Source organism: Ursus maritimus, unplaced genomic scaffold, assembly GCF_017311325.1.
Source record: "Ursus maritimus isolate PB19 unplaced genomic scaffold, ASM1731132v1 scaffold_6, whole genome shotgun sequence".
Classification (NCBI taxonomy): Eukaryota; Metazoa; Chordata; class Mammalia; order Carnivora; family Ursidae; genus Ursus; species Ursus maritimus.
Window position 1 is genome coordinate 75437066 of NW_024426774.1, and position 144179 is coordinate 75581244.

Below are 144179 nucleotides of genomic sequence, written 5' to 3' on the forward strand. Positions count from 1 at the left end.
TCACTAGGAAAATACAAAGTAAAACTGTAAGTGATACCCCTGTATACCTATTGTATAATGCTGTACAATGGCTCAAATGAAGAAGACTGGCCATACCAAGTGTGGTTGAAAATACGGAGTAACCGGAAATCTTCCATACTGCTGATGGGAGGGTAATTAATACCACTACTTAGGGAAACTGTTTAGAAGAATCTATAAAGTCTTTTGAAGGGAGAAATGTAGAATTTTTTGGACTTCTTTTATAACCACCAAAAATCCCAGCCCAACCCCAAACTCTGAATACTTTTAACAAAGAAAGAGAAAAACAACCCAGCAAACTTTGACACAAATCAAAGCTGGAGGACCGAGTGAATTGCGTGTTGTTTATAGTAATGATACATGGCAGGGCCATCTTGGCTGGAGAACAGAAATACCATCCAGTATAAAGTGTACAAGGTCTTTAGGAGCATAACCCTGAGGTAATGCAATGGCTGTGTGCTCGTCTGTATTGATGGCACATGGCCGACATCACTCTAATGATTAGGATCCCTCTGGTTGTGAGTGCTACCACCCGGTTAGAACAAAAAGTAACAAAGAAGGGGGATTTCTACAGACGAATGCTAGGTTAAAAGCTGTAGGAGAGTAGGGATGCAGACAGCCTCAGGAAGAGCTGGACCCAAACACCCCCGGAATGCCCTTGTCCCCTCAGCTCTGCAATCTCCCCAATGTGCGGCTTCCTTCTTCTTGCTGACTGCATGCCTGCCTCTGTCTACATCGTCCTATGTACAATTTCATCCACTGGGAAGACACGCATTTTTTCTCATTTCCAGTCTTAGAATTCCAGAGAAGGAGGGTGATTATCTCACATGGGTGGAGACCCCACCCCTGGACCATCCAGCTCTGTCTTGGGGTTGGGACTGACAAAGGCACTGTGAATGTCCAGCCCCAGCCAGGCGCCCAGTCTGAACTGTGGCCAGGAGGCATATTTTCAAAATACCTATTCCTGAGTTATCATGAAGATAAGGTGAACGCGACAGGAAGCAATACCAAGAACCGTGGGACACCAGATGACTGGGGGACAGCACCTTCAGTTTAGGGAAACTTAGGTTTTCCTATTGAACCCCAAGTTATGTGATTGTGTTTTCCCGTATGACCATTTCTCTAACGCAGCCTCTATGGGGACCGGAATTAGAAGAAAGTCAGCCACAGCCTCTAGTCACTATTCACTTGGACATACACCCACAGAGAGTCTGGGATGCCGAAAACAACAGACTGCCATGCTCCAGAAGCCGTAAACTCTACCTCGAACTGCGGTATTGGGAAGCAACGTGCACCCAGAACACAAAATGTCAAGCATTGAGACGTCCGGCGTCAGAACACGTAGACCGTGTAGGATGCCCGAAAATATTACTCCAGGGTTGGTAGCCGAGCCCAGTTACAAAGTGTGGGGCAACAAACATGTACCCCAAGCTGCTAGAGCATGGGGAGGGCACACTCAAAGCATGCAGTTCTCGTGTCTAAAGAGAGTCTGCTTGGGAGAGCCCAAGCCCCAAGGGAAGTCAGGGCGTGTTGCTCAAAACGAAACATGGAGGCAAAGTGTGCGTCCTCATGTACAGTCTCAGAGTACCCCACATCCTCAAAAGTGGGGGTCAGGCTGTTCCCCTGTTCCCTACAGAGAATTTTAGAAGATCTGTGTTGCTGTCATTAGCTGCAGAAATCTAAGAAAGTCCCATAAACTCCAAGACTGGGTAGACCAGGGTCTTCCAGGGCAGATTCTGCGTGTCTGCTGCATTTCCCTGAACAGTAGTAAAACCTGGTACTTTGTAGCCCATGTTTCATCTACCAACGTAGAGTATTTCACAGGAAGTCGTCCTTCCTGTATTGTTACCAGTAAAGTAAACGTACTGTAGCAGGACTCAGTCTGGTCCCTGCCACCAACGGCATTCTGTCTGTCTGCTCGTGGTGTGGCCCATGAGTGCATGAACACGGCGGACTTCCAGCCACACGTCTGTCTGGGCTTCTGCATAGGTGGAAGCAAATATTGCTTCACTGAGTGTTTCTCAATTCATTTCCTGAAAATACAGCTGTCTTCTTTCAATTCCCTAAAACGTGCTTTAATATCTTTTTTTTTTTTAAGATTGTATTTTTAAGTCACCTCTACACCAAGTGCAGGGCTTGAACCCACAGCCCCGAGATCAAGAGTCGCACACTCCACCAACAGATCCAGCCAGGTGCCCTGTGCCTTAGTATCTTTTGTAGCTGCAGTGTGGTTCTCAAAATTTTGACTTCACAGCGTCATTAAGAAAGTGGTCTGGATCTGCTTCCTATGGCAGAACTCAATTCGTGACTCTCTTGATATTACAAAAACAAACACAAAACCAAAACTGCCTGTTAGGCTGGAAAGAGCCAGTTCCCTAACTGAATTTTACTTAAGGTTTGGGCGACTTACACAGACACAGCCTAGGTTTCTCGAGGACCCCAGGACATGTCATCAAGGACAAAGTATCCCGTTGAATGGGGGAGAGCATTAGGAGGCAGGAGGCCTTCATCACCAAATAAACCACAGAAAAGGGAGCAAGTTCCCAAAGATGGGGAACACGTGGGGAGCTGGGAGCCGGGAGGGGTGAATGGAGACGGGTCAGGCATGCCTTTCATTGCTCTAGCACTGCCTTAAATCAAAGGAGAGGCCTTCTGAATCCTGACCTGGAATTCCTCCCTTCTCTCCTGAGCCCCTGCCCCCTTAGTCACGCCTTGGCAACGTGATACGTGGACCATGGAAAGGGACCTTTGCCCACACCGTCTTACAGATGACGGCATGCGGCCAGGAAAGAGCCGTTAGTAACTCCTGTTCGTGCTTCCTCTTCTCTCTCGGTGCCTGGAGAACCTCGAGTAACAAAAAAGAAGAAGACTCTAAAACAATGATTAAGGTGGCAAATATGTGTCTAGTTCTGGAAATCATAATTATTATAAATGCTATGTAATGTGCCTGGTGGGGGGAGGGGGAGAGAGAGCAAAAAAAAAGAACATGGGAGAATAAGAGGTAGAGTCCCTTGGGGCTACAAAGGCCCCCATTTATACAGACAAACAAACAAGATCACAAATTAAAAACAGCCTGGTTGACTTGGACCAATAGAAGGGTTCACGCAGTCCCCAAATTTTTTTAAAAAAACAGGAGATTTCCACAATAAAATCTGGGAATTTGACTTCTTGTGAAAAATCGGAGTATGTCACAGACCCAGATGTGTATCCTCACAAGGCAACAAGCTGCTGGGGTCTGCAGGGCCAGGCATTTTCCACTTGGGAACAGTCCGCACCACTCCCTATTGCCTCACTCCTGAGCACTGTAACTGCATGAGCACCATAGCATATCACAGATGAATGTGTCATTCCTGGCTGGGACACCAGAAACATGAAATTAGAGGATGATTGTGTAAATTCAACAAAAGGCCACTTCTAGAGCTGCCACGAATTCTTGTGGAAAGAGGAACAGCATAAATCAATTCCATAAATTATCTCAAGCTCTAAACTCAGGAGTATGGGGCTGGTGCTGGAGGAATTCATCCATCTTCTGGCAGTTAGACAAGGAAGCCTAATTGTCATGGCCAACCTCCCAGTTTCTGGGCCCGCTTGGAGGAAAACCAATTGTAGGATGGGGCATTCTGTACACAGCTGCTCAGCACAGGGGCCAGAGAGGGGAGGGCAGGTCCTGCCCTGACGTCAACCTTCAACAGAAGGGTGCCAAGGGGGAGTCCATGAATAATTCAGATCGCCACCAGATAGCTGCTCAGTGAGCATCAATGGCCATGAATTACCTTGTGTGCATTTCCTGTCTACATGTCAGTCCATCTTTTCACCAGCGTCCGTGGCCAGTTTATGAATGGGCGCATTCTCTAACGCCTCTGCTTCAGGCGGGACGGGTTCAGGATCTTGGCCCGAGTTTCCAAATTTCTGACTTGCTATTTACCAACCGTACACCGTTAAGATTTTGAATAACTCTTGACTAAAAACATGCCCTTGCTAAAGAGGAATCTGGATGGAAATAGAAGAACAATGTTTCTTTTAAAGCCTCTGGAAATTCATGTATGTCCAAGTCATGAGACCTGGGTGTTCTGGAGAGAAACTGTGGTGGGGGAGGAACAACACCATTTATGGAACACTCACTCCTTGGGCACTTGGCACATGGTCTGACTGTTAACTTCCTTTTCCAGGTGGAGAGATGGAGGTTCCGTGACACCACTGTCCAACTGAAATATAATGTGAATCACGTTCGTAATGTAAGATCGTCTAATAAGCACATTTTAAAAAGGTAAAAGTAAAAGGATGAAATGAGTTTGAATAATATATTTTACTTAACTCGATGTGTCCCAAATAAGCATTGAAACATGTCATCAATATGAAAAATTACAAATGAGATGTTTTCCCTTCTTTGTTCAGACCAAGTCTTTGAAGCCCAAGACAGAGTTGACACTTAGAACACATCTCCATTTGTACCAGCCCCATACCATGTGCTCCTATCAACCGCGGCACGCGACAGTCGCACAATGTGTCCTAGTGAACAGTACGGCTCTGGGAGACGGATGTACTTGAAGTTGCATGACCTTGGGCAAACTGCTGAATTTTCTGGTCCCCCATTTCCTTATCATGAAATGTGAAGAGTGATAGTTGGACAGAGCGTGAATGCCCAGTTCCTCTGAGGTCTTAAGGAGAACAGATTAGCAGGACACAGAGGCCATTGTTACATGAAGGCAGGATAACCACAGGTGCAGACAAACAGCAAAATGGACCTATGTGACGTAATTACAAGTTGTATCTCAAATCTAGGTAACAGAGCTCGTTAAAGGCAGTTTTCACAACCATATGGACTTCGGGGTGACACATGGGACTATGTGAGACCTGGGCAGCTCTCACCTTGGGCTTCCTCCAACCTTCAGGCCTTTGCCTGGACAGGCAAAAATTTGAATGCCAACAGCCACAAGTATCTTCTATGAGGAACTGGGGAGATGACAACCTTCCTCAACCTTCTCACAATGAACTGTAACTTGTCTGAGATTTGCATGCGGATATTTGTTTATAATTATTACTGTACCAAAATAACAAAACACATGCAAAAATGCTGTATCCAGTTTATCTGAACATTCATTTGTTCAATTTTATTCAGACCAATCAGGTTGTTTTCTTTTTTCTTTTTTTAAAATATTTTTTGAAGTTTTTATTTAAATTCCAGTAGGTAGTTGACATACAGCATAATATTAGTTTCAGGTGTACAATTTAGTGATTCAACACTTCATACACCACCCGGTGCTCATCACAACAAATGCCCTCCTTCATCCCCATCACCTGTTTAACCCATCCCCCCCACCACTTCCCCTCTGGTGCCCATCATTTCTCTATAGTTAGGAGTCTGTTTCTTGGTTTGTCTCTCTTTTTTTTCCCCTATGTTTATTTGTTTTGCTTCTTAAATTCCACATACGAGTGAAATTGTATGGTTTCTGTCTTTCTCTGACTTATTTCGCTTAGTGTAATTCTCTAGTTCTACCCATATCATTGCAAATGGCAAGATTTCATTATTTTCTACGGCTGAGTAATATTCCATTGATGTGTGTGTGTGTGTGTGTGTGTGTGTGTGTGTACATCTATTTCTATCTGTGTAGATAGATAGATGAACCACATCTTCTTTAAGCACTCATCTGTTGATGGACACGTGGGCTGTTTCCACAGTTGGGCTATTGTTGATAACGCTGCTGTAAACATCGGGGTGCATGTCTCTCTCTGCATTAGTGTTTTTGTATTATTTGGGTAAATACCTAGTAGTGCAGTTGCTGGATAATAGGGTAGCTCTATTTTTAACTTTCTGAGGAACCTCCGTACTGTTTTCCACAGTGGCTACACCAGTTTGTATTCCCACTAACGATGCACAAAGGTTCCTTTTTCTCCACATCCTTGCCAACACCTGTTGTTTCTTGTGTTGTTGACTTTAGCCATTCTGACAGGTGTGAGGTGATACCTCATTGTTTTGACTTGCGGTCCCTGATGATGAGCGATGTTGAGCATCTTTTCATGTGTCTGTTGGCCATCTGGATGTTCTCTTTGGAAAAATGCTTGTTCACATCTTTGGCCCATTTTTAATTGGATTATTGGTTTTTTGGGTGTTGAGTTCTATGAATTCTTTATATATTTTGGATACTAATCCTTTATCGGATAGGTCATTTACAAATATCTCCCATTCAGTAGGCTGCCTTTTAGTTTTGTTGATTGTTTCCTTCATTATGCAGAAGCTTCTTATTTTGATGTAGTCCCAATAGCTTATTTTTGTTTTTGTTTCCCTCAACTCAGGAGACATAACTACAGAAATGCTGCTATGGCCAATGTCAGAGAGATTACTGCCTGTCTGTCTGTATGTGGCTGTCTAATTTTCCCAACACCATTTGTTGAAGAGACTGTCTTTTTCCCATTGGATATTCTTTCCTGCTTTGTTGAGAATTAATTGGCCATATAGTTGTGGGTTCATTTCTGGGTTTTCTTTTCTATTCTATTCTATTCTATTCTATTCTATTCTATTGATCCATGTGTCTATTTTTGTACCAGTACCATCCTGTTTTGATCACCACAGCTTTGGAATATAACTTGAAATCTGGAACTGAAATACCTCCAGCGTTGCCTTTCTTTTTCAAGATTTCTTTGGCTATTCAAAGTCTTTTGTGGTTCCATGCAAATTTTAGGATTGTTTAGGATTGTTTGTTTTGGCTCTGTGGTGGTATTTTGATAGGGACTGCATTAAATGTGTAGATTGCTTTGGGTAATGTAGACACTTTAACAATATTTGTTCTTCCAATCCATGAGCATAGAATGTCTTTCCATTTCTTTGTGTCATCTTCAATTTCTTTCATCAGTGTTGTATAGTTTTCAGAGTACAGGCTTCACCTCTTTGGGTAGGTCTATTCCTAGATATCTTATGGTTTTTGGTATAATTGTAAATAGGATTGATTCCTTCATTTCTCTTTCTGATACTTCATTGTTGGTATATAGAAATGCAACAGATTTCTGTACATTGATTTTGTATCCTGTGACTTTACTGAATTTGTGTTATCAGTTCTCACAGTTTTTTGGTGGAGTCTTCCAGGCTTTCTATACAGAGTATCATGTCATCTGCAAATAGTGAAAGTTTGACTTCTTCCTTGCTGATTTGGATGTCTTTTATTTCTTTTTGTTGTCCGATTGCTGAGGCTAAGACTTCCAGTACTATGTGCAGTAACAGTGGTAGGAATGGACATCCCTGTCTTCTTCCTGAGCACAGAGGAAAAGCTTGCAGTTTTTCCCCATTGAGGATGATACCAGCTGTGGGTTTTTCATATCTGGGTTTTATTATGTTGAGGTATATTTCTGCTAAACATACTTTGTTGAGGGTTTTTATCATGAAAGGATGATGTACTTTGTCAAATGCTTTTTCTGCATCTATTCAAATGACCGTGTGGTTCTTAACCATTTACTAATGTGGTCAATCACGTTGATTGATTTGCAAGTATTGAACCACCCTTGCAACCCAGGAATAAATCCCACTTGATTGTGGAGAATGATTTTTTTAAATGTATTGTTGGATATGGTTTGCTAGTATTTTATTGAGAATTTTTGCATCCACGTTCATCAAGGATATTGGCCTGTTTTCTTCTTTAGTGAAGTCTTTATCTGGTTTTGGCATCACAGTAATGCTGGCCTCATAGAATGAATTTGGAAGTTTTCCATCCTTTTCTATTTTTTGGAATAGTTTGAGAAGAATAGGTAATAACTCTAAATGTTTGGTTAATTCCCCTGTGAAGCCATCTGGCCCTGGACTTTTGTTTGTTGAGAGATTTTTAATTACTGACTCAGTTTCTTTGCTGATTATCAGCTCTGTTCAAGTTTTCTATTTCTTCCTGTTTTGGTTTTGGTAGTTTATATGTTTCTAGGAATCAGGTTGCCTTTTTAGTATAGTTATTCAAAGAATTGACACTCAAGGTAAAATCTTAGCTAAAGAAAGTCAGCTAGAAGGAGAATTTTATATAAAGGAGAATATCTTTGTTATCAAAGGGGAAGTTTATTCTGATAAAATAGAAAGCTCCAGTATAGAATAAGATGCAACTTAAAAATATCAGAAATAGGGATGGGACAGAGCAGGGACTGATCCCCTCATCCTCGAAGGCAAAGTCCAGCATTCCTTGGCTGCCTCCGTAAGGAAAAAAAAGAAAAGTTCAAACTCTTGCAGGAATGCAGAGAGAGGATGCTTACTGAAAGGAGGATGCGTACTACAAACACTGGTGAGGACAAGACCAAACCAGTCTGCACCAAGGTGGACCCCAGGGCTGACCTTTCACTGACTTTCCTCCTCATTATACTACTAAAGACACGCCCAGGGGTGGAGATTTAACATGCTAATTAGACATGGGACACAGGAAGAAGCATGACCTTCAACTGCACAGGTGCTAATAAATCCCTGCCTCTACATGCTTAGATGTCACCTTTCCCCCACCTAAGTGTCTTTAAAAACTCTCCCTGACCTCTCCTCGGGGGGTCGGCCTGAGGACACTGTCCTCTGCTCTGTCTCCCCTGTGCAGAGCAGAAGCCTGGATAAAGCCTTGCCTGAAACTCATATTTGGCGTTTTGTCAATTTCTATTGTTTAGGGAGCCTAAGGGCCTGGTTTGGTATCATATTTGGGGGGACACTGCTAGGACCCCAGAGGTTCTTTCTCTCCCATCCAGGAGGGAGTGTGGGACCCACGGGGGCAGCCAGAGGCAACCTCTCGGCAGCTGACTGGCCATCTCGGAACATTTCTTTCTGTCACTGCAGGAGGTAAGGCTGCCTCCCACGTCACGGGGTTCCCACTGCTCTCATTCAGGCAATACTTTTCCCTTTTCCCTTCCCTCCCAATGCCTTCCTTCCTAAACTCCTAACCTCCCTCTTCTTTTCCATGCTCATTCCCCTCCTTCTCATACTGCGGGCTGGCTGTGAGACAGCCGCGGCTTTACTCCCACCAGTCTGAGCAGACGTGCTCCCAGCGCAGTAACCGACCAGGAGAGGTGGGACCGCTGCCGCGAACCCACGGACTGGGTCGCCACAAGCTTTCCCCAAGGCCAGACTCGAGAGACCAGGGGATGTAGTGGCTGGAAATCTGATAGTCACAGGAAACACTTTTTCTCTACTCTCTGAGTTGCCTGGATAGACACGTGCAGGAAGGCGGGTCGAGGCTCACTCCCTAGGCCTGATCACCTGGACTGTGGACAGCGTACTTCCCTCCACTGGCCACGGCTTGGTTCCTTTGCCTGAACAGACATCTGTGTGGGATGGGTTAAAACACATTTCTTTCTTTCTCCTTCTCCCTTTCCCTCTCCCAGCTCCCTCTGCTTTGTCCCCTGCCCACTTCCAACCTGGAGATTCCCCGTTTTGTTACCCTCTTTGAAATGCCTGGGTACTTCTCCAGCCTCTGTTCCCATCTATGGGGAGAGGAGCTGTGGGTTTCCCTGTCTCCCCTCTGGTCAGATTTATCATGGGTTAGATCTCGTTGTTGTCTCTGTGAAGACCACCTAAATAATACGTGGGCTCCCAGGGAAGCCATGTTTTTAACATTCACCAAGGTCAAAATTACTGGACAAATCCTTAGAGCATGGGCTCTACTTCTGCCCCCAGCACACACTGTACATCTGCTTCATTTAAAAAATAGCCAAAATGGAACATTAACATACAAAGTAAAACCTCCTCAAGTTCCCATGAGACTGAAGCCATGCAGCCGTGCACAGACTAGAATGTTAAGATAAGGTCTGCAACTTTCTGAAATGTCCTTTGTCCAATGATTTGTAACTTTTTATGTTAACCCTGCACCAAATGTTCCTTCCCTGGAATACTTTCTTTGTGAAGATTGTGTACCCCAAGCAGCTGTCCTAACTTGGGCTCAAATGGAACTCTTTTCCTTTTCCTTTAAAATTAAAAAAAAAAAAAAAAAAAAAGGAAAGAAAAAGAAAAAAGTTTGTTCATTTTGTATTGACATTTCTTGGCATAGTCAGCAGGATAACAGAACAAATGGCCTTAGAACCCCTGGGGGGTCCTCTGGGACTTGGCATTTGGTGCCAGCACAAGCCCTTTGTGCCCCTCTGGCTTCTCAGCACCCCACCGATGTATGGATGAGTTTTCTGATACCCAGACCCCCTCAATTTGAGGTGATGGTCCTGACTTTCTATTCAAGCTGTTGTGGGTTACTGGTAATGTTCTGTAGGTGGGAAGCACCTAGAGGGGCTAAACCTGACGGGTTGATTGTTTTCATTTGGCATCATACTCATCGATGTTATTGATGTAAGGCTTGAGTCAATTTTCTGGCTAGAAATATGAGTGACTACGTCGTTCAGCTCTGAAGAGATATTACTCAGAAGTGACTCTGTACCAGTCTCTCCTTGAAGGAGGGGAATCTGTCTGGCTGAGAGGTACCTCATCTGTCTGTCTGTTTCTGGAATCTATATAAGGATAGGAGAACTTAATTCCATCCCATCTCAGAGTCCGCTGCGGTGAATTCTGTGTGACAGGCATAGTTACAGTTAGGAACTGTATCTAAAAGGAAATGATGGTTTCATTGTAACACTGCCTGGCCTATATTGAGCTAAGAGAAAAGATGGCTACCAACTGGCTCTCTTGGAGTCCTTGCTCCCATTCAGTTGCCTTCAAATAGGGGGTTTGATTCTCTTAGCTTCTCAAGAAAACCATTTGATTTAGTAGGTGAAGCTTCAACTTTTGGGGAGGAACACATTATAACAGGGATACTCTGGGCTTTATTTATAGTTCTTTCTGAACGTTTGCCAGGATGATGGGGGATACTCCTGTTTCCCCCTCAAAAAAAGTCCATTAGGTCACATTTTAAATAAATGGTGCAGAGGAAAAGCCTGTCTTGCAGGTGGGAGAGACAAGAGGCAGAGAATAAGGAACAGTAGTCTAGACTTTAAATCTGCCTCTGGCCTTGCCCGCGGCGCCCCTGTCATCTCTGCACCAGCATGAGTTGAGTAGCCAGCTCCTAGACCAACCCTGATGCGCCCAGCACCGTGGCTCTTGTTCTTCCTACCCTCACTCCCAAGGAGCAAAGAACACCCCAAGCTATTGGGCTATCTCCTCATGAGGTTCAAACGAAAGCACTTCCCAGATCGACATGAATGGGTCCAGGGGAGACTTATGCCTCCCACTTCAGATCCCCCCCGCCAAGGACCCCTCCCAGTAGCTCCCAGCAGGGAACAACTTGATGACTTTTTAGTGCACACAGACACAACACATTTGGTATTAAAACAAATTTAAGTTTGTTGCCTTAATTGAAAGAGGCAGGTGTTTAGAGTTACCAGTATGAAACATAACACTTGTAATCTACCAAGGTTGATAAAAGGTCAAATAAACTCCTGTTACCTCTGATGCAATTTGTCAACGAAAAGATGACTTTACATGATGGTTCATTTTTGTCTGTCTCTCCAAGTTTTCATAGGTAATTATTAAGAACAAGTAGGTTGAAGAAGCAAAAAGGTGTATAGCTTTCACAATCTTTTGTAACCAAAAACTCCAAGGTTTTACCAAGTTAAGTGACAAACTGGGTTAAGTTCGTTAGATATCTAAGCCTTTTCCAAGTAAGATAGACTACTAGAGCATTGGTTATTGAACATAGGTTTCTCTACTTAGGCTTTTTTTGGCTTTGGCTTATTATAGAGAAACTAAAGATAAATTTAGGTATACTAGTAAGCATGTCTTATGCTTTATTGAAAGCTGTACAAAAAAAAAACCACCCCACATTTCTAAAAATTATGAACAGTATGCATAAATTTCCAGTCTAAAAAATTCTGATGTAACAATAGCTGACTGCTTAGTTTTTACTAGAAACTGAGGTTTCTAAGGATTAGAATTCTGATAAATGGAGTTGATACCACTAGAAATGATAAGGAAAGCAACTCTGTAGGCAAGGAAATAAGATGTGTTTTTGATAAGAAATGTATGAGAAATGAAAATATATTTCTGTTGAGGGAAGAGAAAATAATTTTGTCCTAAAATGAGACTGGTTATTTAGAGAGAGAAAGCTTAGGACAAAATCTAAATTAAAAAAAAAAATTAGAAAACTCGTGAAAAGAGAATCTTTAGAAAAGAATTTTATGCATTGTAAGGACTAAGACTAAGATAAATGAGTTTTAAAAGCACCCTAGTGGGATGCCTGGGTGGCTCAGTCGGTTAAGCATCTGACCCTTGATTTCAGTTCAGGTCATGATCTCAGGGTCCTGGGATCCAGCCCCGGGTTGGGCTTCCCGCTCAGTGAGGACTCTGCTTCTCCCTCTGCCCCTCCCCCTCCCCGTGTGCGCACGCGCGCACGCTCTCTCTCTCAAGTAAATAAATAAAATCTTTTTAAAAATAAAAATAAATTTAAAAAGTACCCTGGTATAAGATTAAAAATTGGCTTTTCTCTGTTAAAAAAAAAAAAAACCCACAAAAACCAAAGTTTTCTTAGTTTGTTGTTCTGCACTTTGTAAGAAATCGTAAACAAGATTTTCTTTATCTGTCTGGAAAAACAGAGTTTCTCCTTTATCAGGTCTTTGATTACTTAATAAGGTTAAATCTCCTCAATTTCAAGAGCTAAGTTTTGCTAACAGCTATGTAACATCTAGCAATTGCACTACGAGGTATTTACCCAGAGAATAAAAAAGTACTAACTCAAAGAGCTACATGCACCCCAATGTTTATAGCAGCATTATACAGCACTATCTACAATAGCCAAACCGTGGAAACAGCCCAAGCGTCCATTGGCTGATGGATGGATAAAGAAGATGTGGTGTGTATACAACGAAATATTACTCAGTCATATAAAGGTAATGCATTTGTCTTTAGAATCTTTTATTGCCACCTTGGTTAAATAGATAAGAAAGTTTTGAGTTTTATAATGATCTGTGATCCTATTTAGGCATGTGCCTTAACACCTTCTGGGTTTTTTTTCTTTTAAACAAACTTCCTGAGACTGAAATTCTAAATAAAGTCCTTTTTGACTAATTAGGCTTGCTAACTGTTCCAGAAAGTATGTGAAATTCTTAAAGTTTTAATATGTTCTGTTATAATGTCATCAAGTATAATTCTAATTATTAAAATGTTGTATGTCCCAGAAATAACCAGATTTCCTTGTCAACTGCATTATAATAAGCTCTCCTCAGATTTTTAACCTTGTCTATGTTTGAGCCTTTTGTCATTTGTAGTTATTGCTCTGATGCTCTTGAAAATGTGTTTCATCTTCAAGGAGATACAGATTTATCTTTAAGATCGCAAAACTAAACGGGGTAAGAATTTCCAGAACTAATGGGAAAACTATATTCACAGAGAATAAGAATTAATAATGTGGGGCTAAATAAATGAAGAAAGAGGACTATAGTTTTTATGACTCTTGTGTAAAACATGGTTGGTTCTCTAATGTTCGCTCTTCCAGATTTAAGGAAACCTTTTCTCTTCAGATATCTATGACTTACTGAAATATGTTAAAATATTCCTTTGTGAACAAACGGGAGCATTTCTCTTTTCTCCCTACCTGAACCCTCCAGAATTCAGAGACGTCCAGGGAGTATTCTTTCTTCCACGACAATTGTAATGGCTTGCATAAGTTCAAGAAGAATCTGTTCTCTTTGTAACAGGACACCACTGGAAACATGGGTTATTTTACCAAGGCTTTGACTGGAATGTCATATTTGAGAGACACATACATAACATAGATACGACCAGACAGCTTAAAGGAACTAAGGCTGACTTTATGGAGTCAATAGAGACCCCTGGAAATGTTGGCCTGATACCTTGCTTACAGAGTTCCCAGCAGTAAAGGATGTCACTTCCTGGCAGGTGCAGGAAATCTCAGGATACATTGGGGATCTTGAGAAATCTATGGGTATTTACAGGCAAATCTGACAGCAATTTTTTGCCTTGGCCTCTAGCCTTCAGAAGCTGTTAAAAGTTCAATCTAAAATTCCTTATAAAAAGTTCCAGCAAATCAGATTTAAAAACAAACAAATAAGGGGCCCCTGGGTGGCTCAGTCGGTGAAGCGTCTGACTCTTGATTTCAGCTCAGGTCACGATCTCAGGGTCGTGAAATTGAGCCCCGTGTTGGCTCCATGCTGGGTGTGGAGCTTACTTAAGTTTCTCTCTCTCCCCCTCCCTCTGCCCACACCCCCCCTTAAAAAAATAACCAAACATACAAACAAACCTATATGGTCAGTCACTATTCCTGCTGTGTTTATGTAACTAAGCAGGCCAAGTCTGTTAAAACTGTACTTTTACAACCAAATGAGTCTGAATTTGACTACCTTTGACAAAAGTGAGGGTATCTTTAGAGAGAAAGATTGCATTTCAATATCACAGCTTTATGAAAGTTAGATTCTGGTTCCGATAGTCTTTAAATGTTTGTTGTTTGCCTATAAAACTGGGCTTGGATCCTAAATTGTTCTGGTCTCCTCGAACATCCGGCTAGGAGTCTCCAAACTGAGGCCTCCCGTTTTCTTTCATTTTCTTGACTTGGAATATTCAGAACTGGAACCACAACTGTCCTTTTTCCTCAAGGCCTGCAAACGGATGCTGGACACCTTGAGGTAAACTGCAGGGAAATGGCCACAATGGCCCGTGTGTACACAATCTTCGTGTCTGTGACTCGGTATGGGTAATAAAACTCTTCCATGGACAGATGATTATTTAAACAGCTGGACAACGGGACAGACTCCCCGACAATTGTGTAAGTCTGCTATCACCAAGGTCCAGATCAGCGATGGGTCTGCTGATTGCCAAAACAGTCCGCTTGGTTGGTTGCTTCCTTGCGAGGACTAGCCGGGGAAATAATTTACAACAATGCTGTCATGCAAAATGTCACAGCCACTGTGTCCAGGGTGGTGGCTGAAACGGGCAAAGATTTTAAACTCGTAACAAAAATCACTGGATTCCCTGGCTTCAACGGTCTTAGAGCACCAATTTGCCTTGGACTATATACCAGCTAAACAAAGAGGGATATGTGGTGTTACAAATACATCTGGTTGTTTCTTCATTAATGTTTCTGGAGACGCGGAACAAAGGGCTGACATCATTCTCCAGCAGGCTACTTGGCTACATAATTTTAACAATGTCACCACTCAGACCATCTGGGATTCCGTTAATGGTATCTACCAAATGCTACTTGTTTCTTGCCTTTCTTTGGACCCTTAGTGGACATTTTATTGCTGTTATTTTTGGGGCTCTGTCTTTTTAATCTCCTGGTAATCTTGGTGTCTTCCAGACTTCAGCAATTCCAAGTCAAGCTAACGGTGATGCAAAGATTCCAATCTATACCAGTACGGAGGATCCGAGTCCCTATAAATCATTTCTACACCTCTAGGGTAGGACAGGGACGACAGGCCCTGTTCCTCAGGAAGCAGTTTCAGAAGATGAGACCTTTGGCCCCTTCCGCTTAGGAATAAGGAGGGTAAAATCTCTCAGAGAGGAATGAGATAGAGCAGGGACTGGACTCCTCAGCCCTGCCCACAACATCCGGTGTTCCCTGGCTGCTTCTAAAAGGGGGGGGGGGGGGACAAACTCTGTGCCTCTTGGTAGCATAACTTGCCGGAATGCAGAGGGAGGATGCTTACTACAAAGATGGGCGAAGATGACCTGTCTGCCCCAAGGTGGACCCCAGGGCTGACCTTTCACTGACTTTCCTCATTATAATACTAAAAACACCCCAGGGGTGGAGATTTAACATGTTAATTAGACACGGGACACAAGAAGAAGCATGACCTTTAACTGCACACGTGCTAATAAATCCCTGTCTCTACATGCTTAGATGTCACCCTTCCCCCACCTAAGTGTCTTTAGAAAACTCTCCCTGACCTCTCCTCGGGGGGTCGGCCTGAGGACACTCTCCTCTGCTCGGTCTCCCCTGTGCAGAGCAGAAGCCTGGATAAAGCCTTGCCTGAAACTCCCATTTGTCCTGTTGTCAGTTTCTACTGGGCCCCTCTGGTATGAGGGACAGCAGACACGCCTTTGGAGCTGATGGGCCTGTGCTCATCTCTTGGTTTCTCCACACTTTTCTTTGTGACTTTGTTTCCTTACATTTAAAATGGGAAAAATATGTCCCTTCCAGAGCTGCAGGATGAAATTAGTTTCTCAGCAGGAGAAATGTTAGTACCCCTTTTTTTCTACATCAATGAGAAAGGATGGGGTGAAACAGTCAAGAAAAACATCAGGCAAAGGCCTTTTGTGTTTTGTTTTTGCCTTTTTTGTGGCCTAATTTTTTTTAACAAATAACAATAATTTCTCTGATTAGAAAAATAGCACATTCGTTGCAGAAGATTAAGAAAATACAGCAAAATATATTTTTTGAATCACCAGTAATTCTACCACCCAGAGATAAATACTATTAATGTTTTTGTGTTTGTCCTAAGCATGGCTGCATGGAAACATCTTTCTTTCTTTTTATAATTTTTTTGCTCTTATTTTTTAAAGGTTCTTCAGAAGTTTTGAAACTTCTCTTATTTTAAAAATATTGTTCAAAAACATAACTTAATGGTTATATAATATTTCTCTCTATTGATGTACCATATTTTACTTAGTCCTATTTTTGGGCAGTTAGACTGTTTCCAAGTTTTCTCGAAATAGAAATTCTGCATGGTAATCTTGCACACAAATTTTGGTGCACATCTGTTGATGTCTTTAGGATAAATTTCTAGGAGTGGAATGAGTAATTCTGAGGGTTGTTAAGTGGTCCTGACACCTTACTAAATCACCCTTCTGAAAGATTATAACAATTGATGAATGATAAGTTTTGTACCATCTGGTCTCAGAACTGAATGATCAACTACATTTTGAAAGTAATAGGTTGAGAATGGATGGATTGTAGCTGCATATGGGGGTTCTATTTATCTTTCTATGAAGATCCCTATGTGATTTTCCATATTTTGTAATTAGGATTCAGAGCTGCAGAAATTTGGGAGTAAGCCAGATAATTTCCGGAGAAGAGCCTGGCATGGGCCTGGAAGACGGGAAACATTTGTCAGTCCCGGAGATCAAACACAATCAAGTACTAAGACTGAGGAAGGTCCATACAATTGGGAAGATGCTGGGTCAGCCCCAAGTTTTAAAGGGGAACTTGCGCTAGACTCGACTTCCGCACTTGGCGGACGAGGCTTCTGGCTGCCTGCCAATTAGGAGCAGCTAGGAACAGAGCCGCAGGAGAAACAGTAAGCCAAAGTGGGGGCTGGGAGACAGGGGCAAGGAGCTGGAGGAGAGGGGCCAAGGAAGGGGAAAAGCTGCAAGAAGGAGGGGCTGGGTCTGTGATGGGCCAGCCGGACACCCCGCTGCAGCCAGAGCAGCAACCTGCTGGAGACGAATCACAGAACTTTCCAGAAAAGGCAAGTGTTCTCCGGTGCAATCTATGAGGATAGTTCTGCGGGTGCCTAGAACTGTCAGGAGGATGTCACTGACCGATGTGGGGAACACCCGGGAGGCAGTGTTACCTCCTAAGTTTGGCCTGAGCCAGCAGCTGCTACCGCCAACAGCAGGCTGTAGGTTATGTGAAGATTCAACAGCAGAATTAGGAATCTGGAGATGATATGGAAAGAATTAATTTATATTTATTTAAACTGGAGATATGCACAAAACACACGTCCTGGAGATTTAGAGTGCCTAAAAACTGCCATTGATTTTGATAACTTTAGGAGCCTGAGCAAGGTAACTAAATAAGAAACTGGTGAAAATAATTCTCGGGTGGGGGATGGGTGAAACAGGTGAAGGGGATTAAGAGGTACGAACTTCCAATTATAAAATAAGCAAGTCGTGGGGATGAAAAGTACAGCATAGGGAATACAGTCAATAATATTGTAATAACTTGGGGGGTGACGGATGGTAACCACTTAGATTGTGCTGCGCATTTCCTACATAATTGTTGAATCATTATGTTGTACACCTGAAACTAATAAAATGTGGTATGCCAACTATACTTCAATTAAAAAGAAAAAAAGAATTCTCAGAATCGTCACAAAGGAAAGTGTCTAATCCTAATAATTATGGATCCCCGGCCTTGGGCTCAGGAGCTAGGGCCGGCCCACTGGGGGTTCACGCGGAGCTTGGGCAAGAAGGCGGCTGGCTAACTCCCAGCAAGGGTCCTTTGAGGGACCCCGGTGGAGGAGTCTGGGCACTCTGAAATACCCTCCCTCTGGCCTCCAGACCCACAGTCTCAGCAGGCATGTTCTTGCTGGGCACAGGTATGGGCTCCCTCAAATCCCTCTACACTGCTCTTTGGAGACCTGGCCCTAACTGTTTTCCAAATAATTGTGGATCCCTTACTATCTAACCCACCCCAGGAATAAACACAAAATGCTTTTCACTGCCTTTGGGAATAACCAATCCTGCCAGACTGATAAAGCTTTACTGGTTCTAAGTTTGGTGAATCAAAGGCTATCGTTTATATGATATATCTTAACTTCAGCAAAGGGTCTAAACTTATCCCACATAAACCGCTCAACGAGCAGAAAAATATGGCCAAAACACACAGTGTTTTCAAAGGCTGGTCTTGAGCCAGTATATCCTAAAATTTCGTCAGTGATGGTACAAGATGGTGCATATGAGTAAATGAATCAAAGAGATAACCCAGTACGGGGTTAGAACCTTCTAGCACACTAACTCGCCACCTAGGGTGGGAGACAAAGACTTGGAAATCAATAGTCACAGATATATGGAATGGAGTTTGATAGCATCAGGCACAAGAAAGAACTTATGTTGTAAGCAAATAAAAAATTGGGTGAATACATAGTATAGTAAAACTTCCACTTTCTGGAGTCTCCAAGAACAAGTCAGTCCAGAAAGCCAAGTTTCCAGCGATTGAGATATCTTTAAGCATAAATTTTAGTTTTTATCTATTTTTAATGGAAAATTTTCAAAAAGCTATCATTCACTCTGTTTTTAAAGAATGAGCATAATGTAGCCTTTTCTTGATGATGCATTAATTTATGATTGATTTCGATTCAATACGTAGCTCCGGAGCGCCTTTACTTTGTACCAAGTACCGTATATCGAGCTTTAACTGTTTTTTATTGACTTTAAAACCGGATTTTTGAAAACATGCTGCTAAGGGAGAGAAGCCAGCCACAAAGGACCACATAGTGTGTGACTCCATTCAAATGAAATATTCAGGAGAGGCAAATCTGCGAAGACAGAAAGTAGGTGGGTAACTGCCTAAAAGCTAGAGGGGGTGAGTGGGGAGCATCCGGGCATGACGGCTCAGGGGCACAGGCTTCTTTTGGGGACAGCGATGATGTTCTAATGCGTCACAGCTCTGTGGCTATATTAAAAGCCATCGTACTGTAGGTTTTAAACAGGAAAATTCTGTAGTATGTGAAGTAGGCCCTTAAAAACAACAACAGGTTGTGGACATTCAGAGAACAGGAAGAGGCACCTGAGCCAGGATGGGGGGAGGGCGGCCTAGGCCGAGGGCTGGGGAGGAGCCGCAGATGCCAAGCTCCTCCTCAGTGTCTGCCGGGGACTACTGTGCTCTCTCCCCTCCCTCCTGTCCTCCTGTCTGCCATGACACGTTCTGTGGCGGCCGCTGCCTGTGATCCACTGTGGTTCTGGAAACCACAGAGCTTCAAGGCCAGGCTCAGTAGTCAGAAAGACCTGGGTTGAAGGACGGGGTTGTGACACCGTCAGTGTGACTGTGGGCAAGTTCTTTACCTTCCCCAAGCCCCAGTTCCTTTATCTGTAAAACACTGATGATAATATCTACCTCATAGCCTTGTTATAAGGATGAAATGAGATAAAGCTCGGAATGTGGCCGCTTTGTGTCTGACTCATCGTAAGTGTTCAAAAGAACTTCGTGTCTGGGAAGTGAAAGTGTTACTCCCGAGAAGCTGGTCCTCAGAGTGTGACTTTGGTGGCACTCGTTCTGGCTCTTGGGCTGTTTAGACGGTAAGGAGGTCTGTGTCCGTGGATATTCCTGCCCGATGCCAAGTGTTACCGAATTACCAGCTTTCCCGAACATAGTAGAAAAGGAACACGCATTAGTTGAGCGTGACTATGTGCCAGGTGCTTGACCTTCAGGATCTCATTTAGTCCTCGTAATAACGGATCCATGCTGTAGATGGGGAGACTGAGGCTCCCACAGCTCATCCTGACGACGGTGCTACTGAACGCTTTTACAATGTGCTGTGGTCGAGTACTAACTCTTTACTCCTCCCCAACCCTGTGAGGTCGCCTGATATGGTGATTTATATGAAACACAGGTGTGGTCCGTGTCCCCACCTCTGGCAGATTTACCCAAACCCTCAGAACTTCCTGTGTGAAGAGTGAGACGCGTCTTTTGTTATGTTAATGAGCCGTGTTTCTGGGCCACACCCAAGGGCAGGAGAGCCAACCAGATTAGAGGGGTGGAACTTTAAGTCCCACCCCCTGACTTCCCGGCGCAGAAGGGGGCTGCAGGTTGAACCAGTTGGCGGTGGCCAATGACTTAATCAGCTGTGCTTATGGAGTGAAGCCTCTATAAAGCCCCAAAAGGACTGGGTTCAGAGAGCTCGCAGTTCGGTGGACCCTAGAGGCTCCAGGATTATGAAGCACCTTCCCCAACCCTCTCCCTCAGCACCCCTTCCACCTGCCTGTTCCTTTGATAATAAACCAGTGATGAAGTGAGTAAAATGTTTCTGAGTTCTGTGAACCGCTCTAGCAAAATAATCGAACATGAGAAGGAGGTCATGGAACTTTGATTTAGAGCCAGTTGGTCAGAAGCAAAGGTAACAACCTGGGCTTGCCACTGGCATCTCCACTGCAGGGTGGGAAGTCTCAGAGGACTGCACCCTTTACCTGTGGAACCCAAGGCTCTCTCCAGGGACACCGTGTCACGATCGAGTTGAATTGTAGGACACCCAGCTGGTGTCAGAGCATTACTTGTTGTAGGTGTGGGGGAAGGCCCCCCCCCCACATCAAAACTGGTCTCAGAATACCAAAAGAAGGAGTTATCATCATTATCCCATTTTACATATGAGGAAACTGAGGCACAGAAAGAATGAATTTGCCCAGGGTCATGTATATTAAATTGCAGATCTGGGACACAAACAGAAATAAATCAGATTCCAAAGCCTGTGTCTCTTCCATGTCTGTGCTGTCCAGTAAGAGCACAGCAGAAGGTCCTAGTGGTGCCCGTATCTAACAGGAAGACATGCTTCGAAAGGCACAGTGGATGGGATGCTGCACAAATGAAAAGGAGGACAGTCCCTACCTTCAATCCGGGAGTTGGCTCTTAGGTGGGCACTGAGGAGGCTTCACCAGGCTCTTCTAGACCTTTCTACCTGAGAATACATACAGAGAGTACCAATTTTTTAGCTGAAGGCCGCTAATGGTTTTGGGCTTGTCAAAGGGTTCTTAACAGTTGTTAGCCATCGCAAGGCTGCGGGGTGGCTGACTTTGATATTTTTCTAGCATGTTTGTTGTTGCTGTTTCTCACCTGGTTTTGACAGCAGAGAGGAAATTCCTGCGGGCCTTGAGAGGCTAAGTGAACTCTAAGGCCTCACCTACTTCCCCATCCTGTGCTCGACAGCCCAGGTTAGTCTTAAAGGTTTGTATGCAGAGTACGAGGAAAGAGGTCAGGAGTCCCATTAGATCCTTTAATCTCCTATTCTTCAGTCCACTCTAAATGGGGCAAGGAACAGTCCTTCATCTGCTGCCTCTACTCTGTTCGGTTAATCCAATGTGGGTGACCTCTAGCATCTGGACCGGGGCAGTTTTCTTACTTGTAGTCCTCCCACAAGAAGATGGCTAGTGGCCAGCTGTTCCCACTCTCTGCGGAACCAGCAATCCAGGCAATAGGTTTGCACCTTTCACCTGCTCCTTAAACCATCTGGACTAATCCTCCTTGCCAGTTCCTGCTTCTAAGCCAGGCCCATTTGACAAGGCTGTCCATAGCCTAATGATAACTGCACTTAATTGGTTTAACTTTGGGGTGGAGTGGTGGGTTTGGTGGAATATGTTTAAAAATGTTTTTTCCTGGCGATATGGCTAGATGAATACACTTACAATATCGAGATCCCTTCCCAAAATGTGTTTTCTCCAGACTGAGGACTATTTTCCTGGGGTTCAGTGACCCTGGCTAGAGGAAGAAATTCCCATAAAGCAAATCACTATTAGAGCTTCTTTTTCTTGTGCTCTTTCCAGCCACAGATGTGTAATATAAAAAAAAAAAATCACTATACTTAAGAGAAGACAGTGCCCCAGCCGATTCCTGTAGGGGCATAACTCGGGGTGGGGGGGGCTGGTCCTCCTGAGCCTCTCTCCCACCCTCCACCAGAGGCGTCTCCAGGTCTCCCACTGCAAGAAGAGACTCCAATTCCTTTCGTTAGGATGGGGTGGTCCAGGCTGAGGAGGCAACCAGAGGTGGCCCGAGGGAGCACCTGGCAGCAGCTAATATTTGACTCCTGCATCACGGGACTGCACTAAAAAAGGGCTTCCGAGAAGAACAGTGACCACCTGGGACCCGGGATGGCGGTTGCAAACAGGTCCTGGCAACAAGGCAGGTGCAAGGCATGGCCTTGGGTGGGTGGGTGGGGACACGACAGATGGGCCCCTCTGCTCCCCCATATCTCCTCTCTGTTCAAAGGCGGCTGATGAGGTTCAAAGTACCGCTCAACTTGGCTTCTGCTTTCCTGGGCTGGGTCACTGCCATGATCAGGGTAATATATGAAGCTGCTCACAGTTCCTTACACTTCAATAATCCCCAAAGCACAGCTGCCAAGATCAGGTTTTAAGAGAGAGAGATCTCTATGAGGCCAAGCCTGGTTGGGGACCCCTTAGAAGCAGAGGTGAGTGGGGGACACACTATGAGGACATCGAGGACGGTCCAAGGACTGGGGCACAGATGGTGTATTAGTCTGCTCGGGCTGCCCTTACAGTGGCCACAGACAGGGACTTACAGAAATTCATTTTCTCCCAATTCTGGAGGCTAGAAGTCCAAGATCAAGGTGCCAGCAGGTTTGCTCTCTTCTGAGGCCTCTCTCCTTGGCTCGCACATGGTCGTCCCTCTGTCTGGGATGTTTGTTTCCTAATCCCCTCTCCTCATGAAGACGTCATTGGGCTCTTCATGTCGTCTCCGATTCCTTCATCATGGGGCCAAGATTCAAAGGGCTTCCAGGGAAGAACAGTGTCCACCTGGGGCTGGGGGCAGCTGTTGTAAACAGGCCCTGGGAACAGGGCAGGTGCTTAACAATCCCATTTTCACCTAATTGTCTCTCTAAAGGCCTTGCCTCCAAAGTCAGTCAGACTCTGAGGTCCTGAGGGTTTGAACTTCAACATATGAATTTTGAGGGGGACACCATTCGGCCTTTAACAGGTGATGAAGAGGACAAACTCCAGACATAGCCTCCTTCTCCAGCTGGTGGCAAACATCAGGGTCACATGACCCTGCGAAGAATTTCCTGGAAAATGGGTTCATTCTTCCATCCAAGAAGATGTCCTAGGCCCGAGGTGCCCTGGAGAGCACGGGCAGTTGCTGTGGGCTCAGGGGCTGGCCTACCCTGGATGGCCAGGCTGCTGGAAGGGGTTCAGTTTTGTCTGAACAGGAGACCCAGTGAGGAAACAGAGGCCCCTCCCCTGCTCCACAGTTATGAAGCATCCTTACGGGAGAATCAAACTCCATGCTAATTTAATAGTTATTAATAATTGATAACATCCATTCCTCAAGGATTGTTTGCACAGTGCACGGAGGCTTGAGAATTAGTGATAATGAAATTTTAGCATTAAGATAAAACTGGGTTAACAGTTTTCCTGCCTTCTTTTAAAATGTGTGTATATATAAAATATTCATTTTGAGTTATAAACTAATAAACAAAGATGTCCCTCCTAGGCTCCAATGTGTGAAAATCTAATGTGAAAGTGTAAATCAAGAAACAGTAATAAAGAAATTATAAGAAAATGATCATTTGGTACACAATGAATAAATTATTAGAGTAATAGGTCAACATGAAAAATAAGGATAAGACAGGAAGGGAAGGGGCTGGATTCTCTCCTGCTCTGTCGTCTGTGTTCGTAGACAATTGGCAGGTTTCACCCTGACCTCCACAGGCACCCACTGGGCGGCTATGATCTGACAGATGCTGGGCGGGTCTCCCCATAGTCGGGAGATGGGTTCCACACGTGGTCCTCACGCACCTTCCTGCACTCCCCTTTTCTTCTAGAGCAATTCCATGAATGCTGGATGAAAAAAAGGTAAAACGCAAATGTTTTTGGTCCTTAGGCCAATGGTGGTGGATGCACGCAGTCTACCTGTCTCGCCTCTGGTGGCTTTTTCTACCCGGTCTCTCAATGTTGGTGTCCCTCAGGGTTTTTCCTAGAGCTTCTGCCCCTCTCGATCTACAACCCATTCCAAGTTGGTTTCTTCCCTTCTCATGGCCTTACAAAATGTTGACACGGACAACTCCCAATCTATATGTCAAGCCGGGAGCCTCTTCGGAGCCCCAGACTCACAGATGTATCTCCAGGACATTTCCACTTCAATTCCCTCAATTCTCAAGGCTCCTCAAACTCCTCCCCTCTATCCACCGTGCCTCCTTCTGTCTCAGTAAATGGCAATACAGCCACTCACCTAATCAAGACCAAACCCCACGAGGCATCCTTAATTTCTCTCCTTCCCTTGCCCCCTTTTCCCACTCAGTAGCGAGTTCTTTCAGTTCTACCTTCAGAATCCATTTGGAGTATGACTGTGTCTATCCAGCTCCTCGATTACCACACTGGGTCTGGTCAGCATCATCTCTGGATGACATTTGTACAGTTGCCTCCCAGTGGGTCTTCCCACTGTCACTTTGCCTGACCAACCAGCAACTAGAGTGATTTGGAAACAAACATCTGGTCATGTAATGCCACTTCTGCCCCTTAGTCTGCATAAACTCCTTCAGTGGGTTTCTGTTGTGCTTAGATTAATATCCAAGCTTCTTATTGTATCCCCTAGGCCTTGACTGAGCATGCCCCACTCCCCTCTCCAGTCCCATCTTGAACCATTCTCACGTCTCTTTCAACATTCTGGCCAGATTGGCCTCCAGTGGTCCCCTAGGACTTTTCTACTGTAACTGAAATTTCTGCATCGGCAGTCTCAGAATTGTCTGGAACTTGTTAGAACTCTCAAGCTCTACTCCAGACATCCTGAGCCAGAGTCAGGATTTCTATGAGCTATCTGGGTGACTTGTATGCAAATTAAAGTTTGATAATCACTGCTAGAGACTAGAATACAACGAACACTTTCTATCTCAGGGCCTTGCACATACTGGTCTTCAAATGGCTCGTTCTTGGAATATCTCCGGAAATGGATGTAACAAACCATAGCTGCTTCTAGAGAGAGAAACTTGGAGTCCGGCATCAGGAATGGGAGGGGGAGTTACTTTTTATAAGATACTTTTACTCACCTTCTAACTTTAAAAAGACCATTTAAATGGATTTCTCCTTCCCAATCATCAGTTCTGTTTATGGCCATCACTCTATTAAAAGTAAACCTCCAATTACTTGGTGTCACAGCATCCTTCTATTTCCTTCATAGTGCCTGCCACAATTCTGTATTTATGTGTCTTCCCATCGCTTGTCTTCCTCCCCAGAATGCAGGGGAGTCTGTCTGAGTCACCACCATATGTCTACTGTCTTCAGTTCTGTGTCTGCTCATGGCAGCTCTCGGATTCTTTCAAAAGGGGCTGCTCTGAAGTCTTACATTCAGATACTCCCCCTGCCCCTGACACCTCTCCACTGCAGTCGGCCTCATCATTTTCTGTCAGCACTCCGGTGTCATTCCTCCTGACAGCCTTGGGTCCCTTGCCTGCTCTCTGTCTGCCTCCCTTCTCTTGTCTCACAGCCTCTCCGGTTTGGATCTCTGGTTCCATGCTTCTCTCTTCCTCGCCTCCCTCACACCCAGCCCTTGACTTCAGCCCCAGTGACATGCAAGAATGAAGGTCACCAGGAAAAAGTCCTCACTTCTTGGCCCTGAAGCCCACAAACCCGTCTCTGTTTGCTGCCACCAATGCTTGCCAAGATGACAACGCGACTGTCCATTGAGGGCTCTCATGTCAGAGCCCTGTGGTGTCCTGGTGAATGCCTAACACCAGGCTCTCTGGGAATAGAGAAAGCTCTGGTTTGTACAGTCCACTGATTTCTGTGGTGTAAATACTCCCATCAAGGCCAATTAAGAGCTACCAATGCAGTATCGCTAAGCGCAGAGTTCGAAGACAGGCATGGAGGTGTGTCATTGTCGCGAGCATTTTTACCGTATGGACTTCATCGAGATACACAGCCTCAAGAGACCAGCCATTAGTAAAATGTAGTTTAATAGTTAGGAAGAGATGATTTTTGAGTATTTATTACCTTTTCTAAATGTAATTTATTTAACTAAGTTTACATAATTTTTAATACTGACTGTACTTGACACCTGGCTCACAAAGTCCTGAAACTTCAACATTCAGCTCCTGCTGCCCGTCACCCTCACTGCCCACTTTTTCACCTCCCGTTCGGTTCTCCAGCTACCAGTCTGGCTCTGCTACTTATATTTATGGGTTTATTATATAGGATACAACTCAAGAACAGCCAAAAGGGAGAAGTAGGTGGGGCAAAGTGTGGGGAAGGGGGTGCTTTTTCCAGGCACACCACCCTCCAGCACCTTGATGGGTTCGCTCAGAAGCTCTCTAAACCCAGTTGTTTAGGGTTTTTATGGGAGTTCTGTTATGTAGCCATGATTGAATCATTGGCTGTTGGTGACTGAACTCATTCTCCCATCCCTCAGCCCTCCCTGGAGGGCTGCACGGTTCATTCCTCTGGCAACTGGCCCCCACCTTCCAAGAGTCCCTTCATTAGCATGAACTCAAGAACAGTTGAAAGGGACTACGAAGGACAGCAAAAGACTCTCCTCTCACCTGTAGCAGGAAATTATAGGGTTTTAGGAGCTTTTGTGCCAGGAACCAGGACAAAGACCAAATATGTATTTCTTACTATATCACAGCATCACAGGGGCTACTCCAGAAAGACCAGACCTGTGTAGGGAAGGTGTCTCGATCTACTGGAGGTGCCAGGAAGGCAGATGCAGTTTGGAGCTGCAGTCTGGGGTTGGAGACACAGAGCTGGGAGTCATTAGCATATGGATGACAGTGACGTCTTGTAGATTGAAACAAAAACTCTGCAGTGATTTTTCATGGATTTTAGAATAAACTTTAAACTCCTGAACATTCTCTCCCACAGGGACCCTTCGGCCCTCAGCTAATTCCTACTCCTGGTTTGGGTCTTCATGCAATCCCCACAGACATGGCGTCGGCCCTCCGCCCTCCCCTGAGTCAGGGTCAGGGATGCCTCTCCCGCCTGCTCTGTCTCTACACAGGGTCCTCTGTCTCACAGCAGTCGTTACATGGGTCACGGCACAGGAGGGCCGTGCTGTCTCTGCTGTGGGACCTGACTCTTTCCTCCGTGTTTCCACCAGAGCATATCCAGTCCCTGGCTCATGATGGATGGTCAGTACATATTGTCCACAGAAGCCGTTAAGAAATGAGCCTTCTGAGGCCATGAACCAGCCTCAAAGAATGCAAATCCCGATGTTGTTGGTGTTGGAAGCATCTGGTCACTGGAGTCCCGCCAGTCTCTCCTGGGTGCTGGAGACTGTGTGCTCAGGGAGGCCTGAGGACTTTCGGAGGTGCCAGGCTCCCAGAGATGCCAGGAACATGTGATTATTTGTTCCTTCACAGTCAACCTCCCCTTTTCCGGACACATTTCGAACCTGTCTCGAAAGTCTGACCACTCCATGAAACCTTCCCTGCCCACCTTGGGGAAATACACAGCGGCCACCACCTGCCTCTCACTCGCTGCTCTCACGCGTATTTTCTTTAGAGCTCAAGCTCTAATTGCTTTTTTTTTTAAGATTTTATTTATTTGATCTGAAGAGAGAGAGAGAGAGCACACATGAGTGGGGGGAGGGGCAGAGGGAGGAAGAGACTCCCCTCTGAACGGGGAGCACAACATGGGGCTCGATCCCAGGACCCCAGGATCACAACCTGAGCCGAAGGCAGACGCTTAAACAACTGAGCCACCCAGACGCCCCTCAAGCTCTAATTTCTTCCTATTTTTATATGGTGCGTCCATTTCCAGCTTGGTTACACCCAACAAAGGGCTGATCGGCCTCCTCATGGAAGTGTCTTGGCTGGTGGGTTGTAAACTGCTCTGGCAGGAAGGCCAGGCAGTGACTTTGAGATCTGGCTATCAGCATGAGGCCTCCTTGGGTAACTCAAGAGTTCCTCAGGGTAGTTACAACAGTGGTGACGGAATGTCCCTTCATTCCAGATTTCCTATCTGGGGCCGCTCTAGAAGCCAAGCAGAACACAACTTGTCGGGTTCCTGGAACCCGGTACCTGCCATTCAAATCAGGCAGGAAATGTCTGTACCTGCCCTTCATTAAGCTCGATTCCTAGCTCAAGGTCCCGGTGCCTGCACAGTACCCTGGGAGGAGAACAGTCTTCAGAGCCCAGGAAAGGCCCGGGTACCCTGCTGCCCTCCTGCCCGACCTGAGGCCCAGGCTGGGCAGTCACCTGCGGGTGGCTCTCTGGCAACAACCAGAGGAAGCAAGTGTGGACAGTGTCCCCGGGAGGCTGGCTCTCACAGCAAACCTGCTGGGCTGACGTCTCGTTGTAAGGAAGGTATAAGGCTCCAAAAGCCGGTCAGGAGAAGGCCCACGAGCACCTATGTCTTACAGATTGCATCACTTCAGGGACCTTGAGGTACAATCTCAGAGAACAGCAGTCAGCCGTGGGGGAGGAGGGGACAGGGAGGGCAGTCCCGATCCCTCCTCCTCCCAAGCCCTCCTTCAGAGCTGGAGGAAAACTTTGCAGGGACACGGGTGTATGCTCGCCTTTCTCCGAGCTGGCTGCCAACCAGAGGCGATCCCCAGGTCAGATTAAACACAGAGCCTTGTTCCTGCCTCTGGTTTTAAAGTGGAAGTTATCGGAACGTTCTCCCCCAGCCCCTCCTGCCCCAGAGCCCCACCCTCGTGTCTGAATGGGGGGTGACTTCACACACTTTCTTGTCCACTGGGTTTCACCAACCTGTCTCCAAAGTGGAGGGAAATTCCAACAGGTATATTATCGATCTGAACAACCACTTCTCAATTCATTCCAGAACGAAATGTGTGAGGACAGACAAGATAGTTATTGCCCTTGAAATACAATACTTGAAATAAGTGTTGCGTGGTGTATTAGTAGGGGTTTCTCCAGAGAAATGGAACCAATAGTATTTGTTTGTTTGTCTACCTTTTTATTTATTCTAAGGTACTGGCTCACAGGATTCTTGAGGCTGAGAAGTCCCAATCTGCTGTCTGATGTGGGAAACAAAGGCAAAAGAAAAATTAAATTTCCTTACAACTTACAGCCCATTGGGAAGTCCTTGAAACAGGCAGAGTGACCTTCCTCCAGGGACTCAGCTGATGTTAATACTTTGCTAAGGGCAAAAGGCCATTTCAGCCCAAAGGGTCATCTCAGCCCCAGGTTCCTCGAAGTCTACTTGTAACATACAAAAATTCGTTTGGAAACTTCCTTTATCTCCACCGGCCAAGATATATGTTGGTGATCACCCCCCAAGCATATGACCCACCGATATACATCTGAAGTCTCATGACTGAGTTTTTACTAAACAGTAATAAATGACCGTTTCCTAACAATAGCCAGCCCCCTCAGGGTCCTGGAAGGCTTGTTTCCAAAATACCCGGGAGGCTTACCCTATCCCTAACCCCTGTGTATAATGCGCCACTCCTCATGACCCTAGGCGTGAACGCTGCTTTCTGCCCACAGGTCCTGTCCCTGTGTTTTAATAAAACCGCCTTTTTGCACCCAAGGTATCTCAAGAATGCTTCCTTGGCCATTGGCTCCGAACCCTAGCATCTTTCCTGCATCTCTGTCTGCAAGCTGTAGGCCTGGGAAAGCTGGAGATGTGGTTCCAAGGCCCGAGAGCCAGAGAGCAAGGGTGTAGATTCCAGTCCAAGTCTGAAGGCCTGAGACCCAGGAGCCCCGCGGGCAGGAGAAGACGGGGGTCCCAGCTCTGCAGTCCAGCAGAGAGAGGGCAGGTCCAACCCCTCTTCTGCCTTTTGGTTCTATGCAGGCCCTCCACAGATTGGATGATGCCCACTTTGGGGAGGGCCATCTGCTTTACTTAGCCTACCAATTCGAATGCTTCTCTCTTCCGGAAAACACCCGGACAGACACACCCAGGGATAATGTTCAAGCAGGTAGGTCGGCACCCGGTGACCTAGGGAAGCTGACCCACAGAACCAAGCATCCCAGGCCGTGGTGGTTTCTCCCCCCAAAGTGGCTGAAAGAAAGGTGAAGCGGTGTCCATTTTACACTGCTACAAAATGCAGACGAGTGAACACTTACACACGTTGGCATTTTCAAAACAAAGCCCGCAGTCTGGTGTGTCTGTGTATCAGTACTAGAAACTGCTATTATTCCAAAGGCCCAACAGTGCCATAAAAGTGCCGGCTGAGTGGTTACAACTTGCAGAGGAATATTTAAGGGGTGCATTATAGGATTAAAAAAAAAAGACCTTTGTTTTTTCCTATTATAAGTAACATTCTTGGAGACATGGTTGTGTTTCTTGCACAGAGCACACGAGTGAATACTGTGGCAAACACATCTGCATACCTTCCGTGGCCTTAATAATCATGGCAGTTATCAAAGGCTCAGAGAGGCACCAGCACTAAATCATGTGGCTTCAGAAATGCACAAATAAATCTGCAGTTGAGTCTTTGCAGAAGAAATATAAACTGCAAATCAACTGACCTCAGACAATTCATTTATTTAATTTATCCTTCGGATTTATGAAGGAGTCCAATTAATTTAAAGATGCCTTCATTACTGTTGGCTGCTCCGGATGGTTCTTCATCGAGAATGTTAAGTTCCTGGAACCAATGACTCACATCTTACATTTCTGTGTATCCTGCTTAGCCCCTTGAACACAGGCTTCTCTGTCTCAGAAGGTCAAGGGATTAACCCTTTCAACACCTTAAAGGGGAGGCAACATCTGGGTTGAGATGCTAGAAGGACTTTCCTCCCAAGGGAGAATCCTTCAGGCAAACAGACCTGGCTCAGAAAACACTCATCCAATCACCAAATGCTGACTGAGGGTTTCCAGAACCTCTGCTCAGACCACTGAGCACCGGGATCACATGAGCCGGTGTGTGAGCTCAAAGCTCCTATAGAAACCATCAACTCACTCCTTACTTAGTGCAGCTTAGGCTGCCGACTTCGCTTTTAGCTTTCCAGGCTGATAATATGATCAGTGATATCAATACACAGGGAGGAAGGAGACAAAAGACCCTTAAAATATGAAGAAATGTGGCCAAGAACTTACTCGTTGGAGAAGGGGAAACTCAGGTTGAAATTCTGTCTTAAAGACGTTTAGGCACTGGCAAATCTCCTTTTTAGCAGTATTTATTCCTTATATTCAAATAATGGAAAAAATCTAATCAATTATTTTTATCTATTTATTTATCTATTTATTTAAATTCTAGTTAGTTGACATACGGTTCATTATTGGTTCGGGGGTAGAATTCAGTGGTTCATCATTTACATACAACACCCAGTGCTCATTATAACAAGTGCCCTCCTTAATACCCATCACCCATCTAGCCCATTCCCCACCCACCTCCCTCTATCAACCCTCGGTTTGTTCTCAATTGTTAAGAGTCTCTCATGATTTGTTTCCCCCTTCTTTTTTTTCCCATCCTGAATGTTCATCCCTTTTGTTTCTTAAATTCCACATATAAGTGAAATCATATGGTATTATCTTTCTCTGATTGACTTATTTCACTTAGCATAATACACTCTAGCTCCATCCACATTGTTGCAAATGGTAAGATTCCTTTTCATGGCTGAGTAGTATTCCATTACACACACACACACACACACACACACACACACACACCCCACCTCTTCTTTATCCTTTCATCAGTTGACAGGTGCTTGGGCTCTTTCCATAGTTTGGCTCTTGTTGATAATGTTGCTATAAACACTGGGGTGCGTGTACTCTTTCGAGTGTGTATTTTTGTATCCTTTGGGTAAATACCTAGTAGTAGGCATTCCGCCCCCCTTCCCCCCGCAAAGGTAAATCTAATCTTGTGTATTTCAACCAGTGGACAATTGTGCCCCAGAGCTTTAGTTTTTCTAGGTACCTGCTGATGGTTTAAAAAAGCAAAAAGAAGGACGAGATAGAAGGTGAACACACACATTTACCCTGCCTGCTTCCCAGTTTCACTGAGAAGACCATAGAATCAAGTATGAAATGGAGCAATTCCACAAGACAGCGGAGAACAGAAGGGGATACCAACAAAGACTGGATTTAGATATAATTCTGAAAGGTGGAAAGTGGCTGTAATGACATAGCAGAGTGAGCCACAGCTCAGACGACACAAAAGAGAAAACTGCCTGACAACAGAGCCTTTGTCTTGGCTCCCAAGACCTCTATGCTCAGAATTCACAGTTTTGTGCCTGGTCACAATTAAGCCTACCAGTTGACCTTCCCTGTCCATGGACTTGGTCTTCCTATTCTGGAAGGGGATTTGGGAAGAAAAGGGATACACAAGTGCGAAGAAACCACCACAAACTCCCCAGATCAACCGTTCTGACTTTCATCCATAAATACAAATGGACAATGAAGATAGCCTTGAGGATAACCAACAGTTTCAAAGAGAAGAAGTAAGACAGGAAACCCAAGGATGGTTCCCAGGGAAAGGATAGAGAGAATTCAGAGCTCCATGTGAGAGCATTGCTTCCTTGAAACAAGAAGAAGTCAACCTGGAAAAGGAGCAGAGAACCGAAGCTCTTGAGGATTAGTGATGGGATTTTTAGAATAAGACTGCAAACTAATGCATGATACGATTTTGAGTATTTGCTGGAGTATAAGAAAATACAATCCACATGGATTTGATGCTTGGAACGTTCTCTGTGGAGAGATGGCTTTAGTACCAGAGGACTACATTTCTTTCTCCAATCATACTACTTGGTTCTATAGTGATTAATATTTACATAATTAAAATGTTGTGAATGCCATTTCTTAGTTTGCATTTTTAGAATCAACTTCCAGCAAAGCACCCAAGACCTAGTTGATATACAAAATGGAATGTAAATATTGTAACACGAGTACTGGAGATGTGGTAGGAATTGACAGTAGTTGGGTAGGGACAGGGAAGAGTACAAGGTGATGAAGGGATAACCAGACCCTTATATCATGGAGACTCATGAGGAATGGTGTCCTGTTAACAGAAAAAGAGACAACAAAGTAATAAAGGTAAACAAAAGAAAAACTTTAAATATGTATGTTTATAAATGGTGAGTCTGGGGGAGTAGTGGAGGGAAGAGGTAATACAAGTCACACAATTTTCTCATATTTCATAGGGGGCTCAGTAGATGCCATGTAAAATTAATAAATCAGGCAATTAAATTATAAGCATATTATCTAGAATTATGGATGTAATCACCCAAAGAATACAAAACTTGGTGAATGTGGTTATTCTGGTGAGTGGGAATGCCTCTGGGAGTGCAAGGCTTTGATTTTTCATTTCATATTGTCCTGTTGCTCAGGTGTCAGCAAACTATGGCCTTGGGCAGGCTGCCTGTTTCTATAAATAAAGTTTTATTGGAACACAGTCACACTCATTTATAGTACCTATGGCCGATTTTGTGTTAACAATAGCAGGACTGATTAATTATGACAGATACTCTATGGCCTGCAAGCCTAAGATATTTACTATCTGGCCTTTTACAGAAAAAGTTTCCTGGGATTACCAAACAGATTGTGATTTTTAAAAATTGCATGCATTATCCTTTAAAAAAAAATCTCTACACCAGATGTGGGGTTCAAACTCATGACCCCAAGATCAAACGTCACATGCCCTACTAACTAAGCCCATCAGGTGCCCTGCACACATTATCTTGATTCTTTTTTTTTTTTTTTTGAAGTAGGCTGTACGCCCAGTGTGGAGCCCAAGGTGAGGCTTGAACTCACAACCCTGAGATCAAGACCTGAGCTGAGATCACGAGTTGGATGCTTAAGTAACTGAGCTACCGAGGTGCCCCATGCATTATCTTGATTTTTAAAAAAGAAAATTAAAGTGGGGGAGAAAAGTACACTTCCTACTTTTTAATACTTATTTCAAACCACTGTAAGCTTGAACTCTAAACCCTACATACAGGCCACGCCAGAGTTGTGTATTAGTTTGCTAGGGCTGCCATAACAAAGCCCCACAGAAATTTATTTTCACTTAACTCTGGAGCATAGAAGTCCAAGATCAACGTATCGGCAGGATTGGTTTCTTCTGACGTCTCTCTCCTTGGCTTGTGGATGGCCATCTTCTCCCTGTGTGGGCACATAGGCTTCCTTCCCTGTGTGTGTGTGTGTGTGTGTGTGTGTGTGTGTGTGTCCCCTAATCTCTTATTAAGACACCAGTTATACTGGATTTGGGCTTACCCTGGTGACCTCATTTAATTAAACTACCTCTTTAAAGGTCCTGTCTCCAAGTATAGCCACACTTTGGGGTACTGGTGGTTAGGACTTTAATCAATGAATTCGGGGGGATACAATGAAGCCTGCAACAGCTTGCAAGTCCAGTGCCCTGTGGGAAGAGATCACAAATAGAAGAAAATGTCTGGAAACCTGCTAGAGCCGGTGCCGAGCTGTCCAGCGGATACACAGAGCCACAGGAACTTTAAGGGCAGGAACTGCTGGGACCCCCACGTTCACCAGGTGACCCAGCACGTGCCTGGCTCCAGCCACTGCCAGGAAAGCTGGCTCCCAATTTGGCCACTGTGAGGTTAGTGCTTGACCCCACCTCCTTTTAAACTCTTGCTAGGCTCGGAGCTCTGAGAGGACAGGGCAGTGCGAGACAGGGGCTCTGAGGGTTGCCCTCCACTTGGCGTGGTTGTAGGCATCCAACCCCTGCCTCCTGCTCTGGCCTCCTGGGAGCCTGGGCCACCCGCCTGGTGGAAGGGCCTGATCCTTACAGACAAGATGGGTTCCCTCCTCCCCTACCTTTGGGAAGAAAGATCGGGCATCTACATTTAAAGGCTTCAGCTTCTGAAAGAGTGGGTTTATTTTGTCTAAAGGACTCCCTAGTGATTTGCCTCCAGCTTCCTTTGTCTCCGTAGCAATTTTGCATTTTCCTAAGTTTGATACCAGAATTCTTATCCTTGTGGGGAATCTTTCAGATGCAAGTTGTTCTTTATTGGATCGTGGGCTAAATGTTGAATTTCTGTTTTTCTGCAAATGTAGTAGCAATTGTCAAACCAGGCGCCTGGCAGGGAGGGCTGCTCTCGCTCACAGGCATGGGAGTCTGGAGGCCTCGCTGTAAATACGTCAGGGTGCTCTTAGGAGAGGTTAATGAGCAAACCCCAACCACCAGCCTGTTGTTGTTTTTAAAAATCTTCTGGGCATCACAAGCATATCTCGCCTTTATTTCCGTGCTAATAAGGATAATTTCCCTCTGGAGAAGGCAGGAAGGATGCCAGACAATGCATGTAAAGCAAACGTCAAGCACGCCGGACACCTGTGCCATTACCCCAAATGCACGCATTCAGTCTGCATGATTTCTGCTATTTGGTCCTAAAAAGCCTATTTGCTAGAGATTATTTTCATCTACCAAGGAATAAATAAGTATTTCCCTACACTTGGGAGTTAAATGGACTGACAGGATAATTCAGGGGTGCAGCTGGGGAGCAGATCTGTATCCCTCCCCATCACGTTCACTGATAGAAAGGATCTGTGAAGGCCTCATCTTCTGACTGGTTGGCTCTGCGTGGCTTCCTTCTCCTGGCACTCTGGACAACCACACTCCGCATAAAAGCCCATTTGGATCATTTTCAGGATGATTACTTCTTGGTAATAATTAGTATTAAGAGCAATGTAGTGTAATTACATTATGAAACTGATGTAGAAGTCCTTGCCTCAGATGACTCCATGTGTGGATACAGAGTAGCTCAAATCCCGGCAAGGCCATTGGGTCGCATCTCCTTGCCAAGGTGAGGATCTGGCCAGCCTCCCAGAGGGATGGCCGTCCTCCCTCAGCTTGCTCACTTCGAGTGTCAGGGAGCTCCCTCCTGACGGGGCATCCTGTCCCACGATGGACCACAGTAACAGTTAGAATATTTGTTGTCCTTCTCTTGAACTTTCATTTCTGGTCCTGGTTTGTTCCCTGGGGAATTGCACAGAATAAGTCGATCCTCTTCTTTCTCCAAACATCTGAAGATGCCTCTCCTGCCTCCCCTGGGGAGCTAAACACCTCTTTTCTCTGAAGTCTCTGGCACAGGACACTTCCTTGCCATCTTGTCTGTCTTTTCCGGAGCTCTCCCTAGAAAGTTAGGGCTTTGTATGTGCGATGCACGTCACTGCTGCTCACAGTCCCTTACCAGGAACTCAGTGACAGGGTCCCACGTATAGGTAGATGTGTTGGGTAGGAGAGGGCTGCGGCTGGAGATGTAGTCGCTGGCTGGACGTTTGCTTCTAGAAACAACTTCATACTATGCAAGGGGATCGCAGTCTTTGGTGTATCCCTTCCCCCCCCCCCCCCAGCTATCTCAGCCACAGACCCTAAGACAGACTGCAGTTTGGGAGGGGTTAAGTACAATTCTCTCACACTGTGCTTATGGTTACATTCTTAACCTTAAGAAAAATATTAACTTTAAAACAAGTAGGGACTTGACATTATGACCCAGGAAAATATATGAAACTACTGTATTAAGTACTAGTTTCTATGTAACTCCAAACCTTAGTAGCTTAAAACAATATTCAACATTTATTACCTAATAATTTCAGTGGGTTGGGGGCAGTCAGGCCTGGGATCTCTCATGAGATTGCAGTCAATAGGTCAGCTGGGCTGCAGTCATCTGGAGGCTTGACCGGGGCCAGAGGGGCTGATTCTAGGGTGGCTCATTCACATGGCTGGCAAGTTGGTGTTGGTGATTGGCAGGGGGCGTATTAATTTGCTGTACTGCCATAACAATGTACCACATACTAGATGGTTTAAACAAGAGAGATGTGTTTTCTCAAGTTCTGGAGGGTGGACGTCTGAGATCAAGGTGTTGGCAGGGTGGATTTCTTCTGGGGCCTCCTTCTTTGCCTTGTAGATGGCCATCTCCTCCCCATGTCATCACACAGTCTTCCCTTTGTGTGTATCTGTGTCCAAACTTCCTCTTCTTATAAGGACACTAGTCATATTGGATTAGGGCCCACCCTGATTACCTTGGTTAAACTTAATGACCTCTTTAAGGGTCTTGTCTCCAAACACAGTCACCTTCTGGGTACTAGGTGTGGAGTTTGGACTTCAACATATGAATTTTGGGAGACACAATTCAGCCCATAACAGGAGGTCTCGGTTCTCTCTGCACAGGTCTCTCCACAGGCTACTTGAGTGTCTTCTGGACATGGTGACTGGCTTCTCTCAGAGAGAACAGTCCAGAAGGTAAAGGCAGCAATGTCTTCCATTACCTTGCTTTGGAAGCCTCACATGGTCACTTCTGCTACATTCTAGAGTTAGACGTGGGAATGAAGTCTGGACTCACACTCAAGGAAAAGGGAATTAGGCTCCACTTTTGAAGGCAGGATTGTCAGAGAATTCATGGACATACTTTAAAAACCACTGCAGCTGCCATAGAAATTTTTCTTTATTGTTTTCTCTCAGGATCTGATATAAAGATTTCAGTTCTTCCATTTTTTTTAAAGATTTTATTTATTTGACAGAGAGAGAGACAGCCAGCGAGAGAGGGAACACAAGCAGGGGGAGTGGGAGAGGAAGAAGCAGGCTCATAGCGGAGGAGCCTGTCGTGGGGCTCGATCCCATAACGCCGGGATCACGCCCTGAGCCGAAGGCAGACGCTTAACCGCTGTGCCACCCAGGCGCCCCAGTTCTTCCATTTTTTAAAATCCCTCTGTCTTCCACTTAAAGCTGTTGCAAATCTAGAATCCACCTCATCAATTGCATTTTTCTTAAAATTTCACAGGTGCCTGTATTTACTATTTTTTTTTCTCTTCTTGATGACTTCAGTCCTGTGAAACAGATGGGCAGCCTCTCCTCAGTGTGGAAGAGGGAGCCTTGGTTATCCTGCAACTGGCAGCCTTGCTCAAGCTAGAGACAGTGACTGTAGTGTTAGGGAGAGACTTATTCAAGCCTGTATGAAGTCCGGAGGGAGAGTATCTCCAGGGCTTTATACGGAGTCCTATAAAACGGATGCTTTGAGGAGAGAAGTGTGACAACTCAGGATGGATGGAAGTCACAAGACCTTCCCAGGAGTGACAGATCCTGCTGCTGGTGGGTTTAAACATGAATCAAAGGATAGGGTTGAATGAAGTGGAGACAATTTTATTCATCAAAATTTCCCTTGGCAAAATGACTCCATTTGTTTTGAAGAAATTCTGTTAAGCCTCTTAGTGTGGTGTATGAATGTGAGAGATGAAGGCAGGCCTGAGGTGCTCGAGACAACCAAGAGTAATTTGTCCTGATGGTGGGGGTGGGCTATAGGACTGGGAAGCTAGAGGGGGATATGGCCTCTGGGATAGGGCCCTGCTGTGTGACTCCACCGTCAAATATTTAATAGACCTGACCAAAGTATGTCAGGTGTGCATGGATTTCTTCTGAAGACTGCCAAGAGCCAAGTTCTGGAGAAAGACAGCAACGAAAACGCATGAGTCCCAAGTATGAAGGGAGCTGTGGGAATGGAAGACCCAGGGCAAGCAGGGGAAGGACATAACCAGGACATTGTCATCACAGCTGGGCTTCCCCTGGCAGCTGGATCAAAACCTGGGGCTCCCGTTTCTAGGAACAAGGGCAGCTCACAAGTGCAGGCATTCATCCTTGAGGGAAGCTCTGGAAGGCAAGGTGTGCTTCAGAAAGACCTGCCTCAGCAATTCTCCCTTCTCTCCTCCCACACATTAATTCCCATCCATCCATAAACACACTCTTGTCTTTTCTAACAAACAAATGAACAAACAAACCCTCTGTTGGCCACACACCCCTTTCCCCTTCTAGTGTCACTTCTCCCATTCATAGTAAAATTTTGAAAGTGAATACATTTGATGTCTCAATAGGCTGGCTGACCTTGACTCCCTCTACTAGTGCTTCTGCCCCCAGCATTCCACTGAAATTATTCTTGTCAAGGTCACTGATAACTTCCACGTTCCCTGAGCCCATGGACACTCCTGTTCCCATCTGGCATTTTCTCTTACATCCCAGCTTACACAGCTGATTCCTCCCTCTTCCTTCCAATACTTTTTTCTCTTGCGTGCTTTTTCTCCTCCTTCATAGGCAATTCCTGTCTCCTTTGCTGGCTCTGCTTTCTTAAGATCCCTAAGTGTTGGTATATCCTAGGGTCAATCCTGAGACTCTTCTCTTCCTTTTCCAGAGCCTTGAATCCCTATCCAATATAAATGCTGATGATTTCCAGCTGCATAACTTTATTTTGTTATTTTCACTTAGCTGTTTAATGGGAATCTCAAATTTAAGATGTCCAAAATCGTACAACAAAGGAGGCAAAGATATTCAGTTGTATAAAGGCTATCTCTTCAACAAATGGTGCTGGAGAAATTGGACAGCTACATGTAAAAGAATGACACCGGATGACTTTCTTACACCACACACAAAAATGAACTCAAAATGGATTAAAGACCCAAATGTGAGACCTGAAACCATAAAATTCCTAGAAGAAAACATAGGCAAGAATCTCTGACATCGGCTACAGAAACATTTTTCTAACTATGTCTTCTTTGGTAAGGGAAACAGAAGAAAAATTAAACTATTGAGACTACATCAAAATAAAAAGTTTTTGCACAGTGAAGGAAACCACAAACAAAACAAAAAGACAACTTACTGAATGAGAGAAGATATTTGCAAATGACGTATTTGATGCGGTGTCACTATCCAAAATATATAAAGAACTTCTACAACTCAACAAGAAAACAAATAATCCAATTTAAAAAATGGGTAGAAGACATGATAGACAATTTTCCAAAAAAGACACACAGACGGCCAACAGATACATGAAAAGATGTTCAACATCGCTCATCATCAGGGAAATGCAAATCAAAACCACAGTGAGATATCATTTCACACCTGTCAGAATGGCCAGGATCAAAAAGACAAGAAATAGCAAATGTTGGTGAGGATGTAGAGAAAAAGGAACTCCAGTGTATTGTTGGTGGGAATGCAAGCTCGTGCAGCCACTGTGGAAAACAGTATGGATGTTCCTCAAAAAATTAAAAAGAGAATTACCATATCATCTGATAATTCCACTACTGGGTATTTACCTAGGAATTTGAAAACACTAATTCCAAAAGATACATGCACACCTATATTTATTGCAGCATTATTTACAATAGCCAAGATATGGAAACAACCCAAGTGTCCATCCATAGATGAATGGATAAAGAAGAGGTGGTATATATATATATATATACACACACACACATACATACAATGGAACATTACTCAGCCATAAGAAAGAATGAAATCTTGTCATTTGCAACAACATGGATGGATCTAGATGGTATAATGCTAAGTGAAGTAAGTCAGTCACAGTAAGACAAACACCGTATGATTTCATTCATACGTGGAATTTAAGAAACAAAACAAATGAACACAGAAAGGAAGAGACAAGCAGAAAAACAAACTCGTAGAGAACTAGAGAGAGCTGTCAAACAAACTATAGAGAACAAACTGGTGGTTACCAGAGGGGAGGCGGGTGGGGATGGGTGAGCTAGCTGAAGGCGATTAAGAGAACACTTACCTTGATGAGCACTAGTAATGTAGAGCATTGCTGAATCACTATATTGTACACCTGATACTAATATAACACTGTATGTTCATTACGGTTGAATTTTTTTTAATGTCCAAATTTGAGCTCCTTTTGTGGCAAATCCTCCCACAATTCCATTTCTGTAAATGGATCACTACTCATCTGGGAGCTCCAACCAAAAATCTAGGTGTCATCTCTATGTCCATCCTTTCCTTTCACACGAAATCAAACCCACCAGCATGCTGGATTTTATACTCCCTTTAAAAAGTATTTTGAATCTGTCCACTTCTCTCTGCCTCCATCATTACACCTAGACCAGACCACCATGATCCCACATGGACTATGGAACAGGCTTCTAGCTTCCTGTTTCCACCTGTGCGCCACACATTTTCACCTAGAAGGTATCGCCATATTAAAATGTAAAGCCCATCACCTTCCATCACTTCTTGCCATTGACTTCCCAAAGAACGTAGAACAAATTCACCTCCCCATATGGCCTGCCAGGCCCCCCACAACTGGCCCAGCCTGCTTCCTGGTGTCTGTACCTGCTTCTCCCTCTTGTCCTGTATCCACCGGCTACACTGCTTCCTGACCATGCCAGGTCTGAGTTCCTGGGACTTTATACAGCTGTCATCTCTGCCCATAGTGTTTGCCCCCAGATCTCTGCACGGCTGGTTCATTTTTATAACTAGGTCACCTCTTCAGCAAATCCTTTCCCAACCACCCACTCTCAAATAAACTTTTCTGCCACAACAAAGTCCCTCTGTTTTAAGCTCGCCATTGCAGGTATTGCTCTTTTCCCGTGTTTTTCTCATGTTTCATGTCTATTTATTAGTGCCCACCCCCCACCCCCAGCTAGAATGCCTATTATCCATTTGCTCACCAGTGTGCCACCCCGGTCAAGTGCCTGCACAGAACTGTCAACAGAATGAATGAATGAATGAATGAATGAATGAATGAATGAAAACATCTCATAGTTCGTGTAGGTACTCATGATTAAAAATTACAAAAGAACCCTCATACTTTCTCCAGTCCTTCTTGGGAACTGAAGGATAAGGGTGAATGTAGCCACCCAGGGAAGCATCATGAGGTACATGCTTGTCTCCAGGACACATGTCTTAGTCTGTTAGGGCTGCCATAAACTGGATTGTTTATAAACAACAAACATTTCTTTCTCACGGTTCTGGATGGAGGCTGGAAGTCCAAGATCAAGCTGCTGGCAGATCCAGTGTCTGATGAGAGCCATCTTCTTGGTTCACAGAGAGCCGTCTTATTGCTGTGTCCTCACATACTGGAAAGAGCAGGGAGATCTCTGGGAACTCTTTTATAAGGGCACTAATCCCATTCATGAAGGATCCACCCTTAAGATTTAATCACCTCCCAAAAGGCCCCACCTCCTGATACCATCATACTGGGTGTTAGGATTTAACACGAATTTTCTCAGGAGACACAAACATTCAGTAGCCACATAAGGGCCCTTAAGGTCAAGTTCAGGGCTTCCTTGTCTATATTATGTTTTCGAGGACATAGATTCACCTCCATGCTAATGCTTTTTAAAAATGGGGTCATCATTGAAGGGTAGTATTGAAAGGCTGGAGTCAATTACCAGGTGCTCACCTGTTGTGAGATCTTGGACAGGAGACCTTAACCTCGGGGCGCCTGGGTGGCACAGCGGTTAAGCGTCTGCCTTCGGCTCAGGGCGTGATCCCGGCGTTATGGGATCGAGCCCCACATCAGGCTCCTCCGCTATGAACCTGCTTCTTCCTCTCTCACTCCCCCTGCTTGTGTTCCCTCTCTCGCTGGCTGTCTCTATCTCTGTCAAATAAATAAAATAAAATCTTTAAAAAAAAAAAAAAGGAGACCTTAACCTTAATGTGCCTCAGTTTCCTTATCTGTAAAGTGGAGATAAGTACTTACTCCCAAAGGATTGTGGACAGAATTACAAATAATACGTATGATGCACTCAGAGCAGGGCCTGGCACACAGGAGACACTCAGTAATTGTTCCCTGTTTCTTCTCAGAAAAACCAAGCTTGGCAATTCCCTGCAGACTTGGACCATCACCATTGCCACTCTAGACTTCATCCAGCATCTCCAGATTTTGGCCACTGTCTCAGCTTCTCCTGTGATTGCAGAAAATCACAACCTTCATGCGTGGGGGTGGCAGATACAGGGCCATCCTCCCGTGAATTCTCCCAGTGTCTTAAAAATCTATACTCTTCTAACTTACCAGGTGCCAGAGAGCATGAAATCATGTCCTGAAATACACAGAGAATACCAACCTCTATTTGAATAAACTGAACCAAGTACTTTTGATCTTATGGTCAAATCTACGGCCTCAAAATGGTTCATCTGAACTGTTCTGCTAATAAGGGAAATGGTGGTTTAGGATATTAACAGCCAACAAAATTTTTTTTTCGAGTTAAAATTATTTATGTCTAAGCTGTTGGAGCAATTCTAGGTGGACAGAGTTCTTGTTTAGAGCACATTTACCGTGGCATTCAGTATTGATGTTCTCTAAGAGAATGAAATTAATAAATCAATCTGGTTAGGAAAAAAAAGAGCTGTCCAGGGACTTTCTCAATAAAGGCAGGCTCGATCAAGTTCTAGTTCATCAAGATTAAGTGTAGTTCTAACAGCTAGGAAACTAATTATTCATGAGAATAGGAAATATAATAAAAGTAGAACTCAGGGTATCTAAAATCAAATTATAATATCTATAAAGGCTTACTGATTTGGGTGGCTACGTGCTCCCAGCTGTACATATTCCTATGAAGATTAGCTGGTTCAAAGGAAAAAATTGGAATTGTTTTTAAAAATAGAGGTATTTTATAACTGAGACACAATTCTGAGATCCTAAATATATGCTCTTCCTCTGCTGGCTTCTCCACTTTCTACATTCATGGGTCATCCTGGCTAATACACTGATAACCTAGTTTTCAATAGAAATGTGCACGTTAGATTAATTTGATGCTAAAGAATTACCACTTTTTAGAAATTTTATATTTTTAAGATGTTGCACCAAGTAGATGAAAACAGGAAAAAAAAAACCTACATTATCTTCTGATTTCCAAAAATAAACACTGAAATTTTAATGGAAAAAAGAATCTCAAAAAACCCTAAATCAACCCAACTGAGAATCTGAATTTTACACACACACACACACACACACACACACACACACACACACACACTGAAACTCTATACACCGCATTTCACTCAGCACTGGAGGACATTCTCTAAGCTTCAGTAGAAAGGACATTCACACATATGACAGAGGCATGTTTGAAACCTTTTATTGAACAGGCAATGCATTGTGCAATGGTCAAGGACACAGACGCCTTGTGGAAAAGTTTAAAAATTATTTTTGGAAACAGTCTGTGAATTGACGAACCCGGCTATGCTCCTTCCACTCCTTCTCAGAGTGACTATCTTCAGGAAGACGGTTTTATAGCTGCTCTTGGAAACGGCATCCCTGTTTTACCAAAAATGTCATGCCTAAGAGTAAACATGAAAGGAGAAGACGGGATCCACAGGCAAGACGAGAACCAGAGACACGGGTTGATCTCGGGTGGAAGCACAGACACACGTTCTCCCGGAAGACCTTCTCCGCTGACCTTGCAGGCGCTTCTCACTCAGGCTCATGGTTCACTTCCGCTCTCTTCCTGTCCGAGCCCTCTTGATCAAGGCAACTCTCAAAGACTCACATTCATACCTTTGGGCACAGGGCCTTGTTCCCGGCCCTTTTCAATGGTGTTCTTGTTTTAGGGCACCTCTGGCCCAGGATTGTGGCTGTGTGTCTGTCTTTGTTGGCCTGGTTCCTTCCTCTTCCCCAAGCTTGCTCTCCCCTAACATGATGATAAAATCACTCTTCAGTTTCACAGTTTGTTTGCCTTGATTTACTGGCCGTTTCTGACTCAGTGACCCGTCAAGGTAGTGGACATTCTGTAGCAGCAGGCTGTCAGCCTATTTTATAATTTGGGGCATGTCACTCCACGCTTGAGATTTCTTTCTGGCAAGTTCCATCCAGGATGGCTGATCTACACTGGCATAACTGGCTCTCTTCAGCTGATGCAACTCTTTCTCCGTCATCACTGCAGACTGAGCTGCTGGAAAGAAGACAAAACAAACAGAAACATGAGAAATGAGTTTGGATTTCCACTTAAGCCTCTTGTGTTTCTTTAAAATATACGTCAAGGTCTTAACTGTGGTCTCAGACATAAAATCCACTAATGCGTAAACATGTAAAGAAGATTTAGGCGTAGAATAATTTATGTCATAAAAAGACTTCAGAACAGCAGGCTCGAAAACGGTTCCAGCAAAGCAGCGAGGTGAGAGAAACTTTCAGAATAAAACTGCGGGAGCTCTGGAGATTGGTTTGCACCACAGTGTGAATGTTCTAACACTGCCAGACTGTATGCTGAAGAACGGCTAGGATGGTAAATTTCGTTGTATGTATTTTACCACAGTGAAAAATAAATTTAAAAATAATGGATACATGTGACAACAGAGATGGATCTCGAAAACACTATGCTTGGTGATAAAAGCCAGATACAAAAGCACACATATTTTATGACTCCGTTTATGAGAAATGTCCCCAAAAGACAAGTAATATGGAGACAGAAAGTAGATTAGTGGTTGCCTAGCCCTGGGCTGGGAGCAGTGAATGACTGTAAATGGGCATGAGGTTTCTTTTCAGGGTGAGAAAGTGTTCTAAAATTGGACCGTGACGGTAGTACAAGTCGGTAAATATATTCTCGTTGTCAATATATATTCGCTGAACTGTACACTTAAAACAGGTGAGTTTTATGGCACCTAAATGACATGTCAGTAAAAGCTGTTCAAAAACATCAATGTGGCAAAATAATTCGGAAAAAGAAAAGAAAATGGAAAGAGGCAGGACCAATCCCGGAAACGTATTTCACCGTGTCTGGTACAGCTTGCAGGCTCCATACCCAGGTTCTGATGGGACAACGAGATTCCTCTTTGCAGCCCCTCCTGGAGGCAGAGCTTGGTCCCCTGCCTCCGGTCCACAGTGGGCTTGGCAGGAGCCACCAGGAAAGACTTGCTGCGGACGAAGTCGGCTTGCTTCACGGGCTCCTATTAAGACACAAGAGAGACGCACGCTGTTTGGTCACCCGAGATTCCCACAGAGGCAAACAGAACCGAAGGCAATGGGCTACGACATTTCTGTGCAGAGATGAGTCGTGCCACTGGTACTTTCTTGGCAGAGCTCTGCTTTGTGCCCTTGCTGAGAGGGGCCTTTAGAGTGGCAGACTCGGGTTAGCGTGCGGCCTGGTGTTTGGCCCACACAGACATCATGGCTTCTGCCCTGTCCCTACACCTGGCCTCAGCCCCACAGGCTAGATGGCAGGGATTCCATTTCAACGTCAAGGTGAACTGTGTTTGGAAACAGTTTTGAGGTTTTTAACACCCGGTATGAACGTCAAAGCCCCAAATCAAGATGACTGGTTAATATTTGCTTCATAAATTCCCGCGGCCTGCATGAAGGTTTTCAAGGGGAGGTATGACGGAGGTTTTGGTTCAGATGAAGGGAAGCAGGTCCTACTGCAGGCTCAGGCTCGTTTCCTCACACGGCTGAAGCACGCTTATGGGTTTATCATGGTGGCTATCAGGGGGATACAAAAGCTGTGGGTCTCATCCTGCTTCCACGCATAGTTGCTTGGGTTTGAGAACACTGTTTCAGCCCGGAGCACACAGTGGAAACCCGGGTCCCAGCCCTACAGCCCGAGGTGAGGAATACGGAGCCCCAGCAGGCAGCCAGCACAGCAGCAAAAGCAGGGCTCGTCCATCACCGCACGATGAGCCGAGATGGAGCTGCTGACATGGTCACCACGCTTCTAATGGAGAAGTTATTTTAACCCCGTTCCATTTCTCCAGATGCTGAGCTGCGTTGCCTAGGAGGCAGGGAGCAGAGGGCTGTCTCTACCCACTTCTAACAGCCCCGCACACAGAGCGGGCAGGCGTCAGTAATCATCACAGGCGAGGGTCCCTGTGATGATCATTCAGAATGTGTGGGGTGCTAGGCCCCAGCTCTAGCTGGCTGGTCCCTCCTGTACCCACAGAGACAGAAAGCGTTTGCTCTGTGCACCTGGGCTCTCTCGGGCGCCTTGGCTTGCTTTCCTATTTCAGACTTCACGGTGCGGGCCCTGGGCTTGTCTTCCTGGGTTGGGGGCTGGTCCGAGGTCCCTCGGCGCTTCTGCCGAGCAATGGTGATCCAGGGTGGTGCAGGCTGGCCCTCGGCGGCAGCAGGCGGACCCTTCTCTGGGGGTAGAGACACAAGGTTATGCAAAACATCCCAGCCCTGTCCAGTCCCACCTTCTGCTTCTCCCATGCACAGAACACCGCACAGAGGGCAGGAGGGCGGGGTGGGTGAGGGAGGAGGAAAGAGGGCCTGGGAGCCTTTCTGGCGAGACTATTACTTTTCTTTAGGGGACTTGGTTTCCTCACTTAAAGATGCATCTAGTCTGAGCCACAAAATATTAAATACAGCTGTTTCCGTACACACATTTTAAAGCCACCTTCCTCCCACGGAATATTTTCTGGAATGAGATAAAAGTAAGTACATAAATAGATTGGATTTCTTTATTATAAGCCTGTCATTTTGGGCTAGTACATACTACGTGATTCCTGATTTGCTTGGAAGTTTTGTAGACACACAGTTATTCGTTTTTAAAAAAACAGTACCCATAACCTTCCTTTTGCAGAGAGTGACACCAAAACCAGCCACAGCTATTTTCCTCGATGTTCTAGAGAGAAGAAAAATAGTGTCTTCAAAAAACCATAAGGTTTTGTTGAATTCTCTTCCGTGTCCACACTGCTTATCTCTGGAAGGTAATACTGTGGGTTGCTGTCCCTCTTTTCAACTTTTTTTTTTTAAGATTTTATTTATTTATTTGACAGAGAGAGACAGCCAGCGAGAGAGGGAACACAGGCAGGGGGAGTGGGAGAGGAAGAAGCAGGCTCATAAGAGAGGAGCCCGATGTGGGGCTCCATCCCAGGACTCTGGGATCACACCCTGAGCCGAAGGCAGACGCTTAATGACTGAGTCACCCAGGCGCCCCCTTTTCAACTTTTCTGTATTTTCATATTTTCTATGATGAAAATTTATTACCTTCAGCCACAGAAAAAAGAAGCAAGCTTACTTTCTTCAAGGAAAGCTATGGATTAAACAGAATTAAAATTCTCACAGGTATATCAAAAGTACGCTGAACCCGAAGGTTCCCCACGAGCCTGCCTCCACACAAAGCAAAGACAGAAGGGCATTTCCGTATGCCTGGCCCCTGGCCCCTTCCCACTTTCCCTTCAACATCTCAGTCAGCAAGGGGAGGTCAGGGTCCATGTCGCAGCAATGCATGCAGATGTCTGGAATGAGTTGGCATCATTGTTCTTGGTGGCCTGACATACGCCATTCCTTCCTCTGCCACGATAGGATATTTCTCTATTTGTTCTAGTTTCTGCCTCCAGTTCAGCCTGCAGTCTTTTTCTCTCCGTCCCTGGGTCACCAAGGAAGGGCAGGGGACAGGAGCCACGGCTCTGGAAGCTTCAGTCTCGTGCCAGAGTTGGGAAGGGCCTCTGGCTTCACACACTGACCTGTCCCTGGCCTGGACAGCTGGGAACGGCTCCCGCTCACCTGGGTGCTCCTGGGCCCCCACCCCGCTGGTCCCCAGGGAGCCCTGCTCCATCTCTTCCATTCATCCCTTGACCCTTCCTGCCTCTTCAGGCTCTCCCTGGCCGCTGACTTCTTCCTTGCTGCTTTGCAAAGTGCCTGGCTCTCCCACAGCTCGAACGGAACTGTCTCCACTGAGCCTCACCATCCCCTTGAAGCCCCAAGTCCTCTGTTATCCTCCACCCTCTGCTCCAGTGGCCTCTGCCTGTGTTTCTTCAGCTAATTCCTGACCTGGCCACACCATGAACACTGCTTTCTCCATCCACCGGACCACTGAAACGGTAAATCCCGGGGTCTCCCCGTCCTCCCCCTGCTCTCCCCCTCGCAGCACTGATGGAGCTGCATAACCTTGCTTGGGAGGCCTGTCCTCCGTGGGCGTTCCCTCTCCAGGTCCCTGTCCAGGACTCTTGCTCCTAAACCTGGGAATTCCTCCTTGTTCCCGACCCTTACCCTTCATCTCTTCTTCCCCAAAATGTTCTCTGTTCCATGCTTGATTTTGACAATCAGATGTGCTCAGACTACTTCTGATGTACAATCCTTTCTGTTAGCCGGAGCTCAACATTTCTGCTCTCCTGCTCCTCCTGCCTCCTCTCCTCCTTCCATCTTTCCTGCCCTCTCTCCCTCCCTTCAGAGTTTGCACCGTGCAAGGACTGTGTTAAATGTTAAGGTGGAAAAATAAACCACCAATGATCTGTTCTGTCAAAATCTCCAAGTCTATTGGGAAAGACTGAATACAAATAAGCGACCATGGTGGAAACTGGAAGACGCTACAGTTTACAAAGTGCTGGCTGGACCCAGGGCCTAACACTGCTACGTGGCAGGTGAGGTGCCAGCTGGGTTGGGACCTGGAGAAAGAACCTCCCAGGCTGAGCAGAGGGGCAAGGAGAGGCCTCCCAGGTGGAGGGGGCAGAAGGCAGAGCCGTGGGCAGGCAGGCCATGAGGGGCTGAAGGACCAGGCACAGGCCGACTGAGAAGGGTCTTCTTGGCCTTTTTCCTGTTCACAATGGGGAGCCACGGGGTTTGAATCAAGGGCATGCTCTGGAGGCTGTGTGGAGAGGAAGTCTGATCGAAAAGGGAGGAGAGACTGGGAGGCGAGAAGGGAGGCTGTGGCCACAGTCCAGGTGATGAGGGATTGGACACCCTGTTCCAGAATCATCCCCGTTTGCCCATGAAGGGTCTGCCCAGATGTCGCCTCCTCCATGAAGCCTGCTCTGGTCAGTCTTGCTGAACATGCTCTCCCTTTCCTAATTCTTCTGTGACTCTCTTAAGAGATTTGCCCCGCTGCCTAGTGCTAAATATATCTGCTGGTTCACTGTCTACCTCACTGATCTATGCTTTTGGTCATTAGAACTTCTTATTTATTTAACAGATGCGCTCCAGAGACTATGCACCATGTAGTGTTCTAATATTAGCTCCTTTACGATGTTCTTTTATGTTTTATCTCTTGTCCAGAAGACCCAGTGATTGTCAGGCACACAGGTTCCATGTTTTATAGCAAGTCTGCATTTCTCATCCTTTAATCTCAATCCGTCATTCCAGGGAGTCCTCATGGTCTTTCTGGACTTTAACTTTTTTCTTAAACAGGTGCTTTCCACTTCTTTGATCTTTTCCTCACGCTCAGTGACAGTCGTGCCTCTGCTCTCTCCTGGCCTGAGTGAGATGTCTGGTGGTGCCGTCCTCCCCGCTCTGCCCCGCTTGTGCCGGTCAGGAGCCTTTGCCACAACACAGGCAGACTGGAGAGAGGACTTCACTACGGGTTTAAACTCATTACTTCAGTCAACAAAATATTCGGAATAATTCTGTCAAGACTCAGTGTGCACAGAGAGAAAATTTCCATCCCGAGTTTTAAACTGGAGGCTGAGTGGCACCTCCGAGAGCTGTGGCTGGCTCTCCAGCCCCTCAGGTCTGCCTGCGGCCACGGACACATGTGTCACTCTCATCGCAAGGGCACAAGACAGCTCTGATGAATTCCTAGAACCCTATCTGAGCCAAAAAGGGTATTTAAAAAAATCACTGGAAAAGGTTCTGTAGAACATTCCTGGGGGCCGTGCTGATGGAGGCCTACAGCAAGGCTGGGGACCCCAAGGGCAGACAGGCTGGGGGCCCTCTTGGACTAGGCTCAAGGCTGGCATCTCCCTGGACCAGGGGCAAATCCTGTTCTCCTGTCCGGTGTGCTCATGGGAACGGCGGTCTTGTAAACAGTGCAACCAGGTCTGGCTTGGCAAGGGCGGTTCTTCCTTCCTTACAGTGAGAGCGAGCTGGCAGATTTCATCCCAAGCAGGCAAGGGGCACTGGCCTCTGATCTGCCTGTCCGTGCGCAGCCGCCTTTCTGACTGTACTGTGTAAGCGTGCACATGCATCCGGGGCTCATGGGCAGATGCAGGGGAGTGAGCGAGCGCTGCACCTGTGCCAGGCCGGGCCAGTGTGGGGTTTAGCGAACTACAATGGCAGCGTCACCAAACCTGGGCCAGGCGTATGGCCCAGATCTTTCACCAGTCATTTCTCTTTTTTGGTTCCTATTTCTTTTGGAAGTAGGTGGCCTTTCTTTGTATTCTGTGCTCTCTCTTTGCCCACTTCCTTCCTTGTCAGGAATGCAAATGGGCCACAAGGACCCTGACAGCCTCTAGACCCTTTCACAGGACGGTCCAGGGCCAGCCTCATGGGTGGAGGACACAGGAGGGGGGGGCGAGATTCCAGACACCGGGAAGGAGGGAGAAAAGCCACCAAGCATCCCACCAGCCTATCATGGCTTAGAGAGGCCCGCGATTCCACCTGGAGCCCATGTAACCCGCGGGAAGTGCCTGTCCCAGGCCAGCCCAGCAGAGCAGCTGGGTGAGCTGCGGCCGACGGCCCAGGTGGCCACTCTGGTCTGCACCCCTGTTCCCCGCACTTGGCACCACCGCGGGGCATACGCAGTGCGCCATACTCCACAAGGAAGGAGGAGAAGCGAATGAAGACACAGGTAATGTGCAGGATAAGGCAGGTTTCAAAGGCCAGAAAACTCCCTGTGTGGTAGCTCTAACAGCACGAATACTCGGGGTCAAGGTTCAACCATAAAATTGCTTCTGAGATTAAACGTGTTCAAAATGTCATTAATCCCAGGATAATACAGATGTGGCAGCAGATTAAATGAAAGGAGCTGAAAACACGCCTTTGTTTACTCCTTTCTGCCTCAACACACAGACAACCTTAATCTTCTGGGGATTTGGCTAAAGGGCTCTGACATCTCAGTTTCTCCTCCCCAAATGACAACAGGTTTTGCAAGCTGTCAAGTATGCTTGGGTTTGCAATGAACAGCCCAGGAACGTTTCTCACACACAGGAAACCATCAATTCACGTCTGTATCTGTGTGATCTCCTTTCCTGAGAGCCTGACAGAGAGGGACTCCCCCAAACACATCTCCCCTGGAAAGGAAGGCAGCAAACTTGACCTGCTGTACAGCAGACGTGGAGTAAAATTTCCGGAAGACGGAATGCTTTAGATGCAGGAAGCTGTGAGAGCCACGAAGCTTGCCCTAAATAACCTAATTTCATAGGAGGGCAACTTTTGGTAGGGAAAAGTTATTTTTGTTCTTTTGAGGATATGATTCCGTCAAAGAGGGAGGCTACGAGTTTATACGTTAGCTTTTCTCCAGATTCCTCCTTCACATGCTGTCCCACCTCAAGGGTTTAGTTCGAAAAGTCCGTCTATTGTTGGAGTGTCCATTTCCACACGCTCTTGCTCTTCAGGTTGGTTCAACAGGCTGTGGTAATGAGGACTGCTTCCTCCCTGGGGCCCGGAAACAGAGCAGCTACTGATGTGGCCCTGGGGCCTCCATGTCTAGGAATAAGGCCTCGGGCTAGCAAGGTGCTTTTGGGCAAATTCCAGAACCTTTCTGTGACTCCATTTCAGTGCAAAATGAGGAAAGGAGCAATGTGTACCTCTCCTGACGTGACTGCAGACTGAACGAGATCATCCACTATCCACGCCTCCTACGTGATCGTGAAGATGTAATGGGACAACCCACGGGAAGCACTCAGCAGGGCGTCTGGCACCGTGCGAGCTCAAGAGTGCGAGCTGCCCCCGTAGCGGGTGCTGTTGGTATCCTGTTGTTGTGATTCCCACTTGAGACGAGGTGCACACTTTGGTCAAACCCTAGCCAGGACATGATGGAGGCCAGGAAGCCATTTGTCAGTGTCCTCTCCTGTGATAACAACAACAACGACAACAAAGCAAGCACTGAGTTGTCCCCCAGCCTTCTGCTGGGCCAGGTGGCCAGGCTGACTCTTGGTTCCCAAGGACATGGTCCATGATGGTTCATGCAGACTACATCCTGATGTTGTGCGTGTCCTTGTCTCCTCATGAAGCACACCGTAAGGACAGGTGCCTTGTCCTGGTCATCTCCGGGTCTGCAGTGCCCCTCATGGGCTGGGGAGAGTGGAAAGGCCAGCAAGGCCTGAACAAAGCCATGCAGTCTGTGTCATGGAGGAGCTTGGCCTAAGCAACACAGTGCCCACCGGAGCCACTCTCTCTAGAACAGCAAGCAGCCTGTTCCTTCTTGTAGACGCCATGCACTGTGGACAGCCTGCTGGCAGGCAGGCTCTGACGCAGCTACGCACTGCCCAAGATGGCAGCCCAACTGTCATCCATCTTCCCGGGAGCCTACTACATATACCACTCTGAAAATACCCCTCCCCCCGCCAACTCTAAATACAATGGGGAAGAAAACCACACAGTTTTTGGACCCACGTTTGCCATTTTGACCAAGCTATTTGTATACAGGAAGACTTAAAATTAGCCATTCACAAAATCCTCAATGTTACACCATTTCTAGAGAAACCCAATTGGTCCTCTGTGGGGCAGACGACTCTTATCACCTCATTTTGACTTACTGGACAGTGATTTTTTTTTTTTCCCTTTTGGTGCCTATTACAATTCTGCCTTGGGTAGTGTTTCTTTTATTCAGAAAGACTTTTGTAATGACCCACTGAGGGGATGAGGCTGGGACTCAGTGGCCTACACCCCATGTGACTGGCAGGACACAGCTGTGAGTCTGGAAGCTGGGAGCTGTCATGAAGACTGTCTTCTGAGTGAGAGGCAATGAGCTGTACAATGTAAACTACCAGGGTTTCCTGCCCTTTAGCTGAGAAAAATAAAGCACATTTCTGCCCTAAGCTAACACACAGCAGGACGGTGGGATTCTTACGCCACTAGAAAATTTAGCATACGCTGCCATTTTTGAAGCCTCAATTTTTAAGAATCTTTTCCCTTTCACAAATGTCTTCCTTGTTTATAAAAGTACACGTGCACATTGTACAAATTCAGAAAGCAGATAAAAGTATAAAGAAGGAGAAGAAAGTTTCCCATAAATCAATAACCCAGGAGAGCTGTGCTAACACTTTGGCACGCTCCTTCGAATCTTTTTCCGTTATGCTGTCATCCTAAAAATACGTATCAACGGCTCATTCCCAGCTTTTCAAAACATTCTTTGTGGAAGGAGAGGCCTGAGTTTATGCTCTGAGATTTCTGGTCTAAACTGCATGCATCATTAACCTCTATCACAACTAGCTGAAGCCAGAACAGTGCCTAGGTGCTCCAATAACAGACCAAACGTCCTCCGTTTCCGTCTCCCCTCCAGGTCCTCTGCCACGGCCCTGGTTTGCTGCAGTGCGGGTGGGATCCTGGACTCTGGGGATACGGGGGGCGTCACGTATGCTGAGGGTTTATGCCGGGCTTCTTAGATGAAAGGTGAGGGTTTGGGTTTTTTGTGTTTTTTTTAAAGCATTTATTGATCGGTTGTCAGTCTCAGCTTATAGAGACGGTGCCTGATTGATACATGCTGGCCAAGTCTGCAGTCGCTCTCACCGGTTCTGTCCATGAGCCAGGCTGGGCGATCTTACAGTAGAACTTGGGCTGTTAATTCTCATATGAACATCTGTCTCAAAACTGTGCGGAGCGTTCGGGCAGTAAGGACTTTTCAGGGAGCGAGCTCCTGTTCTGAATGATGTGACATGGGGCTGTGTTCACGTCTACCTCCAAATCAAACTCACTGCCATTCCGTCCGTTCCTCATTCAACCAACACAGTCAGTCCTCGTTGTTTGTGGATTCCGTATTTGCAAAGTCGCCTCCTCACTAAAATGTATTTGTAATGCCCAAACTGGTTCTTGTGACCCTTCCTGGTCATCTGCAGACATGGGCAGAGCAGTGAAAAATTTGAATATCTGGCTGAGCATGGTCCCAGCTGATGCTGAACAAGGGGACTGTTTCTTTCCTGTTTCTGCTCTCATACTATAAACAAATGTCCTTTTCGCGGTAAACTTAGTGCCACATTTTTTGCATTTTTGTGGGGTTTTTTTTAATGATTTTACTGTCTAAAATACCCCCCACATCTACCGCTACAGTGCTGTCCAGTGTTCCCAAGCACAGGAAGACCATGAGGTGCCTCGCGGGGAAAATACGTTTGTCAGACGAACTTCATTCAGGCCTGAGTTCCAGTTTTGCAGGCTGTGAGTTGGACAGTAATTAATCAACAATACATACAATACGGTGTCTTTGAACAGAAACACACATAAAACAAGGTTATGGGCCAATCAGTTGAGAAAGTGCCAGAGGCTCGCTAACTGATTTCTCCTCTATTTCTTCCAGGAGCAGTGGTTCGGTATTCGCTAATTCAGGATTCACGGCAACTTTATGGAGCATAACTACTCTAGATAATGAGAACCAACTGTACCTGATGAGTGCCCGCGAGGCAGCAGGCCGAGACAAGTGCTGAGCCCGCAGACAGGAAGGCTGTTTCTAATCTAACACTTCTCTCCAGGGCACTGCACACAGGCTCCTCTGAAAGAGCAGTCAGCAATAGGGGGATCCCTCGACAGCTACACACGGTCCACCATCCAGGAATGAGTTCCAGAGCCTGCTGGCAGGGGGCACGAGGGGCCCCTGGGGGTACTGGTCTCATTCAGTTTCTTGTCCGGTGTGTTCAGTGTGTGAACATTCATCGAGCTGCGCACATATGATCTGTGCCTTTCTTTGCACGTGTATCAGTCCTCAGTAAAAAGCAGACGAAACAAAACAAAACAGAAACAACCCACAAGAAATACTCTAAGAGAATCAGGACTCACTTGGTGCTTGGATCGCAAGGAAGAAGAGTCCAGTTCCCTGTCCAGATACAGAAACAAGGCAAGTTTGCACCACGGAGCTGTTTCCACACTGCAATTAGGCACGGTTCTCCCAAGGATGTCCCCTCCCTCGTCAGCAGAACCTTCCCATCCTCTTCACATTCCCCCGGCCCTCAGAAGCACCAGGAGGTCCTTGGACCCCTTGCCTTTCCTACTGCTGTCCCCCTCACCCAGCCTATCTCCTCCATTTCCTCTCCGAAATAAGACTCCACGGATCATCAAGGGCAGAGAACATACCTCTCCAAACACTCACTTCACGGCCTCATGGCAAAATGGAGCTCTCAAGAAGGTAACAGCTGTGTCTGGGAGCCTCTTTCCTGGCCACCAGGGCCAAACTGTCCTTACCGCTTTTCCCTACTCCAACGTCAGGAGGCACTGACAGGGTCTCCTCCTCACCCCAGCTCCAGAAACCCATCTTCAGACCTACAGATTTCCTCTCTCACAATCTTTAAGCCCGCACGACAGGGAAAAAAAAATGCCACCATTGTTTTAAACAGTCCTGGTAGCTTGTTTATATCCTAAGAGGCGAGAGCCTGTGAGGGCCAAGACTGTGCCCTTTTTCCTGGTATCATGGACAGTCTCCATGGAGCATGTCACACTTGCTCACCCACGTGGGGCACATTCGATCAAACAATACTGGTAAGTCTCAGGGCATCATGGTTTTATAAGTGATTCAGGCCTGGGGAAAGGGTCAATGGAGTCAGAGGGTTTCCCAATGTCAGCATTTATGAGGGTCTGATAACATAGCATATTCCTCAGGGGGGAGTGGTCAGTCCTTGTCCAAGGGCAGGGGTTTACACAGGCCTCCATGGGAGCAATTCATGTGAGTCTTTTCCCCAGTGGGGGCCTGGGGTCTGCTTTGTTTTTCCCCCCTTGTTGTTGTTACAGCACTAGCTATAACTGCTTTAGGGCTCTGTTGTTCATAGGTTAAAAAAATCTGGGAAAAAGCATTTATAAACAAAAATCAATGCATGAATCACATCTGGATTTGGACGGGTGAGGTCGGGAACCTGGTCACGTGCAGGCACATTTATTGGGGACGCCCCAGGCGTAAGATGCGTTGCCAGGCTCTTTGCTTAACTCTAGGCGCAGCTGCCCAGCACTCCACATGGCAAGGCCGACAGACATCCCCAAGCTGTCCAGCCCGATCCCCTCATCTCAAAGTGGTGACACAGGAAGCTGGAGACAGGCTCAAGGACATAAAGTTGTGATACACAAGCTTGGAAGTCCATTTGTTCACCTGCCACTGTGCAATTAAAACAGCTTCTAAGCAGAAGGCAGTGACCAAAGTCCACCTCTGGGCATGGAGACAGCTGTTGTCTGTTCCCTGCCAGGTGACGGAACTAGGACCTTATAAGGATATGGGGACGGAAAGGCGCTGTTGATCAGAAACTAATTTTGAGCTATAGCAGAGGAAGGAGAAAAAGTAGTGAGACCCTATTACACAGCACTGTCTTATAAGTCAGCATGTCCACAAATACCCCACGTTGGATTCCTTGTGGCTTTCCAGGGACAGCTGGAATTCTGCAAGATTTGACTCAAGTAGCCACTGGAGAACAAGTGATTAGTTTCAGGGATGGCCCTTGTCTGCAGGGCTTAGATTTTCCTTCCTCTTTTATCCCTCGGTCCTTCCTCGCTCCCCCTGCACACGTAGAGAAATCTCTCCCCACCCAAGAAATGTTCATGGCTAGGGTTTATTCAGCCTTGATTTTCACAGCAATATCATATTCCTAATGACCCTCACAAGCCTCCTTGTAATGTAAGAATCTTTTCAATCCCCATTTCAGAGACAGGAGCACAGGATGGCATGGAGTCAAGGACTTGTCCAGGATCACATGGCCAATATGTAACGAAGCTGGCATTTGAACATAGGCTTTGTCTTTACTCTTCATTCACTACATCACAGACCATCTCATGTTAAGGAATGTGACTCCCCACTTTCCTATACACCATCCTCTCCCCATGATAACTTATTGGGTGGCAAACAATAGTTACTCAGTCTGGGCACTACTGAGACTTGGGGCTGGATGATTCTTCGGTGTTGGGGGCTGTCCTGTGCATGGTGGTATATTTGACACCTTGCACTGATGCTGGCAGTGCTCCTTCCCGCCACAGTGGTGACAGTCAAGTATGTCTCCAGACACTGCCGAACGTCTGCTGGGGGACGACGTCGGCCCTGGTTGAGAACCACCACAGAACAGCATAAGAGTGAAGTGCACTCGGCTGCAGAGGAGGGCTACATGGTACCCACTCCCCTCCACGGGTCACCTGCTGTGTTCCTTTGGGCAAGGGCTTTTCGCTGCATTTCAGCCTTCCCATTTATAAAATAGGATTATTGTTGGAAATTAACATGTAAAGCATTTAATGTGATTGTGGGCACTTAGTGGGTGCCTAATATACATTAACAATTACTGTCATTATTTACCTGTATCCTGAGCGTAAGTGGTGGGTAAATCCACCGCAGACCCTGACCTCGGGAAGCTGATGTGCAGGAGACACACACACAGACAAACAGGTGAAAGTATTATGGGAAGAGCACAGCCCTTACAGGACGTCAGGAAGCTGCTACTTGCCCGCAAACAGTGCCATCTAATAGAACTTTCTGCGGTGGTGGAAATGATCTCTGTGCTGCAGGCTAGTCATAAGATACGGGGCTGCTGAGTCCTTGGGATGTGGCCAGGGTGACTGAGGAACTGATTTTTCAAATTTAACTACTTTAAGTTTACATTTAAACAGCCACACGTGGGGTTGGCTGGCTCAAGTCGGTAAAGTATGCAACTGATCTTGGGGTCCTGAGTTCAAGCCCCACGTTGGGTTTACTTAAAATAAAATAAATAAATAAAATAAACAGCCACGTGAGGCTAACAGTTCCATGGTGGTTAACACAGATTTGGATCCTTGCTACTTGAATGCTGTCTGTAGACCAGGAGCGTTGCCCTCATCAGAGTCAGAATCTTCATTTAAAGGAGATTCACAAACATTTGTAAGTTTGAGAAAGTGCTGCCCCAGAATAGGCATTCTCAACGCTGGCCTCACATTAGAATCACCTGCAGAGGCTTTAACACTCCCATTGTCTGCGCTCCCCCTGCACCCATCAACCCGAACCCGTGGGGGTGATGACCTCAATTTGCAGTGAGCACTGGGAACCAATGATCTCAGTGCTGCTCCAAGCCTCCACCCTGAGGGAGCCTTGGAGAGCCCACGATGCCTTCTGGCTGACACAGAGTGCCCGACTGACCAGGTGGTCCAACTCCCGAACTGGGCTGATGCCCCTGTTCCAGGACCTGTGAACCCTCCCTGCAAGCAGCCAGTGCCCCTGCCTTGTATCTGGATGTGCACTCCCAGGGCTGCCACCCTGGTGCCCCTGCAGTCCTCAACTCTGGCCTCACCCCTCAGGCTTTTGGCACCCCCTGCCCAGGACACTCGCCTGCTTCTGTCATGGAGATGCTGCCTTCCCTCTTCAAGCGCACTTCTCTCCCACTGTCCTAAGCCTTTCCATAAGCGCACAGGGGGCTTCAGTCCCCGCACGAGGTTCACAGCTGCCCTGGAGAAAAGTGCTTCATGCACTCTGAAGTGGCACCAGGGCGGCAGACGAACGGTGGATGGCACTGCCCCTCCACACCTTCGGGAGTGGGCTGCACCTTTGTACGAACCTGACTGCTGCACTGCCAGGTTTTAGAGCAAAGCGGAGCAGGACCCTGATCTCCTACAGTCCATTACCCTGCCCCAGATGGGAACCAGAAGACTCTCATACCTTCCTGGTATCCACATTAGGATGGCCAGGATCTGCTGATTAAAGAGGACGTTTTCATCCATCGGGATGAAAAAAAAAAGTGACAGATAGACTGACAACACCTAGTGCTGATGGGGTGGGGGAACAAACAGTCTCTATCCTGCGATATTCTGCACACACATTCTCTCGGGGGTCTCGAATTCTCATGTTGGCGCCTTCACTGGTTTAAACCAGGACAGAGAGAATCCCATTCCCACGTACTATTCTATGCAGCTCAGAGGAGGGTATTCTGGTACATCCTTAGGAAATTATGACTGTACTGGTGGAAACTGCAGCACAGTTTGTAGTTACGCTTTTGCTGCCCTGTGTATTACTATTACTAATAACCTCATTTTATAAAGGAGGAAATGAAGACTCAGAGGTTAAGAAAGTCACTTGCTCAGAACCCCACAGCCCCCGAAGGGTGGCCCTTGGAATAAAACCTCCAAATCCAAAGTCTTCAATCTTACCACCCAGGCCCCTGCCTTGCCTTTGGTGTCCTGCAAACCATGGAGGGTACCACCCACTGAAGGCCAGGAGACCTCCAGGCACGGATACTCCACAGAGAAAAACAAAATCGTGGCTGTGCTCAGGGGGCTCAAGGTCAAGTTCAGGAATGTGGAGTGCACTCAGGGTAAGCAGAGGTGTGTGCAGAGTGAGAAGGGGAGCTGGTAGCAGGGGTGGGGCTGGAGATGTCAGAGGAAGTGAAGGAGTAGCAGGGGAACTTAGGAAGGCAGAAATGTTGACCTTGGCCAGAATCTACAAAGCCTTAAATGCCTTCCCCAGGCGTCTTTTATTCCATATACAATGGGAAGGCATCAAGAGTTTTAAAGAGCAAAGCTTCATGCTTAGACCCAGACCTGGGAAGAGAGAGTTGCAGGGAGGTGCTGTGGGCGTCGGGTTAAAGACCAGGAGGGCTGACGTGGGGGCAGATTAAAGACACTCCACATCAGGATGGCCAGGACCTGCTGGCCAAAGAGGACATTTTCATCCATTGGATTGAAAAAAAAAAAAATGACAGATAGACTGACAACACCTTGTGCTGATCAGAGGGGGGAGAAAGTTTCTATTCTGTGCCAAGAGGTGTAAACCGGTACCACGTTTTTGGGAGGGAATCTGAAGCTGTCTATTAAATTAAAACTGTGCATGCCCTTGAATCAGAAAGCCCACTTTTAAGAATCTATCCTAGAGAAGCAACAGTGTGACTTCACTGAGATAAAAAACACAAGAATGATTATCGCAGCAAAAGGGAAAAAAAAAGCAACTCAACATACTCAAAATGCCCTTCAGTAGGGAATAGTTAAATAAAATACGGTACGTGTACTATGTAGCCCTTAAAGGGAATGAGATTGAGTGACTTGTTCTTTTTTTTTTTTTAAAAGATTTTATTTATTTATTCAACAGAGATAGAGACAGCCAGCGAGAGAGGGAACACAAGCAGGAGGAGTAGGAGAGGAAGCAGCAGGCTCCCAGCGGAGGAGCCCGATGTGGGGCTCGATCCCATAACGCTGGGATCACACCCTGAGCCAAAGGCAGAGGCTCAACTGCTGTGCCACCCAGGCGCCCCGAGTGACTTATTCTGATCAGAAAAGAGGCCCATGTCTTATTGTGGAGTAAAAATATCAAATTGTGAGCCAACACGTATAGCATTTTTGCGATTAAAAAAAAAAAGATTCATATGTCTCTATCTGTATGTTGATATCGATGAACTCTGACTGCAACGGGCACAGGAAGGAGCCGGTGGCGGTTCTTTCTGTGGGTGGGATTTCTGAGGTTCAGAGAGGGGTGGAGAAGAGGCAGCTGTCACTTTTTTGTGCCATTTAAAAGATTATTTTAAAATTTACATAGAGTAAAATTCATCTTTTTTTGTTATAGAGTTCTAGGAGTTTTAACATACTTCGATTCTTGTAAAAAGTCACGAATAGGATACAGAGCAATGTCAACACCCCAAAGAATTCTCTCATGCTACCCCTTTGTAGGGACCCTACCTCTACCCCCAACCCCTGACAACTACTGATCTGTTCTGTCTCTATATTTTGCCTCATCCAGATATCACATACATGGAATAATACAGTTTGTAACCTTTTAAGACTGATTCCTTTCACTTAGCACATGCATTTATGATGTTACTGTGTGTACTCCTAGTTCACTCTTTTTTTATTGCTAAGTAATATTCCATTGTTTGGTTCACTGACTGAAGGGTATTTGGGGTGCCTCCAGTTTCTGGTGATTATGAATAATGCTGCTATAAACATTCATGTACAGGCTTTTGTGTGAACCTACGTTTTCATTTATCTGGGATACTCAGATGTGGAATTGCTATGTCATAAGGTAAGTATATTTTTAATTTTGTAAGTAGCTGCCAAACTGTTTTCCACTAGCAATGTGTGAGAGCTCCAGTCACTCTGCACCCTTTCCAGCGTGTGGTCATGCTAGCTTTTTTATTTCAGCCATTCTAATATGTAATGATATCTCATTACAGTCTTAATTGCTGTTTTCTCTAATGGCTAATGATGTTGAACATCTTTTCACGTGATTATTTGCCATCGGTATAATCCCACTAGTGAAATATTTGCTTGAGTATTCTGCCCACTTTCTAATTGTATTTTTTGGCTTTGTACTGTTGACTTTTGGGGATGCTTTATATATTTTAGATACTAGTCCTTTATTGGATACGTGGTTTGCAGATACTGTCTCATATTCTGTAGCTTGTCTTTTCATCCTCTTAAGGGAGTCTTTGGCAGAGTGAGTTTTTAATTCCAGTGAAGTCCAATTTATCAATTTTTCCTCTTATGGGTCATGCTTTGATATCAAGGCTAAGAACTATTTGCCTGGTCCTATGTTCCAAAGATTTTCTCCTAAAGTTCCTGAAAGCTTTATAGTCTCACCTTATATTTAACTTGTTGACCCCCTTTTGAGTTAATCATGGTACATGATGTGAGATTAGGTCAAGGTTCCTATTTTTGCTTATGGACGTTCACATGCTCCAGAACCATTTGTGGAGAAGATGAAATAAACCTATGCAAATATGGCTTTTTTAAAACAAAGGCAAAAATAATTCGCCTAAGCTTCTTGGATGTGTAAATTCATGTTTTTCATAAATTTAGGAAGTTTTCGGTCACTACTCCTTCTGCTCAAATCTTTCTCTTCTCCTTCTGAACTCCTATGATATGAATGTTAGACTTTTTAATATTGTTCCAAAGGTCTCTGAGGCTTTTTTTTCACACTCAGGCTAGATATTTCCTATTCATCTGTTTTAAAGTTCATGGGCTTATCTGTGATCTCGTCTAACGACTCTTTTATTTCTTTACTGTGTTTTCCTGTTCTAAGATGCCTGTATTTTTTTTATATAGTTTCTATTTCTTTGCAGAGAATTTCTATCTTTCCATTCATTTCAAGAGTGCTCACTCTTACTTCACTGAACATGGTGTACTTGTTGCTTCCAAGTCTTTGTCTAACTTCAATTCCAGTTTCTGCTGCTAAAACAGAATACAGCAAAGCTTTGTGCCTAAAAATAAATGCTTATTAATAAATTTCATAGAGTGGCTCTTACTAATATTCACAGAGAGCTTTATATTCAAGCATAAGAGGGCACATAATAAGCAGTTTTTTTAAAACCACAAAATCATGAGTTTGTTGTTTTTTTAAAAAGTACCATTGTTAAAAATAAAAATAAATAAATAAAAAATAAAGTGTCTAATAATGCTAACGTTTGGATCACCTCAAGGTTGGCATTTATTGATTGCTTTTTTCTTAGAGAATTTTTTAGGTTCTCCTGATTTCTTCTGTATGTTGAATACTTTTGGTTTGTATCCTAAACATTCTGAGTGTTATGTTGCTACTCAGTCCTGTTAAAATCCTCAAAGGTTTTGATGTGCTGACTCTAGTTGGTCTCATGCAGATGCAGCTCGGAGATGAGCCCTGGGCCTCATACACATAGGTAAAAGACGCTTCCTCAGGTGTCTCCTTTCTGTGATTTCCACCCCCAAGGTTCTCTGGCTAGAAAACCAGGGTTTAGCCTCTGCACTGCGGTGTGCTCTCATGACTGGGACGGAGTGGCGAGAGAAAGAAGCCTGCAGGACCACCACTAGCACACCTGTCACTGTTGCCACCATTGCAGAAGGGCTGTAGCTTCATTACCAGATCTCTGCTGGGGTGCTGTCTGGAGAGTTAAAGGGCTCTGACACTTAGGTGCTGCTATGGGTGGAGGTGGGTGCTTTTTTGCTGGTGCTCACCTGAGTAGGGCTGGATTAAAAGAGCTCTGCCCTAAAGGATGCCATTGCCACAGCCACCATGACAAGAGGTTCCAGTCTGCTGCTCGCACTTGCCTGGTGCACGGATGAGAAAATCCAAGGAGCTCCACCTGCAGGGACTGCTTTCATATATAGGGGCTGGCTGCTTAGTTGCTGGCGCTCATAGGGATTAGGGCCAAGACCATCCAAAAAACTCTGTCCTGTGGAGCTGGTGCTGGGCCTGGTGGTGGCTGGGAGCAGGAGGAGCAGGACTGGAGAACCACTGAGCTGGGGCCTGCAGGGGTTCTTGGTACCACCGTGGCAGGGCAGGGGGGTCTTCAGAGTCTCGATATCACTACCCAGCCCATCCACTCTTACCCGCCTTTCAGAATTCTGACATTCACTTCCTGCATTTTGTCCAGGGTTTTAAATTTTACCAGTGGGAGAGATAGGGTGGTGTGTGTTTATTCCATTTTGGTCAGAAATGTAAGTCCCTTTTTAGATAATTGTAGAAAAGTAGGATTACAACGTGATTTTCCCTATAATTTTTAGGCCTTTTGGTATTTTCATATTAAAATCTTTTTGATGACTCAAAGATCTCTAGCTTATCTGGATAGCTGGGGGAACTGAGAAGGAAATGATCTGGGGTGGGGGAAGTGTGGATAAACTGAATTATGAATGTTGAGATGTCAAGTCAGGGATCCCACAGATGGCCAGGCGCTGGTTGCTATGGCTGAGGGAGTCAAGGGAAGAAAGAACTTGAGGAAACAGGTTGAAACCTGAGATGTGTTCTATCTGGGGGAACCAAGGAGAGGCTGGTGCACTGGGAGGCAACCAAGGATGAGAAAATACACTTGTTTGAGGGGCACAGGAAAGGTGGAGAAACGGAGGCCCACAGTGTTGACCATACTTGCTCAGGAAGGGACTGTGAAGGGGAAGATAGACCAAAAAAAGACACAGGCATGAACAGATTTTCTTTAAGAATTCAAGATATATGAACACAGTTGATCCTTGAACAACAAAGGTGTAAAGTGCTGGGGTGAATTTTTTTTTTTATAAATATAGTACTGTAAACATAATTACTCATGATTTTCTTAATCATATTTTCTATTTGCTAGCTTACTTAATAGTAAGAACACAGTATGCAACGCATATAACATACAAAACAAATGTTAATTGACTGTTCACGTTCTCGATAAAGGATCAAGAGTAGGCTATTATAGTGGACCACACAGGAGGCCGGTGCCCTTAAGCCCTGCACTATTCAATTATCAAGTGTGTTTTTTAGCATGATACCAAAAAAGACCCCCTACTCAAATGAATACATCTAAAGTGACCATATCATTAGAGTAGGTAACAGTTGCTTTGAGTTCCTTTCTTCCAGAAAATGCCCCTGACACCCAAAGACAAGATGGGCATCTATCTACACTCCCCTGTGGCATCTAGCTGCCACCTGCCTCTTCAGAATGGTAAGCTCCTTGAGGATGAGGTCCTCATGTTTTTCCTGACTGCCTTTTGGGAGCCAACACAATGCTGTGTGTACAGCAGAAATACATGAAATATTTGTTGCAAGAATGGATGCATAATAAGTGAGTACTAGAGTCTAGAGAAAGAGGTTCAGAGACCTGGGTGTGCCATTGTTAATACTAGTCTGGTCTGGACTTAATGGGCTTGGACTGGAGGCTAAGGCTCATTATCAAATGAGGCCCCTAGGTGACAATGGCAATTTGTCCAGCTATTCTCCAAAATACCCCACATGTGACCACAACCCCATGAAATATAAAAGATACACTGAGAAAGAAGAATGACCGGAAAAAAGGCCAATGGGGACAACATCTAGAAAGTGGACTCCTAAATGGTTGTTTTTTTCTATATACATTCTCTATTTCACCATTTTTCCACATGAGAATTTCTAAGTCTTTTGCCTAACTCATCCTGTGCTCAGGAAAGTGCTTTCCAATCTGTCATTTAGACTCCGATATGGAGAACTACTGGAGGATGGGTAATGTCCTGCACAAATGAACAAGGCTGGTAACCCTGGGCCAGTCACCTCCTATTAATGGTCTCCTTCGCGTTGATGAGCACAAATATGGTACTGGCCTTGCAGTAACCACCCCAGTGTGGCCCTCTGAGGTCCAGCCCACTTGGCAAAGCTGGACTTCTCTGTTTACTGCAAAAACTGGGGAATCCTCCCTGCCTCCCCCACTGAAGGGTTCTTCCACGCCTTTGGAGAAGGAAGACAGAGTGTGGACGAGAGGAGGAAGGATCAGCAGGAGTGCCGAGGACAAACCACTCGACTCCCTAAGGTAGAACTGTGCACCCATCTGGGACACCCCAGTAACCTAGTATTATGGTGTATGCCCCTGAAAGCGGTACAGGGGTGGCAGCCCATCTGAGAGCTCTGGGTAAAGTGCCTGCCACCATAAGATAATAAACAGCAGTAATCAGGCCTTTCTGGAAAACTGAATAATACTGTTATTAAAACTTTTAAATTATCTGTATGTTTTATACGAATTTAATTGCCTCCAACGGCTATATTTTGGGAGCAATGAGGATGACAAAAATAATAAGAATGAATTAAACCACAAGCAGATCCAGTGTCTGGGGAAGACATAGAGGCTGTTTTCACTAATGGGATCTGACAGTACAGACCCTGGGATTCTGCTCTGCTCTACATGAGGCAGCCCCCCAGGCCCCAAGGTCCCAGGCAGCAGCCATAGCCTGTCCTGATATTTGCCCCTCAAATACCAACCACACTTTGGGAGAGTTGGTTTCAAGCAGAATGAGGGTAATGCTTCCCTTCCTCTCTCTGTACTGAAATGAAAATCACTACCCCTGCCCTAAAGTAACCTGGATTCTTCCTCCCTGGAATTCATCTGGATCAGTTATTTCTGTGGCTTAGAGAATATTACTAAATGGACAAGACAATTCTTTTATGCTATACTCTTAAGTAAAGCCGTTACTAAATACTACACTGTATTTCATAAATTGAAGAAAAAAAAATAAAGTCTTTAGAGACCATTCCAAGGCATCTGACAATAAACAATCCCAACTCTCACAGCTTAGGCTGAGGAAGTTATAAATTATTAATGTGTCAAGCATTGCCCTCTGAAGCTTCTTTTCCAGCTCTGACCACGAACCCAAGTATCCTGCGTTTAAGTTCCATTCGGTCCGCAAGCCCTTGAGAGACATTTTCAATTCCAGGCCATGAAGGTGGATGGTGCTGATGGCAGGGTTTTATCTGCACAGAGCAAACCCTCTCCTCCCTTGATATTTCAATGGGTTTTTGAAACACTCTACAATAGCTTCAATAACCTCGCAGGCAATTTGCACGGTGGATCATCAGCTACAGCCTGAACCTCTCCCAAAGCTCCCGCACTGATTATCCTAATGTAGCGGCAGCAGCAGCAAAAAATCACTGCTGAGCCAAGGGGCCTTGGATCAGGCAGGCCAGGCATGCAGCCTCTTTGGGGGCGTTGTCCTGGCACTTCTGCCTAGAACTGTCACCTTAACAACTTAAAGCACTATATGCATGTGCGCGCGCGCGCACACACACACACACACACACACACACACTGCATTTTCACTCACTTCCCAGGAGGGAGGCAGAAAAGATAATTTCTTTGCACCTGTCTTTACATTGCTTTCTGGGAGCTAATTTTCCCTTCATATGTGCACGCTTCATCTTCTCATGTATACACCCCATGGGTGTGGGTCCCTAGGAGAACAAGGTCCTACTTCCTCAGGCCCACAAGGCAGCCTTTAAGCGGAGTCCTGGACTTACAGTAGCCACTTAAAACATCCTGAAAGTTTTGTTTTTTTCAAACAGAATTTGGCATGGAAAACTTCTTAGGGCCTTTATCACATACACACATGCCTCGTTTGCATAGTTTTGTTTCTGGCACAGTGATTTCCATTAATAAAAGAATCCAGCAACGAAATATTCTTTAGCTTTGCCACAAATACCCATTTCCAACAGATTTCTCGTTTCATCTGAAACACTAAAAATAAAGTGACGAATGTCAAAGACCTAGAAAGGTCATCTATTTTGTCTCTGCTCATGTTAAAGGACAGTTGCTTTAGAAAATTCTTACATTCTGCCCCAACCTTCACACCATCTCTTTTGGGACAGGAAGTTAACGCCCACGCCGGAGGGGCTCCTGTTTTACAAAGGCTTGACTCGGATAAGTGGCTGGGCCACAGGAGCCTGATTATTAAACGGGGGGNAAGGACACTGAGTGAAGCCAGATGCTTCATTTAGAACCAAGAAGTGGGGTAGGCCCGGGAGTACCTCCATCCACCAGAGCACCCATGTCCCAGGATTCTGGAACTCACCAAGCTTCTGAGGGAAGAAGTGAAAAAAGCATCTGAGTGATCCCCTGAAGAGCCAATCTCCTCTCAGGGAATATGCTGCAAGATGTTTTTACGTTTTTTCTGCCTCCTCTGAACTGCCACAAAATCCTGCTAGTTGTTCCCTCCCTCCTTCCTCACTCTCTATTCGTGTAACTCTTGACCAAATGCGTTAGTGGGACCATGAGGAATTCTGGTTTGTAATCCCAGTCCCCCGGCAAGGTTTCCACCCGGAGTGCTTACATACTCCGTGGCCGTGGGATTTGCCCACGCTCCTGCCCCTTCCCCAGCGGGCGACTCGGGCTCTTACCAGCTGCCCGGTGCGGTGACCGCGTCTCGGCCATCCGGCTCTCGCGTCTGGGCTCCGAGGGCGGCGCGGCCTTCGCCAGCTCCCCGGGACCGGTGTCGGGGGGCGGCAGGGGGCGACTCTGCAGCAGCGGCTTCCTAGGCAGGGGAGGCTTGGCGCTGAGCGGCTCCGACGGCCGCGCCTTGCCCTTACCCTGCTCGTGCGGGGACCGTGCCCCTCGAGGGGAGGGGGCCTTCGCGACTGGACATTTCTCGTCTTTGGGGAGCAAAGCCAGCCCCCCCTTTTCTAACCGGATTTCAGCGCTGTATCTCTTTACCCCTCTGACTTCCGCCGAGGACGCCTCCCTGTGCTTGAAGGACAGAGAGGTGGAGCGCAGCTTGACGGGAAAGGGGCCTCGGTCCTCCCCCGAGGGCGGCTCGCGGGCGGCCGGGCAGGGGTCTCCTGGGGCATCCCGGGGGGTCCGGCCCGGCCCGGCCGCCGTGTCCCCCGAGTCTCGAGAGCCGCCGCCGGCCGTCGTGGGTTTCCCGCCGTGGGGCTCGGGAGGCGCCCGCAGGTCGTCGAGCGCCGCCTCGCTCCTCCAGACCAGGCTGCTCTTCAGAAGCGGCAGGCGGCCGGCCGAGGGCCCCGCGGGGCCGGCGGGCTCGAGCACGCGGACGCTGCCGGAGCGCGCCCACGCCCGGCCCGACGACACGGAGAACTTCACGGCCCGCAGCTCGCTGCCTCCCCGCTCCACCTTCCGCTCCGGCGCCAGCCTCTCGGGTCCGCCCTGCGGGGGCTCCGCCGGTTCGGCCCTGGGCTGCTCGGCGGGGGCGGCCTCTCCGTCCAGAGGAGGGGGGGTGGGCTCCTCCGCCGGCGACTCGCAGGCGGGCGGCGCGCCGGGGCTCGCGCTCACCACCGGGGCCTTGTGCTTCAAGCAGCTCTTGGGGGCCGGGGGGCTTGGGGCGGGGGCCTCGGGAGATCCCTTCCCTGCTCCCTCGGGCTCGGGCTCGGGCTCGGGCACGGGCACGGGCACTTCCAGCGTCAGCTCTACCTCCTTCTGGACACTTTGGTCTGGCCCCTCTGGACCAGGGGGAGACTCCGAGGTGGTGGCAGGGTCAGTCTCGGGAGGTGTCGTGTCCTCCTCAGGGATGGAGGGAGATAACCGAATCTCCACGTCTCCAGAAGCACAAACCACCTCATCAGCTGTTTCCCTGGCTGGGGCACAGGTGCTTTCCAGGGACACTTCCTCTCTCTGGTTGTCGCTGTCGGGATTATGGTGCGGGGAACCTTCTGGCAGAGATAGGGACTCCGGGCCTGACACAGGCTCAGTGACCTCGGGGGTGGCCGGGCGGCTTGAAGGGTTATCCCCGAGGAAGCTCTCCTCCTCCTCGGCGCTGGCACTGAGTGCTGGGCAGTGCTGCAGGCGCGCCCGCCTAGCTCGCGGCCCCCCAGGTTGCAGCATGGTCGCTGGCCCCCCGGGCTCGGGGCTTCTGTCCAGGACCACATCCTGCTGAGCGGAACTGGGGCTCTCTTCTGTGCTGACTCTGGGTAATGACTTCTCATCGTATTCCTCTTCCTCTGGGGTACACGTCAGATCACTAAGGGATTCAGACTGTGCTCGCTTGGAGGAATAAAGAGGACAAAAGACAGCATCATTATGTCGAATATTAGGAAGCCTATGACCTTTCCATTTTGTACGAGGCTTAATATGGTTTAAAGGAAGCAGTGTGTCTCTAAAGCTGTCACCTAAGCAGACATTCACACATGATGTCTCTTCTTAATCCTTCCCTTACGGGTCTATTTGGAAACTTGCCTTACAAGTTCAGCTTTCAGCAGAACAGTGGCGGCTATGCCCTTAAAGTAAATAGTGCTTAAGGCTCTACTGGCCGAGCTGCAAAACCGGTGGACACTGCTCTAAAGAGCGAAGCAAAGGGGATCAAATAAGCTGGGTGTCTGCCGTCCTTTGCACTCCATGCCTATTATTTCATCTACTCTTGATTCATCCCAGTAAGAAAGGATTATTTCCTTTTTGCACTTGGAGAACTGGGAGCTCATAGAGGGCCACACCTTGCTCAAGGTTGAGCTTATTAGCTCAGGTGAAAAGCTGGTGCTCTCTCTATGACCCTGTGTTGCCCAAGAGCTAGTTTCCCATCTAAGTGCTCTCTGTCCAGGGATGGGCCCCATGGAGAAGGGAGACTGGTGTGCCTAAAGGGTGATTCATATCACCTCAAACACAGTCAGGAGCAAACCACAGCATGTAAGATAACGTCCCAAACCATAGCTGATGGATAAAGTCCAAACTTTTTGGCTAAATCCAAGGTCTTAAATTCTCCGGTCTCAAATTATTTCTCCCACTCCCTGCTCAGGTCAAGCTGAGTCCTCACTACTGAGTGTGCCAGACTCTGGGCCAAGTGACCGGCCAGCTCCTCTCCCTATACCTCCAGAGTGTTCCACCAGCACCCCAACAACAGTCAGATTCCACTCCTACAGGAAATCTTGCCAAGTCCCTGTAGCTAATGGTGCTGCTCCTCTCCTGAAGCCCAACTGGTTTGACAATCAAACACTGCCTTGTATTTTTCTTCGGAGAAGTCTCTGGAATTTAAATTTAGTCCAACTTCCTCCTTGCCGTACCCAAAGCCAGTTGCTGCTCTCTTAGGAAGGAGAAGAGATCAAGGTAGTCATGAATCAGTCAAAAGCACTATGAGAAAATGACTAAAAGCTTGAGGGTGTTGAGGTTAATCTTTGAAAAAGTTCAGGACATTAGAAAACACTTCTATCTTCATGAAAAAAAAAGTTCAGGACATTAGACCTCCTTTTCTTTATGTTAAGACATGTGCCGGTGTGTTTGTGTTAGGTTTTTGTTGTTTGCTGCTGTTATTTTAACATCTTCCAGCTGCCATCTGCTTGCTAACAGAACACAGGATAACTGGGATGTTTGCAACAATACCTAAGCGAGCTCTTGCCAAGATGCACAATCCTATTCCCCTGGATTTGAAAAAAATGATGTGCAAAGAAATCTACAGAAGAATTTTCAAAAGCTGCAGGTTCAAAAGGTGTTACTGGCCTTTTGCTACTCCAGGAAATCACTGCTGTTGAAAACCTGTTTTAGGATGTGGGTCGCGTTTTAAAACTATCACAACCCTCACGAAAAGAGCATAAAGCTGAGAAGCAGGCCCAGCTAGGCGCATCCCACCTGGAGCCACCGGCAGCTACAAGGAGGGAATAGTGAAGGGCTGGGCAGGACGGAGGCAGCGTGGAGTGTGGACTTGGACACTGAGCAGAGGCTCTGCAGGGAACAGAGCGGCTCCTAACTCAGCCTGGGCTCATGCACTGGGTACAGCGGGAAGGCTGCATCTACCCGCTCCCTCTCCACCGCCGCCGCCCCTCCCCTCCTCCTCTGGGCCCTCACAGCAGCTTCACCCCCTACAATGCTCTGGAGGAAGAGGGAGTGGAGGACCCCTGTGCTCAGCCTGCACCAAGGTGGAGACTCTGTCATGGCTGCCTGCTTATCTGCCTCCTGTCACCAGAAAGAAAGAGTCATGGGGCAGCACCCATGTCATCTCTGGGCGGAGGACACTGCTGAGCAGTAGTGTCAGTCTCTAAGACCCAGAACTTGTAGTTGGCAGCTCTGTCAGCCACAACCTGGGGCTACTCATCTGCTGAAAGAGAGTTACTATTCCCTGCTCCTGGCACTGCCTGGGCTGGGACGAGGACCAGCCCGGGCAGTGAGACGCTGGCGTGAACGTTCATGGGCTGCGTTCCGCTTCCGGCACGTCACAGCCACACACAGGCAGTGGTTCTGAGCAGCAGGATAAAACGCTGAGATAACAGCCAGCATTTGTCTTTTGGGTGTTTCTCTTTCCCGACCTCTGCTCTGGTGGGGCAGAAGGATGCGGCCAAATGCACTCTTGGAAGTGTTTTTCCAACTTGTAATAAATATCATGGTCTTAATAGCCAAGGTTTGTTTGTTTTTTAACTGTGCCAAGAGGGAGTTTTTAAGGTAGGAAAAGCCCGCCCCCACTACTGTTTTTCTCTAGAGCTCCAAAGATTCAGAGCCTAGACGGTGGGGGTAGAGGGCTGGCCCCGCCCGTGACAGAGCTGGAGCATTGTGGCCGGACTGGACAGCTGTTCTGCCCAAACGGAGGACACAATGCAGACAGCAGCAGGGAGAGACTGAAGTGGAGACTCAGAGAGAGATGTCTGAGTGGGGGCGGGGGTGAAAGTGGGTGAGGCAGAAAGAAACCTCAGATGTTATGGGGGATCAGAAAAGCATGGGAAACTTGGACCTCACCCTTCAGTGAAGTCAACAGAAACCGTGAACCCCTGCAGAAGTCCCCAGGGTCCAAGAGGGGGCAGTGTGGTGTCTCCTCCTCACCCTCAGAGCAGAACAGGAACGCATGAAAGCACCCTGATCCCCAAGAGGGGCCAGAGTACCAGGAAAGTCTTCACGACTGGGAGAAGCGACCTCATGACCAAAGGGCAAAGAGTGCTGAAGGACAGAGGCCTCCACCTTAGGACCCAACAGGGACACTGGTGACCACTGGCCAGACACCTCTGCCCAGTCAAAAACTTAAGGTATCCATGCCTGCTCCCTACCCAGAAAGGAAAGCAAAGAAGGAGGGAGGATATGTAAATGACCGAGTTTGAATCAAGAAATGTTTACCCAGACTAAATCAGAATTTCTGTTATTCTAAAAAAAGGGGGGGGGGGTTCAAAAGCTAAGTCAAGTTCAAATGTAAAGGAAGAATGAGAGGTACAGCTTTGTCCAGTGGACAGTGAAGGGGACGCTGCATTTCCACCTGGAGTTATGAGCCGGGCTTTCCTCTGCCACAAAGTCCTGGCCAGGCTGTGGCTGGTTGCGTGTACCCTTGTCTCTGCAAAAGTGGGAATAAAGCCCAGACTTGAGGCCAGAGGGAGCTGGCTCTGTCCCTGCCCTGCGGGTCCCTCAGCACGAGGACACGCAGGTTGGAGTTACTGGTCCTAGCCATGTCCCATAGCACCAAGCCTTTAACTGTAAACGTGGTGGGTGTGCAAGCATTTACACAAGTACAGTAGTGCCCAGCTTGCACAAGGACACATTAGCCTGAGGGTAACCACAGCTCACTTCCTGCTCCAGTGTTAGTCCCCACTGAAGTCACCTCTGTTGGCAGGAGTTTAGAAAGCACCTTCCGCATGCCCAAAGGAAAACCCACTGTCCCTCGCTGAGCACCCATCTTGTCCTGGGCCTTTCATCAATACCCCACAGTCTCTCTCCAGGGAAGGAAGGGGAGAATGTTGGTCTGTGGACATCTCTTTCTCAGCACTGTCACTCTCTGCGGCCAGGCTAGCCCCACACCCTGCTCTCAGCTCCTCCAGGGCTAAGACATTGTGGGTACCGCTGGGCAGCAGAGAAGGCAACGACCTTATGCGGACCTCTAACCCACCAGTACTATGAATCCAAAGCACTCCATGAATGAGTTCTTGGCTCTTAGAACTATGAGCTGATGACTACACAAGCAGGATGCCCAAACTTGGGGGGGGGGGTCTGTCCTCACAGGGGCACAATCCCTATACTACTAAGTAGGTCCCTGCCCAAGGCAGAAGTCCGAGCTAGTGTGTCAGCTTATGTGTCATTGTTCTTTCCCTCATTCATTCATCCATTCAACAAATGTGCACTGAATACCAGCTGTGTGGCTGGAACTGCTCTAGGGCCTGGACATAGAGCTGGGATGAGCTCTCAGAAAGACTGGCAATATGGTGCCTGGGTGGCTCAGTTGGTTAAGTGTCTGCCTTCAGCTCAGGTCATGATCCCGGGGTCCTGGGATCAAGCCCCACATCAGGTTCTTTTCTCCATGGGGAGCCTGCTTCTCCCTTTGCCTGCCATTCCTCCTGCTTGGGCTCTCTCTCTCTCTCTCTCTCTGACAAATAAATAAAATCTTAAAAAACAAACCAAGAAAAAGACTGGCAATAAACAAGTGAGCACACATATTTACAAAGCTCACTTCTGGGTGTGGCCAGTGCTATGACGGAAGGGAACGTGCTGGTGGGAAGGTGGGGCTGCTTTCCATAGGATGGTCAGGTGAGCCTCTCTGGGGAGAGGACCTCTCGGCTGAGACCCAAAGACAGAAGGAGCCAGCCAGGAGAAGAGTGTCTCGAGCAGTGGATACAGCAGGCATCAAGGCCGGGGGCCGGAGACAGCTTTGGAGGCCAAAGTGTGTTGAGAGAAAGAGAGAGAAAGAGAGGAAGCCTGAGAGGTCGGTAAGGCCTGGCTCTTCCAGGCCCGGAACGTGGACCCTACGCGGAGTGCCGTGGAATGGCAGGGGACACGCAGCACATCGCGGCTTTGTGGGAAGTATTGCAGAACCAATGAGCGGATGGCGTGTTTATGCAGGGAAGGGACTATCTGACGAATGCTGAAAAAGAGGAGCAACCCCAGCTCCTGCAGATAGTCCCACTGACCGCGGGGGTTTCTCAGAAAGGGCATGTGACCCTGCGAGGAGAGAGGCTGGGGTGGGAGAGGGTGTGGGGGGGAGGGCTGCCAGGCCTGCCTGTCCTGCGTCTGCATGGAGGAAGAAGCCCAATTACCGAAGACAGCCGCCTCATCTTGCTGGACCGCTGGTTGCGGGGCTTAACCAGGAGCTTGTGTTTCGCTGCAGAGTTGTCCAGGCAGGAGGAGGATTCTGGAGGGTAATCGAAATCAGCCACGGGTGCCGCACTGCTGTCTGAGGTGCGGGGGGAGACGCTGGCATCGCTCGTGTGCCTGGAGGAGAGCAGGTCTGGAGACTGTGGCCGGGATGAGGAAACTAGAGAGATCTTCATGGGACAAGAAGCAAGCATGCCAAGCATTAACTCCTCGGTGTGAAATGGTTCCAGCCAACATATCAACTCCCTGCTTCTACCGTGCTCGGTCTTCCCATGCCATCTGAGGGCTTTACATGGAGGGACAGATTTAAAATCTGACTCTCAGCAGGGAGGACTCTAGGGTACTTCCTTAGAAAGGTAAATGGTTGGGAGTTTTAAATGCTGGGCCAACCCCTACAAACTTCTCACTCATTTCCAAGGCCATGCAGAGAACCTGTGCTCCGGGCAGCCGCGGTGAGACAACTCTGCCTTCACCCTCCCAAGCAGGTACGGGCACTTCAGACAAGAACTTCCTTCTCTGATGAAACAGACTCTCCTGATCTCTCCAAGAGCAGGCTTGGTCCTGCCTCTGGAAGCCAAGAGGGTGGCCCAGAGGAGTGATTTTACAGGCTGGAGCATAGGACGGCCCAAGCCCACCACCCAGCATCCCATCCCTGCAGCTGCATTTGTTCATTCTAGAAGGTTTCTGTATCTTCATGTGCTCTTGGAAGATTCTGGTGTTACAAGTATTTTACTAGCTCATACCTCAGCAGCAAGGCACTGACCAGTCAGCCAAGGGCAAAAGCGCTCCCAGGGAAGAAGAGGATTTTGGTGGTCACCGGGAAGAATGACGGTAACATGCGGTTACCTTCACTGAGTGAGGTCTCAGTGGGTTCTACTGCAAAGACATTTATGGGCATGAAGTGGTGGAGGGGGTACCCAGAGTGCACCCATGAGCAAATGCAGCCCACATGAGGAGTGGGACGCAGAGAATCTGGGAGGTGCTGGGCTTTAGTTACAACCCTGCCCTCCACTTCTACGCTAGTTGGTGCTCAGTATTAGTGTCAAGTTTACATTTTCCTCCCAAAGTTTTCTGTCTTCCAAATTTTGTATGTATACACAAAACACAATTTACCATTGTAACCGCTTTTAGCCATATGGTTCAGTGGCATTAAGTACACTCCCGTTGTTGGGCAACCGTCTGCAGAACTTTTTCTCCTGTAAAACTGGCACTCTGCACCCGCTAAACAACAACTCCCCGTTGCTCCCTCCACCCAGCCCCTGGCATCCACCGTTCTACTTTCTAGCTCTGTGAATCTGACTACTCTAGGTCCCTCATGTTAAGTGGAATCATACAGTATTTGCCTTTTTTTGTCTGGCTTATTTAACTTCACAGAATGTTCGGCTGTGTTGTAGCCTGGGTCAGACTCTTCTACCTTTATAAGGCTGAACTCTTCTTGCCTGTTCCCTTATACTATATTCCATTGTGTGTAGAGACCGCATTTTGTTCATCCCTTCATCCATCAATGGACCTTTGGGTTGCTGCCGCAATTTAGCTGTTGTGAATAATGCAGTTCTTTCAGATATATACCCAGAAGTGGGATTGCCGGATCATACGGTGGTTCTATTTTTAATTTTTGGAGGAACCTCCATACGGTTTTCCACAGTGGCTGCACCATTTTGCATGCCCACCAACAGTGCCCAGGGGCTCCAATTTCTCCACAAGCTTGCCAACGCTTGTCATTTTCTGGTTCTTTGATAGTAGCCGTCCTGACGGGTACGAGATGGTGTCAAGCTTACATTTTAACCTAAGACCATAATTCTAGGCACTTCACGATGTTTAGTAAGCCCCTGTGAAAACGGTCTCCTCAGGAAGGAGGCAGCAAATAAGACGTGGGCAGCGAGCAGACTCCCAGGGGCCTGGGTGCATCTTGCTCAGTTTCTTTTCCACAACCCTGGAGCCCCGCACAGAGCAGGTTCCAAAAGTCTCTGCTGAGCTAGGGGACACCAGAAGGATGTCACTGTTAGACAGACAAGTGGACGCAGGGAGTGGCCTCTGCAAGGGAACTTCCTCGGAGAAACGTATTTTCCCTTTCAACAGAAAGGTCCCTTATATCTTCTCCGGCAAGTTTTAAGTTGATTCCTGCCAACTGGGAGAAGACGATTACTACAACGAGGGGAAAAGGATTATAAGTGGACACAATCTATTTTAGTTCTCTTGTTTCGGCTACTTGGGTTCTTGTGGGAATAAAGCAAGAACAATTATTTAAAAAATAAACCACAGGACAGGACTCCCAGCTCCCTTTGTACCTGTGGCTCTGGTTTCTACTGTTGCAGCTGATGACTCAGGAAGACACATAAGATTGGACAGGTGACACCTCTCCCAGGTGTCCTCCCTAAGGGTCACCACTAGAATGGGTACATTCCAAGGATCATAGAGAATCCTTCATTTTCACCCTTGTCTACAGGAACAATGTATATACACTTGGTAAAATCAGGGGTTTTGTTTTTCTGACTGTGTGGGACTTAAGAGAACAGGCGAGATGAGCTGCTTTCACAAATGCAGTGACTCCCAGGCAAGAATGATTATGTCTACTGCGAGGACATGGGCTTTGGTCACCTCCCTATAAACCCAAAGGACGAACCTTCCCTGCCTCCTGTCCACTCAGCTCGCTCTGTGTTTGCGCTGTCTGAGCAGACATTCCTGGGCTCAGGCCCATTCTAGCCCCCCCCGGGGGGGGGTGCGAGCTGGCAAGGAGCTTAACTTCCCAGAAAGTCTGACCACAATGACCTCTGTCCCTGCAAAACCCCTCCCCTGGCTGTCGTGGCTGGTCTTCCTGCTAGGGCGCCGAACTCCCAATTCTCAGTCTTTGTGGTCGTTCTGAGAGTTCTTGGGGTCTGAAAAGACCCACATCTTCATAACTGAGAAGAATTACGTGCCCCGTCCTTGATCAGTGAAGCGACTAGGTGAGGTAAGGTAGGATGGGGCAGGAAAGCTGACCTGTGTTTTTACGGGCTGGAAGCATTCCCACTTGCATTGCTTGCTCCCAGTTACCTGGTCTGTCCTGAAATCTGCGCTTCTGGATAATTCTGGAAGTGAATGATTTAAAAAGTCTAACAGGTGGCCGGCCCTTCATTGGAGGAATGGGACTCAACTGGGAAAATGGCCTGGGGTCTCATGGGCTTTTTCAGGGGTGACCCTGGGTGACAGCTGCTTTACAGTGTCTGTCCTCAAAGAGAGGGGCTCAGCCACCCAGGAATGTGCTGAGCCCAGTGTACATGGGAACAGCCCGCAGACATGGGCCTTTTTAGGAAGGAGGAGTCTGCTGCCTTTGCACCCCAGCTGGCCTTTCCTGCTGAGGGAAGGGGAGGCACTGACCTACCTGATCCCACATCATCCTCTCCAAAACCCTCTGAGGACACAGATTCCTACAGGTGACAGAACCTGCCCACTGCCTGGCTGCACGGCAGTGTGTGCCTTTCTGCCAGAGCCTGTGTTGTCTCTTTCTGGGTGTCACCTTCCTGCATCACCCAGGACAACCTGCCAGCTTGCCACCCTCTACCCAGTGCTTCCTACTTAATGGCAGGACACTTAGCAGATGGCTAGTCGGATGTCATTTTATCTTAAAAATCACCAAAAAAAGTCTCATTAGTTGTCACCTCACGTGGTAATGCGATTTTAAAAACACTACTACGCATTTCCTGAAAAACTCATTCCATCAGGAAGTATCACCTTGACAGCGTCATGAGATACTTGTTACTGGAAACCTTTTATCACAATAATCTTCATTAAGTTTCTCTATCAAGCACGTGGGCCTGCTTCAGGAGTCGCAACAGGAAATAAGAAATAGCCCACAATCCCATACTTTTGGGATTTAAAGTACCCTTATATCAAATATCATGTGTTATATAAAGACATTTTAAAGGGTGCATTGTTTCCCCCTTTCAACCAGTCCACTGTGCCCAAGAAACTTTCAGGGCATAAAATATGATCACTGTGTCTTTAAAACCTTGGTAACAAAGATTACACATATTTTTTAAGTCTTAAAGCCTCCAATTTTAGTTTCCTATTACCCAATTAAGAAAATTACCTAGTTCAGGGGTGCCTGAGTGGCGCAGTCGTTAAGCGTCTGCCTTAGGCTCAGGGCGTGATCCCGGTGTTATGGGATCGAGCCCCACATCAGGCTCCTCTGCTATGAGCCTGCTTCTTCCTCTCCCACTCCCCCTGCTTGTGTTCCCTCTCTCGCTGGCTGTCTCTATCTCTGTCAACTAAATAAAATCTTAAAAAAAAAAAAAAAAAAGAAAATTACCTAGTTCATAAAATTTCAGCACCTTGTTTTTTCGGTCACATAAGCAGGGATGCTGAGAAGGACGAGGCCAGCCCTGCCCTGTGTGAGTGGCTCCCACGCAGCTAACTATGGGATGTGAACACTGCGGCGCTCTGGAGGTTTGGAGCTGGGCTCATGCCTTAATGCATGGAATTAGAAACTACCTGTTCTCCTGTACTGTCCCAGCTAGAGGCAGAGAGAGCCAGAGAAGTGTGTGATGGACTGAGGGCAAGTCAGTCAGCTAGGGCTGGTGAGTGTCCTCTCCCCAGCACATGGCTCTGAAACATACACAGTCCCGTGTGGTCCTGAGGCTGGGGACGCTGAAGATGGGTCTGTCCTGTGACACTGGGGTCAGCCATAGCCTGCCAACCCTCCCCGCCAGTGTTTTAAGGTGTTACGGGGTACAGGGTTGGCTCGAAATCCAGGAAATGGGCCAAATCATCCTCTTTGTCTTCTTTCTCTTCAACATGGGAGAGCAGGTGTGAGTAGCTCACTGTCTTTAGACCCTGCTCACGGAACAAGCAGGGTCAGGTTCACCTTACAGCAGAATTCTGGAGAGCGTAACTCTCTAGCCAGCTCTGAGCGAACCCCCAACCCTGGGACTTAGTTACATTCAGCTATACCAACAGCCCTTCCTCTGGCTTTCATCAGTGATGTTCTGGGAACCCACAACCACACCCACGTTAGGCAAATATTCTTTCCCCTGCCTTTGCAGGGGGGCTTCTGGATGTCCAAGTTGAAGTGACTGCTGAACGTATTACAGAGCAGCTCAGAATCGGCAAGATGGTGGTTCACAACGAATCCCCGAGATTCCCAGTGAACAGCCCTCCACCAGGGCACAAGCCATAGCTCCAAGAACGCACAGGGCAGGGGCGTGGTTATTAAAACATGGACTCTGGCCTTTGTTTTTCAAGTGTCAGCACAACCCATATAACTCCAGTTCTATCCACCCCTCAGCAGGGCTGGTCTAAAGGGAGAATGATCATTTACACACAAGTACAGCATATGGGCTTGAAATGACGACACCACCAACAGAGCGGCTTCCACAGGACTCAACTCTTCCTCCTGTTTCCTAATGGGGGAAGGTGTTATCTACGATCAGCTCCCCTGCCCTGCTGAGGTCATAGATATCCCTCCTGCTTGTCAAACTTCCCCTGTTGCCCTGTTTACCAGCGGCACACCTCACATTCTACCCCTAGACCAACAAGTTCTCATGTCCTAAACTCAGATCGGACAGTCCAGATTAGGTCATATATGTTCACCACTCCCTTCTCCCTGCAGCCAAATGTCCATGACAACAGAAAATACACATAAAGGTGTTTCCCTTCCTTCAGATGGGGTGCCCGGTCTGGTCATCTGCTCAGACAAGAAAAACCAGGTAGAGGGTTGATTGTATCAGATCTGTAACCATTACGAAAAATGTTACCAAAACCCTATCTCCTGACAAGATAGAAATTTCTGCTCAAAGAATGAAAACAAATGCAGCCCAAGGCCTGAATGTGAGCCCCACTGACCTGGTCTGGAATACCTCCTGGCCACACAGACCACGGGAATCTTACAGGAACGCACAGGGGCTACCAGAGCACAACCCCCCACCCCCAAAGTAGGCTTCACTTGCCTTTATGGTTGTGCCTGGACCGATGTCGGGCAGCAGGGACATCTCTGGGGGGCTCCTGGGCAGACCGTCGTCCTCAGAACTCATGCCGGCGTCATCTCCCCGCTTGGCAGGAAGGCCCCCCGGAGGAGGTGGCGGCCCCATTTTCACATTACACTGTATTTTTAGCTAGATTATGATAAAGAACATTTGCTCTTGTTTTCATCAGCAGCTTTTTATCAACAAATCTTCCTGCTCCAATTCACTTGCTCAGGGGATATTTACAACTTCCCTGTCTGGGGTAGTGAGTGGACTGAACCGAAAAGAGCAGTCTGCCACCAGCTCGCCTGCTCTCATCTTGAAAATGAGCGGCTACCACTTAGGATGAGTCAAGATCCACTTGTAAGTAATTCGGTGTGTCCTGCACGCAATTCTACTTCGAGATGTGTCACATAAACCAAGCAGAAATAATTCTAAAACTTCCCGACTCGTATTGGACATACATACCAAGTGTCACTGCCCAGGAGAAGTTTACCTGCAGGGCTTTAATCCGGTCACACACATTTTCTTGGGAAAACACCCGTACAGGCCGAGGAGGGTCCTGTCCCGACTCAGGAATGAAAATACTGTCGTGTGACAGGGCCCGGCTGCCCAGCGCACCCCTCGACTCCCTAGGATAAAAGAGGCACTGTGAAACTCTGCGCGCCTCCGTGTCTCATGCCCGGTACTCGGGATGAACAAGAGGGCTGGGGCCTAACAGCCTTGGGCTTCATTTATATTTTAATGGCTTTTGACTCCAGTTTATCCCCACCCTGTCAAGTACCACAGTGAACAATTAGCAGCACTGGAGAGGTAGGAATTTTCCTGATGGATCTGAAGGTTGTGTGACTTCTTTTTATTAATGAGAAAACCAGGTTTTGATGAGGTGTGAGGTCCAAGACAGCAGGCCTCCAGATAAGAAGGGCTGGGGGGGTTGGGTAGGGAGGGTGTGTGTGTGGAAGACTGTGGTGGATGCCCAAGGAAGGTGAAATCACTCCCTGGTAGCAAACATAACACTCCTTGGTGGGCTAGGGACCCTGTCTGCATAGCAGCTGAGGCCTGCCTGACGGAGGCATCCTTGCAAGGTGGTCCAAAACACACAGCCACAGGCTGGGTTTGAAATGAGAACTGCCAATCTGAAAAGCCGTGCCCTCTTTTCATTAGCTGCTATGAATGATCTGTGTAATCCAGCCTGTGTGCCTAGGCCCTGGAGTATAGGTGGTGGGCCCTTCTGTCATGCCCATCCTGGCCCCTGCCCCAGCCCCAAGCTCGAGACTCCAGTTAGGAACCGAACCCACAGGACATTCACAAAATGTCCTAAGAGGATGTGGGAGTTAGTTGTCAGATTTTCCTAGCAGCAGTGGCTGCCTGAACAATAGGTGGAAGGAGGTGATTGAGACCCGATGGTGAAGGAAGGAAAGCCCGCCCCCACAGGCACTGGGCATCTGGGCTCCACACTCCCCCACCCGCAGGCCGCCCCAGGCATCCTGTCCTCTGCAAGGCATTAGGAACTCTTAGGGGTGGTCCCGCTCCACTGCAGATCACGTTGTGTCGGTTAATGATGCTTGCCAGCTTCTTTCTAGCTCACAGTAGTGAGTCTGCAAGTGAGGAACCTATAGGCTCCCAGAAGGATGTGTCCTCACTCTTCTGGGAGGGCATGAAGCCAAGTGAAAGAACCCAGCAAGCCCTCCCTGCCAACGGCAGTGGCCGTTACAAAGATCACATGCACACCTGTCTTTCGCTCCTACAGTGGGCAGCCCATGGCCACGCCCTTTGAAAACCATAACCACTGCCCCAACAACGCCTCCACTCTGGGTGGAAGTAGGAGTTGAGACAGCATGAAAAGGCCTCTGCAAAGATACACTGGCAAAAACACAGAAGGTCACATGCTCAGGGCCATTCGCTACACCTACAGAAGGAAAAGCCCACCAACAACCCACATGGCCCTCAGTAGGTACCTGCATAAACCACGGAGACTCTGCAGGTGACCACGAGGGTAAGGCAGCACGAGACTGCACTGAGTGGAAAACGAGCAGAGTGCAGAACAATGTTTATGGTGTGTTCGCTCTAGGTGCGGAAGGGGCGTGTGAATACAGGTGAACATATGTGAAGAGGTGTGTTGTTTGCTTACATTTTAAAACATAAAACTAGAAGGATAAGCAACAAATGAATAAAAATAGTTTCTGTTGGGGGAAGGACAAAACGAGATTGGGAGACAGGGTGCCAAGGCACTTACTTATACATTTACAATTTTGTCTTTGAAACTATGTAAATATTTTATATAGTTAAAAGACAAAATCAAACAAAAAGGGAAATAAGAGAAGCTCTAAAACTAGAAAACAAACAGAAACAAACGAGCCTAATTTTATATCATGCTGTTGGCATAACTGTACAGAGAAAAGAATGATTTCAAGTAGTTTTAACTCAACATTCAAGTGACTTTTTTTTTTTTCAGAGATAGTGAGAGAGGAGAGAGTGGAAGATGGGGAGAGGGAGAGAGAGAATCTTAAGCAGGCTCCACATCCATCATGGAGCCCAACAAGGGGCTCAATCTCACAACCCCGAGATCATGACCTGAGCCGAAATCAAGAGTTAGATGCTTAACCAACTGAGCCATCCAGGTGCCCCCCAAATGACTTTTGACTCTACATTCATAATAGGATAAATTCCCAAGAACAAAAAAACCCCCCAAAGATATAAAATTACACTTGGTAGTCTTATTGGTAACAATACTGATTTTTAAAAATAGTACAGAATAATCTTTATAGAACGTAACCTCTATGTGGGAAAGCAGAGTAATGAAATTATTATAAGAATATTATATGAAGAAGAAAATGAATAATTTTGTTAATATCACTAGGAACCAAAATTCCTAGTATAAGAGAACAGTGAATTCAAATAAAGTAAAAATTTTGTCTTAAGTTTGAGAACTGGAAACATCAGTGAGTTATTTTTCTCTTAAAAAATAAAATGTATTTTCTAGTATCTAATCTACTGAAGATGTCTAGAAGCAATGACAGCCAACTAGCAATCATCACCCCTGGCAGCCAGACTGTGGTCTCTAAAAGCCATTTCATACTAAAAGGAACCGGGACCATATGAAGAGGTGACTGATTGTAGGTCTAGGACAGGAAATGTACAAAATAAAGCTGGATTTCTCATTGTACAAGAAAGCAAGGAAGGTTTCAAAGACAAATGGGGTCATGTCTAAAGAACCCAGGAGCTAATCTGAAGTGACTCCCAGTAGTGTAAGATGAGGCATTGTGAGCATAAAAATGAATAAAGACTGTCATGGGAATCAAATGGCAATGTCATGGCGAATCAAATATATAAAATCCATGCATTCACAATGATATATATATTAAAAAAAGAAAAATAAATAAAACTCATTGGTCCATATTGGCAGTTAGGGTACAAGCTAGGGTATCATATCATTACTCTGAAGGTAGACTGGTAAAAGGAGAAGCAGGCATTATTCTGCCTTTCCTGGACAACTCGCATGTTAGAGAAACCAAGGAGCTGATGAAGGAACAGTCTCCTTCATGTAAGAATTCCAGCTAACACATGCAGAATGAGTGATACAATTAGAGAAACTGCCATTTTGCAATAAAACAATGGATCTAGGCAATGATCATCAGCAGGTGTTGAAACCATTAGGTGAAGGTCTGTGGAGATATCACACTGAGAGAGACCCCCTGAACCCACCGCTCAGTCTTAGTGTCATGAGAGGTGGGACAACCAGATGGCATGTGCCTCATGATGTCATGTGACAGTAAGTATCCAGTACGATCTTGAACCTAAATCTAATTAAATATCTAGATCCATCTAATATTTTACAAGAGATTCAGAGACTATAAAAATGAGTTCAATCCTACCAAGAGAAAGCAAATCCAGAATGCGGGATATTTGGCAGAGACAATTACCCTGCTTCTCTGTCAGATCAATGACATGAAACAAAGTGGGGTGGGTGGGGAAGGGGAAGGAAAATCATTACAGATTAAGAGACTTAAAAAGCATAAAAACCCAGACACAATAAATGGGTGTCGGCCTTTTAAACCCACAGGGTCCCATGTAGTTTGCCAGGATTAATGTACTTTGGCAAATGGAACTCTTTTGCCCACGGTGATGGATGAGAAGTTGCTGTAGAATCTAGTAGGCACACAGACTCTCAAAGGGGCTAAAAAGTGCCTCTAAATTTTGTCCCTTATATAGTCAATTAATTTATAACAAAGATGCCAAGAATAAACAATGAGGAAAGGACAGTCTCCTCAATAAATGGTGCTGGAAAAACTGGATAGCCACGAGCAAAAGAATGACACTGAACCCAATATCTTACACCATAAAAAAATGAAAATGGACTAAAGACTTGCACATAAGACCCCAAACCATAAAACTCCTAAAAGAAAACATAGGTAGTAAGCGACCTTGACACTGGTCTTGGCAATAATTTCTTGAAAGCAAAGGCAACAAAAGCAAAATTAAAAAGTGAGACTATATCAAATTTAAAAGTTTCTGCAGCAAAGGAAACCATCAACAAAATGAAAAGACAACCTACAGAATGGGAGAAAATATTTGCAAATCATATATCTGACAAGGTGTTAATATCCAAAATATATAAAGGACTCAAAGAAACCAATAGCAAGAAAAAGAATCTGATTCAAAAATGGGCAGAGGAATTAAATAGACATTTTTCCAAAGAAGACATACAAATGTCTAACAGACACATGAAAAGATGCTCGACATCACCCATCATCAGGGAAACGCAAACCTCACACCTGTTAGAATGGCTATAATCAAAATGATAAGTGTTGGCGAGGATGTGGGGAAAAGCAGACTTCTCTGCACTGCTGGTGGGCAGGTAAGTTGGTGCAGTCACTGCAGAGAACAGCATGGAGGCTCCTTGAAAAGTTAAAAACAGAACTACCATAGGCTCTAGCAATTCTTTATTCATCCAAAGGAAATGAAAATAGAATCTTGAACAGATATCAGCATTCCTATATTCACTGCAGCATTATTCACAATAGCCAACATATGGACACGATCCAGGTGTCCATCAACAGATGAACGGATACGGAAGATGCAGTATGAATGGGTGTGTATATAGCAGCGTATGTGGGTTATTACTCAGTCGTGAGAAAGTGGGACATCCTGTGGTTTGTGACAACACGGACGAGCCCCGAGGGTATTAAACTAAGCGAAACAAACAAGACAAGAAAGCTGAACTCACAGATAGGACCACATAGTTGATGGTTACTAGGGGCTGCAGGGTGGGGGAAATGGTACAAACTCCAGTTATAAGTAAGAAGTTAAGGAGATTGAGAGCACAGTCTGTATGGCACAGTCATTATAGTTAAGACTCCTGCATTATATACTTGGAAATTGTTAAGAGGCTAGATCTTACATATTCTCGCCTTAAAAAATAAATAGTAGTTAGGTGACGTGATGCGGGTGTTAGTGCTATGGTGGTAACCGTTTTTTAATATATATGTGTATTAAATCAACATGTTATATGACTTAAACTTCCACAATGTTATATATCAATTTTCTTCCAATAAAGTTGGGGAGGAAAAGATCTTGTCTCATTCTCTGTGCTGCTCTCTAAAAGCAACGTACTTCCTGGGCCTCATCAGAGACCACCTCTAAGCTTCCTAGCCTAGCATCTCTCCAGCAAATTTTTTTTTTTAAGATTTCATTTATTTATTTATTTTGAGAGAGAGAGAGCAAGAGAGCGAGCATGGGGGGGTAAGGGCAGAGGCAGAAACAGACTCCCTGCTGAGCAAGGAGCCTGATGCAGGGCTCGACCCCAAGATCCTGGGATCATGACCTGAGCTGAAGGCAGCAGCTTCACCAACTGAGTCACCCAGGCGTCCCTTCAGCAAACTTTACCAGTAACTGAGGACCTGGCCCCTGCCAGGTGCTGGGAACATACAGATAAAAAGCAAACCATCCCCATTGTCCATGAGCTCCAGGGACAAAGAGAAGACACACAAGTGGACAGGTCATTTCTCACACACGTACAGACATGCACACCCTGCTCCCCCCTCTGCTGTGATCCTGTTCTCTGTATGGAAGGGCCACTGTGTGTTCTGGTTAAGAGACAGGGTTTGGGTGGGACTGGGTGTTATAATTTCCCTGGGGCTGGCCCAGTGAAGACATTTAATAATTAGCAATATTATCACGATGTCTTGTTCCCCCAGAATTTGGAGCACACTGCCTTAAAAAATGCGTGTACAGCCTGTCCTCCGAGCTCTTCACTAAGTGCCATGTGGGTCCTTCCTGCTCCCTGCCAGCACCAGGAAAGACAAAAACAAAAACAAAAACGCTGAAAGAAATCTTTCCGCTTCAGTCGTTTGGTGCCACCAAGTGGTCAACGTAATTTCTACTCCTCTAAAAACAGGCAAGGAGACTGGGAAGGAAAGAGGGGACGGGACAGCATCACCGGGATGCTAATGCTTGTGACCCCATCCCAGCGGGGTCTGTTCCCCAATCCCAAGGGCCATTATACCTTCTGTGGAGTTTTATTCTCTTACTAAAACAAGCTATGTTTGTTGCATGGCAACAAATCTGGTTTTGTCCCCCTCTTTTACTCACAGAAGTAACTTCTGGAATCATTGAAGCATGCGCACTGTAACTATATTTTGGTGAAATACAAGTTATAGAAATAAGGATTGCTTCACTAGATTTCTCCAAGTTTTCATACCTGTTGGTTCTGTTGTATCCAACAAGATTTTTGGATGATTTTTTCCAAGACTTAACCGCAAGAATCCTTCCCCCCCACCCCTCTCTGTCCTTCTAATGGGAAATTTATTAGATAACTCAAGGTTCAGGCTTAGAGAGATGTATTTTTCTGGTATAAGATCTATGTCCTCAAAAGAGTGCTGAGTCAAATAAAATCATGGTGTGTGTGCTGATCTTACAGTTTTCAGTTGCAGGGCAATGGGCAAGTTCTCTAAACTTTCTCTAAAGTTTGGTTTGCTCATTTGTAAGATGGTAGCACTGACCTCCTCCCCCACGGTGATCGTGGGCTTTTAATAAACACAGCACTTGGCACACAGCCAAGGTATCTGAGAATGTTTCCCCTCAACTTTCTCCATCCCTGTGTATGAAAAGACAGAAAATACAGCTTCTCTGTTAGAACCTCAAGTGGAATTCCCTAGGAGGGAAANAGACTCAGAAATCCAGCCAGTTACCAGGACAATGAGACAGAGTTATTTGTGCCCCCACCTGCTTCTTGGGGGCACAGGAGCCTGAAGGACGTATGAGGCAACTTACTCGAGCTCATCCTCTGAGTCATAGCCCACTGGCCCCGACTCGATGGCGATCACCTCACTCTTCGCCTGACTTTGTTTCCAGGTGCTATTTCCTGTGGAAGACGTCGATTCCTTTCTCTTCTTTTTCCCAAAGAACTTCTTAAACGTCTTGAACTTGGACTTTTTCTTTCCTGTGCAGAAAGAACGCATGTGAGGACTTGCCGAGCACGTGTGAGGTATGCACCAGAAGGGCAGAGGGCAAGCTTGTGCACCAATTATTCACTCCTGGAAAGTCCTTTCTCCACACAGACGTACGTGAAGGACACAGAGGCCCGTTTGTGCACACCTGAAAAAATCGATCCCACGACCCTGTGATCATGACCTGAGGCGAAATCAAGAGTCGGATGCTTAACCGACTGAGCCACCCAGGTGTCTCCGTCACATGCTTCTTTTTTAAACTGCTGATTAATATTCCATTGTACAAATGGGAACAAGTTTTAATATCTAAAATATACATGGCCAAAAGCAAAAAGTTCTGGGAGGTAAAGGCCATGTGGTAACTCAAATTATTTTTCTAAATAATCCTCAACTGCTTCATTTCTCGTGAACGTGTGCACCAAGGACAATCAGAGGAGACCCAGGCTCGTGGTGCTCACTGGAACGCCAGACGCCAGGAGGAGCTAACAACTTTCGGTGGAAAAAAAACCCATCAAATGGTGGTGGCAGCACTGATTTCCCCTCTGCCATGCTTCCCAGATTGTTAGAATTCATGACACTTTGAAACATCTTGTGATCTCTTCTCTGATGCTTTCTTATTCTCACCCACAAATTCTATCATGTTCAGGATCCTGTGACGTCACATGAGCAGCTCCACGAACTTCATTCCTTTCCTTCTGAATATTTATGAGAATTAACAACAGAAGGATGTAACATCAGAGATCACCAGGATACTAACATATCCTGAACATTTGCTAAAACAATTTATTAGTTTTATAAGTAAACAATTTTGTGAGCTGACTTCCTTTAAAAAAAAAAGATTTTATTTGAGAGAGAGAGAGAGCAGAGGGGGAGAGAGAGAGAGAGAGAGAGAGAGAGAGAGAGAGAGCATGAGCAGGGGGAGCAGCAGGCAGAGGAAGAGGAAGAAGCAGGTTCCCCGCTGAGCAGGGAGCCCAATCCCAGGACCCCAGGATCAGGACCTGAGCCGAATGCAGACACTTAACCGACTGATCCACCCGGGAGCCCCAAGCTGACTTCCTTTAAAACACACACACACACACACACACACACACACACACACACACACACACACAGTATCTTTATATTTATATGAACGTCCCCTTGGGAGGTTTACATGATCTTGCCTTAATGTGGAGAATTACTTAGGATCACTCTAGCTGGGGGTCCCTATATTATCTTCGGTGGGGCAGATCCCTGCACAAAGGGAAATCTGTCCTATAGCTCAGTTCTCTTAGCTTCTAGTAGGAGTTTCCTTACTTAACAATCACAAAATGTTTGTGCTGTTAACTGATGGTTCTCAATGAGAGTTTACTATTTGGAAAGACTCAAGAATTTTCTGCATTTGCCGGGACACCATGTGGCCTCTGCCTAGCTGACACACAGGTGTGCATCCCTGACGGTCTGAGGCCTTACCACTGTCTGCAGTCAGAGAGGCTGTTTCTGAGTTAGCGGCTATGACGACCCGGAGGGTAACCGCTGAACACTCCTCTATCTGAACCACGAGAGCCTGGTCAGCCAGCCACTGGGCCTGCATGTGAGATCTGCTCACCCGCTAGGCTGTTAAATTCAATTTCTTTAATGGTCACAGGAACTATTTGGATTTTCTACTTCTCGAATCTGTTCTATGAAGTTATGTTTTCCCAGGAATTTGCCTATTTTTCCAAATTTTCAAATTTATTGGCATATCGTTATTAATAATATCCTTGTATTGTTTTAGCATCCACACCCCCCTGTAATAAAGCCCCCTTCCTCAGCTCTGATATTATTTGTGCCTCCTCATTTTCCCTTGATCAGGATTAATTTGATCTCTGATCAATTTTATCTGCCTTTAAAAAAAAGTTGGCTTTGTTAATTCTCTCTGTTGAATGCTTATTTTTTGGTTGTATTAATTTTTGTTCCTATCGCTATTCTTTTCTTCCTCCTACTTTCTTCAGGTTTACTGTGCTATCTTTTTAAACTTTTCTAGATGAATACTTAGCTAATTAATTTTTAGGCTTTTTTTTGTTTTTACAGTGTACACATTTAAGGCAATACATTTCCCCCTAAATCTCTTTTAGCTGCATTCACAGTTTGATACACTTTTATTGTTTGGTTGAAATATTTTCTCATTTCCATTATAATACCTTCTTAGACCTAGAGGTCATTGAGATAAGTAGATCTTAATTTCCAAGCACTTGGGGATTTTCTTTGTATCTTTTTGTTACTGATTTCCAGGTTAAGTCAGAGAGTACACTCTGGGTGATCTGAAACAATTCAAATGTGTTGAGATTTGCTTAACGGCTTACCATAAATTTGTAAATGTGCCCAGTGTACTTGACAAAAGCGTATGTTTGCCAGTGTTCTATACACGTCCATTAGGACAAGGCCTGTTTCTTTTTAGTTGTGTCAGTGGTCAGCTTACGCTCCTTTGAAGGTAATCTTTTTTTCTCAGACTGATTTTTCATTTCGTCTTTGATTTTCTAGATTTTCTTTTTTTTTTTTTTTTTAAAGATTTTATTTATTTATGTGACAGAGAGACAGCCAGCGAGAGAGGGAACACAGCAGGGGGAGTGGGAGAGGAAGAAGCAGGCTCATAGCAGAGGAGCCCGATGTGGGACTCGATCCCGGTACGCCGGGATCACGCCCTGAGCCGAAGGCAGACGCTTTAACGACTGCGCTACCCAGGCGCCCCTGATTTTCTAGATTTTCACTGTATATGGATTTCCTTTTATTTATCCTTCTTGGGGTCCATTTGATTTCTTAAATCTGTGGATTGGGTCATCTTTTCTTAAATCCATTCCAGGAAATTTCCTGCTGCTCTCTCCTCCCTTGAGACTGCGCTCATGTGTATGTCCCGCCCTCTCACTTATCTCCACGCCTCTTCTCTTCTGTACCTCCCATCATTTTACCACTCGAAGCTACATTCTCTATACTTTCTTGTGACTGATCTAGCCTGAGCGGATAGAATCTGTTAAACTCATCCACTGAATTTCTAATTGTAGCAGTTATACTTATTTCTAAAAAACCCATTTGCTGGTTTTCAAATCTGGCATATCATTTTTTAAAAAGTTATTTTAGAAATTACATAGTAAATTGGAGCGCCTGGGTGGCTCAGTCGGTTGAGTATCCCATTCTTGATTTCCGCTCAGGTCATGTTCTCAGTGTCTTGAACTTGAGCCCCATGTTGGGCAACATGCTGGGTGTGGAGCCTGCCTGGGATTCTTTCTCTCACTCTCCCTCTTTCTGTCTGTATCTCTCTAGAAAAAAATTACATAGTAAAATTTGCTTTTTTTGTACAGACAGACCTACATCATCACCTCAAGATACAGAACGATACCACTACCCTTCATGCTGCCCTTCTGTAGCCAAACCCGTCCTGTCTTTAACCCCTAGAAACCACTGATATCTTCTCTGTTCCTATAGTTGTACCTTTTCCAGAATGTCATAGAGATGGATTCATACAGTATGCATCCTTTAATTCTGGTTTCTTTCACTCAGCACAATGCATTAGAGACTCATCGTGTTGTTACATCCATCAGTAATTTGTTCCTTATTACTGCTGAGTACAATTCCATTGTAGGGATATACCACTTTATTTATTTATTTATTTATTTATTTATTTATTTATTTATTTATTTATTTTTTTAAAGATTTTATTTATTTATTCGACAGGATAGAGACAGCCAGCCAGATAGGAAACACAAGCAGGAGGAGTGGGAGAGGAAGAAGCAGGCTCCTAGTGGAGGAGCCTGATGTGGGGCTCGATCCCATAACGCCGGGATCACGCCCTGAGCCGAAGGCAGACGCTTAACCGCTGTGCCACCCAGGCGCCCCATACCACTTTATTTAAACATTGAGCAAAGTGAAGGACATTTGGATTTGTTTCAGTTTTTGGCAATTATGAATAAAGTTGTTATAGGTTTCCTTTTTTTTTTTTTTTTTTTTTTTTTTTTAAGAGAGAGAAAGAAAGTGCGAGTAGTGGGATGGGGAGAGGGGAAGAGGGAGAGAGAGAATCTCAAGCAGACTCCACACTGAGTGCCAAGCCAGACATTGGGCTCCTTCTCATCACGCTGAGATCATGACCTGAGCTGAAATCAAGACTAGGAGGCTTAACCCACTGAGCCACCCAGGTGCCCCTTGCTAAAGGTTTCTGTGTAAACATAAGTTTTCACTTCTCTTAGGTAAATACCTAGGAGCAGGACTACTGGGTCATGGACTAAGGGTATGTTTCATTTAACAAGAAACTGCTGAAATATTTTTCAAAGTGGCTGTAACATTCTGCATTCCCAACAGCAATATGAGGATTCCAATTGCCCTGCATCCTCCCAGCACCTGCTATTGTCGGGTGTGGTGTTGTTCCTGTTTTTGCCATTTTAACAGGTGTACAGTAGTACCTCATTGTAGTTTTAACTTGCATTAACTAATGTTGAGCACTTTTTCATGAGCTGATTTGCCACCTGTATATCTTCTGAGATAAAGCATCTTTTAAAACCTTTGCCTGTTTTTTAATTTGGGTTGTCTGTTTTCCTATTGTTGAATTTTGAGAGTTCTAAATACAAGCCCCTTGTCAAGGGTGCTTTACAAATATTGCCTCCCAGGCTGTGACTTGTCTTTTTATTTTCTTAACAGGGTCTTCCACAGAGAAAAAGCTTTAAATTTTAATGAAGTCCAATTTAGGGCCTGAGGGGTCCTATCTAAGAAGGTCCTATCTATGCAATTCTAGGTCATAAAAATGTTGTTTTCTTTGAAAGGTTTCATAGTGTTACATTTATGCCTATGATATATTTCAAGCTAATTTTTGTATCATCCGTGACGTATAGGTCAAAGTTCTTTTTTTCCCATAGAGATGTTCAATTTGTTCTAGCACCATTTGTTGAAAAGACAACCCCCTCTCCATTGAATCACTGTTCCATCTTTGTCGAAGACCAGTTGGCCATATTTGTATGTATGGGTCTACTTTTGGCCTCAGTTCTCTCTCTACACATCCATCCTTTTGTCAGTACCGCACTTGGCTTCATAACTGAAGCTTTACAGTAAGTCTTGAACTCAGGTAATAGGAGTCCTCCAATTTTGTTCTTTGTCAAAATTGTTTTCACTATTCTAGTTCTCTTGCTTTTTCACGTAAATTTTGGGATCAGCTTGTCAATGCTGGAAAACTACTCTGCTGGGATTTTGATTGTTTCATCTTTATTCCTCCTCCTCCTTCCCATCCCTGCCAGGTTATTTCAAAACAAATCCTTTCAGATACTATTATCACTTCATCTGTATGGATTTGGCTTCTTCCTAAATAAAAAAATCTTTGACTCGTCATGGAAATCAAATAAATGATCACTGGTCAATATTCTTGCTGTAGAGTACTGAACTGTGTCCAGCTTTCCTCAGCATACGTATAAACAGCATACTCTACCCCACACGTACTAACACACCGTTCTGCAGCTCAGTTTGGGGAGAAGTGACATTGTAGCAACACTGAGTCTTCCAATCTGTAAATGTGGTTTGAGTCCATTCAGGCTTCTATATAAAGTATCACGGACTGGGTGGCTTATGAATAACAGAAATTCATTCCTCACGGCTCTGGAGGCAAGAAGCTTGAGATCAGGGAACCAGCATGCTGGGGTTCTGTTGGGGGCCCTCTTACAGGTTGCTGTTTGCAACTTCTTGCTGTGTCCTGACATGGCAGAAAGAAAGCAGGAAGCTCTCTGGTCTCTTCTGATAAGGTCACTAATTCCATTCAGGAGCGCTCCACCCTCGTGACCTAATTATCTCCCAAAGGTCCCCACTTCCTAATATCACATGGCGGGGTTAGGACTTTAACATATGAGCTTTGGGAGGAAATAAGATATTCGGTCTATAACACATAGTATATCACTTCATGTATTTAGGTCTTTGTTGGTCTTTGTTGCTTTCTTTAAGCAACTCTTTTTTTTTTTTTTTGCATTTTTCAGTATATAGATCCTGCATGTATTTTGTTAGATATATACCAAATTATTTTATTTTTGCTATTGTAAATGGTATGTTTAAAAATTTAAATTTTCAATTGTTTATTGCTAGTTATACAGAAATACAATCGATATTTATATTTTGACCTTATATCTAACAGTCTTGCTAAACTTAAGAGAGAGATCTAAGTAATTTTTTGATATTTTGTATAATCATGACATCTGCAAATATAGTTTTATTTCTTCGTTTCATCTGTGTCCCTTTTATATCTCTCTCTTGGCTTTGAGCACTGGTTGGGTGCTATGATACCTTTTATAGTTCCTGGTTCCTTCCAAATACTTTAATACTTTCTTTAATTATCATCAAACATACTGTGCACAATTGTGTTATAGCATATAATTGATAGTTCTGATAGTTGATGGCTTTGTGTGTCTGTTTCTCTTGCTTCTGCTGTATATCAGTTTGCTAGGGCTGCTGCACCAAGTACCACAGACCGAGCAGCGCACACAACAGAGTTGTGTTGTCTCTCAGCCCGGAGGCTAAGAAGCCTGAGATCAAGGTGTTGTTGGCATGGTTAACTTCCTTCAAAGGGTTGTGAAACGGAAATCTATTCCATTTCCTCTAACTTCTGGTGGTTTGCTGGCAACTGTTGGCGTTCCTTGGCTTGTAGATGCCATCACCCTGATCTGACTTCCTCTTGATATGGTGTTCTCCCTGTGTGTGTGTCTATGTCCATATTTCCCCTTTTTATAAGGGCATCAGTCATGGTAGATTAGGGGCCCACCATACTCCAGTGGTACCTCTTAACTAATTACATCTTCAATGACCCAATTTCCAAATAAGGTCATATTCTGAGGCATTGGGGGTTAGGATTTCAAAATAAGACTTCTGGGGAGACATAACTAAACCCATAACATGTTGGTCTCATTACAGTTTTGATTTGCATTTCCCTGATAATAAGTCATGTTTAGCATCTCTTGATGTGTCTGTTGGCCATCTAAATGTCTTCTTTGAACAGAAGTTAAAAATTAGATATCAGAAATATCTGTTCATGTCTTCTGCCCATTTTTAACTGGATTATTTGTTTTTTGGGTAATGAGTTGTATCAGTTCTTTATATATTTTGGATACTAACCCCTTATTGGATATGTCATTTGCAAATATCTTCTCCCATTCAGTAGGCTGTCTTTTAGTTTTGTTGATTGTTTCCTTCACGGTGCAGAAGCTTTTTATTTTGATGTAGTCCCAATAGTTTATTTTTGCTTTTATTTCCCTTGCCTCAGGAGACATATCTACAAAAATGTTGCTATGGCTGATGTCAGAGAGATTACTGCCTGTGATATGTTCCAGGACTTTTATGATTTCAGGTCTCACATTTTATTCATTTTGAATTTATTTTTGTATATGGTAAAAGAAAGTGGTCCAGTTTCATTCTTCTGCATGTGGCTGTCCACTTTTTCCAACACCATTTGTTGAAGTTTATCTAGAATTTTAAATTTTAGGGAAGTGGTCGATGTGAATAATTTAGTTCACTATTCGGAAAAAAAGAATACATAGTTTCACTTTTTCTTTTTAAAATCTGATTCTTCATGGTAACCTCTATAAATATCCAAAACTAGTGTTTATGGAGGCTGTTTCAGACTAAAGAAATACCTCTTCAAAGAGTACTTTCCTGTTTAAATAATTCAATATCCTATAGTATGACAAATTTTGAAATTCCATTTTCTCTCAGGTTTAATTTTTAAAACCTCACCTTGTATTTAGGCTTATTTGCGGTCTATCAAAATGTGACAGAGGAAAAGTAGTTCTACTATGGGATAATAAGGAAAATCTATGTATAATATCTGAAATAGAATCTTTAATGAAATTAGCATCTGAAGCTAAGGGTTAACATCTAGGATTTGATACTATTGGAAGTTGTTCCTCCCAAACTATATCAAAGAAAATCATTACCAGCATTTTAACTTTAAACAAGACACTGATGGAGACCTTTGTTACTGAAATAAGGAGAGTATAAATGGTTAATCTAGGAAAAAGGTACATTATCCGGGGATCAGTGTTTTTAATGCCAATTTTACAACTTTATCAAGACACAAATAGCAATCGATGGATAACAGAGAACCAATCACATAATCGGGTAACTCTTAGAACATGTAATGAGATGATGAGTCATGGGCCTGGCATTTAGCTCAGTGAGGGGTATAATAAAGGTCTCTGAAGGAGAATAAATGCCATAAAAGAGAGAGATCAAAGGCTCTGTCTTGAAAATATTTCTTCTTCTGCATGGTCAGGCCATCTCATACTTCTTCCAACCTCCTACTCATCCTCTAGACGTTCTTAGGTGACAAATGACTCCACTGCTTTTAAGTCAACCAAACAGGGGAGCAGATTTACCTCCAGGAATGAGTAAAACGGCTTTAAAACCCCTGTGTTTGACAGCAAAGCAAAGGGGCGCTGCCTTAAGTAACCTGGATGTGCTCTCTCGTCATAGTATGAAGGGAATGGGGGTATTTGAATACACTGTGAACTGAACCCCCACCCTCCACACACACAACCTCAAAGGCTTGGCTACATCAGCCCCTCTCCCTGACCCGCAACCAGACATGGGCTCTTCCCAGAGCAGGGAAAGTGAGGGCCTTACCTGTGCTGTCCTCCCCAAGGCCTTCTGCAGCTTCCCGCAGCTTAATGTCCATCACCCTTGTGGAAATCATGTCCAGCTCACTAAAATCAGATGGGAATTCATGTTAAAAGGGACGTGCTTAATGGAAGGTAGCAATGAGTGAAATGGTTTTGCTTACTGCTTTTTTGCCCATGACTTCACCTGCACACACCCTGCCAAAGACAGATTCCAGGGCAGAGTACAGGGCAGCACAGTACAAACACATGTCCACAACTCAAGATTAGTAGCCACATAGGCGTTTATCTAATCACCGACCAGAGCAATTTCATGGAAATCAACTAACTAGAACAAACGCTACACTAATTTACACAACGCAGATATGTTTCCTTTCTTTCAAAAAAGTTTTTTTCAGAAATTATGTTTTTCTCATGGGTGAAATCAAGGGGATTGAGAGTACACTTATCATGAGGAGCACTGAGCAGTGTATAGAAATGCTGAATCACTACATTGCGCACCTGAAACTGATGTAGTGTATGTTAGTTATGCCTTGAGAAAAAAAAAAAAAAAGGAAATTATGTTTTTCTCTCATTCACTGTAGAAAGTTTAGAAGACACAGAGAATGAAAATCACTCCAAATCCCACCTTAACCAAGGGTTACCACAGTTAATGTTTTGACTTCCTTCCACTATTTTTGTCCATGCAGACATTGTGTGTACATGCCTCCATCTTATGAGGAAGACTGACTTCTTGATTTTCTTACTTACATCACATCATTAAAATTCTTCATAAGTGTTACTGTAATGGCTACATAATATTTTGATATATAGCTGCAACATCATTAAAGTATACTGAGCTCCTTGTTTGAACTTTTTATTATGAAAAATCTCAAACAGATACAAAAATACAGAGAACATATAATGAACTTAACATATTGTCACTCTTGTTTCATTTTTACACCTTCTCCCCCTCCCACTCCCACAAGGTTTTTTCAAAGCAAACCATCCCAGATATTATTATCATTTCATCCATACAGTCCCAGGTTTTTTTTCCTAAATTAAAAAGCCCTGACTCTTTGTGGAAATCAAATTCAAGCTGTGTTCCTGCCTTCCAGAGTTGACTTTAAAACAGTGTCTTCTACTGCATACATACTGACTCACCATTTCTATGGAAAGCTATTTATTACTGACAGCTACTATGAAACCTCAGACTTTACAAGGGGCTCAAATATCCAATTAGCCAACTAACGTTTACTACTCGTACACAGCACATAATGGGAAATAATGGGAGAAATGCAAAGAAAATATTTAACAGAGGAAAGGGGTTGTTGGTCTTTTTGCCAGAGTTGGGTCTAACATTTAGGTCTTTAATATTAACGTCAAAATGTCCATCTTCCAATTAGTCAATTCCTGAAAAGGTGAACAAAGCTTTACTGGTTTTGCTTCTCAATTTGCACATGATTTGGCTTCATAAAAATACCTGCTCAACAGAACGAAGGGGAAAAAAACCCACGTGATCATCTCAACTGATGTGGAAAAAAAAATCTGACAAAATTCAAAACCCTAACCTGATAAAAACACTAAAGGAAACTAGGAATAGAAGGAAACACAACATGATAAAGGCCACATATGACAAACCCAGAGAAAGCATCCTCAACAGTGAAAAAGTGAAAGCTTTTCCTCTAAGATCAGGAGCAAGACAAGGGTGCCTGATCTCACCACTTCTATTTAACAGAGTATTAGAAGTCCTAGCCAGAGAAATTAGGCAAGAAAAAGAAATAGGAGGCACCCAGGTTGAAAAGGAAGAAGTAAAGTTATCTCTGTTTGCAGAGGACATGATCTTCTACGTAGAAAACCCTGAAGATCCCACAAAGAACTGTTAGAACAAATAAATGAATCCAGCAAAGTTTCAGGACATGAAATGAACACATGAAAATCAGTTGGTTCTATACACAGACGATGAACAATCTGAAAAGGAAATTAAGAAAAGTGCTTCTATTTGTAATAGCATCAAAAAGAATAAAATACTCAGAAATAAATTTTACCAAGGAGATGAAAGACTTGTACACTGAAAACTATAAAATGTTGCTGAAAGAAATTAAAGAAGATACCAAAAAAAGGAAAAATATCTCATGCTCACAGACTTAAAGACTTATGGTTATGATTTCCCCAAAGCACTGTACAGATTCAATGCAATCTCTATCAAACTCCCTGATCCCACAGTGTCCTGCTGTTCTATGAAACTGTGGTGGGGGCAGGGGGAAGTAGTACCAGGGCATTTATATGGAAATAAAGAGGGAGCAAAGAAGGAAAAGTGGGAAGATGCAAGAAGCAAGGAGAGTCAAAATAGTAAGGACTGGTTAAGAGTGACCAACTATGGGGTGCCTGGGTGGCTCAGTCATTAAGTGTCTGCCTTCGGCTCAGGTCATGATCCCAGGGTCCTGGGATCGAGCCCGCATTGGGCTCCCTGCTCAGTGGGAAGTCTGCTTCTCCCTCTCCCACTCCCCCTGCTTGTGTTCCCTCTCTCGTTGTGTCTCTGTCAAATAAATAAAATCTTTAAGGAAAAAAAAATAAAAGAGCGACCAACTATTACCCTGGGTACCAACTTTAAGGCTGCCACTGAACTAAAAAGTCCAAGTGCAAGAGCTTTCTACTGCTTAAATTTGGAGTTAACCACAACAATTGCAATGAACTCTCAAGTTTATAGTGTATCATCTGAGTTACCTCATTTAATCCCAAGGAATCTTTAGTATTCACATTTTGGGACTAAGAACATATAGTAAGTAAGTATATTAACTGGATCAAAGTAGCAAAGCAGAGACACCAACCTGTGTATTCATATTGACTGTATATCTAGCAAGGACAGGCACTTTTGCAGCCTGGGACCCAGTGAGGGATGCGACTGACATGTTCCCTGCCTCTTGCAGGTGCTGACCCAGTGAAGGGGAGAGTCCTGAGCTGTCCTCAGAGGGGCTTCATGGAGGCCATGCATCTCCCACTGAACTGACTCTGCCTGTCAAGCAGCCCCTGTGCAGAAACATGCCTGAGCCCAGAGGCCAAAGAGGCCCCAGGAGACCATCCACTGGGTTTGCCAGAGCATCTTAGTTTAGGGAGAAAGGGCATGAGGCTGTCATTATATATCTATTATCACTCTTGAGAAGGCATGATTGTGCAGGTCTATGGAGAGAGTGTGTGCACAAGCTCCATGGGTTGGGGTACAGAAGGGTGCTGCATCCCACTGAGTGCAGAGCAGATCCAGATGCTCACCCCTGCTTCTGCCTGGTGTGAGTGACGGGGCTGTGATGAAGTCATCTAGGGCAGCGGGTTCAGGAGCAGGTGGGAGGGGGGAGGCCCAAGAGAATGGCCCAGTCCTCACCATGCTGTAAGGTGCGCCCTGGTGGGGCCAGATGCAGAAAGCACCGCCAGATGCCAAGGCTGCTAATGGAGTCACACATGGAGCCAAAAGTCACCCCGCGGATGAAGGGATCACAAGGGAATCAGGCTCACCTTACACGGGCAGTTGTAAAATCTGCTCATATTTTCTGTCCCGAACATCTTCATACCAGTAAGAGTGCAATATGGTGCAGAGGAAAAGGGCAAAGCCTGGGACAATGGGCAGTCCTGGGGCTGAAGCCTCACCCCACCACACACCAGGGCTGAGCCTCAGTTTCCTCATATACAAAATGGGGATAATAATACTTTAATTAAATGGACTGGGAGCACAGCACACACAAGCACTTGCTGAGAACAGCTGTCAGTGTCCACAGCCCGTTCCTCACCGCGTGCTAATGTGTGTCTCTGCATAAACAGAAACAAGAGCACACACAACCAGCACCTCCTGGGGGCAGGCGAGTTGAGTCTATCTCACGAAGACAGTCTCCTTGTAAAAGTGGCTCACTTTAGAGCCAACATTACCAGTCAAAGATCAAGACATCTGGATTCCCAGAGGACGCCTGTGCTTCCCAATGCCCTGCAGCCTGAAGGGCCTTGTCCAGCAAGGTGAATCAAACCACTGCCAGGTCACTGGTAAGAACACACTCCAGGCCACAGAGGAATGTCTGCCCTCTGAGGCTGGAGTGTGCACATGGAGGACCACCCTCTTCACTCAGACACCCCAGGGGCTAATATTCCACAGCTGTTACCGTGGAATGTCTTCTCTACTGGGCCCAAGGACCTGCCCTTCTAAACACATGTTCCCCCACTCCCAGCAAAATTCAAGGACAAGCCAGAAGAAAGAAAACCATAATGATAAAGGCAATGTGGCAAACACCCTATAACTCCCAGCACCCCTTTAGCTTGAACTCAAAAGTTCACATCAGGCCACCCCAATGCCCCCTCCACCAGCTTTCTGCCCTCCAGCACCACCCCCAATCCCTGTTGTTCTGACAGCTCAAGTCCAAGGAAGAGAAAACTTATTCTTCAAATCTAGACCAGAGGGGCCTCTTCGTGGATTCTCCCTGACTTAAAAGGGGACTGAACCTCCAGCCCCTTCTGTAGTTCACAGCACTCATCAGTGTGATCTGGGCACTTACAGAATCCAAGGGAGTCCTGTGTCTAATGAAGGCTTCCTGGGGCGGCTGCCCCACTCCCTCTCTCTGAACCCTAACTGTAACCACAGGCTTCTTCCTAGCTTATGGCAGAATTTCATCATTAGGGGCGCCTGGGTGGCACAGCGGTTAAGCGCCTGCCTTCGGCTCAGGGCGTGATCCCGGCATTATGGGATCGAGCCCCACATCAGGCTCCTCTGCTGGGAGCCTGCTCTTCCTCTCCCACTCCCCCTGCTTGTGTTCCCTCTCTCGCTGGCTGTCTCTATCTCTGTCAAATAAATAAATAAAATCTTAAAAAAAAAAAAAAAAAAGAATTTCATCATTAGTTGCAGCTTATATTGAAAAATTAGACAAAACTTCATTCACATGAAGAATGAGAACAGATCTTTATATAGTATTTTAAAGGTTCTAATCCATACCTGCACAAGGCAAAGAAAAATATCTGTAACCTGATTGCATAACCTGAGCACATAATTACGTACGAAAACCTTAGTGTTCATCCCTACAGACCTGCCAATTCCACAACACCCTCCAAGGCCATGTTCAGATCCCTGTGGTATTCTTTCTCAGCCCTTGTACCTTTTTTCACAATGCCCACCAATGCTGTCAACAAGACTTGTTTATAAGATGACTGCCTAACATTCCCCTCCTTTCCAAGACAGCGAGCTTGGTAGGGTGAGCTCTGCACCAGTTATGTCCCTTGCTCTCCTACCAGCACCTGGGACAGTGCCTGGAGCAAGGAACTGAACACAACACAGGAACAAGACAGCTGACAAAATGAGAGAGGCTTCTACAGATGACTGATAGAGGTACCAAGAGAATTAGAAGCGGTAAATCATCCAGTTTCAGAAACGGGTCTACTTTTACAATCTGCTTTAAGACTGGGGAAATCCTCCAGGAAACTGATACCTGACTTTGTAAAAAGTAAATAATCCTTATCATGACCCTTCTCAATGGAAATTGAAGGAGAACTGAAGGAAACTATATTTTCTTTACAAAGTAACATGACTTTGAAAAGATTAAAAACAGAGGTAAATTTGGCCCAAGTGATGGTATTTCAGTGAGGCCAAATCTCTGTGTGCTTCTCCTATGCTTTTTCCAGTGCCTGTGGCTATCTGGTACCGTCACCAGTCCTGGAGAAAGCTGACTGTACCTTTGCCTGTGTGGCTACATCTGAGATTCCTAGGGTGAGTGATGACAATTACAACTAAGTAACTTTTAAGAAAGTTAAAAGCTGATGATCACAGATCCACAAATGCAGTTTATGCTGTTTAAAAGCAAATCAAGGGCACCTGGGTGGATCAGTTGGTTAAGCGTCTACCTTCAGCTCAGGTCATGGTCTTGGGGTCCTGGGATCAAGTCCCACGTTGGGCTTTCTGATCAGTGGGGCGTCTGCTTCTCCCTCTCACTCTTCCTCTGTGCTCTCCCTCTCAAATAAAGAAATAAAATCTTTAAAAAGATAAAACCAAACCAAAATGAATCTGAATACCAATGTTCATATGCCAAATCATCTGAAAATCCTAGAACCATTCCAAAAAGACTGCAGTCTTTTGCTTTTTAATGTCCTGCAAATGGGAGAACACACAGAGAGAATTCAGAGTCTTGGAGCTAGTGTTTCTTCCTGGATGCATGCAAAAACTGACAAATATAAAATTCAACAACAGCTGAAGATGTCAATATCCTACTCTCAAAAACTGATAGAGCTAAGCAGAATATCAATAAGGATATAAAAGATTTGAAGAACAACACTAACCAACTAGACCTAATAGAAATCTATAGAACACTCCACCCAACGGAATGAACGGTCTTCTCAAGTGCACATGAGAGATTCTACAGGATAGACCACAACTAGGCTGCGAAACAAGCCCAGATAGATTTAAAAGGCTTGAAATTACAGAAAGTATGTTTTCTGACAACCAGGGAATGAAATTAGAAATAAATAAGAGAAGGAGATTTGGGAAAGTCACAAATATGTGGAAATTAAATAATACGCTCCCAATAACCAATGAAATGGCTATATTAATGTCAAAAAACCCCCCAGATTTTAAGAGAAAACTGTTACCAGAGATAAATAGAGTATTTCTGTAATGATAAATTTGGTAAATGCATCAGGAAGATAGAAGCATTATAAACAGGGGCGCCTGGGTAGCGCAGTCGTTAAAGCGTCTGCCTTCGGCTCAGGGCGTGATCCCGGCGTTCCAGGATCGAGTCCCACATTGGGCTCTTCTGCTGGGAGCCTGCTTCTTCCTCTCCCACTCCCCCTGCTTGTGTTCCCTCTCTCGCTGGCTGTCTCTGTCAAATAAATAAATAAATAAAATCTTTAAAAAAAAAAAAAAAGAAGCGTTATAAACAGGTTTGTACCTAAAACCACAGCCTCAGTATACATGAAACAAAAATTGATAAAACGGAGAGAGACAATTCAATAATAATTGTAGCAACTTCAATAATTGGGGACCTCACTTTCAAAAATGGATAGAACAAATGGGCAGAAACTCAACAATGATGTAAAGGACTTGAGCAAGTGTATAAATCAATTACAATATATTTATACATACATCACTCCATTCAGCAACAAAATACATAGTTGCCTTACCTGCATATAGAGCATTACCCATGATACCATATGGTAGGCCATAAAACAAAACTCAATAAATTTAAAGTGAATTCAAATAAAACACATTCTTCAACCACAATAGAAGTTAGAAATCAAAAGTAGAAAGAATTTGGGGAAATTTACAAATATGCAGAAATTATGCAATGCATTGCTAAATAACCAATCAGGTCAAAGAAGAAATAACAGACAATATTATAACATACTTTGAGATGAATAAAAACAAAAACACAACACACCAAGACTAGTGAGATACAACTAAAACACTCCCTAAAGGAATTTATACCTATAAACACCTACATAAAAAAGCTCTTAAACCAATATCATAACTTACCACCATATGAAATTAGAAAAAGAAGAACAAACTAAACTGAAAGAAAACAGAAGAAAGAACATAATAAGTATTAGAGCAAAAATTAATGGAATATAGAATAGGAAAACATTTTGAAAATCAATGAAACAAAAGTTGATTCTTTAAAAAAAAAAAGACCAACGAAGTTGATAGACCTTCAGCTAAACCTAATAAAAAGAGAGAAGATTCAAATTACTAAAACCAAAAATGAAAGAGCATCACTACTGATCTTACAGAAATAAGAAGGATAATAAAGGAATATTATGAATAGTTATATTCCCAAAAAAAGATAACTTGGATGAAATGGACAAATTCCTAGAAAGATCAAAACCACTGAATTTGAATCAATAAGAAATAGAAAATCTGACTACACTTACAATAACAAAAGGGACTGAATTAGTCACTTAAAATTTCCCACAAAGAAAAGCACAGGCCCAGATATCTTTACTGTTGCATTCTATCAAACACTTACGGAAGAATTAATAGCAAACTTTCCCTTTCCAAACTGTTCTCCAAAAAAACAACTCATTCTATGAGGCCAGTATTATCCTGAAAGCCAAACCAGACAAAGACATCACAATAGAGGAAAACTATAGACCAATGTCACTTATGAATAGGAACACAAAAATTGTCAAGACAATACTAGCTAATCAAACCCAGCAAATACAAAAGTGGGATTAATGCAAGGAATGTGGGTTGGTTCAATATATGAAAATCAATTAATTTAATGGCTGGTTCTTGGCACAGAGACAGCCTACAGCAATTGAAAAAATAAAAACAAACCCCAGCAAATCCTGAAGAAGGGGGAGAATCTGATTTCCAGAGTTAACCACGTTATTAGATTCAAATGTCCAGTTTTGAATCTATCCCTAAAAAAAGACCCAAGGCAGATCTACAGGACAAAGACTTTAAAACAAGTGTCTTAAAGATGCTCAAAGAACTAAAGAAAGATGTGGAGAAAGTCAATAAAGCAATGTATGAACAAAATGGAAAAGTCAATAAAGGAGAAAACCTAAAAAGAAACAAAAATAAATTCTGGAGCCGAGAAGAACAATAACTGAAATGAAAGAGTCACTAGGATTCAAAGGCAGATTTCAGCAGGCAAAATAAAGAATCAGAAAACTTGAAGACAGGTCAATGGAAATTACTGAGTCTGAGGAACAGAAAGAGAAAGGATTGAAGTAAAGTGAACAAAGCATAATGGCACCACCATGTAGACAAACCTATGCTTTGTGGGAGTCCCAGAAGGAGAAAAGAGAGAGAGAAAGAAACAGAGAGAATATCCGAAGAAACAGCGACTCCAAAGTTCCCAAATTTGATGACAGACATGGACATAAACATCCAAGGAGTCAATGAACTCCAAACAGGATGAACTCAAAAATACTCACACTGGGATACATTATAATCAGACTGTTGAAGGCCGAAGACAAAAAGACTTATGGAAGCAGCAAGAGAGAAGCAAGTCATCACATACAAGAGATCCTCAATAAAGCAGATTTCTCTCAGAAAGTCTAGCAGGCAGAAGGTAGTGGGCTGATAAAGTCAATGTGCTAAAAGGAAAAAATGTGAACCAAGAACCTTATACGTGGCAAAACTGCCCTTCAAAAGAGAAAGATAAATGAAGATCTCTCCAGATAAACAAAACCTGAGTTCATTACCACTAGATCTGCCCTGCAAGAAATATTTGTTCAAGGGTGTCCTGCAGGTTGGACAAAAAGCACTAGACAGTAATTTGAAGCCCTATGAAGAAATATCTTAGTAAAGGTAAACACATGGGCACATGGGTTTATAACTCCACTTTTGTTTTCTACATGATTTAAGAGACAAATACCTTTTTTTTTTTTTGGCAGATACAGGTTTTTTTGTTTTGTTTTGTTTTTTAATGATTGATCTATGTAATTGCTGAGGCCACTATGTACAGACAAAAGAGGGGGAGCTTTAGTTCTTGACCTCTTCCTCCTTGGACAGAGTCATGATAATTTCCTCTTTCCTGGCCTGGAGCCACTATTCAAGGCACTCATGTGCTTTCTTACTCTTATACCGCAGGCCTCAGCCTGGTCGGCCAGAAGCGTCTTGTGAGCCTTGTCTGACTGTAGCTTATGGATGTATTCCATGAGAATCTGCTTGTTTTTCAACATGTTACCTTCACTTTGAAGTACAGGCTGTGATACACATGGTGGTCAACCTTCCTAGATTCACAGTATCTCCTATGCAGCCATCACAGAATTCTCATCCTCCTCATCCAGGCAACCTTCTTGGTCATCTGAATGCTAGCAGGAGTCTTTCACTCCCCTGTGCCCACATGCCTGCCCTTCTGGCGGGGCCAAAGTGCTTTTCTGCCATGGAGTCCAGGAATGGAGAGTCACAGGCTCCCAGAGGATCAGCCCGTCTTTGATCAACTTCTGGATCTGTTGATGGGAGTTGGCACTGGCAATTACATTGGTCTCATTGAGATCCAACGAGACCTTCTTTCTGCCATAATGGAGGACACCGGAGGCAAGCCTCTTCCAAAGCCTGAGCGTACTTAGGGCAGTGGCCACAGTGGTGGAAAGAATGAACTCCAGTCTAATACATTTTTTTATTATTTCTATTTTTTGAAGACAATTAATCTACTTCTTTATTTAAATTCTTTTTAAGTAGGCTTCCACACCCAGTATGGGGCTTGAACTCACAACCCTGAGATCAAAAGTTGCATGCTCTACTGACTGAGTCAGCCACGTGCCTCAATATTTTTTTGTTTTTTTTTTTTTAAGATTTTATTTATTTGAGAGAGAAAGAGACAGCATGCACACAAGCAGAGGGAGAGGCAGAGGGAGAGAGAAAGGGAAAAGTAAACTCTCCATGGAGCAGGGAGCCTGATGTGGGGCTCAATCCCAGGTCCCTGGGATCATGACCTAAGCTTAAGGCAGACACTTAACCAAGTGAGCCATGCAGGTGCCCCACACTAATACGTTTTTAAAAAAGCAATTAGTAGTCTAAAATCTCGTAGTGTTGTAGCTTTGGTTTGTAATTCTTTATTTTGTTTTCTGCATTATATAAGAGACTGCTGTATTTTTTTTTTTATTGAGACTGTTGTATTTTAAAAAATTATTAGTTTATGTTTCTGGACACACAATGCATAAAGATGTTATTCTGTGACATCAACAACCGAAACATATAGAGACAGACAGGGGAGTGGGGTTTTGTATGTTACTGAAGTTAAGATGGTATAAATCTAAAGTAAAGTGTTATAACTTTAGGATGTTAAATGTTATTCCCATGGGAACCACAAAGAATATAGCTATGGAATATGTACAAAAGGAAAGGAGAAAGGAACTGAAACGTTTCACTACCAAAAAATCAACTAAACACAAAAGAATACAGTTATGCATGGATAAAAAATCTGTAAGATATAGAAAAAAATAGCAAAATGACAGAAGAAAGTTTTTCCTTGTCATCCTTAAAAGGAAGGCAATTCTGCAATATGTTACAACATGGATGAAACTTGAGGACATTTTGCTAAGTGAGAAAAGCCAATCACAAGAAGACAAATGCTGTATGATTCCACTAGTCAGAAGAGTCAAAATCAGAGAGACAGAGAGTAGAATGGTGGTTTCTAGGGGCTTGGGAGAGCTATAATGGGGAGTGACTGTTTAATGGGAACAGACTTCCTGTTTTGCAAGATGGAAAGCATTCGGAAGATGGATGGTGGGGATGGCTGCGTGAGAGTATGAACGTACTCAATCCCACTGAACTGCACACTCAAAAATGGTTAAGGCGATAAATTTGCTGTTGTATTTTATAACAAAAAAAGAAAAAGAGTGCACACAGAAACTTGTTCACCAATGTTCACAGCATCATTATTTATAATAACCAAAAAGTAGAAATAAGCCAAATGTTCATCAACTGATGAACAAATTAAAAAAATGTGGTATATACATATAATGGAATATTATTCAGCCATAGAAAGGAATGAAGTACTGATTCATGCTACAGTATGGATCAACCTTGAACACTATGCTGGTGAAAGAAGCCGACCCAAAAGACCACCACCTCTGTGAAATATCCAGAATAGGCAAATCCCTAGAGATGGAAAGTAGATTAGTGTTTGCCTAGGGCTGGGGAGTGGGGTGCTGGAGGAAGAGAAGTGGAGGGGAAGTGACTGCTAATGGGCATGACGTTTCTTTTGGATGAGATGAGTATGTTCTAAAATTAGATTATGTTCATAGTTGCACAACTCTATAAATATTCTAAAGCCTGTTGACAGCACACTTTAAACAGGTGAAGTTTATGGTATATAAATTATATGTCAACAAAGCTCCTCGATTAAAAAAAAAAGTGTTACCAGAAAAAAAAAAAAAAAGGTGAGATAAAGAGCTTTTTGGAACAGAATATGTGATACAATTTGTCTCCAGCAACCCCACACTAAAACAAATACTGAAGGCAGAAGGATATGATCTCAGATGGAAGCTTGGAGATGTGTGTAGGAACCAAGAGCAATATACATGCGGATAAATCTGAGTATGGACAAGAGGGGTGGGCAGTCTGGATTTCAGCCAGAGGCCCTGTGCACAGATGGCACAAATGTGTGCCCTGGCCCTGCTCTCTCTTCGCACAACGTTCTATTTCTTTCCAGCCCAGGGCCTTTGCAGATGCTGTTCCCTCTGCTTGAACATGCTCTTCCCTGCCCTCATACCCTACTTTTTTCTTATTAACTCCTACTTATCCTCAATTCTGTTTCCTCGAGAAGACTGATGTGCCCCTGCAGGATGACCCAGGACCTCCCACAATGCATCTCCTGTTCGCAGCACTTGCCAATTTTAATCATTATCTGTGTTTGCATGACTCTCTGATCCAGTTCTGCTCTATAGATTTAAGCCTGCTTACATTCCCTATACATTTAATCAATTTTTCCTTTTCTTGGGGAAAAAGACGAAAATAAACTGTGACTTAACTATTGTTCTCTAGTGAGTCACACCAGGATCTGCCTGTACCTTTTTTAGAAAAATAAGTTTCACGTTACTGAGGCAAATGGAATGTGTAATGCTCGCAAAGTTCCTGTGAGAAATCTCTCTTCAAAAATTGTGGCAGCTCAGTGATTCATGATAGATATTATTATCCTCCAGCGCAGAGGACCTGACCACTGCACCCACCCCAGAGTGACAGAGGTGTCAAGGCTGGACTCATCACAGCCATTTCTCTGACACCTAGATGTGTGTGTGAAAAACCTTTTCTATCTACCTGTCAGAAAGGACGGGAGGCGGGTAGGAGAGAAAGGGATAGATCCACTTTGACATTTGGGAAAAAAGAAAGCCAAGAAGTTTTATGAGCAAAGGGCTGAAACCAGAGAACTCAGATACTGAGTCACAGTGCTGTGAGTGGAGCAGGAGGGGAGAGTAAAGGAACACACTGGGTGGTCAGTTTTTGAAGTTTCCAGTATCCTGTAATTGTTTATCTTATGAAACACTAAAATTCGGCTTGGCCTAGAGAAGCAAGTCATCCCATATCAAAGCTTGAAGACTAACTCCTTGAGGATAAGGAACGTGCACCAGCAGGGTACCGCCACACAGCAGGTGCTCAATAAACACTGCTGAATGGATGACTGACTGAATGAACGAATGAATGAACCAGAGCCACTTATAACACTTGCTAGACGAAAGAATCACCTCCTGATAAAAATGAGACAGCATCAACTACCCAGTCAATTCCCAAGGCCACCTAACACTCCACTTCGCTAAACTATGTCACACTCCTTCAGTCTGAGCTCTGCTTGTCCATGGTCTTCCTTGAGATATCACTTGGGCACAACGATGCAGAGCTGAAGTTCAGTGGCCTTCAGGAGTGAAGGAATATGGACGCAGAGGACGTCCCTGCTCCAGATGCCTTGTCCTCATCCTCGGGCTTCCCTTTGGCTATGGGCTGGGCAGGAACAGCGAGGAATTCTGGAAAGAATGAGGCATTGGGCCACAGTTCACTGGGCTGTTTCTTTGCAAAGAAACGATGAGTTTCTTTGCAAAGAAACGACGAGTTTCATTCAAACTCCGTCACCCACAAGCTAAACAGCACAGTTTATAAGTCTATAAACAAGTATCTCGTCTTAGATAACCTATGCCATTTTCTGAAATTTACATAACAGTTTGTTTCATTGTATTCTGAATCCTCGAAAATGGGCAAACTGAGAAGCTACTTAGCTGGGAATGCATATGGTGCTGTGTACATATGGAGACACGCACACATGAGCCTGTGCTCACACACGAAGCCTAAGCCTCCATGACTCATCCTCAATAAAACTTCAGTCTCACACTGCGTGCAGGACAGCTCTCACGGGAGGAACCTGTTCTTACACATCCAGAAGTGGATGTCTGCTTATGAGATTTGAAGAACACTAGTTTAGACATTCTCGGGTTATTAAAGTGAAAAGAATTCTATTAGAGACTTCTACAAAACTATCATTTCAAAAATAGGTAAGCATAAGAACCTCAAACTTTGTAACCTTCATGTGGATATCGTATTTGCACAATTCTTGGGAAAACAGAATATAAATTCACTCTAATGCCTGGGGTGTCTTGCCAAGATGCTGTGTAACTCAGAAGCTTTCATCTTGGAGGGAGAGCTGTCCCTTGTGCAGGTGGCTACACACACATCTGGCAAATGGGACACTGGAACCCAGGGCACAGGGAAGCTTTCCCAGGGCTGGGTCATGTTTAACTTCATCAGTTTGCTGAGACAATAAACTCCCCATTTTTTAAAAAAAGATTTTATTTATTTGAGAGAAACAGAGAAAGAGAGAGACAGAGGGAGAGAGAGAGAACACCCACGAGGTGCACGAGCAGGGGGAAGAGCAGCAGAGGAGAAGCAGACTCCCCGCTAAGCAGAGAGCCCGATGTGGGGCTCGATCCCAGGACCCAGAGATCATGACCCGAGCGATGTCAGACACGTAACTGACTGAGCCACCCAGGCGCCCCAATAAACTCCCTCCTTCAGTGGACATATACCAAAAATAATGACGCAAGGAAGTTCTTCCAGCTTAATTTATCTAGGATGTTACATGAGTGATTGGCATTTCTGCAGCGCGGCAGATGCAGAGCTGAGATTTTTTCTGTGTTTGGTAGGAAGTCATGCTCCAAGGGCTATTAATAAGGAGACATAACACCACCCCTCATTCTGGCCCACTCAAAATAGGCAGGCTCAGACACTGAGGTTGAATAATTATCAGTAAAAAGGTTTTATGAAACAAGAACAATGATGAGGACTTCCATGCACAGGGCTTTACACAGCACAAAGGCCTGGGTTCACAAGGAATGCTAAACTGCTGGGTTACTGTCCCTTGGTAACAAAAGAAGAGAGTGTGGCTCAGTGGGGTGGACCCTCTGCCCCCAAGTCCCTGAGCGTCCGCCACATTGTCAAGATGTGTGCTGCCAAAGGGGCACCATCTACATTCCAAGACCATCCAACCAGCCCAAGTGATGTGACAATCGCCTGGACCGACAGATGCTGCCTTACTGAGAAATCTCCATCCGGTGGATAAGACAGACGCCTCGCTTATCCTGAGCAAATGAAGCTGTCAGGCCAGTGCTCTGCTTGCTCTGTGATGCACTGAGAGCCACACAGCTTCAGAAATGCGGCCAGTGGCAGCAGGGCAGCCCCACAGCCCAGTCTGCCCGCTGAGACAAGCCCCTGCTGCTGAGTCTCGAAGGACAGGAATAATACTAGTGGTCTTTCCCTCTGGCCTCTGCTATCTTCCCACCACCCAAAGTGTATAGACGGTGCCACGTGGATCCAAGTTTCAGGTGTGACACAGAAAGAGTAAAATGCTCTGTTTTCCGGACCCTCCACTCCTATCCCTTCCTTTCATTCCCCCCTCCACTTCCCCTCCCTGCTCCCCTCTCTCGGTATATGCATGTGCCACAGAGAAAAACAGTCCACACAATCCGAGGAGATAAATTAATGTCTGTAATGAAGGAGGTCATCAACATACTAGAAAACATGACAACAGATGCTGAAGGTCTGTCCTTTTGCCCCGGGAGAATGGCAGTGTGGCACCCCCGACCACACCCCGCAATCTCTCTGTGCTCTGGCCTGAGGCACTGCTAAAAGGAAGCCACCCTCTGGCTGCTGAGTAAGTCTCCCGCACTTTCATCCTGCTGGAAGCCAGCTGCAGGCAGAGGAGAGGGGCCTCGCCTGTCCCATCCCCACATCCCGCGGTGGTTGAGGGCCCTTGGGATGCCACTGGGTGCTGATCCAGAGCCGTCTTCCGTCTCCCCAAGCAGCCTCCCTGGGCCGGGCCACACCCCCACCTCCCCAGCCACAAGGCAGTGGGGTCTCTGCCAACTGCAGCCACTGCTGAGGCCCTGCGAGCCCCCAGGCAGGTGTGAAACACACAGCAGCAAAAGCTAAGAAACATATGCACCTGCTTCTTTCTCTCCAAGCCGGGAAGGCCTGACATGGCAGGAAGCTGGTCTGGAGCCGGCACCTGCCTCCCTCTAAGTGTAGTCGCTGCTAAATTGCTGAGGATGAAAAATCACAAACTGGGGCTTTGTTTCACTGGGCTCACCAGAGAGGCGGGCAGAGGGCAACGACGGGCTAAGGCTGCGTTTTCCATCTGGATAGGGGCTGGTCCCAGGAAGAAATGAGATCCAATGCCAAAAAAACCCCAAGCGGATTCTGAGTCTAACACAGCCAAGTCCTATGCCTCCTTCTCGTTCCAGCACCAGGAACACTCGGCACGGCCTGCCCTCCTTCAAGTGTGCCCGCTACCTGCAGAGCGAGGGGCCACTGCTGGGGACACATTCGTCTCTGCCACGGGACATGGGCTCCTTAGCTTTGGCTTTCTTGTCCTTTTTCTTAAAGACCCATCATGTTATCCCAGGTCCGTGATAGGTTTTGCGGTCTGTATTCCTGGGACCTTCCAAATGCCTGTGATAGTGGGGCACCTGCTCATCCCCTCCCCGCGGCAGTGACAGGATTCCCAGCACCCCCTGCTAGAGACCACACCTGGAAGGTGCACAGACCATACCACTGGAGAAAGCACCAATTGCATCCTGCTTGGCGAGGCTCCCCAGCCTCTCCCAGCACAATGCCACCCTCCCTGGTGATGTCTTCTCTGATATCTGCAGCTGAGCCACTTAGGAGTGATAGACCCTGCAGCCCAGCTTCACAACGCCACCTGCCTCAAGTTCGTCCAGCGTCTAAGGGCTGCTTAACCAGGACAGTCAGCAGTTTCCAGGCAACGTCTGGAGGGTTGGCAGAATACTCTAGATGACAAGTGTGATTCTGTATTATCACTGAAACCAAGGAGCAAGCGGGCAGCAGGGGGTGGAGGTGACTTCTGAAGATGGTTCTAAGAAAGTCCTAGCTTGCTTTTCTGTTTTTCAAAATGCATCTGTATAAAGTTCTAGTCAGATGGTTCATAATTTAAACAATAAAGCATGAGCCGTGTATGTGATGGCGAGAAAAGAAAGCAGTCAGTTTAGAGAACTTGGGAAACAATCGCCAAGAGCTTTGAAGGTTTTTATATATACTTGCCTTTGTGCACTTTAGAGGCTGAAGGCCCCCTGCCTCGATGCTGGCAGGAGGAGTCAGCTGCTAAGGGTTCAGCCTTCTTCCGGAAGAGAGACAACAGGCTGGCAGGATCCCATAGGCGGTTCAGGGGCCCATGTGATAGAGTGAACTACTGAAGGGTCAGGGACGGCCTCAAGGCTGATGTCTCTGAGGTCCCAGCTAGCAGCACTCCCCCAGAGGCACGAGCTGGTCAAACCCAGCATGACCCCCAGCAGCAACCCACTCCTGCTCGAGGCCGGCCTCCACCAGCTACACGGAGCTCTGAGCCCACGCCGCTGCCACCTGCTACGGCCTGCCCTATCTCAGGGTCATGGTGTTGGATGTCCCAGGGACCAAGAGGTACACTGAGGGGCAGGAGAGGAAGATGCACTCCAGGCCGCTCTCACAGGCACCTCTGTACCACCTCCCAGTGTGTGCTCCATGGCACGGTTTGGACATCTTAAACCTCTGCTCAATTTCAAGAAAAATGTTCAGGAATTTCCTTTCTTAGATGCTCTCTTTGCCCTTCTTTGCAGTGCCCAAGCCATACAACCCTTGGGACATGGGAGAACCAAACCGAAAGGCCAGTAACACCCCTGGTACATTGCTATTACAACGGAGTCTATAAACCCCAACAGAAAATCTTTTATGCAAGGAAATCAAAGGGATTTGTGTCAGGGCCCTGGACTCATTTTATTCAGAGGGAAGAGAATAAAGCAGGTCCCAGGTCCCAGATGGCTTATACCTTCTTCCATTGAATGCTCACAAACCTCTCTGAATGAAACAGCACATCTCATCTTTTTGCAGGTGAGAAAAAGGATCAGAGAAGTTAAGCAACCAGTCCAAGGTCACTAAACCAGAAAGCGGAAAATCTGACCCCCAGATCAAAGCCTGTACCTCACCCAAGTGTGAGCTCTTCCCCCTGAGAGCAACCGCCTCTTAAGAAGTGCAGGCCAAGGGTTCGAGTTCTGGTCACGTTACCTCCTCTCTGGGCTGACAACCTGGCAGCGCGCATCCACAGCCCTCAACAGCTTTTCTGACCCACTAACTGCACTTCTGGGAATCTGCCGTCCGGAGCTCATCAAATACCCTGGGAGCAGGGCACAGCAGCACCCGGGGACGTTCCAAAGGCTCGGCAGCCGGAGACTGGTTACGGTGTTGGGACGCTGCCGTATGAGGGAATGCTAGGTAGTCCCCCCAAATCGCGGTACACGAAAATACTGACTGACACGGAGAATGCCCACAGTAGGCTGCAGCGGGGGAAAAGTGGCCGAGAGCAGGGCTTCCACACGCGGCTCTGCGGACCCGCCATCTGAAGGCCTCCTAGCACGGATTCTGCTTAAGGAAGTCTGCGGTGCGGCCGGCGAGTCTTGTACTTCCACCATGTCCCCAGGTGATGCCAGTGATGCTGTCCACGGACCCTCCTCGGACGAGCACTGTGCTATCAAATTGTGTGTGCAGCAAAACCCATTATTTTTTCAAGTCTCTGCGTGCGTAAGAGGAATACAGGCAGGACCACAAAGGCATGTGACCTGCAGTTATTTCTGGGTCACGTAATTGTATGTATTTTAAGCTTTCCTTTTGTGCTTTTCTAGGTTTTGCAATTTTTCTGATGGAACCTGTATTTTGTTCATAACTAGGAGAAGCTCCAATAGTTTCTTTTGAAGACAAGGCAGGAGGCTGTAAGGAGACCCAGACTCGGGGCCTTCCTTCCGTGAGGCTGGGTCTCTGGATGTGGCAGCCCGTGGAGGAGGGGCAGGGGCTGGGGCAGCTTGTGGGCACAAGTGCCTGCCCAGGGCCGGGCACACTGCGGGATCTCAGCTGCTAGAACCCTGAGCTCGTTTGTGACAGGCCGTTTCTGTCCTTCCCAAGGTACTCTCACACTTGTTCCCCGCGTCTCCACGCCATTTCTGTGTCCGAGCTGGAGGACAACTACCACTGTGGATGGAGCCTGCGGAGCGCAGCACAGCAAGGAAGGCAAGGCTCTCGGCCAAGGCTGCCAGGCGCGTCCATGCGGGCTGACCCGCAGGGAGCTTGTCATGGGACCACTGCCTCTCACGTTCCTCTGGCAGGCCCCTCCCATAGGGACGACCACACTGTGCTCTGCCCTCCCCTCTGGACAGCCCTGGAACAGGGATGCAGAACTGGGGTCCCTGAGGGCCTGCCAGGAAGCCGGCTGGGGAAGACCCCACGTGACCTATGCCACTGAGCCTCTCTGTGCCTCTGGAGCTGCCCTCATGCCCTCTTGGGATGTTAGAGACTTCACAGTGTGCTTTTCCTCAAGTACGATTTTGAACATTCGGGCTGTTTAAACATCAGTAGAAAAGATGTGTTCACTATCAATAAATTCTTTGCAGCCACAGAAGCAGTCAAACCAAACAATTAAGAACCCCAAAGCTTGACAGAGCATTTAAATTACTTAGAGTAGCCGTTTACAAGGGTCAGAAATGAGTTCAGTAACTCCAAGATCGCCCCTTGCTGTGTGCTGTCCAGAGGTAGCCTTTACGAAGTGGTAAGTGTGACGTTTGTGTCTGTTACTTGCTTACTAACCCAAAGTGACATTATAAAGAACCCAAGAGCCATCAATTACACTGATTTTAACCAAAACCAAAATGAAAACCCCCAAAACACCACCACTCCAGAAAGCGTAGCTGTAGGTCATGTTGCCACACTGGCAGTTTTTTCGCAGTTGCTTCCGGTTGAACACAACTCTGTGGAAACTGCAAAATGACACCCGAGGGCAGGACCCTCGCTGAGAATCAGGAGGCATTCTGCACAGGCTGCTGGCAGAAGTCCCCCCGCCTCGGGCCACTTGGGGCTGGTCACCCTCTGCATGTCCTGGCCCATCCTCCCAACTCCCAGGGATGCAAGTAAAAGTCCCTCCGCTCTGCCGAGGAAGGTCCCTGCTCTCTCTGACAGAGGGAAGAGGGGGAAAGCCCCAGCCAAGAGGGACAACGCAGCAAAGAACGGAGCGAGCCCAGGAGAGTGAGCTGCTACCCACTCATGCTGTCAGACGGAAGGCCCTGGGCCAACCTCACTTAAGGACACTGTGGCCTAAGAATTAACACACAGACACAGATGATTCAATGTGGGGCAGGAAGAATCGCCAGGAGCACCACACTGTAAAGGATTAGGAGAATGGGCTTTGGCTGTGCTGATGGAAGGAAAGAGGCGCAAGTATCTTCATTTATAAAAAATGTTTTAAAGTAGACATAGCAGGAACCAGGTAGCCAAGGAAATGACCCACTTGCCCCTGGTAGGCTTGCACTTTGGAGAGCCGGTTAGGTAGTGGCTGCAGCCGCCAAGGATTTGCCCTCAGGCGCAAGCATGGCACCTTTTGTCACCACACAAATGTGGCCTGCTGGCCTGTTCACTTGCCTCCAGGTCAGTTCTCAGATTTTCCATCAGCCAGCTTGATCCTGGGTTAAGCCACGAGCCCCAAAACTAGCTTCCTGTTTTTGAGAGCGAAAGCCAGAATGCTCCAGGGATCTCTCCGAATTGGAGACCATTCAGGATTGGAGTTAGATGCGAAGATTTGAGGAAAGTAAAATTACTGAAAACAAATCCTAGTTCTGGACTTGTTTGCCTTTGTTTTCTTGAATTGTGTAAGGATATGGCTAATCTTATTTTAATGCCTTTACTGGTCTAAAATAGCCTTGTTAGCTTAGCTATTAAAACAGTATTGACTTAGTTTTTAAGTTAACTTAAAAAAACAGCTGATTTAGACAACCAGCACAAATGCACTGCACAGCACAAATCTGTTAAATTACTTTTCACAGTTTTCCCATTCTGTTACAAGCTGCTGACGTTCCTTACTGAACACGGCGTCGGCCCGGACACCGAGCTCAGGAAGGGCCAGGCTACGTGGGATGCGGCTTTGTGTCCCCAGCGCTGAGGGCTGTGTCAGAGTCCAATGCATGGTTACTGACTTACATGAATGCCTTGGAAGCCTCATTTTTAAAGTGATCATGAACCACAGTTTCTGCTTTTTGAACTACTTCGTTTTTACCATCACAAGGAGAGAGAAGGGGGAACGGCAACACGGGCCACACTCGTGGCCACTCTACCACCGCTTGCCCTTGGCGCACGTCAATAATCAAGCACAGCATCATTCTCAGCACTGCTCCCCACAGAGGACTCCAGGAAGCTACTGCCAGTTGCTCGGGGCAGCCGCACCGCGGGCAGGAATGGCGGTACATGTACAGAACGCTTCGAGCCTTGGCTCAACCGCTACCTAGCTACTAACTGGCTGAATGACTTGGAATGAATCATTTCCCTCCCTGGGCCTCAGTCTCCATTATGACAGGAGTGGTTTAGACTCATATCTGCTCTCGAAGAGACCATTAAATTACTCCTGAAAAATAAGGTCTGTAAAATTGGCACAAATTTCTTTTTCTGTGAAGATGTGTTAGTCAGCCAACACATAAAACCCGTTCGAGCTGAGGACAACGTATAGTGAAAATACATTTTGTTTTCTTTTCCTTAAAACATTTTATTTATTTGTCAGAGAGAGAGAGAGAGCGCATGAGAAAGAGGGAAGGGCAGAGGCAGAGGGAGAAGCAGGCTCCCCACTGAGCAAGGAGCCCGATGCAGGACTCGATCCCAGGACCCTGGAATCATGACCTGAGCTGAAGGTAGACACTTAACTGACCGAGCCACCCAGATGCCCCAAAAATACATTTCCTACACCGAGTTCTCAAAGTACTGCTTGTTTGTGATCCAGAAATGGAAGCAGAGTGGTAAAGCCACCCCCCCCCCGTGGAGACGTGGCACACCTGCAGGGAATTCCTGCTCTTCACCTCCCCCACTCGTCAGCAACTTCCACCACCACCCGGGGCCCTGGGAAATCTCTGTGCTTGTCGGGCACCCCGCATCCTTCCTGGGAGCCGATCACCACATTCTTTCTTACACATCTCTGCTCCTGGACCTTGTGCTTCCTGAGGGCAGAGACGAGCTCTTTTCATCTCTGTAGCCTTCACACCTACACACAGTAAGTGCTTGGTAAATGTGTTCTGAATGAGGGAAACTTACCACTGGTGCACCTAAAATCCAAGGGCAGGGTGCGTCAGTAACAAATCCATAACCACTTACAATAAGGTCTTTCATTTTGTTAACTTTCTTTGGAGTGTCTAAGAAAAATATTCTCAAATAGTTGATTTTATTTCAGCCATTTGGTAAGATTCTCTGACAAAGTGCTCCTGTGTGATTCAGATGTGGGGGCTGGCTGGGTTTGACATAAATATCTTCCTATGCTGTAATCTAGAGACATCACGCTTGGCGAATAAGGACATGGAGCAATGTGAATGTACATTTGGCTGGTTACGTGAAGATATCTAATATCCCAAGTTATTCCAGCCTCTATTTTGAAAACCTTTAAAAAGCAGCAAAATCCCCGTTTTCTGAACTATTTCCATGGGATTTGGGTGTAGTACAAAGAGGCCCCACAACATTTAGCAATTAATGACTTTTGCAATCTCATGGGTCATAGTTGGCTTCCTCAATTAGACTGTGAATTCTTTGAGGACAATACCAATAAATCTGATTATTTCTGTATATCCCAAGGTGCCAAGTGTGCAGCAGGTGCTTAATAAAGGCAGAGTGATGAACACAGTGCAACATACAAACCATGTACTCCTCCTGTTGGCCAGGGTCATTTGCAGACACAGGACAAAACACAGTGCTCGAGTCATGATGGGAGAATGGCACGTATTCTTTACTTGGCTAATGCTCAGGAAAGTGACCACAGAAAGGCTCACCTGCTCACCTTGCTCACCCGGCAAGACTTTGTGAACAAGTGAGAACACTGCGGATTTCTCAAATTCCACCTTCTAGGGAGCCAAAACCTGATGATGGTGGCAGCTTACCATGTGCCAAGAATTGCTGTAAATATTTCATTTATGTTTACTCTTTACATGTTGGCTGAATTGAATACTACCAGTGTCTCGTCCATGCCAGGCAACTCTGAGTCGTTAATCAAGGAGTCACCAGGTGGCAGTGGGCAAAAGCAGGAAGCAGGAGCACAGGCACCGGGCGGAGGTGGAGTCCCGAGGTCTCTGCCCCCGTGAGCCCACAGACCACGGGGCTGCTGTTCCTGAGTATGTTTGCTGGGTGCCTGCTCCGAAGGCAGTAACAGGATTTCCAGTTCTCTGGCAGATCAGGTGGCTGCACAGCTCGGAGGCTTGCTCTGTCCCATCTAGTTTCTCCCCAAGGGCAAGGGTGTTGTAGCGAGAGGAGACCCAGAATGCCAGATAGTCACACTGGACTCCGAGGGAGGACAGAGGTGCTGGGGAGCCCCCTCCCCAGAGCTCTCTCTGGGAGCTGCATCAGCTAACCCTGTGGCCAAATCTGACACCCCCACTGCCCTGCAAGGGAGGGAGCCGCCTGCCCCCACTGACTGCCCCTGGGGACCAGCAGCCTCAGCATCATCACCTGGGAGCTGGTTAGTGGTGCAGACTCTCAGTCTCCGCCCAGACCTATGGACTCAATCCCCACTGGAGCAAAGCCCCCCAGGAGATTCCTCTGCACATCATCGTATGAGAACCACCACTTTAGAGCAGTTGTTCCCGACCCTGGCTGCACATCAGAATCACCTGGGGGGGCTCTTAAACTCCTGATACTCAGGTCATGCCCCAGCCCAACTGCTGGCAGTGGCACCCAGGTGTCAGTCTTTTCTCAGTGATTTCAAAGGTAGCCAGGGTAGAGAACCACTGTTCCAGAGGTGTGTCAAGACCTCTGGGTGAGGCCCTCACATCATTAGGTGAGCCTGCAGGTGAGATGCACAACCCACGTGTAAGGACGTGATGCTCACCCGGAAGTCTGGTCCCTGCACCATCCAGGCAGTGCAAGTGTTTGTGGCCTCCAGTGCATCCTGACCTGTGAACTCATAGTGGGAGCTGGGCACACAGCACCCTGTTGGGGGAAGAGGGCTCTTCACATTGATCCAGTCCCCTTCCGAGATGCCTCTTACCATACAGGCTTAGGGCAGCCCAGAAAGATCTACCCCCTACTCGTGGCTAGGCTGTACTCAGAAGGGCTGGAAAACTGGACTTCTGGAGGAAGGGACAGAATGCTTTCTAGCCCCCAGGAGAGGGCCAGGGAACAGCAGGGGTGATGCATCTAAAGGACAAACCGGGGGTGGAGTGGGGAGCACATGGCTCTGCATCCAGGCTCTGCCTCCACTAACAAAAGTTTTCCTTTAAGTCACTGAAGTTCAAACAAAGGAAAACTGAGGACTGCAGCCTCCAGGAACAGAAACCCATGCAGCAGGGGAAGGGTAAGACCATTCAGGCTGCATGCTACTTCAACTGGTTGGCAGAGGCAGCAACTCCATTCCTCGGCACTACTGAACAGGGAATGTGCAGCAGGGCTGGAAACCCTGTGCACTCATGGACTTAGTAAGAACCTGCCATGATCCGACTCTCAATCCACGGTGCGGCCCAAGACAGGAGCCACAGCAACGGCCCAGGTCAAGGCAGTTCCAGTCCCTGGCAAGAGTGGCTGCTGCAGGGACAGGCACACGACTTATTTTAGGCCAAAGAGAGAGTCAGAGCTTTTACGGAACTGTTGGAAATACTTCTTTTCTGTTGGGTCGGGGAGGATGTGAGTCTAGAGAGGAAAGCATCACCAAGACGTGACGAGAGGAGAGCAAATGCACCCGGGCACTCTGTTTCGAGTCCTGGATCCAGCTGCTCCTAAAGCCAGCTATCCGGGATGTTCCACTTACGTGAGCCACAAAGTCTGTCTCTCTGGTTTTTAAATGTCAGACAAGCCTTTGCAAGCCCTATGTACAAAAGAAAGAGTCCCAACTAATTGAACAGAAAGGGGCTGGGTAAGTGGTGTCCGACTATTTAAACCCTCTGAAATCGCAGACAAGCTTTGTTTGGCTCTACTTTCAGATCTCCAGGACAAGGGGGTTTGGTAAACTTTCTGGACAGCTGCACCCAGGACAGGCTGGGATACATGACAGAGCAGGTGTCCGTGAGTGAAGACGGTGTTCGTTGTCGATTTGCACGATCCCTCTGTGTCGGAGTCACCAACGAACAGCTCAGTCACCAGCAGAATACGCAAACTCTAAGCTCTGTGCCATTCCCCGCCATGCCCGTGGTGTCATGAGGGCCTCACCACTTCCATCTGGTGGAAAACAATCTGCTAAAGGATGAAGGGCCAGGGCCTGCCGGTGACACCAACTCAGGCGGACGGAGGTAGTGGCAGCCAGATTCTTGGGTGGAAAGAGCCACGAGGGGTGTTTAGGAAAGCGAGGCTTACTGTGTGTGGTGGCATCCTGAGCCCCAGTAGGAGTAGGGCAGTAGAATAACTCCCGTGCCTCAGGGGTGGCCTGGGGTAAGGCAGGTCACCAAACTCAAAGGGACTACGACGAGGGAAGTCTCAATGCCAACCCACAGTGACTGGCACAGGAGACGGAGGACAGAGGTCTTGGTGGGTCAGGGCACCAAGCACAAGCAGCATTTCTCCCATCCAGATACCAAGCACCACAGGCCACCTCCCAGAACACAGGAGCTACTCTCTGGGTGCTGAGGGCTGGAAGAGACCCCACACTGGCTGAGATTAAGATTGGTGGCCATGCACCCCTGGGAGCTCAGCTCAGAAAAGAAACCGGGCTGTAGGAAAACCAAGCTGTTTCTTGGGCACCTACCCTGGTGGCCTGAGACCTGCACCTTGGGAGCCCAGCCCGGGGCAGAAGCGATCGCACCTTGCTCCCAGTGGTCCCATACCACTTTGGGGAGAATGCGTTGGTATGAGGCTAACCCAAAGTGCAACTTGCACAAAGAACCAGAAGTGATACAATTCTACATCGAAATAGAGGGGAGCACTTGTGATGAGCACCGGTGATGTACGGAAGTGGCGAATCACTATACTCTACACCTGAAACTAATATTACACTGTGTGCTAACTGGAACTTACCTAAACACTTAAAAACACACAAAGAAACGGGGAAACAGCTGGGCCTGAGTAGTACAGAAAGAGCACCAAGTTGCTGTCTGCACTGAGGTCCTGGCTGTCACTTTCCAGCCTGGCCTCAGTTTCCTACTTCCCACAAAACCTGTCACACAGGCTGCTGTGGAGGACAGAATGAGGTGATGTAATGCATAAGGGAAGGATGGAGCTAATGGGAGGGATCATCGCTCACTGTTATTTTTGGCATCTCTCAGAATGCAGCACATGGGCGCCCACCCACACCACCTCCGCACAAGGCCTGCTCTGGCTGTCCCGTCCCTAACTCGCTGGGATGTGGAAATAGTGCCGCCCACAGGAGGTGCTCTGTGGCTGGGGAGAGGCCTGGCACACCCACAGGGGCAGGAGCCGCCTGGAGACACAGGCCAGCAGGGGGCGTGAGGGCACACGTGGGTGAGAAGCTGGTGCCAGGCAGCAAGCTCAGCCTGCCGCTGCCTGCCAGGGACTGAGCTGCACTGAGGAGGGTGAGCGTGGATCAGCAGCGAACTCCCTGCCCAGGCCAGACGACTGAGAGGCCCGCAGAGCTCCCAGAGCTAGGAGTGGGGCTCAGCGCAGACGGACAGGACGTGGCAGTGGCCAGCTGGAGCCACGGACCCATCACAACCTCATGTGCCGGCCCTAAGCAAAGAAAGAAACCTGCAGGGGCTGGAAGCAGGTGGAAAGGGATGTAAGATGGGGGGCGGGAGTTGACCAGAATGCCACCCTCTCCCACAATGACTGACAGCCAGCTTGCCTTGCCACGCTGCCAGGACATCCCCGTCTCATCCCTGCCAGCCAGCTCCACTTCAGTGGGGAGAGAGAAGCAGGGATGATGCTCTGCTCCCTCCTACCTGTAGGCACCTGAAAAATGGGAGAGTGAACTAGGCTTTCCAGAGTGGTGCCCTGACCTCAAATCCAAGAAACAAGACACCACAGGGTTGGCTTCCCCTCACAAGGAGAGGAGTGAGAGGGCGCCTGACACAGAAAGGCATGAGTGTGTGGGGAGGGGGTCCGTGTCTGTGTCCATTAGGCATCTGTACCACAGGACCATCGGAAGGAAGCTGAAGCCCGAGGACAGGCACTGCACTTCATGAAGACGATTCATGGTGACTGAAATTCGCTGCTGGACAGTGAATTCAGTGATTGGATTCTCCAGCAAGTGCAGGAAGGTGCTCAGGGAACAAGGTGTCTGACCTCCAGACTTAGATATCATCCCCCTGCACACCAGGGCTGATTTAAAGGCCTCTCCTTCACTGCTAAATCACCATGCTGGTGAGAAAAACAACTGCATTTTTTTCATTATGCTAAAACACACAGCAGCTGCGTTTTTAGTTTCTCAGCAAGAATAAAAGCCAAAGTGATGCTATTGGAAGAATATTTACAGTTCAGAATAAAATAATTATTATAAGAATATGATTGACAGAGTGTGATAAGAGTTAAAAAAAATTAACTCAGTAAAGCTGCTTCAGGAAGAACTGAAAATGCAGATGAGGATATGGCCTTTAGAAGCTCAGAATTTCAGAGGTGGTAAACACTGGAGTCTTCACTTGACAACTAACCATTTTTCAAGCAATGAAACTGAAGCTGAGAGGTTCTATACCATAACTTGCCCCAGGACACAGTGAATTAGTGACAAAACTGAGTTCTCTTAGCTAAACAAACATGATGCCAAGTATTCAATGTGATTCAAAATACATTTATTTATTTATTTAAATTTTATTTATTTATTTGAGAGAGAGAGAGCATGAGCAGGGGTAGGGGCACAGGGAAAAGCAGAGTCCCTGCTGAGCAAGGAGCCCAATGTGGGACTCGGTCCCAGGACCCTGGGATCATGACCTGAGCCAAAAATAGACACTTAACTGACTGAGCCACCCTCAAAACTTTTAATAATAAAACCATAAGCAGGTGATATCAAAAAAAATGGTGGAATAAGGACCTTAAAAAAATCTCTCCTCCATAAAAGCAATGAGAAAACTAGGGAAAAAGTTAGAGTCAACTTTGTCACAGCTCTGGAAATTAACCAAAGGCTTGCATTGGTTAAACTGATCAATTTAAAAGATTAAAATTAACCAATGGAGCATTATTCAAGAGACATGGCTGAATCTTGGTATGAAGTGAGCTTTGTAGCATTTTAACTGGCCTTATTCCATCCCCCTGTTCTCTAGCTCCATGGTAGGCTTGAAAGCCAACAGCTTCACAATTACTCAGTAAATCAGCAGTCTGGCAGCCACCAGAGGGGGAAGAACCAAGCTGGAACTTCTTCAAAGCTCCATTCCCAGAGAACTGTCATTTTACCTCTCTGATGTTTCCCTGGAAAACCCTAATCTGACCTGAGTCAGAGCTCCCTCAGTCAGTGTGAAAAGCCTTTTCCCTCACCTGAGGTATTTGTAGAAAACAATTAAAGGCAAATATTTACATTAAATGAAAATGGGTTAAATTCTTCAAATAAAAGACAGAGACGGACAGGATGCATTTTTAAATGAACCAAATATATGCTGTCTATAAGAGACACACTTTAAATTCAAAGACACAAATAAGCTGAAAGTGAAAGGAGGGAAAAAAGATATACCATGCAAACAATAATTGAAACAGAGCTGGGGTAGCTGTACTAATAGCAGACAAAACAGACTCCAAGACAAAATTACTAGAGACAATGTGGGAAATTATACAATAGGTCGATTAATCAAGATTTAACAATTACATACATATATGCACCTAATAACAGAGCTCCAAAATACACAAAGCAAAACTGACAGAACTGAAGGAAGACATAGATGATTAGGCAGTAATAGTTGGAGTCTTCAATGTTCCATTTCAATAATTATGGAACAACTAGACATAGTATCAACAAGGAAACAGAAAACTTGAATGCATGATAAACCAACTAGATCTAACAGATCAGAACACTCACTGAGTAACAATAGCATGCACATTCTTCTCAAGGGCACATGGAACATTCTCCAAAATAGGACACTATTTAGTCCATAAAACAAGTCTCAATATATTTTAAAAGATTAAAATCATACAAAGTATGTTCTCCAACCACAACAGAATTAAATTAGAAATTAATAACTGAAGGAAATTTGGGAAATTCACAATGCCTGGAATAAATTAAATAACATACTCCTAAGCAACAATAGGTCAAAGAAAAAAATCACAAGACACTAGAAAATACTTTGAGATTAATAAAAACAAAGACTTATGGGATACAGCTAAAGCAGAGCTTATAAGAAAATTTACAGCTATAAATGCCTATATTTAAAAAGAAGGAAGATTTCAATCAATAGCCTAATAACCCACCTTAAGAAATTTAAAAAGGAGCAAACGAAACTGAAAGCAAGAGGGAAAAAAATAAAGATTAGGGAAGAAATTAATGAAACTGAGAAGAAAAAAACAATACAGAAAATCAACAAAAGCAAAAATTGGTTCTTTGAAAAGATCAGCAAAACAGACAAACCTTTAGCTAGACCAACCAAGAAAAAAGGAAAAAAGACTCAACTTACTAAAATCAAGAATGAAAAAGAGGCCATCACTACTGACCTTACAGAAATAAAAATGACTCTAAGGAAATACTATGAACAACTGTATGCCAACAAACTAGATAACCCAGATGAAATGGACACAATCTGAGAAAGACAAAAACTACCAAAACTGACTCAAGAAGAAATTCAGACTTGACCTATTACAACTAAAGAGACAATGAGGAATTTTGAAACCTTCCACAAAGAAAATCCCAGGCTCAGGCTTTACTGGTGAATTCCACCAAATGTTTAAAGAAGACTACTAATGGATATGTATTTTCTTCTGGGAGATGATGACAATGTTCTGGACTCTGGTGGGATATGTGAAGTATATCTCATTTATTTAGAAAGGGAGGAAATTGGGATGCCTGGGTGGCTCAGTGAGTTAAGTGCCTGCCTTCAGCTCAGGTCATGATCTCAGGGTCCTGGGATCAAGTCCTGCATCAGGCTACTTGCTCAGCAAGGAACCGGCTTCTCCCTCTGCCTGCTGCTCCTCCTGCTTGTGTTCGCTCTCACTCTTTCTCTGATAAATAAATAAATAAAATCTTCAAAAAAATAAAAAAATTTTTAGAAGACACAAGTCAGGTGAAGAGGAAATATATACAAAATCTATGAGAAAGGGAATATATGTTCCTGGTTTACAAAGAGCTCTTATAAAGCAATATGGAAAACGCAAACAATTCCATTGAAAAGTGGGCAGAGAATATGTAAAAGTAATTCACATGATAGGGAATAGCCAGTAAGTGTATAAAAAAATGGCCAACTCCATTAACCAAATATAACAAGACTATTAGAAATTTTAGAAGGTAGATACTATTCACCATTGGTAGAGTGAGAGAAATGGTACTCCCATGTGCTCCTGGTAGGAGTTAAAAAATGATACACCTTTTTTGGACAGCCATTTGGCAGTTTTTATCAAAATATTAAATGTAGCATAGCAATTCCACTTCTGGAAATTTATTCTATAGAAATATTCAGGAGCACACATAGATAAATGAGCAAATATGTTCCCCACAGCCAGATCTGTATTAAAATTTAGACATACCATAAATATTCCTTGGTATGGGAATGGTTAACTGAATTATTTAGAATACTAAGGAGTGGTTAAAAGAAATGAAGTAGATCTATTTACTGACATGGAAGTATTTATAAAATACGTTATGAAGTTTAAATAAGGATCTACAGAAAAATATGCAAAAATAGTATTTCATTTTTTGCAACAAAATATGAACCCCAATATATATGTGTGTGTGTGTGTGTAAATATAACCAGTTATAGACCAAGCTGGACTCCTCAGAGTAAAAGCAGAAACCTACGATGTTCTTCCTCACATTCTTACTAAACTCACTCTGTGGACTTGTTCCTGCCACCTCCACACATCTCAGCCTGAGCTTTTCCAGGCTTTCTGAAATAGATGAATAGACCATCTATTTTTGGCATCAAGCACTTCCAGTTCCAGTCGACTGGAAGGTAGAGTCCTTTCTACAAGAAAGTGTCTTTACTCCCTGGCTAATGGAGGCCCAGAGGCTCATGGGGGAAAGTGTGGGCACCTTCCTGCCTGGCCCACCACCTGGCTTGGACTTGGACAAAGAGTCCCCAAGGACAGGCCCAGTCCAGGGTCACGGCCCTCCAGCTGGTCTGAAATCCCCCTCTCCACCCCTACTTCCACCTTTCTCCAGGAGTATTGCTCTTGACCTGGGCCTACCTCCCCTCTGCTGGCTCCCAACTCTCCAGGAATCCCTCTGGCCAAGTCCCTCCCAGGGAGCCCTTACCCTGGCCACACCCCTGGCAGGACTGCCACTAGTCCAGAGACTTTCCCAAGTGCTTTCCACAACCTCTGGGCACAAAGTACCAAGAAGGCACCTTCCCCTTCCAGTGGAAAGGCTCAGGGAAGGAAATGGGCTCACTGATCAATGTCTCCAAAGAAATTCTCTCCACCTGAGATTCTAGGTCTTCAGCAGGCTGGAGATAGTTGGGGTCAATGTGCCCTCTACCTTCACCACACTGAAGAAATAACAGTCCTCGTCCTTGTCAAGAATGCAGAAGGAAATGGTGCTTCACATTCTGTCATATCGAAGTACAGAAAAGATCTAAAAAGATACACAATGGCTTATCTCTGGAAGTACCCATGTAATTAAAAGATAATAAAAGACCAAAAAAAAAAAAAAAGTCTCCTATTTTCTGACCTTCTCAGCCAAAACAGATTGTCTTTTGCTGACTACACCCATGCCATCAGCAGGAGCCTGGTCAAGGCTCTGAATCCGCATGTCCACCCGAATCCACCTGAGCTCTGAGAGAGTCACCTGGGCACCATCCCCAGAGATTCTGATGTAATTGGTGGGGAAGGGATTTGGGCATCAGAATGGGTTAGAAACTCCCCAGGGGTCTCTAATGTGCAGCCAGGGTTAAGAAGCCATGGACTTGCTCCTTTCAACAGGGCCCAAACCACTCCCAGCCATCCCCGTACCCACCTCCCAATCGCCTGCCTGTGTCAGCAGATGAAATGACCTCCTCCTAGTCCCGTGGAGCTGGAGACACACTGCAGGGGTAGAAGCAGCATTTGGTGAGGATCTGAAGACATGGGAGCCCACAGCCAGGCGTGGGAGGGCTGCCATTATGCCCCAATGTCACTCACTCTGCACCAAACGGTGTGGACAGTCCACTGGAAAGGAGACCCTTACCACTGGACCTCAGACCTTCAAGAGTCAGAGTCTGTTAAAGCATTTCCTTTTTTTCTCCAGCTTTCATCACTAAATCTGGATCATCAGCTACCACTGTTTCATGTACATCATGCAATCCGTGTATTTGTTTTTTGGTGGTTTTGTTTTGTTTTTTCTTTGTCTGGAGGGTCTCTTTGATTGATTTTTCCCCCACAAAATGGGATGTAAAGGTGAAATTTTGAGCTCCTCCAGGCACAAAAATGTCCTTATTGGTCCCTGCACCTGATTAACAGTTTAGTAGGGACCAGCGTGCTAGGCTGGAGACCATCTCCCCCAGACCTTGGCAGATGTCATGCCACCGTGGCTTCCAGTGGGGCTGACGAGAAGTCTGCTGCGAGTTTGAGTCTGCTCTTATTGGCAACCTGCTTTCTCTCTCCAGAAGTTTTAACAATATTTCCTCACCCTTATAATCTTGAAGTTTTGCTGGAATGTATTTCCCTCAGGCCTCTCCTTTGAATGGGAGGCTGGCCAGGTCTCTGGCTGGGCCAGTGGGACTCTCTCACTACTGCCCAAAAGAAGACAGGTTCATTCTGGGCGGAAAGTGTGTGATGTTTTTTACTCCTGGACAGCATCATCTTTCCCTTTTTTATTCTCCTCAAGGTCTGAAGTCACCTAAGGCTGTGCAATAATTCTTTCTCGGACCCCAACACGACCACCAAGACATGCCCAGTCTCTTCAGCATCCTGAAGAGAATGCTCTCAGGATTCTGTCCTCGGGCCAAGCTCTGCCCTGGGCTACTCTGCGGTCCTTTTGGTGGAGGACTGTTTTTATTTTTTTTAAGATTTAAAAAATCTTAACTTTTTAAGATTTTTTAAGATTTTAAGATTTTTAAAAGATTTTTAAAGATTTTTAAGATTTAATCTTTTTAAAGATTTTTTAAGATTTAAGATTTTTTAAGATTTTATTTTTTTTAAAGATTTTTTAAGATTTCCAGAGAACACTAGAGAGAGAGAGAGAGAGAGAGAGAAACCAACCACAAGTGGGAGGGCAGAGGAAGAGGGAAAAATAGGCTCCCCGCGGTACAGGGAGTCCGATGTGGGGCTTGATCCCAGCACCCTGGGATCATGACCTGAGCTGAAGGCAGACACTTAACTGACTGAGCCACCCAGGCGCCCCAGTGGAGGACTTTTCTAATTCTGTTTAGCTGTATGGTGCCTGGAGCATCTCCAGGGCTCCCATGAAAGACTCAGGTCTAGGGTGTTGGGCTGTAGTGTCTTCGGCTCTGGTTTCCTTGTCAGTCCAATCTGTTATTACCTTCCAGAGATTCTTCTGCACTCCCAGTTTGCTGAAGGTATTAGGACTTCACTTCTTTTTGCCTCACTGTTCATCCTTTCATTGGGACCAGGGAGGGAAGAAAGTGAATGTACCTAGCTACCATCCCAAACTTGTAACTCTCAGAACAATAACTTTATTAAATCAAACTTTTGAAGAGAATCACAGTGATTACCTCATCTGAACCCCTCATTGGAGAGGTGAGGAAACAGAGATCCAGAAAAGCCAGTGACTTGCCCATGTGCCCCATCAGCTGGTCAGTGGGAAGCCAGGACAAATCAAGGGTCCTGCTACACAGGCAATGCTCGTAAGCCAAGACCATGAGATTTCCCAGTTCCTGGAGGTCTGTTTTTAATCCAGAAATCAGACAAGGCTTCAAACAAGGACAGGTATATGCCTCTGGCCCTGGTGGAACAGTGAAGCCAGCAGCGCTTCTCAGCTCTCTGTGGCAATCTTGATGGCTGTGAGATGCAAAGCAAAACTTTCCCAAAGGAATGCTAACACCAGGAAGGCAGGCTAGCTCAGCTTAGCATGGGACCCAGCTTCAGAGATGGTTGAGCCAGGCCTATGCACAAAGCACACCCCCCTTCCTGCCCAGGGGTCCAGCAGTGGGGACTGTTTGAGCAGGGTGCTCACCCAGCCTAGCACCCTGCAATCACCTGGGTCGTGGGCCTGAGCACATGAGCCAGAGACTCAACCCCAGAGCTTCTAGAAATCCCTGACAAACAGAGGCACTTCCAGCAATAGCTCCTGGGCAGACCACAAAACAGAGACTGCTTTTGGAACCAATCATGGGTTCCAATCAACATTACACGTGCTCAAACTTTGATTGAAGACACTGCGTTTCCCAAGCGGAAAGCCGTCTTTTTAGGTGTAGGAGGAATACAGCCGAGCAGGAAGAGGGAAGAAGGGAGAGAAAGCCCCTCCCCCACCACCTCTCTACAGACATTCGGCTGAGGACCACTCTGCAGGAGGGGGACAGTTCACCAGAGGCCAATTTGGGAAGTGTTTCCAGGTTGGTTAGAACAGAGAAGCAACACCACGAGCACACCATGTAAACACAGTGTGAAGGAGAGACAGATGCTGGGTACGGTGACCACATAACAGATTCTCCCTGGGATGTGAGAGAAAACCCCGGGAAGCCACCCACAGGGGGTGAGGGGCAGGCCCTCTTGGCTCAGCGCTGGTGAGTGTGAGAAGGAGGGGGTCAGTCCAGGTGAGAGGCAGACATGACAGGAATAGAGATGTGGGGAAAGGAGCTCTGGGAAGGTCCCCAGCAGCCTCAACTCCAGATGCCACTTCAGCCCCCAGGCTCTCCTGCAGTGGCACCTGCAGTCCATGTCTTGTGGATTAGCAGTTCCTCTTTCTCCCACCAGACCTTAAGCAATTCAGAAGGCAGGCACTGGCTCCTTGAGGTCATTAGATTCCTGATGGTCCACTGGTTCTGGGATTTTACATATGACTCTGCCCGTCACTGTAAAATTTTCCCTCAGCACCTTCTAGCTCTAGGCACGGGCTGAGTGCCCGGGACACAAGAGTGACCACACAGGTAGGACCCAAAGATCTGGGAGCAATTGTGATACAGCGTGGCAAATGCCAGGACAGAAGAACAGGCGACTCTGAGGCCAGGAAGGTGGGCTGCTAGCACGGAAGAACACGGGACCTAGGCTGAGGATGGATAAATGAATAGAACATTTGTCAGACAAATACTAAGTGAACAAAACCTGTTCGAGCCGTGATAAGAAGTGTGGGCACTGGGCTGGTGGGGGAGGTAAAGACACTGAGCTAGAGAAATAAGCAGGGGAAAGCTAGATGATTCTAGAATATTAAGCCATGTTAAGGGGTTTGGGCTCTATCTTGACAAGATTTTCAGCAGGAGAATGATATTTGGGTGTCAGAAGCTCCCCTGGGCTGAAGGATTGAGTCTGGAGTGGGTGGGGACGAAGATGGCAGCATGGGATGGAAATGAATGGGCCTATTTGAGGGCTATTTGGAAGACGGAATATACAAGACATGGTGTGTGAAGTAGGGCTGGTCAAGAATAACAAGGATCACCTCTGGGTTTTTAAAATCAGGCAGGTGAGTGGATGGTGGATCCCTCCCTGAGACGGGGGCCCCGGCAGTGCTGGACAGAGACAAACGAAGATGCATGCAGATCTGCACACAAGCATGTTTTCAGAGAAGAAAAACATTAACAACCGAAAAAAAAGAGGAATTATTCTAAATCTATCAGTTTCATATGAACACATTCCTGTAAACATTCATATGAACACTTACAAAAAGAAATCCTGAGAGTGGCCAAAAAATTCACTCAAACCCGCACCCCACATCCATCCAGAGGGGCAAGTCTGGAGCAGAGGGGCGAACGCCACAGTCTTCCACACAACAGAGACAACCAGATCTCAATGCTGGGTACGTCCCGACAGCAGTCGGTCTGCCGAGTGACACTCACGACATGGACCTGAGCCCGGGGTTGGAGGCCTTTCCAAAGCTCTCGGCACAGAGGCAGTTACTTCTGGGAGAGGCGTGGGGGCCCGAACCTGCTGTCAGTGACCATACAATTCAGGCACTGCTTGCCCTTCTGGTATTATTTCATTTGTAAATGATCATATAGTCCATCTGACTTGTTTGTGGCGCACAGTTCCATGCGTACTGACATACGTACAGATTCATGTAACCACCACCACAGCCGGGACACAAAACAGTTCCATCACCCCCCAAAGACCTCCCCCATGCTGCTCCTTTACACTCACACGCTCTCCCTCCCCCGATCCCTGGCAACTACTGATCTGTTCTCCATCACTGCCGTCCTGTCTTTTCGAGAATGTCACAAAAATGGAATCGTACAGTGTGTAACGTTTTGAGACTGGCTTCTTTCACTAAGCATGATGCTTTTGAGATTCGTCCAAACCAATGCAGAAATCAATAGTCATTCCTTTTACCCTTCTGGAATTAAATGCAAAAGCACGGACAGCACGGCAAATGTATATTTGCCTTGCTCCTTTTATCACCTACATTGTCTCCTTCACGAACGCCAAAGAAATTGTCTCTCTGCCACAGGTACCCCGATAGCAGCAAACCAGATCCCTAATAACAAAAACCCAGAAAATCAGTGACTTCTGCTGAAACAGATTAGTAAAACACTAAAGCCCTGAAGGCTCTATTGGGTATAACTTTTTTGATCATTTTTAACTCCTAAACCTAGGGATGCCCCACGGAACCCAAGGAAAAGAAGAAAAATTAACCTTTATTTTAATTCTTCACAAACCTAACTTGGGAGATACCATGAAGCCTTAGTTACTGGTTTTCCTTACCATTCTTACAAAATAAGAGAGGAGAAGGAACACAGAGCACTCATGTATTCAGCAACTGAGAGAAGTCTAAGCTATGAGACTACTCTGGATGGCATGCTTGTCTGACAATTTCTTTCGCAGACATTGCTGAGTGCCTGCATATAGACAGCGCAGTGCAGGGAACAGAGAGGTGGTGCATCCCTCTGCCCTCAAGGGACAGGGCTCCAGATGGTCCCCAAGCCCTAGAGCCCACTGTGAGGTTTCCTGCAGCCAGTGGGCTTCCCTCACTGCAACTTGCTTAGTTCAGTTTAAACCACAGTACTGGGACGCCTGGGTGGCTCAGTCGGCTAAGTGTCTGCCTTCGGCTCAGGTCATGGTACCACCCAGGGTCCTGGGACTGAGTCCTGCTCAACAGGGAGCCTGCCTCTCCCTCTGCCTACTGCTCCCCCTGCTTGTGCTCTAACAAATAAATAAATAAAATCTTTTTAAAAACTAAATAAATCACAGTACTCCTCAAGCTTTCACTATCAGTGAGGTGGGTCACAGAGCCCCAAAGCTTGCTAAGCAATGGGGGAAGTTTATATGGGATTTACAGTTGTCATATATAATCCCCAAATGGTGAATTCACACATAACAATGAAGAGTTGATTATATTAGGGTTTAACTACTCTGAAGAGCAAGATACAAAGATTATGGGATCAGCTGAAGGATCACTTGTCTGGAGCATGGAGTTTTTTTGCTGGCTGTTGGGAGTTTTACTGTTTTTTCACACACAAAGAAGAAAAAAAGACAGTCAACAATCAATACTCATTGAAAGGGCCATGTGCAAGTCAACTTAGTAGGCAATATGGGGGTCTTGAAGAGATTTGAGAATTGAGTCCTTACTTCCCTAAGATTATGGAGGAAAGAAGATGTGCCCACAAGAAAAGCGTCAAAGCATGGCATCACGCGATGAGTGCTGGTGCGAGGCTAGGATGACAAATGTCATGAAGTTGACAAAAGGGAGGGCCGGAATCAGCTCTTCCAGGATCTCGGTCAGGCAGGCCACGGCTGGAGTCCTCTTACCTGGCCACCGTGAGCATGCTCTGGGCCCAGGTCACGTGCGCTTGGCTCAAAGGGGCTTGCTGCGGCTGAGAGCCTGACTTCCTGGGGCCAGGCCTTGTCTGCCCAGACACAGCACCTGCCTGTGGTGACCACACTGTCCAGAGCTCAGCGGGGTCCTCCAGACCCCAAACACCATCCTGCTGCCTCCTCCAACCCAGTAGCACAGCATGGAGCCTCCACGGATGTGCGGAAGGGAGGCCCTGTATCCCGTCACAGGGAACCATAATGCCGAACGCTATAGAAATGCCCCCGCTGTGCTCAAACAGCATGAGGGCAGCCTGTTTTCCTACATAGGACCACAGAAGTCTACTGCACACACTTTTTTTTTTCTTTTTAAGTAGAAGAATGCACTAATTTCTGCCAGAAAGGGTGCTTTTTTCCAAAAGGAGGAAGATAGAGGCTGAAATCCAGAGGGGAGTCACAATCCAGGCCTGTGTGGTGACTGGACAAACCCAGTGTCAGCTTGTGGCTACCAGGCCCCGACACGGCCAGGATACCACAAACACACCCTCCATCTCATGGAACCTGCCACATGAGCTGGTCCCTTCAGCCCGGGTTGCAATCCTAGTGAAACTCCATGTAGCCGCTCTTCTTCCCACAGCCTGTCTGTCAACTGACAACAAATGGCCCTGAGCCCAGCACGGCACCTGCCGCTCGGCAACGCAAAAGGGTGAGACAAGGTCTCAACCTCAAGACGTTAATCCTTTCTCTCAAAGTGAAAAATATCTAGTATGTGCCCAAGTATGACAAAAATTACAAAACACGAGTCCACATCCAACCTTGTAGTTTCGTGGATAGGACAGACGTAAAAAGGGAAACATGTCTGGGAGAAAGAAAAGATGTTCTGAAGGCAGCACGTGTGCAGGTGACAAACGGACGGGCCAGTGGCCGAGATCACTCTGGGTCTGGAACACCGGGAGGACGCTTAGACGTGGACTGCAGCCCCACTCCGAAGGACAGGTAAGGGTAAGTCCAGGTGAGGAAACAGAGTGGGGGTGGCAGTGCAGCCACAGAGAAAGTGCCTGAGAGCAAAGGGCAGGATGCGGTCAGCAGACAGACTGGCCCCATCAGATTGGAGGAAAAAGTGTGGCTCAACTCGGGAGGACAGGAAAGAAAAAAGGCTGGGAAGCTGGTGCGGGCCTGATGATGGAGCACCTGAGGCTGGGACCCCTGCTGTGTGTTTGGGAAATCTTGGCCCAAAAGGAAAGCGAGGGCTGGACTGGTGGCTCGGGGTACAACGTGCCCTCCTCTCCCCTACTGCCAGAGCCAGGCCACAAAACCCATGCGGCAACAGCTCTTCCAGGGGTCGCAGGGAGCCAGGGTTGAAAAAGAGCAGAGGTGGGACACAGGGCCTGACTGCCAACTGTGCCCCTATGGGGTGGGAGATGGGAGGCTGTTTAATAAAGGACAGAGGAGGGCAGGCCTCCCGGGAGAATCACTCACAGTCATCCCACCTTGACTGGCACCCCAAAAATGATGCACGGGCCCCAGTCCAACCAAGGAGAGATCCGCACCTCCCAAAGCCTTGCTGGGCAGAACTCATCAGCCACAGGAAACAATCAGAGGTGGTTTCGGTTCCCCTCTGGTGGTGGCTGCCAGGACGGAGCCCTGTCTCAGAAGGAGCCTGGCATCCAGCTCCACCTTCTGTGACCGGAGCAGTGGTTGGGTGAAGGAAGAAGACCCATGCCCCTCTCCTCACTTAGGGAAGGAAGTGGTTCAACAAGGAAAGGAGTTGGGGGGCGGGGGTTAGGGCTTTAAAAACACAGGGTTTTGCAGGCCCTGAGTTTCCATCTTGGCTCTGCCACTTAGAGCAAGGTGGCCTCTCTCTGCTTTCTCATCTGTGAAATGGGACCATGCCTCCTTGCAAGGTTGCTGAGAATTCAATGAAGATATGTTGGCACAAGGGCTGGTCGTAGAAAGGGCTCAATAAACAGGGACCACTTCGACCATGAGGAGGCCTTGGAGCCTCCGCAGCAGCAGAAAAGTTGCCAGCATTGCACAAATGGTTTTCTAGCTTTGGTTTCCACGTGGCAGAGAAAGCAGTCTCCCCACCAGGGGCCTGCCCATCCCTGGTACACAGGGCATCTACAAAACCATCATCCCACGGCTCCCTTTCTCCAGAGCTCAGGGCCCTGGAGGACGGAGTAGACATCCCAGGTGGCCTGGGGGTCCTGACACAGCACCAGCGCCTCAGTCAGGGGGCCGCAGGCTGAGGTCACATCCACTGAGCATCTTATCCAAGATGCTTCCCTGTGTATGATGCAACCACACATAAAGCTATCGCATCGGACCACGGAGCCCACACTCCACAAGGAATCCTTCCGTCTGTTCATGAAGTCCTGAATCACAAAAATGACAGAGTCTAGAGATGCGAATCTAGACGTGGGGCTAGATCTTTACCAGAGTCCAGGGTGGGCAAAACGGGTGGACCTCGTCTAGGTGCGAATCCTCAGCGAGATTAATCCAGCGTCAGCGAGTGTGAACGACAGCTGGCTGAGAACATGCTGTGCCCAGCAGCACAAGCCAGAATCAAATACGGCCTCTCCTCGCAAGGAACCCAAGAACGAGCTGAAGTAGTAAGGCATGAACAGTAGAGAAGCCAAGGAACACATCCCAGCAAAATGTTTCATGCCTGGACAACGACAGAGAACGTTACGAAGGTCTGCAGACGCAATGATGGAGTTAGTTATTCGGAGGCTCACCAACCCTAACACGTAACTTGGAAACACATGCAAATGAGATTTAGATGTCAACCCCCATGGAATCACTGAAAGGAGTCGGGACAGATGTAGTCACAGACAAGGGAGCGGGCTCGCCTCTCTGAATGTTGCCAGTCCTATGGTGAGGGGGTCCTGGAAGCCTTCACACATGTTCTGGCCCACAAGGCCCAGGGTCAGGCCCAGGGAGAAGGCAAACGAGGCCCCCGCCCCACAGCCAGAAAAAAAAGCCAAAACCCTTTCTCCCCTAAGACGGTGAAAAGCACTCACTGGAGACCTCCACGCACAGCTTATCTCCCGCGTACTGAGCGCGCTTCCTGAGCGTGTGGGCGCCAGGAAGGTGTCTCCAGAGCCGCGGGTGCAGGTGTGCTGGTCTCCAGAGCAGACGGATCTGCCGTCCTAAATTTGCAAACCAGGCTGTCAGCTTTCAAAGCAGTGCTGAATGAGCTTGGTAGAGGAGAGATCGCTGGCTACGGCCAGGGCCTGACCACCCGTCGAGTTGGAGGGAAAGTTCGGCAGGGCCTAGGGTCCTGCACTAGATAAGGGTCTCCCCACTGGGCAGAAACACCCTGAGAAGGCCAACTCTAGGGACTTAGCATGGTCTGCCTCCCTAAACTCTGCAACTCTGAGTCACCCCCTGGCCTATGGATTTGGTATTCCCCAGTCAACTGTCACCGCTTCATGCAGAGGACACATCCCGGTCTACAGGTCGTCTCTCTAAGACAAGCCAAGAGGTTCCAAGTTTACCACACCTATTAAGGAAAATGTACTAAATGTCCTAGTGTCCACAACCAGCTTTACCACTGTCTCCTCTGGGGAGCTCAGCATCCTGAGACAACGAAGCCCTTCCCCTCGGGGCGCACCTATACAGCAGGTCACACTGGCACACTCACCTGCCTCATGCACGTCGGGGCAGGGCGACCGTACTCACAGACCAGGCGCGCTCCCATCTGCCATGCGGTGGGCTCAGCCTCCCTCCCATTGGAAACCTAGTCTCCGGGACCGCGCAGAGGCGGGCAAGAGCTCCCTGAGGCTTCCTGCAAGCCAGCAGAGCCAGCACCCTGAATCCAAACAGCCTGAAGCAGAAGCAGCTCACTCCCACCCAGTTCCCCGAACTGCGCACATGAGCACAGGGACAAGCATCCGGCGAGCGCCTGGCAACAACCAGGCGGAGGGACTGGCTTTCCTCAAGCCGCCACGTGCCTGCCTCTGGGACACGTTACTTTCCAGAATTCCCTGATTTGAAAACCCACTTTATTTCCCCCCTACTGACCAAAAAATCTCACCTAAGAAAAAAATAATGGAGTCCTCTGATGATTTCTCAGTGAAGTATAAGAGAGGACGTCATGCTTCACTGTGTCAAATCATTCTGCCTGTGGGAAGAAGCCACGTCTCAGTGGGCACCGGGACCCAGGAGGAGTTTTAAACTACCACAAACACACTTAAATCAAGAAATAGATTTTTTTTCTTCCTAAAGCAACGATATAGCAATGATAAAAACACAAATGTTTTTTGATTATACCCAAACTCTGAAAATGAGCTAATAAACATTCTTAACATGCCTCACCCTACAAATGTTCTGCAAGTTTATCCTAGTAGTAATTTTTATTTCTGATGTATCACTATGTTATGAGTGAGAAACCATTCTTTCCAGCATTACACACACACACACACACACACACGCACACGCACACGCACACACAGGGGTGTGGTCTTGCACTTAGAAAAGCTGCTGCAGAGACACCTGGGTGGCTCAGTTGGCTAAGCGTCTGCCTTCGGCTCAGGTCATGATCCCAGTGTCCTGGGATCGAGTCCCACATAGGGCTCCCTGCTCCTCGGGGAGCCTCCCCCCCCCCCGTTTGTGCATGCTCTCTCTCTGTCTCTGTCAAATAAATAAAATATTTTTTAAAAAAAGAAAAAGAAAAGAAATGCTGCTGCAGTCAGAAGTGCTGTTTTTGTGGCACTCTCCGGCCCGGCCTCGCACCCAGAATGACATCTGCAAAGCACGGGCCCCCAGCCACACTCACCAGCGCTGTCAGTGATACTCCGAGCTCCCGTCAGCTCTGTGCAGACCTGAGCCTCACACTGGTGCAGACAAGGTAAAATGACCCCGAGAGACAGGGTTGTAAAACGTGAGAGGCCACTGAGAAAAGCTGACACCAAATACATAAGTAGGCATCAAGGTACCCACCTCTTTACAGACGCCTCACATGAGTTCATTTTAATCCCTTTCCTTACTTTGGGTGCACACTCTCATCCGTTCCTCCAGAACAATCTTTGGGAAGCCTCCCCACTGTGGTTATCATGGTGTTATAGTCGTGATACGATGTTCTTTGTCTCCGCCACTCGTGGTGATCTGCCCAACGCATGAGGCATCTCGGGTGGAGACCTCCCAGGGAGCAATTGACTTGGAGTTCCAAGACCTGGTCTTTGTCCCAGCTGCGCTGCCTAATACAGAAATACTCCTGGGAAATCCATATGATTGCTCCCTGCCTATTTCTTCATCTGAGACAGAGAAGGTATTTTTCTTGCCTCTTTTGAGGATCCAATGAGATACCACGCACACAAATGCCCAATCCCCTTTCATTTGGCAATGGACCCATGAGTGTTTACTGACACACATTTCAATCAGAGAAGAAAAAGGCCACTCTTATTTCTCCTCATGGGTTCCCACGGAGCTCAAGGGAACATATATTACAAAAGCCAGGGCCTACTGGAATTGCTCACACCCACAGACCCCTCCAGTCTTCCTAGGCTCTCCTCCTTGTAGCTGAAGCCAGCCCACATTCTGGAGCCCTTAGGGCTTGGAGGTATGGGGCCCTCATTCAACCCCAGGGCTAGCAGGGCCCTTCCTGTGCCTCTTTACACAAAGAAAACCTCTGCTGAGCTGAACCCAGCCTCCATTCCCACAGATCCTGTCTTCAAAACAGACCTCAAAAATAAGCAACATTCCCTTCCTCCACCTGCTGCCTTACCTTCAGCACAGATGCACAGAACAGAGATACCAGAACATTCAACCCCATGAAGATCAGACCTGGGGGCTGCCCTACCCATAAGTGACCATGCAAGAACTTTGTTCCAGGGACTGTTTCCCAGATGGAAATCCAGGACTCCTGGCTTTAGCAGCTCCGTAGAGCCCTGAGCAGGTAACCGAATCTCTCTGACTCACCATACTCACCCACTACATCACCGGGCGCTTTGTGAATCCAGTGTGGCCATGTCCAGGGAAGCACTTTGCAAATGATGGAGTGCCGTGCAAACAACAGGTGCCCTAGAGATGTGCCCTGTCCCACTTCAGGACTTGACAAGACATCACAATTTTTAACTGAAAATTTCCTTTCACACTGAAATACAGATTTTCAAAAAAAGAAAATGGCAGATTCAAGGGCCTACCACACCAAGGACTTTCCTGTCAGGGTTTACTCCCAAGCCCCATCCTTACAGCACAACCATGTTCTCAGTCACCCATGAAACAAATATTTATTGACTACTGTTAAGGTCCAGGCACCGTGCCGGGCATTATAGATTGGGCAACAAACAACCACAAAAGACAAAATCTTTGTTCTAATGATCCAAGGGGAAGAGAGAAGGAACAAACATATCCAATATGTTTGTTTATGATGATGCAGGAAAGACTCGCCTTTAAAAACCAAATGTCTTAAAAACCAAAGCGAGGTTGGGAGGTGCTATTTTATTCTATTGTTAAGATTTTATTTTTTTTGAGAGAGAGAGCACATGCACAAGCAGGGAGAATTGCACTGGGAGAGGGAGAAGCAGACTCCCCACTGAGCAGGGAGCCCAATGCGGGGCTCAATCCCAGGACCCTGGGATCATGACCTGAGCCAAAGACAGACACTTAGCCAACTGAGCCACCCCGGTGCCCCAGGAGGTGCTATTTTAAATAAGGCGATCTGGAAGGCCTTCTCTGAGGTGACAGTTGAGCAGAGACTTGACTGGAGTGAGGCAATGAGCCACAGGCATATGTGGGGGACGGGTGTGCAGGCACAGGGGAGAGCCAAGTCCCCCTGAACACAGCAGAGGGAGCCAGCAGGACAACAGGGACAGATCAGAGACCCTGTAGCTCACCGGAAAGACTCTGAATTTCATTCTGAGTAAAGTAAGATGCCATCAGAAGGTTCCAAGTGGAGTGCTGGTACCATTGTGACACATGCAATTTCATTTCCCAATTACTCTTGCTAGTGTACAATCAATTTTTGCATGTTGCCCATATATCCTATGACTTTGCTAAATTCACCCATTTTTTTTTTATTAAGTTCTATTAGCTAATATGGATGGAACTGGAGGGTACTATACTAAGTGAAATAAGTCAAGCTAAATTCACTTATTAGTTAAGATTATTTGGAATTCTGCCTTCTGCAAACAAAGATAATGTCCCTTCTTCCTCTCCAACCCTTACAGCTTTTCTTTCTTTCTGCTGCCTGATTACACGGACTGGGACTTCCTGTCCTGTGCTGTTCAGAGTGGAGCGCGCAGACTTCCTTGCTTTGCTCCTGATCGAGGGGGAGAGCATTCAATGTTTCACAGTTTAGAATGATTTCAGCTGTGGGTTTTTGAAAGCTGTCCTTTAACACATGGTGCAATTTTCCTTTTATTCTGAGTTTGCTGAGAATTTCTTTTCTTTTTTTTTTTTTAAGATTTTATTTGACAGAGATAGAGACAGCCAGCGAGAGAGGGAACACAAGCAGGGGGAGTGGGAGAGGAAGAAGCAGGCTCATAGCGGAGGAGCCTGACATGGGGCTCGATCCCATAATGCCGGGATCATGCCCTGAGCCAAAGGCAGATGCTTAACCACTGTGCCACCCAGGCGCCCCTGCTGAGAATTTCTGATCATAAATAGGCTGTCAGTTATGTCACGTGCTTTTTTCTGCACCTACTGCACAAATCATATAATTTTCCTTCTTTATTCAATTAATGTGGTGTATCATATTCATTGAGGTTTCACATGTTAAACCAACCTTGCATTCCTGCGGACCACCACTTAGTCATGAGGTATCATTATTGTTGTATTCAATATGCTAGCGTTTGTTATTTTTGGGAGAAATATTGGTCTGTAACTTCTTTTTCATTTTTTTGATCACGGTTATCCTGGCCTCAAGAAATTATTTGGAAAATGTTTCTTTGCTAATATTGGCAATTTGGTTTCCTCTCCTTTTTCCTTCATTAGTCTCCTTGGGGGTTTATCAATTTTATTCATCTTTTTAAGAGCCAACTTCTGTTTTTATTGATTATTCCCTATGGCATGTCTGTGTTTTTTCATTTCCCCTCCTCTAATCTTTTGTCACACATCTTACTGTTACATATATTATAAACTCCTAAATAAATTGCTTCTATTTTGCTTTAAACCATCAATTGTCTTTTAAAGAACATTTAAAATGAGAAAAATGAATTCTTTTGTTTTTACAACATATTTCCCTTTTCTGGCACTTTTTATTCCTACATATGGATCCATATTCTATCTGGTGGCGTTTCCCTTCAGGCTGAAGACCTTCCTTTAATGGTCATTATTCTGCAAGTCTGTAGAGAACAGCTTCTCTCAACTTTTGTCAATCTGAAAATGTCTTTGTTTCACATTTATTTTTGAAAGATGTCTTTTTTTCAGAACATTAAAGATGATGTCCTATTGTCTTCTGCTTTGCATTGTTTTGATAAGAAGTTGCCTATATCCTTACTTTTATTCCCTTATATGTAATATATCTTCTTTCTTCTAGCTGCTTTAGAATTTTATTTTTCTCTTTTGTTTTTAGAAGTTTAATTCTGGTGTGCCTAGGTGTGGTTTTCTCTGAGTCTACCCTGCTCGGGATTCCTTGAAATTTGGGAACCTGTAGATGTAAATTTTTTTCCTATCAAATTTGAGGAAATTTCCTCAAATAGTTCTCTGCTCTATTCTTATAGAATTCCAACTATACACATGTTAGACTATGTGATATTATCTCTCACATGTCATTGAGGCTCTGTTAATTTTTTTCAATTTTTTTTTCACTCCGTGCTTCAGTTTGAATTGTTTATATTGATCTGTTTTCAAGTTCATGGATATTTTCTTCTATAGTGCCCAAACTGCTATTAGGTCCATCCAATCCAGTTTTTCATTTGGATACTGTATTTTTCAGTTCTGGAATTTCTATTTGGCTGTTTTTTAAATTTCCATGTCTCTACTGAAATTCCTATCTGCTTGCTCATTATGCTTGAATGGGCTTATATCTATTGACCTTTTCCCTCTTTGATATCATTCACACTGCCCTGCACGTCTAGTGATTTTTTTTATCATATGCTGGATACTGCAAATAATACTTTTTTAAAATAGTGTTGAGTTTTATTCTGCCAGACAGTTGTCTAGCATATCATCTGACCCTAACAGGGCTTCCTTTTAGGTTTGCTACAGTGGGTTTAGTGTGGTCCTTAGTCCAGGCTAGAGTAGCCCCACTCCTAAGGTGTTGCCTTTTTGTGGCCTCGGGCAAAAGATCAAGGTGTTCATTAGGTCTCCCTACTCTGGCAGGTTCTAAGGCTACCCCTCCCAGCCCTGTGTGACTTCCAAAATCTCTGCTCATCTCACTACCCAGCCCCCAGGTGTTGTTCTCTGCTGAGCCTCAAGGAGTCTTGCCCTGTGTGAACACAGATTAGTATTAGGTGAGAGTCTAGGGGACCACTTAGAAGATTTCTGAAGTCTTTGCTCTGCTCAGAACTTTCCTTTCCAAAACCTGCTCCCCAAATTCCAGCTGC

The 144179-nt window shown here is 46.1% G+C and overlaps 1 protein-coding gene and 1 pseudogene across 1 annotated transcript; both read right to left on the reverse strand.

Annotated features, from left to right (window-relative positions):
- Positions 1-44043: 44043 nt before the first annotated feature.
- Positions 44044-96947, reverse strand: CRACDL (CRACD like). Its single transcript, XM_040623565.1, has 9 exons — positions 96859-96947; positions 88085-88253; positions 81309-81444; positions 80794-80962; positions 74816-75006; positions 68276-69872; positions 46876-47048; positions 45719-45863; positions 44044-44869 (listed from the first exon to the last, which is right to left on the reverse strand). Exons 1-9 carry the CDS (start codon positions 96926-96928, stop codon positions 44730-44732), a joined length of 2790 nt encoding a protein of 929 aa, XP_040479499.1. The 5' UTR covers positions 96929-96947; the 3' UTR covers positions 44044-44729.
- A 9046-nt stretch (positions 96948-105993) lies between these two features.
- LOC103671749 lies at positions 105994-117781 on the reverse strand (annotated as a pseudogene).
- Positions 117782-144179: the final 26398 nt, after the last annotated feature.

Coding starts and splice junctions, on each gene's coding strand:
- CRACDL (XM_040623565.1), bottom strand. CDS start 96,928: ATGATTTCCACAAGGGTGATGGACATTAAGCTGCGGGAAGCTGCAGAA. Junction 88,254..96,858: donor CCTTGGGGAGGACAGCACAG/GTAAGGCCCTCA, acceptor CTTTCTGCACAG/GAAAGAAAAAGTCCAAGTTC. Junction 47,049..68,275: donor GTCACCGCACCGGGCAGCTG/GTAAGAGCCCGA, acceptor CTCTACCCCCAG/AGAAGGGTCCGCCTGCTGCC.